Source organism: Protopterus annectens, chromosome 7.part0 (genome assembly GCF_019279795.1).
Source record: "Protopterus annectens isolate FY-2018-M chromosome 7.part0, PAN1.0, whole genome shotgun sequence".
Classification (NCBI taxonomy): domain Eukaryota; kingdom Metazoa; phylum Chordata; order Ceratodontiformes; family Protopteridae; genus Protopterus; species Protopterus annectens.
The window spans coordinates 1,913,888,605-1,914,032,783 of NC_056739.1; positions in this window are offsets into that span (position 1 = coordinate 1,913,888,605).

A 144,179-nucleotide genomic window follows, 5' to 3' on the forward strand; every position below is an offset into this window, starting at 1 on the left:
GTGTGTGTGTGTGTGTGTGTGTGTGTGTGTGTGTGTGTGTGTGTGTGTGTGTGTGTGTGTGTGTGAGTAAGAAAGACAGTCAGAAATGTTGATAAAGCATTAAATGGCCACAAAGACAAAATGAGCTGTAAGTATCACAAATGACCCATGTAACTGTCATGCTTGTGTCTGTGTGGGCACTCAAGGTGAAGTGTATGTATGGGTGTCTGCAAGAACCCAGCCAAGTTCTGTGCTAGCTCTACATCCTGGTATGTTGAACAGGAGTGAGAATGCATGGTAGAGGAAACAGTTCATCTTCATCAGCCTCGACCATGAGAACTGGCTCTGCCAGGAATTGAACTGGTGTGTCCATGCCCATGGTCAGATGTGCTGCTGCTACCTGAATGTGATTGATGTCTTGTTCTCTCTTCACAAGTATGCCCAGTACCATGACCCTATGTCCTACCATGTCTGGGTGTGGGCACTCGGTCACTGATGGAGTAGTGGAAGTAGTGCCACTATCGGAGCATGATTGGGTATGCCATGTCGGCTAACATCAGATGATGCTCCTGACCTATGTCCATATGGAAGCTGTCCCCCTCCCAGCAGACTTTCCATCACAGACACTTGCCATTCCATCGTGTCATTCAGTCAATCCATTGAATCGGCCACATGGCAGAGGCAGAAATGTATGTCATCCTTTGCCACATCTACAACCCTAAGTATGTCCTCAGAGGCCCTAATTGAATGTGCCCTCACCTCCTATGATAATAAGCAATGAACACAGGAATAAAATTAATATTTACACTAAATATTTAAACTAATGTATATGATAAACTAACAGTGGTCACAGTATTGCAGATGGTACAGCAATACACACACTCATTACATCCATCTCACTCATCCCAATAAATGCTTATATCTGACAAATGGTCGTCAATAATCAAAGAAAAATGTTTGCCTTACCATGTATAGATGACTCTACACTTGGTAGGGAGTATGTTCCTGGAGGAAATGAAGCAGGGTAAGGATGCAATCATTACAACTCCAATAACACAGAGGACAGTGAATATACAATTTTTGCCTATATGTCCGTTAACAATACTTTTAACTGAAACTTGTCTGACACATCAACCCAAATTTTGTAATGGACAAAAATATGTCGTTAAGTCTATTAACTTATCAATAGCTTCATAAAAAATAGGTTCATAGGTTCATAGGTTCATAGGTATGTACTAGGCTAATGGCCCTGGAGCCTTTACAAGCTTAGCCCATAGGATTATCCTGGCATACATTTTACCATACCAGCAAATCTTAAAGCTTGACATATGTAAGCTTACCTGGAAGCTCCTCCTGGCATATATTGTCCTCTCAGAAATATCAGCACTAGCATCAATCACATGTTGGTATGCAGTTTCCACTGAGCTCTCTGGATCTCTGACAGTGGAAAGGAGCTCTTCATTTGGTGTCAGTGGAGGATCTGTAGCAGGTCTTCCCCATAGTCAGCTGTTCATGGGCAACTGCAGTTGCTCCCCTCTGAGCTGATGAAATCATATCATTGGCCCTAAGAAGCACCTGATCATAAGTCCTGGTGCACCCCTCTACAGCATTGATGTCATAGTCTATCTGATTCAAAATATGCATTCTGCCAAAGATATCCTCACATCATCTCTCAAGCAGAAAGACATTGTGGTGCCTGAACAGCTGCACTATTACATCATTTTCAGAGTCACTGAAAGGGTGTTTACATGGATTTGTATACTTGGGTGCCATACTCCTATGTGACATAAAGCAGAGAAATACACTACACATAAATATCACATAATTAAATTCCTGCTCATATACACATATATATATATATATATATATATATATATATATATATATATATATATATATATATCTATATATAAAATGTATGTATATATATATATATATAAATAAAAAGAAAGAAAAAAAATGAAAAATAAAAATTATTTTTTAAAAATTAGCGGACTTTTGTGCACTTTACAGTGCACAGACCCGCCAGAGTATGGGACCGTCCGGACTGCAAGAGGAGCAGCAGGGACTCGGGACAGAGCCTTAGGGATCTCGTCGGTCGGGAAGGAGCATTGGGATCTCGCGGGTCTTCAGTGTTGCTTGTGGGATGTATGTCGTTAAGTGGATGTATTCATTCAGGTAAGGTGCCTTTTAATTTACAATGTTTATTTTATTGAGTTTGTGCTTTTAATTTACAATGTTTATGTGTGTGTATGGTGCTTGTGCTTTACTGGAGTTTGTGTATGGTGCTTGTGCTTTACTGGAGTTTGTGTATGGTGCTTGTGCTTTACTGGTTGTGTATGGTGCTTGTGCTTGTGTGTGTGTGTGTGTGTGTGTGTGTGACAATGGCCCAGGTGCTTATGGTGGTGTGGTAGGGAATGCCTCAGGCTTGAACCCTGTACCCTGTATGCAGGTGTTAAAGACTTGAGTTCCCTACCCACCACCATTTAAAAAAATTTCAGATTTTGCCTCATATTCGATCTGATCTGTTCCTCATAATATCTGTGGTTTGTAAATGTTGCAATGCTTGATATTTGATGGTGTAGTAGTAGCATTGTTGCCTCACAGCTGCAGGTTCTTGGGTTTGATTCTTGGCTGGGGTTCCTTCTTTGTGGGGTCTGTATCTTCTCCCTGTGTTTGTGTGGGTTTGCTTTTGTGTCCTCCCATGTTACAAAGACATGTCTGCATTATTTCTTCCTGGGCCTCTGCTGAAAATTGTTTATTTGTTCCAAGTCAGACTGTCCTGATTAAAAATGTTAAATAAAATTGACAGGCATTTGAATTTCAGACTTAAGGGTTTCTGAATGTTTAATTCCTTGCGATTTGATGGTGCAGTGGTAGTATTGTTGCCTCACAGCTATAGGTTTTCTGGTTTGATTCTTGGTTGGGGTGGCTTCTGTGTGGAGTCTGCATCTCCTCCATGTGTTTGTGTGGTTTTGCTCTGGTGCCCTGCCATTTTACAAAGACGTGTCTGCAGTTTTAATCCCTGCTGAAAATTGGTTTTGTTCTGTCCGCAGTAAAATTGACAGGCATTTGAATTTCAGACTTCAGGTTTCTGAATGTTTAATTCCTTGCATAATTGATGGTGCGGTGGTAGTATTGTTGCCTCACAGCTATAGGTTTTCTGGTTTGATTCTTGGTTGGGGTGGCTTCTGTCTGCATCTCCTCCCTGTATTTGTGTGGATTTGCTCTGGTGCCCTGCCATTTTACAAAGGCGTGTCTGCAGTATTAATCCCTCGTCTCTGCTGAAAATTGTTTTGTTCTGTTAAAATTGACAGGCATTTGAATTTCAGACTTCAGGTTTCTGAATGTTTAATTCCTTGCATAATTGATGGTGCGGTGGTAGTATTGTTGCCTCACAGCTATAGGTTTTCTGGTTTGATTCTTGGTTGGGGTGGCTTCTGTCTGCATCTCCTCCTGTATTTGTGTGGATTTGCTCTGGTGCCCTGCCATTTTACAAAGACGTGTCTGCAGTATTAATCCCTCGTCTCTGCTGAAAATTGTTTTGTTCTGTCCGCAGTAAAATTGACAGGCATTTGAATTTCAGACTTCAGGTTTCTGAATGTTTAATTCCTTGCATAATTGATGGTGTGGTGGTAGTATTGTTGCCTCACAGCTATAGGTTTTCTGGTTTGATTCTTGGTTGGGGTGGCTTCTGTGTGGAGTGTGCATCTCCTGCCTGTGTTTGTGTGGATTTGCTCTGGTGCCCTGCCATTTTACAAAGATGTGTCTGCAGTTTTAATCCTCTGCTGAAAATTGTTTTTGTTCTGTCCTTGAATTTCCAACTTCATGTTCTTCAGAATACATAGTAGCACAACCTTTTTTTTTTAGCAATTGAAGTTTATAAGATGAATATTTAAATTTGTCCCTATTTTTGGGACTGTATTCCCCATTATTGGCTTCGTCCAGGTTTTGTGCTAAGGTTGACAGCTATGGCAAGAACTGAATTCACTGAATATGTTTGAGGGCTGTATTCCTCATTACTGGGTTTGTCCAGGTGTTTTGTACTAAGAGGTTGCTATGGTGAGAACTGAATTCACTAAATGATAGCCATTTAAGTTTCAGTCTTCCTTTACAAAGCAGCTGATGAGTGGTATGTTACTCTGACTGTTTTTGCTCAGGGACCTTGGCAGTAAAATATGGTGGCATGGTGGCAACAACATTTATTCTAGCAACTTTTCAAGATTATACAAGCAATGTTTAATGTGTCCCTGTTTTGGGCTTTTGACCCCCAATACATTTTGGCTTTCAGTTTTCTTGAGCTGCGAAGTTGAGATGCAGTTGAGTATTGAGTAGATTTTACAAGGAACTGAGAGCTGCAGGGGAATAGAAGTTTAGTGCTTTGCCAAGTTAATACTATAGCACATCAGGCTGTGTACTTGCTTTTGATGCAGAAGGTTGTGGGTTCTACTCCCACAAGGGGTAGATGCTGCCGTACTGAGAATGTTCTCCTTGGTGAAGATACTAATTATGAGTTCGTTATCAGTTTGCCATCCATTTCCTTTTGCAATATTATTACTAGCTTATCATTTTTTTAATGTAATATAGACAATTTATTCCTGGCAACAGACACTTTATTTTCGATGAAACCATGAATATAAAGGTGATTGCTAGCAGCAACCACTTCATTAGTTACAGATTTCTTTAATGTGGAATTATTTAGATGACTTGACTTCAGAGATTGTGCATATTTACTGATAATGGACTGTAGAATTGTGCATATTTACTGATAAAGGTGGACTGTAGAATTGTGCATATTTACTGATAATGGTGGACTGTGGAATTGTGCATATTTGCTGATAATGGTGGACTGTGGAATTGTGCATATTTACTAATAATGGTGGACTGTGGAATTGTGTATATTTACTAATAATGGTGGACTGTGGAAGTCTGAGTAGACTTTTTATGATAAATGTTCTCAACTTTGCCATTATGGGTGCATATGGTTTGTTTCATTGCTTACTGGAAAAAATGTTCAAAACAAATTTAAAACATCCTGTAACAAGTGTACTGTATTGTACAAGGAATATAATTTTAGTACAATGAGGAAGGTGTATCAAAGAGCACATGTATGTTTCATATGCAAGGAGCCTATGATTAAATTAATCTTTATCTGCCACTGGCAAAATGTATTTTCTTTGAATGTGGGTTTCAATGCTGTTTCAATGAATGTGAGTTTCAAGGGCAGAGAAGTTTTAATGCTAAGTTTTCATTGTGAGACTGCATTGCTTTGTTTAACAGATGACTTAGTGTTTGTGCTGTAAAATACAAAATAAAACTTTCAAATGAAGTCCAACTCATCATAGAAGTAAAGCAGTATGCACATTAGTGTTTATGGTAAATGGAGTGAAATAGCCAAGTATAATGGTTCATTGGAATGGCTGCAGAGGCTCCATTCAACCATTGTTTTGTCAGGGGAAGGACAGCAAACTCAGACAGGCCCAGCTGAACTATACCTACCAACTGTCCAGATTTTCAAAGAATGAATAGATTTTTGCTTCTTATTTTTGGTTTGTTCATAAAATTTGTAGTTTTAATTCCTAAATGATTTGCGAAGTCACTCTAAGTTTCAGACTTCATAACCTTCAGAAAATGCATGTTAAAGTAAGAGCTGTTGTATCAACTGTCTCAATTTATACTTTAGTACTGTTTATATGTGCCCCAATATATTTGGCCTTGTTCTGATTTACTGCATTAACAGGTTGAGAGGTACATGCAAATAAATTGCTTTATAGAATTAGGCATAGCCAACCTCTCAACTGTCCCCAATTTTGGCTCAAAATGTTGCTCTTCCCCTTATAATCCCTCCATAGAAATAGCAATTTTGGAAGAAAACATGGAGGGTTTACAATTAAGAAATAACTGTAATAATCAAAGTTATAGATTACTTGAAATGCATGTAGATTCTTTTTATATTTTGTCAGCTGCTCAAGGTAGCAGTACTAATATTAAAGTGTCCCTTCTTTGACAGGTAGCAGCTGTATTGTGTGTCTATTTTATATTTTGCATCTCATTTTTGTCCATTTTCATAAAATTGTGTTTTTGGCAAATTAGTGACATCACTAAAGACTGAAGTTAGAAAATGACAGACATTTGAGTTTCAGATTTTATACCCTTCAGAAAATTCATACTAATGCAAGACCTATTCTATTATCTTTCTAAGTTTATTAGAGCAATATTTAAAATTGTCCTTATTGTTGGGCCTTTGTCCCACTTCTGTGTATGGCTTTGTCCAGATTTCTTGCTCTTGAGGTTGAGAGGTATGACAAATGTGTCAGGGCCATCACAGTCAGCCAGAGATTTCAAATTGTGACATGCTTTTTGCACCTCCCATGTAGTGACTCTGGATGTGTCCAAGCAAGGCAAGGAGTAGTTGTATCTACCTTGGATGGGGAGGACACACTGCATAAATACTACAGTGGCTTTTCATCTGTCCTTGATTTTGCAGAATGGTCTGGTTTCTGTCATATTTTGTACTGTTGATTTATGCTTATTACTCAAAGTGCCTGTTGCTCTGTGTTTTAAGTAGCAATGCTTTAATGACCATAAGGTAAGCTTGTCTGAGATCGTAAGATGCAAGTAAGCATTGCCAACATTGAAAGCCTTTCTGTTGTTGCCATGCAGAGAATACTTGACTAGATAATGAAGGACAGGATTCCATTATTTTAAAAGCTCATTACACTTGTTGGAGACTTCCAGTCATCTCTACAGACTTTACCCGTAAACTAAACAGAATGCCAATCATGTGTGGTCCATAACCTGTACAGTAATCCTTTAAGCAATGTATCTTGAGCTTGTTTCTTGTTTGCTTTTCATTTTACTTTTATCATGTTTTCCCCATGAAACAAGTTGTCAGGCAGCAGGTCTTTTTGGATAAGAAACATTTTTACAAGTGGGGGCATCACATAGATTTCTACTTTCAGCATGTTACTTGGTACTTTAATAAAGCTGAATATATTATAATTAGGACTGCAGTGCAAGGAGAAGTGGTTTGAGTTGAGTGCTTCTGGTTTTTCTTATACTTGATTTTGACTGGCATTCCAGTAATGTATTTAAACAGTAATTTATTTTTTCATGCCTCAAACTTTTGTTTCCATCTAGATATTAAGTAAGCTGTCATGCAGCCAATGCATTGAAATATTTTTATTCTTCTACACTTATTTTTGTCTTGATTGGACTTTCATAATGATGGTTTGCCACCCAGGGCAGCGTATTTAATTAGTTTTTTGTGGTTTTGTGCATAGCTCCTCCCCTTTCTGGTTGACCACACCCCTTCCCCTTGACCCCACCCATTCAGCTGTCTCCTGCAGCCCCTGTGATTTATATATATATATATATATATATATATATATATATATATATATATATATATAAATGTATACATATATATATATATATATATATATATATATATATATATATATATAGATAGATATATAGTTTCAGCATTAAGCACTGGAGATACCTATTTTGGTTACTAAAATTGAAAATTATGTGGTTGCAACATATCATACTCATGCACACAATGATTACCATTTTAGTAATGCATTGTTTCCTACAGAAATAACAGGAAGCAGGAACGGCCTTAGATCAACTGGTGCCCTAGGCAAAAGGGCTCCATGGCGCCCCCCCCACCACACTACCCGGTGCCCCCATCCTAGTCTACCTACACCAAATAAATACTGGAAAAGCACCCCTGCTAGAGCGGTGGTCTAGCCGGCCGCCTAGATGGCCTATGCCTAAGGCCGGCTATGACAGGACAACTACAAAATTTTAAGAGCAAACCTCTTGAATAACAACTTTTGTTATTGCAACACAAAATGGCATTTGGCTCCCCTACCCCGAAAACAACAGGCAAATGAATGCTTGCACTAACCAAGGAATACCACATAATTCAATTATTATATATACTTTCAACACAATTCTTACAAAATGTGTACACATTCACAACCGAAAAGTCAATTTTATATTATTGTCAGTCACCTCTCACTGTGCCCAGCACTCCCCTGGAAGTGTCTATGGGCCATCTTAGGAGGATACCACTCCTGTGTCATTGACAATATACTACACTTCATTTCCCTAAAATGACATAGAAGATTGTAATATAACCAGTTTTTACAATAACACTTGCGATGAAAGTTAATAAGCTGTCTCTCTGGGAAAATAAATGCCTTGCAAAAAATGACTCTGCCAACAGTGAACTATAAGACGTGCATAAAGATAAATGTTCAATTTTCTATTTCATATATATCATTTTTTTCTTTGTAACATGTTAACAAATCTAGAATGTACTGTAAAAATGCAATCATTCCTTAGCAAGATCAGAAGCCATCTCTGCAGATAAATCAAAAGGAATATCAATTTTTCTGTGTTTTCCAAATATACAAGTCTCCTTACCTTCAAGTTCCCTAGCTACACAAATACTTTTTATAGTGTAAATTAAGTGAGGATGCACATGAGAACTCATTAGAACTGCTGAATCCCAAACTTTTGACTTCATGCCACAGATGTAAACATAGTGTAGGCACCATCTCAATGTTATTTGCTAATGGATTGCAACTTTGAATGATTAGTGGGAGGGAAAAGAAAGACACAACAACAATTCAGACTACCTTATCTGCATTGGGTGAGTCACCCAGGATACACTTACTGTACTTTAATGTACCAGGCTTTTAAATGGAAGTGAACAGCACACATTTTTCATTTGTGTTCACTAATAGCCAAACTCTCCTGCCTTTGCTGAAAACTGTTTTCCACTGTCACTTCATTTTATAATACATTTAAAGGACAATGATAAAAAATGCCTATAGACTGCATGTCTGAGAGTACAGCACAGATAAGAGAAGAATATTTATTTATTTTATTTATTTATTTATTTATTTAACATTTGTTAACCGGCTTGGTCCCACTGAGCTCAAGTCCATTTTCAGTGGAGACCTGAGGAATATTATGAAAAATAAAAAAGCAAAGTAAAAAAATAAACAATACAAAGAGAAGACAGAGCTGCATTAGTGCAAACAGTGCTTATAAATGGTTGTGTGATCACTCATTGAAATAAATATATTTGCAACACGTGCAGACACCTGAGATTGTACAAGTGTGTATGTCTTGTTAATACTGTGGAGGAAATGGGACTTGCTTATATGGACAATGACTTGCATTCATGCTGCAAAGTTGTTCTGTGGCAAAGAGAGATAAGACACCCCTAGTGTTTTTTTTAGGTTCATTAGTATGATAGTTTAAATCCAGAGTTGTATTAAAATGTATTTTGAAATGTTTATGTTTCTTTTTTTTAATCGTAATATTTGTACACCATGCAGCTTAGGTTAAATATGGTGAAAAGGATAAATAAATTAAAATTAATGGAAGTTGATTCTACGATAAGGACAACAAAAATTACAGCTGTGAATCAAGTGTGCATGTAGCACACTTTCTAAATACGGTGAAGTAGATAGCACATAGGATATACAGAAAATTGTTCAAGTCCCAGATTTATCTTTTAATGATGAAACCGTATAAAAAATGTTTACAAGAATATTAAAAGTTGAGCTTTGCCTGTCTTATTTGTGCATTGCTTACCTCAACTCGATGTAATGCCACAGACTACAAGCAGACATTGGCAGCTTCAAAAAGATACATTGTTACATCTTTTGTCTTCCATCTTGCAAAGAAACACACTAAGTGGCATTGCACAGTGGTAAGCATACTTCCATAGCACCTGCAGTTCCACAACTCCTGCAGACAATAGGCAGACATTGTCAATTTCAAAAAGATATACTGTTACATCTGTTGCTTTCCATTGCACAAACATGCTAAGCTGCATTGAGCGGTGGTCAGCATACTCACATAACACCTGCAGACTTGTCAATGTCTAAAAAGATACATTGTAACATGTGTGAACTTCCACCACGCAATCTCGCTAAGCAGGGTTGCGTGTCAGTCAACACACACACACACACACACACACACACACACACACACACACACACACACACACACACACACACACACACACACATGCACACAGTCAGCAGTCAGCACACATGCACAGCAATGAGTGTGAAAAATACAACTGCTGCTTACCTCTCCCAATGGCAAATGGTGTAAGTTAAGGACCAGACTGTAGGTGAAGTAGGGTTCTAATCTAGCAAACTCCAAGTTTTATAGTTTTATTAATGCTGTTCCACTGTAATTTGTATAACAGTTAACAATATAAAAATAATTGTACATAAAAATATCTATGTATAACAAGTGGATTGAGCATACACATGATATCACATATATTATATGTCTAACTGTGGGTATGAGTACAATTATGGTTTTACAATTAAAGATTTATTTTCTGAACTTTTATGTCACTGATATACATGGTTAACCACTCAGCTATTTAATGTGTAGATATAACTAATGAGCATGTGTGACAAACAAGTCCTTAGTTGCAATACGCGTTCTTGGCAGTAATAACTGTAAAAAATATACTTCTTGCCTACCCTTTCCTGTGGCAACTGGTGTAAGCTCATGATCTCAATACAGGTAAGCCAGAGTTCTAATCTAGCATAATTCAAGTTTTATTAATGCTGTTCCAGTCAAATTTTTAAAACTAAGGAACAATGTAATGATAAATATACATAACAATAACTATGCTTAGCAGTAGATATATGAATTATATGTGTGACTGAGGGTATACTGACAATTATGCTTCTGTACTTAAAAGTGCATTTTTTCTGCCCTGACTTGGACTTCATACTTTAATGATAGTCATATACATGAATATATAAACCAGAATATTGTCAAGTCACACATGGTTAACTACTTACCCTTTAATGTGTCCATATAATTAATGAGCATATCTAGTAAACACTGTATCTATGGCAAGGAACTAAAAATACCTATGTGGAAGAATATGCACTGTCTATTTTAAATATGTTTGAATCCCAAATTGTACAAATTACTTTTATCAGTGTGAAATGCCACAAACAAAAATGTGTCAGACCATAAGATTTATACACCCAAATGCATGTCTGAAAAGTTAAGTCATCTAAAAGGTACAGCAGCACCTAACCCATAAACTAATACTAACTATCACAATACCCTTCCTAAATCATAAACTGCCTTTCTCCCTGTCTGGCATTGTTTGCACACTTACTATTAAACACACTATCACAAATTGTAGGAAAAACACTTTAACTGTTGCTGTATGACCTGTGTGGACATGGCAAGATACAAAAAGTAAGGTGCCCAATTTAGGGCTCAAAGATGGCGTCTAGAGGAGTCCAGAATATTCAATGCACTCCTTGTAAAGCGCCACAGCCATAGGCTATTGCAGTGGGACTATACCAGGTCTTAGTATAAATCAGAAGCTTGGAATAATCTTGACAAGGTTGTTTCCAGTGGGACTGACATTCCACACAATGGACAGCAATGCAGGCACCACTACAATGACCTGAGAAGGTGCAAGCAGGCACAACTCAGCCAGCGGCTGGATGAGTTTAGGACTTCTGACATCCCACAGCTGTGTAAGTATACAGATCAAGAAACTTTAAGTTATAGTCAAAGCTGTATATAGGCAAGACTGGTATACATAGTGCTCTTCTCTTTTTTCTCCTCTTTATTTTACAGCTGCCCAGGAGATTTTAGCAAACAGGGAAGCCCATGCTGAATATTTAGAAAGACTAAGAGAGGCAATGGGTATGTATGCAGCACAAAATAATTATTATTGTATTAAAAGTATTGTCCTTCTATACATTAGTAGCAAATTAAACATACTTAACTGTAAAATCAAGCATGCATGCTTCATTCTGTAGTACAAGATAATTGTAGGAGTCAATTGTAATAGCATATTCAGATGTTGTGGGTTCATATCCCAAAGGGAACAAATACACTGGAAAATAATTAAAATAATTAAATATTAATTTCAACAAAATTGACATAAATGCCATGTGGTTAACAATCTGTTTTATATGAAAAAAGCATATAAGAAATATATGTATATTGCAAGGATTACTTGGACCAATTATCAGTCCTAATTTGTAGTTTTTAAAAAAGTATAATTAATGTAAAAATAAAATTATATTGCAGTAATGTATTGCATAAGACATATGATGGTTCTAATTATTTTTTTTTTATTTTTTCTGCTCCTTACCCCACACCTTATCTCTATTTTTTATTTTTATATGTGCAGTCACAGTGTTCTGATGTCATCAATTTCTGACAACTGACAAAATGATTTCTAGCACAGGGAGCCAATCAGTGCAGCTCAGATTGCCACCCCTCCAATGGCTGCCACACAGATGCCCAGCACATCTGGGACCCAACCTGGCAGTATCGCTTTTGCAGCCCCTGCACTACCTGTGCCCTCAAAATCAGATAGTGTTACCCCAGCAGCTGGAGCAGTAGTATCCTCTGGCAGTATTGGTGGAGGCAGTGATTTTGTTACCCACCAGAAGGTGCCAGGCATGGTGTGTGAAATCGTAGAAGGCATCACTGGTGCATACCTCAGCCATATGAAGAAGATGCTTGCTGGAATGCTGTGAAAACAAAAACATCAAGCACTCCAGCAGGAGACTGAAGAAGAGGACAGTGATGACAGTTCTGAGGGTGAGGACTAGATTCTAATTGCCCCCCTGCTGTCCCCCAGCCATTTGTGTTTCTCACTGTCCCTATCTCTGTCTTATTTGTGCTGTTTGTCTGGAACCTCTTCCTCACCTACCTGACTTACCTGACCCTGACATACCTACAGAAACCAGGTAACACATATGTCACAATGTCACTGTGCCAAGCGCAAACAGCCCCTAAGGCTAAATAACACACCTAACACACTAGTAATTGGTGATTCTATCATCAGGCACACAGACGTCCCACTCACTAGACTAAACAAGGAGAAGGTTACCGTAAGCTGCCTGTCGGGTGCCAGAATCCGTCACATAACACATGCACTCAGATCACTCCACAACAAGTACAAATATGACTCTGTCATTGTACATGTTGGCGTAAATGACCTGAGATGTACCTCCCTGGACTACATGAAAAGAGACATGGAGGAGCTCTCTGACCATGTAGCCCAGGCTGGTATGACTCTGACTCTGAGTAGCATCCTGCCCTCACCCAAAATGATGCCAGCATACGAAGAAAAAATGATCAATTTCAACACTTGGTTAAACTACTGGTGTCATTCAAAGGGGATCCAGTACTTGTCAGCCTGGGACGACATGCTTGACAAGCCATGTTGCTTCGCCAGAGACGGCTTGCACCTGTCGCCCCTGGGTTTTCGAATACTGGCCAAGACTCTTGCCACCCCAATACTGCCTTTTTTAGGCAAGGCTCAAAAGACAAACCCGCCTCCATAAACAACAATAATAAACAAAAACTGAGGGTAATGCTGACTCAACACCAGAAGTCTAAACCTCAAAATGCATGCACTCAAGGCTCTCCTTAGTATGGAAGAAATTGACGTATGTGCAGTGACAGAAACCTGGTTCAAGGCTCCAGAGAGCACCCCAGCACTACCAGGCTATAACTCCTACCATACCTTTAGGTCCCAAAACCAGGACCGGAACACAAAAGGAGAGGGAGTGTCCATATTCATCAAGAATACCCACACCTCCAGGTTAGTAGCACAGCACATGGAATCTGAGACCATCCAAGTGCAATTGACAGTGAGTAAATTGACTGTTCAATTTATAGCTTGCTACAGATCTCCCACCATGTCTCAGGACCCTCACACAGCATTCCTGAGAACATTAGAAAGTATGAAAATTCTACCCAACACCATGCTACTGGGTGACTTCAACTATTCAGACATTGACTGGGAAAACTACTCAAGCTCAAACTCCCTAGCCCAATACTTCCTTGAGTTTATAAACTCAAACACCCTTGAACAGCTGGTCACCACTCCCACAAAAGGTGACAACATACTGGACCTGGTCATCACCAACATGGGGAACCTATGTTCCACACCTGAGGTAAACTCATCATTGGTAAGATCAGATCACAAACTAATCACATTGGATATCCACATCCCGACCCCCACCCCCAGTCATGGAAATCAAGTTAAAAACTTCTCTAAAGCCAACTTCACACTTCTCAAGACCGAGGTGGGAAGTTTCAAAGCTACCAATCAAATGGAAAATGATGACCCATCGGCAGAATCCATTACAAGTGCATTCTATGAACACCTTCAAGAATGCATGGACTGAGCCTTCCCAAGTAAAACCAAGACCAACTCATCAAAAAAGAGGAAGCCAGTCTGGTGGACCCTGGCCATAAATAAACTTTACAACAGAAGGAGGAAACTACTGCAAGATAGAACAAAATCCCAAAATAAAAGGCATCTCTGATTAATATCAATAAAAAACTGCGCTCCCTCATTAAATCATCCAAGGCCAACTTCGAAAGAAAAATAGCCAATGACTCTAAGGATAACCACAAGGCCTTCTTTAACTATGTCAAGAGTCTAGGGGCAAACTCTCAGATATGCTCTGAGCTAGTGCATAATGGCCATAAATACACTGAACCAACCGACATTGCCAACATCCTGGCTGACAAGTTCAGTGCAAACTTCACCCACCCCCTCTCCACCAAAGGGCCTAGCACCCATCCCAGAAGAATGTGGCACTCCAGATATCTCAGACACACAAGTAAAGACAGCCCTTGCAAAGGCCAAAAACACAGCATCAATGGGACCAGATGCTATCCCAGGTTGTGTCTTACACAAGCTTCAAAATGAACTAACCCCCCCCCCATCTCAAATCACTATTCAAACTTAGCCTCTCTACAGGCTATGTACCCAAAGAATGGTGTACAGCAACAATCATACCACTCCACAAAGGTGGTGCCACAATTGACCCTGGGAACTATCACCCTATAAGCTTGACTAGCTTGGTCTGCAAAGCCATGGAACGCATTATCATGGAGCTCATTAACAGGGACATTGGGAACCTCCAGACACTGGACCCCACCCAGTTCGGCTTTGTTAAAGGCAGATCTTGCCTCCTGAACTTGGTCAACTTCTTCAAAACAGTCACCAAGGCCATAGATGAAGAGAAGGTGGTCCACACAGCATATCTGGACCTCGCTAAGGTGTTTGACACCATCCCACACTCAGGAATCATAGACAAACTCACCAGCTTAAATATCAACCCCTATGTCACGAGATGGGTTGCCAATTGGCTCTCAGACAGAACCCACACGGTAAGAGTGGCAGGCACCATGTCTGACTCTAAACCAGTCACAAGTGGAGTCCCACAGGGCTCAGTCCTGGGACTCCTCCTGTTCGGTATATATTACTCCGAAGTACAGGCAAAGGCAGAGGGACTGTGGCTAACCAAGTTCGCAAATGACTGTAAATTGGGTGCAATAATTGACTCTCCAGCTGACACAGACATCCTGCAAAAGGGTCTCACAGAGACAAGCACCTGGTGTCAAAGTCACGGCCTCAAGCTAAATGCCAAAAAATGCATAGTAATCCCATTTGGGAAAAACAAAGTACCTACAAACTACCACATAGATGGGAATCCACTAAGTACAGAAGAAGTAATTAGGGACCTGGGTACCCAAGTAGATAGCATGCTCTCCTTTGATAACCACATAGCCAAAATGGTCAGGAAATCCTTCTATGTGGCACACCTGATCACAAAGGGTTTCTCATCCAGATCCAAGGAGGTGATTGTGCCCCTTTACTCCTCACTCATTAGGCCCATAATAGAGTACAATGCCCCATTTGGGAGGTACATCACTAGACACCTGCAACAACTAGAAAGACCACAGACGTACCTCACTAAGAGGATTAAGGGCCTTAAACAATTACTCATGAAGCATGACTAAAAAAGCTCTAGCTCTTCTCAGTCACTTAACATCTGCTCAGAGGTGACCTATGCCTGACCTATAGGGCCATGTCACACCCTGAACTAATGGACATGCTTCACCTCAAAAAAACGAGATCCCTCAGAACCACTCGTTCTAGTGACTTGAACCTATGTACAACAATAAACAGGACATGCTGGAGGGATAGATTCCTGTCCCAGCGACTCCCCTCACTCTGGAATAGAATCCCAATCCATATTTGACAGAGCTCCTCTCTGACCCTCTTCAAGAGAAATCTTGATGAATGGATGGGTAATCATAAATTCTACCCTGGGATCACTTCAGGAGCCCTGATGACAGAGGCCCAGGTTACTAATCTAATGGGGAGGCGAAAACCATCACTCTGTGGCTAGGCTTATAAATGCCAATGGGTAGATAGCCTAGTACTTACCTATGAACCTATGAACCTATGTCACTTACCTAACATTCCAATCTTACTGAAATCAAAAAAATGGACACTTCTCCAACAACAACAAAAAATCACCCATGCATAGCTCTTCACTTCACACATATGTCTTCTCACTTGATTCAGTCCAATTGACTATACAACACGATTGCATTGTTGTCACCTATCTTTATTGAAGTAACAGTCCAAATTCATCCATTATTCTATCCATGTTCATTTTACACTGTTAAAGAAGTGGATAGCTAGAGTTTTTTCCTAATTTTCCCTCTTGCACATTCAAATATTACTTGCCCTTTGCTCTTCCCCCTGCTTGCCACCCATTTCACCACTTTCCTCTCTACCGCATTTTTACACCTTTAATCTTGCAAAAAAATTAGAATTGCACATCACACACGTGGCAGAAATGCCCCCTAATGCAGCCCTTCACTTTCTGTCCTCTGTGCTTGCATGGAGTTTGGCATCCCACACCAATGCTGAGTGATGGTGAATGCATCTTCATGTCATATGGCATAGTGCAGTTTACTTCCACACAGTGCTTCTTAAACTCACTGTGCTAAAGGAACACACTGTTAAGGCACTCAAATTACATATATACTGTACCATTTATTTACACTGATGACTGTATAACACTGGAAATCCATATGTGTACTGTTGACATAAATCAATTGGCAGATGTTCAATTTTATATAATACATTACTGTAGTCATTTCCTTTCACATTTGCAAATATAATCATATTTAATTATGTAATTCCATCCTGACAACATGTGTAAAAAAATTAGATTGAACTGGATTGGAATCCTGTGCCCTTTGTCCTCAAAATATGAACTCTCTGCTCTTACACCTGCTACCAAAGGGAAAGCTAGGCAGGAGGTATTTTTCTTACACTCACTACTGTCCAAAGTGCTGACTCTGCACCTCTCTACTTACCATGTTTACATTGAGGAAGGCAAACTAATAAAATTATAAATTGTTGTCCAGTTAAGCAGAGACCAGAGTTTGCTCGTCTCTTAACTCCACGGGGAAGGTAATAGTAATAGTACTTAATGTTATAAAAGTTATAACACAACATTGGCAATATAAACTACATTATGAATACTATAGTATCTATTAGCTATTTCTACCATACTCTATATATATATATAAGTACTTCTCAAGTTCAAGTCGTAGTTATTAAATGTAAATTTCACGTGCGCAAACACTTTGCCATCGATCACACAAACCAGTTGCTTGGTGATGCACTATGGAAAGAGCTAACTGCCCAGTTAGTCTTCATCCCAGTATTATCCATGTAAAACACAATCAAAGGGAAGGCACTTGTTAGTGACTGAACACATATTTACTCAGATTCATGTATGCTCTGCACCCATGCACTTGAAAATGGATAATTTATTTATTTATTTATTGACATTTGCTGACTGGGAAAGTCTGACTGGGTCAGCAACCCATTTTCAGTGGAAGCCCAGGGAGAAAAGCTCCAAACAAATACAGACATTTATTAGATTTTACAGTTATGTATACAATTTAAAGTTCCAAAAACATATAAGGCATTTAAAAGTTTTATGGATAATGTATAAAGACATTTGTAGACATAACACAATTTATATCATGTAGATGTATGACAATTTAGGGGCGGCCACGGTGGTGCAGAGGTTAGCATTGCCACCTCACAGCAAGAAGTTCTCTGGTTCGATCTTCGGCTGGGGTGCCTTCTGTGTGGAGTCTGCATGTCCTCCCTGTGGTCATGTAGGTTTTCTCCAGGTGCTCCGGTTTTCTCCCAAATCACAAAGACATGCTGTAGGTGGATTGGACACTCTAAATTGGCCCTAGGTGTGAGTGTGTGCATTTGTGTGCCTTCTGCAGAAGGTTGGGCACTGGGCTGACAACTTGACACTGTAAAACTCCACTACCAATCATGAGCGGACAGGTGTTCTGCTGTGGTGACCCCTAACCAAGAAAAGCCGAAAGAAGAAGAAGGACAACAATTTAGAGTAGTTTGTCTATAGTTCAGTCTAGAATTTTCTGTTAAAATTATATATCAGTAGAAGAACATACAAAATAAGCATGAATATAATATTTAGTAGTTTTGATGCATACGTTTTAAGAAAGAAAAATAGAATGTTTAAATATAGATTGTAAGACAGAGGGAGAGAGTATGATAGCTGAAGATAGGATAGAAAGAGATAATGTATGGATTAAAATGGCTAGGATGATGAATACTTGATAAGGTATAGGAGCAAAGTATTATGAGAGATTTACCAAGGAAAAGTCAGTGTAGTAGAAATCATGTGTATTAGAGGCTCAGGAAGAGCTGGAAAGGAAAAAAAGAAACAGATAGGTGATAGGATAGGTAAGAGTGTGAGTGATGGAAGGTAAAGGATAAGCAGCACAGGAGGGTGAAAGAGGTGGACAAGCGAGATAAGAGTTTAAATATGGTAGTAGTTAGTTAAGGAGTAGTAGTTATCAGTAGTAATTCCCAAATGTCAGCTAAACTACAGAAATAAATAGCACAACTGCATTATTAGATCATCTAAAACTTTATACTGACAGACATTCAGATTGTCTTATACGTGTATTAATATGAACATTAATCCATCACATATGTGAACACATGTGCATACTCAGTTGCATCCATACTGATAAAAAACATGTTTGTGTCTGTGTGTGACTGCAAGTGTGTAATGTGCACAACATATTGAGAAACAGGCACATATGTGTTAGTACTGTAACATGATTTCCTGACAGCTTTTTGCATCTAGTTTGAGAAGCTGTCTTTTAAAGTATACCTGCACATTGGAAACACAGCAGAAAATATAAATTCCACACTTTGCACACCACTCTTTTAACTGGATATGTTACCCACATCATACAATAATGATGGCATCATATATCATATAATGGGGTTGGAAGGGTGGCCTAATGGTTAAGGTGTTTGCCTTACAAACACAAGGTGCAGGATTTGAGTCTCACAAGGGATAATTGGCTAGGCTTAAAATGGCTCACAAGGGCAGTTAGCTTAGTACTAATCTATGAACCTATGAACATATGATCCTATGATGATTGCATCATACATAAATACCAGTATGACAAGGCAAAAGCAAATGGCAGGTATGGTGCAATTATGAACTATTATGTTCTGTGGATGGGAAAAAATACCTATATGTGGGTTAACTTACCACAACAGCCACATTATGTGTGTGTCTCTATGTACTGTATGTGTAAGTGTGTGTGTGTGTGTGTGTGTGTGTGTGTGTGTGTGTGTGTGTGTGTGTGTGTGTGTGTGTGTGTATAATCAGAAGGACATGAGTCTGTGTCCTACTCTCATCAATCCAGTCACATGCCGAACAAATATTTTGACAGTTGCACATGCCAACAGAGCCATTTCATACAGGCCGCCCAACATCTTCTTCCAAACATACAATGATGATGTCATCCACTATAAATTTTCCAGGAGCAGCATAAGAGTCAGACATGTGATGTGGTGCTTGCATTAAGTACTGAGTTCTCTTCCTTATAGTAACTTGTTAGGAAGGAGTTTAAATTTGACTGCGATAAATGTGCATCTGTGTGTAGTCTGAAGAGCATGAGTCTATATCCTAGTGTCAGCAATCCAGTTCCATGCAGAACAAATATTTTGACAGTCATACATGCCTACACAGCCATTTCATACAGGTCTCCCAACATTTTATCCCAAACATACAATGATTATGTCATCCACTGTAAATTCCCCAGCAGCAATTTAAAAGTTAGACTTGTGATGTGGTGCTTTCATTAAGTACTAAGCTTAAGTCTGTATCCTACTGCCAGTGATCCAACCCTATGCAGAATAAATATTTTACAGGCCTCCCAACATCTTCTCATAAACATAGACTGTTGATGTCATCTGCAATAAAGTGTTGTCTGACACTATAAAATCCAGACTTGTGATGTTGCACTTGCATTAAAAACTGTGTTCTGTGGGCATTTAGGTAGGAGTTCTACTTGCACTATGGTCAACTGGTGAGTGTGGTTCACATTCTAGAGACCATTTTAGAGCAGCATGTGAGACACTCCTACTACCATCTGTTCTCACCAGACACTGTTGATGTCATCAGCTACAAAGTGTTGTCTGACAGTATGAGAGCCATTTTTGTGCTGTGCTACTTGTATTAAGTGTTGTATTCTATAGATAGGTAGGGGTTCTAGTGAGGTGTGTGTGTGTGTGTGTGTGTGTGTGTGTGTGTGTGTGTGTGTGTGTGTGTGTGTGTGTGTGTGTGTGTGTGTGTGTGTGTGTGTGTGTGTGTACTGATGTTTAGTTAGTTCACATTTTAGAACAGCAAGTGAGACACTCCTAGTATCATCTTCTTCTCACCAGACACTACTGATGTCATCAGTTATAAGGTGTTCTCTGGCACTCTAAATGCCAGACTTGTGCTGTGGCACTTGCATTGAGTACTGTGTTCTATAGATATTTAGGTAGGAATTATAGTCTCACTGCAGTTGACTGATATGTGTGTTTATTCAACACTCAGTATGGTGACAATTTTAGAATGGTATGTGGGTTCACAGCTATGTCAGCCATCTTCTTGTAACATACACTGATGATGTTATCCTGTATAAAGTGCACTCATATTACTCAAGGTAAGCTTGTGCTGTGACAGCAATGTTAAGTACTGTTTTCTACAGCTTTGATAACTAGATATATAGGGGTTCTAATGTGACAGCAAGCAACTTGAGAATGTATACGTTCAAGTAATATTTTTGAAACAATTTTTCACTGAGATGTGACTCCACATCTATGTCAAACCCTCTTCACAACATTTCTTCTCAGCATACAATGATGCTATTGAAATGGTGTGACGTATTCCCAGCTATGCAAGAAAAAGTAGAACAGTGGATGTGTAACATATGCCAGCATAGCCAGCTGGAGTTTTGTAAAGAATTATATGTCATTTCAATATCTAACTGATTTTCTACAGATGCTTGTGTTGGAAATATATTTGTAAAATTGCATGTATTAAAAATGCACCAACAGTGATTCCTGATGGACAGAAACAGAAGTATACTTGCATGTCACACTGTATGGTAACTATTGAAATGAATGCATTGTAACAGAGGATACTGGAAGAGAAGAGGTTAATCTCAGTCCATCTAACTTTGAAAAATACTTTGAAATTAAATTATTTGGTATAAGCCATAAAGATTGTATCTCACAGAGAAAAAAGTTTGTACTAGGAAACCTTCTCTATTGTCCTTGAGGGTAAACTAATTGCTATTCTGGAAGGGTGGAAGTTTGAAATTGTTTTATGACTTCCAGAGGCTGCAACAGATCTTAATAAAGCTCAGTGTGTGTGTGTGTGTGTGTGTGTGTGTGTGTGTGTGTGTGTGTGTGTGTGTGTGTGTGTGTGTGTGTGTGTGTATGTATTATTGACACGTGTGCAAGATTCTGGGTCTGTTGCTAGGAAAAGGGGTCATGTAGGTACCCGAGTCAGATGACCAGATGTATGTGATGTCATTCTGTAATCCAAGACTAAAATTATGTTTTAATACTAGATGAGACAGACGTCTCAGGGGCTAGGGCAGTCTGTTTTTTTTTTTTTTGGAACCTGACATAGAAGGATCTCTTACCCAGTTCATCTTGTCTTGCTTTAGTAAGTAACCAGGGAATAGAACTTCTTTAGACCAGTCAGGAAAATATAGTGAGATTATTTAGATACTGTTTTCCTGTATCTATGTGAATCTATTCAACTGTGCTATTTTTAATATTTCCTACAATTGAAACTCTCGTGTTTATTGTAAATATATACTTAGTATTTTCATGTTCCTTTATTACTTCTCATTAAATATATTTAAACTTTCCATTGCGGCTGGCCCTTTAGAGAATATTTTCACCTTTGAGAGCACTTATATTTGTTTGGTGACACTGCGGCTGCTCCTGAAAGCCTTGATGTTTGGTCAACATTGCCATTTGTATTAATATTAATTTCACTCAGTGTAATTGGGTACCCTTGTAAAAACTTTAAAATAACTGGCCTTGGAGTGCCCTGGTAGCAGTAACTACCTTATGGTCTGGGCAGAGGGGCATAGCTAGTAAATCTGTGCCATCTTTTCCCAGGTGTGTGTGTGAAAATCAAATCTCAAAGATTTTGTGTGTCAGCTACTTGGAGCAGGGACACAGAGCACTAGTTAAACAGAGAGGGTGGTACAGGATTTGGCCTGGGACACTAAGCTAAGGACTCAACAATATAATTGTGCCTTTGGGGAGTCTTACTGGAGGCCTGGAGAGAGAGACATGAAAACTCTGACTCAGGAATGAGTGCATTCCCTGTGTGCTCTTAAGGGAAAATGTGTTTGGTGTAGAGAGCTGCACCAGGAAATACTGTGTGTGTCTATTTTTTTTTCCAAGTGAATGTCCCTCACCAGTGTCAGTGGTGAGGATTCAGGCTCCTTGATTACTGGCCCAGAGGGGGGGATGTCACATATTGATGAGCAGTGATGTGGATATTAATTGAACTTCTGTAGCCTGTAGGCAGTTGTCACTGAAGGTGTGTGTGTGTGTGTGTGTGTGTGTGTGTGTGTGTGTGTGTGTGTGTGTGTGTGTGTGTGTACTCTCAACAGCCACAAGGTAAACATACAGAGTTTCATTTTCACAACAGTTTTATTTATTTGTTTATTTATTTATTTTGTTAGTTAAGTTTAGTCTGGGAAAGCATGCAAGGATGTCAACAGAGGATTATGGCAAGCTTACAAAGAACCAGTTGGCCAAGGTGTGGGAAGCCAATGGATTGGTGCAGGCCAACCTGACTAAAGAGGAAATTATCTAAGACTTAGTCGCAGCTCAGACCAGCAACTAGGATGATAATCAGTATGGTGATGGGGATTTGCAGCCCCCGGAAACAGGAGAGTTCACTTCTTCCTCAGAGGACTTAAAAATGTGCATTTATATTATGCTGTTGAAAACTCAAACTGTTGACACTGTAATAATTGACACAAAAATGTTGAAACCCCTGAACATCAAACACACACAAAAAAAACACCCAAACACAACACAAATTGCTCAATGCAGGGGGGCAAGCCCCCCTGCACCCCCACACCCCTGCTACTTAAATATACCAATTCCGAGATTGCACTACATTGCAGTGAATGGAAATCTCCCATTACAGAGATTTCCGTTTACACGCGTGATGACTTTCACTTTAGAAATTTTGGTGATGACAATATCAGCTTCAATATTGTCGGCCTTCGACAGGGTGAAGTAGACACAACAATTCATCTTGAGTTAAAGAGACTTGAACTGGAGAACAAATATTTGAAATTAGAATCTGTGGAGGGACTGCAGTGTTTGGAGGCTAAAGAAAATGAGAAGCAGCATCAACATGAGAGGGAGAGGCTGACTCTTTGATAAGATCATGGCGGTAATGGGAAAGGAAAAAACTGAACCCTAGTAGCAATGAAGGTCAGTAAATTTCATCCACAGTTTACAGAGGGTGATACTTTTGATAGTTTTATTCATATATTTGAAAGAGTATGCAAACAGTATAATGTTGACCAAGGGCTCTGGCTATGGCTCCTGACCCCCTTACTCCATGGTAAAGCTGTAACTGCTGTTTCCAAATTGTCTGATATTGTTTGTTTAAACTATGATAAAGTAAAATAATGTTTTATAGAATATTTTAACACCTGAAGCTTACAGAAAAAAATGCTTTGTGATCATGACACAAGGCAGACGAAAGTGTATGTTTTTATATTGCTGAGTTAAGCACTTACTTTCAGAGGTGGGTGAGTGGATGTCAAGTCACCACTTTTGAAAGGCTGGAAAACCTTTTGGTGAAGAAACAAGCCCTTAGCACTTTGCCTGAGGACATGAGAATCTGGTTGCAGACCGGGACTGTAACTCTGCAGATGAGCTGGGGAAAATGGGGATCTCTACTTAGTAAGCAGGGCATCACTGCACAAGAAGGGGATACCCAGTGCTGCATATGGATATAAGAGAAGCCATGGTGAGCAGCCTATACCACCCCAACAGAGTCCACCAGTAACAAGGGAAGCCACTAATTCAGGTACACAGACAAGATCAAGGGTTAGATGTTTTAAATGTTACCAGTTGGCCATTTATCATATCCATGAAAGCAAGTTGTGGAACAAAAGGTGGGGAACCAGCAAGTGGGAATAATAGCATGCCAGTGATAAGTTTTCTGGAGACAATAGGGGTACCAAACTATCACCAGAGTTTATATCCAATCTTAGTGGATGGAAAACAGGCCGCTGCTAAGAGAGAGACAGCCTCTGTCATAACTATTGTAACGCCTGCAGTGGTTAAAGAGGAGCAGTAGTTGCCTGGGAAGTCTACTCCAGTCAGATATTTAGGAGAGACTATATTCCAAATGCTTTGGCCAGGGTTTTTACCTTGACTGGAAACAACCAAGTAGGTGTGTTTGAGGATATCCCTGCAGATGTCTTGATAGGGAATGATTTGGTAGTGCAGTATCTTATGTGCATGCAGTTACACACAGTCAGGCTTGGAGACAGACATGTGGAGCTGGTTGCCTGGGGGAGACCAACACAGACCCCACACCTGAAGTTAGGGCTGGTGAGGTGGCTATTTCAGGGAGGACACTACCCTGTAGCAGTCAGCCTGAAGGTGAACCACATTTGCTGGTAGGTACTGATGTTCCCTTGGACAGAGTGACTGCAAGGGCAGAGGTGAGTGGTAGTATCCAAGCTGACAGTGAGGCACCACATATCAGGCTTCCTGTGGAAAGGAAGCTGGGAAGGGTCACAAAACATACAATTGAGACAGGCTCAGCTCTCAGACCCTGCATGACTAGGCTTGAGTAAGGCAGCTAAGGAGGCACCTGATTCTCAAGGAAAAGGAGTGTCTGTATACCAGAACAAAGGGTTACTGTATAGAGAGTGGACCCTTGAGAGAGGGCTAGCGGGTGATGTAATACAGATGTTGGTAGTGCCTTCAGCCTACATTCTGGCATTTCAAGCCATAGCCAATAACATTCCTTTTGCAGGTTAAATGGACATAAAGCATACCAAGAGATGTATTATGCAAAACTTTTATCGGCTTGGGATTCCAAGGGATGTAACAGGGTACTGCAGGACCTGTGAGCAGTGCCAAAAGGTAGGCAATGCAGGAGACAAATTCAAAGCTCCTTTGATGCATTTGCCTGTGATTGAGGAGCAATTTCAGAGGATAGCTATTGATATTGTTGGGCCTCTGTGTGCCCCAAGTTCCACAGGGAAGAAATATATCCTGATGGTAGTAGATTATGCTACTAGATACCCTGAGGTGGTGGATCTCTCCTCCATCAAGGAAGAGAAGGTGGCAAATGCTTTGCTAGAGATTTTCATCAGGGTAGGCTTCCCGAGAGAAATACTGAATAACAGAGGTGCCAATTTCATGTCAGATCTGCTGGCTTGTCTGTGGGATCACCATGGCGTGAAGCACTTAAAGACCACCCCCTACCTCCCCCAGACTAATAGTCTTGTGGAGAGGTCAAACTCTACACTAAAGACCATGCTATGAGCATTTACAGACCAGTTTAAGAGAGTGGGACAAATATTTGCCCTGTCTGCTGTTTGCATACAGAGAGGTACCCCAGGAATCCACATGTCTTTCACCTTTTGAGTTGCTGTATGGGCATAGGATGAGGGGACCTTTAAATTTGATTCATGATGAGTGGGAGGGTGAATGTGAATCCCAGAAGGAGTCTGTTGTGGCATATGTGCTAAACCTCAGGACAAGACTTAGGGAGCTCATGGGCTTGGTCCAGGAGAACCTGTCAAGAGCCCAACAGCAGAAAAAGGTCTAATATGACAGGAATGCTCAAGCCCAAGAGTATGCTGTGAGACAGCAGGTTATGATGCTCATTCCTGTCATACACAATAAGCTGCAGGCAGCTTAGGAGGGACCATTCAAAGTGGTAAGGAGGGACCATTCAAAGTGGTAAGGAAGGTCAGTGATGTTACCTACATGGTAGAACTGCTAGGCAGGAGGCAGGGCATACATTGTACCATATTAAGATGATTAAGCCTTACTATGGTAGGGAGGCTCTTGTGCTAAGTATTTGCAGTAGGAGGGAGGAGGAGTCAGAGGGGGAGCTATGGCTATATTAAGCCAGCCAGCAAAATTCTAAGTTATTGAGATGGAGCCTAGGGTTGCAAGCATATGATATGACAGTGTAGCACTGTAGCGGGGTTAGCAATGTCAATGCAGATGGACTATCAAGACAGGGTATGGGGTAATGTATTCCCAGACAGGCACATTCCTCTCAAGTAACATTTCCCCAAGGTCACTTGGGAAACTAGCTTGAGTCTTCAAAGGGGGAAGAGATGTGATGTTGTGATGTATTGCCAGCTATGCCAGGAGAAGTAGGGTAGTGGATATGTAACATATGCCAGCATAGCTAGCTGGCGTTTTGTAAAGAATTATATGTCATTTGTATATCAAACTGATTGTGTATAGATGTTTATGTTGAAAATGTATTTGAAACTTTGCTTGTGTTAAAAAAATGTATCAACAGTGGGCCCTGCTGGGCAGAAAAAGAAGTATACCTGTATGTCAGAATATATGGTAACTATTGAAATGAATACATTGTAACAGAGGATATGGAAAGAGAAGGGTTACTCTCAGTCCAGATAACTTTGAAAAATAGTTTGAAATTAAATTATTTGGTATTAGCCATAAAAATGGTATCTCACAGGTCTCAATGCAGCCAGAGACAAAAAGTCTGTACTAGGAAACCTTCTGTATTGTCCTTGTGGGTGAACTAATTGCTATTCTGGAAGAGTGGACGTTTAAAATTGTTTTATGATGTCCAGAGGCTGCAACATATCTTAGCAAAGCTCTATGTGTGTGTATTATTGAAACATATGTGAAAGATTCTTGGTCAGTTGCTAGGAAAAGGGGTAGTGTAGGTAGCAGAGTCAGATGACCAGATGAATGTGATATCATTCTATAAGCAAGGACTAAAATAATGTTTTAATACCAGATGAGACAGAAGTCTCAGGGCAGTCTCTTTTTTGGAACCTGACATAGAAAGATCTCTCACCCACTTCATCTTGCCTTGCTTTAGTAAGTAACCATGGAATAGTACTTCTTTAGACCAGTCAGAAAAATATAGTGAGATATGTACTGTTTTTCTGTATATGTGTGAATCTGTTCATCTGTATTATTTTTAATATTTCTTGTGACTGAAACTCTGGTGTTTTTTGTAAATAGTATTTACATATTTTTGTATTATTTATTATTATTAAATATATTTAAACTTTTCATTGTGGCTGGACCTTTAGAGAATATTTTAACCTCTGAGAGTACTTATATTTAATTGGTAACAGTATCTCCACTACTGAAAGCCTTGCTGTTTGGTTAACATTACCATTTGTATTAATATTAATTTCACTCAGTATAATTGGGTACCCTTGTAAGAGCCTTAGAGTAGCTGGCTTTTGAGTCTCCTGATGGCAGTAACTACCTTATAGTCTGGGCAGAGAGGCATAGATAGTAAATCTATGCCAGGTTTCCATGTGTGTGTGTGTGTGTGTGTGTGTGTGTGTGTGTGTGTGTGTGTGTGTGTGTGTGTGAATCAACTCTCAAAGACTGTGTGTGTCAGCTACTTGGAGCAGAGACACAGAGCACTGGTTTCACAGAGAGGGTGGTGGAAGACTTGTCTGGGACACTCATCTGTGGACTCAACTCTATAGCTGTGCCTGTGCGAAGTCTTACTGGGGGCCTGGAGAGAGAGACAGGGAAACCCAGACCTTTTTACTACATGTGCTCCCTCTGTGCTCTTAAGGGAAACTGTGCTTGCTACAGAAGTGCACCTGGAAATAATGTGTGCATTTATTTTTGTTCTAAGTGAACATCCCTCACTGGTGTCAATGGTGAGGATTCAGGCTCCTTGATTACTGGCCCAGAGGGGGGACGTCACAGCTGTCATACTCTATAAAATGCAATGTGAGAGTGTTAAAGTCAGACACATTTGATGGTGCTAGTGTTATACTGTATGGAATTCAGCTTCTATACCTACACAGGTGTAATGTTCAAATCAGACCTAGTCTACTGTTGTGTGTGTGGTTGGTGGTACACTACTGTCATTGTATGATCTTTTGAATCACTTTTCATTTCAATATCACTTAGGAGAACCTTTAACGTAGTCCCATGCATCCAACATCCACTTTTTCCCTCTGACCACATAACATCCTTCCTGCAGAGGAGTGGAGGATGTCCTTATCTCAAAGACGTATAAACATATCATGAAAAAACAGAGTCCTTCCTTGAGCCTTTGCAAGCCATCTCCAGACCATTAGATGTGTGATTGGAAATAATGTTATGAGGAGGTGCAAATATCACATATGGACAGAGGCAGTGTATATAATGCAATCAAACAAATATACACACATGCGCATAGCCTTACTATCTATCATCATACAGATATAGGAAGTTTGGCTTAAATGGTATAATAATGGATAGGATTTTATGTGATGTTGGCCATTAGCTTAGTACTTTCCTATGACCCTATGAACATTTCACATGTCAATGTTGCTGTCATCAACATGTGCTATATTAAGGTGTGGATGTACTGTAGATCTACAAGAAGGTATTACAATCTGTGATTTGAGGTTATGTATTACTGGCCACTGCTGCCATTTGATTGCATGTTCCTTTCATAACAGCTGTTGTAATATGCCTCCCGAGAACTGTTGACATGAGATGATACTATGTATATTGTTGGCTTAGTAAGGCAAGTGTTTTTGTAGTGGAGCAGATGAACATTCTATGCACTTCTCATTTTACCATCACAGTGACACCTGCAGCTGCGGTGGTGCAGCAGTAGCATTGTCGCTTCATAGCAAGAGGTTCACCCATTCGATTCTTGGCTGGAGCGCCTTCTGTGTGGAGTCTGCATGTTCTCCCCGTGGTCGAGTGGCATTCGAAAGACATGCGTAAAATGGGCGTACCTTCGTTGAAGGTTGGGGGGTGGGCTGGTAACTAGGCACCTTAAACATCTACTGCCAATCATTAGCAGAACTGGAGTTTCACTGTGGCGACCCCTAACCATGAAAAGCCAAAAGAAGAAGAAGTGACACCTGCAGCATGGCACATGTGCATGTATATACATACCATCATTAAATGTTTTATGACATATATCAATATAAATTCATAATGATTGCATGGGCACATAAATCTTGTTACATCCATATGTTGTAATACTGTAATATACACAAAAATATCACATGTTTTGATTCAATTTCAACCTTGTGGAATTCATTGTATGCACAGTTGTGTTACTATTCCCAAGGATTACTGACATGGTTACCAGCACCATTGTATGACTATCAGCATTTGTGTTAGTAACTGTTCTGCATGAGCCACAACCAACTCATTTGCAATGTGTCCATGTATGATATCACACCACTCAAACATAGCTTTTCAATGAAAAGCATATAGGCATATGTTGTGCAATTGATGTAATTATGTGACATTGGTAGAGTTGTATGACTGTGTGAACAGTACCACTGTATGGCACATGATGCATAACCAAGGTTGTATTTGAAAGTTTTGTCACAAATCATGTATTTAAATACGTGTGAAATGTTAAGGGGAATACACAACTAAGGACAGAGCTGTTTGTGGATGCCAACAGCCATACTCACTCAGAGAAAATAGACAATCTGCTAGCTGACAGTTTGTCTCACACTTTACCCCCTGTCCCCTCTGGCCATCCAACCAAAGTATATATGTAAACATTACTCAGTTTATTTTATGCAGGGACTTATAGAACCATAATCCTGACTCTCCTCATCTGTGAGGCAGAACCATGACTCATCATGGACCTTATCACAAGGACACCGGTAATGTTATGACTGTGTACCAAACCCATTTTTGATTTAGTAAATCTATATCATGTCTGTTAAATCTGGTTGACATCTTCAATAAGGTCATCAAGGGCATGCATGAGGAAAATACTGTCATCCCGCAAAACTTGATCTAGCCAAGGCATCTGACACAAATCCACACTTAGGTATGACAGAGAAACTGTCTCAGGTGAGCATAAAAACCTACATCACTAATTGAGTAGACAAATGGATCAGAGGCAGGACACATAATGTCAAAGTGTGTGAAGTCACCTCTAGCTAGAGTCCAGTGACCAGGTCCATACCTCAGAGTTCTGTAATAGACCTTTTCCTGTTGCTGTGGAAAAGTGTTATGTCTCATGTTTATTCTTTACTAAATACATATTAATTTGTAGTTTCTTTACAAATGAATCAAATAAAATGTTAAAACATTTATTATATGTTTATGTCAAGGGAAAAATGAAAAACAGAAGCATAATTATGCAAGATATATTTTCATATAAGTAGTTCATAGGTTCATAGGTTCATAGGTTTATACTAGGCTATCTGCCCTAAGGCATTTATAAGCCTAGCCCAAATTATTGTGGCTTACCTTATATGAAAAAATACTGTGCCCATTAGTTTGTTGTGCCTCTGTCCAGCAGTGACCCAGAGATGATTCCCGGGGTAAACCTACGATCTCCTATCCACAGGTCTAGATTTCTCTTGAACAGAGTCAGCGAGGTGCTCTGCCTCACATGGACCGGGATTTTATTCCACAGCATAGGGAGTCTCTGAGTGATAAATCTATCCCTCCAGCACGTCCTATTTATATCCGTGCTAAGGTTTAAGTCGCTTGCTCTAGTGGTTTTGGTGGATTTGGATTTTTGAGGTGGAGCATGTCCATTAATTCCGGGTTGGACATGGCCTTGTATGTCAGGCACATGTCACCTCTGAGCAGACGGTATGCGACTGAATAGAGCTGGAGTTTCTTCAATCTGGCAGCATATGACAGATTTTGGAGTCCCTTTATCCTTTTGGTGAGGAACTTTTGGGGTCTCTCCAATTGCTGCAGATGTCGGGTGAGATACATCCCGAATGGGGCATTGTACTCGATCATTGGTCTGATAAGTGAAGAGTACAGGGGAACAATGACCTCACTAGATCTGGATGTGAATCCCTTCATGATCAGGTGGGCAATGTAGAAGGTCTTTCTAACCACTTTAGCAATGTGAGTGTCAAAAGAAAGGCCACTGTCAACCTGGGTCCCCAGGTCCCTGATAACCTCTTCTGTGCTTAGTGGATTTCCACCTATATGGTAGCTTGGGGTTACCTTGTTTTTCCCGAAGGGTATGACTATACATTTTTGGCGTTTAACTTCAGGCCATGGCTCTGGCACCAGCTATCTGTTTCAGTGAGTCCCTTCTGAAGGATATCCGTGTCCGATGCACTTTCCACTATGGCCCAGTTTGCAGTCATCTGCAAACTTTGTCAGCCAAAGTCCTCCCATGTTGGCCTGTACTTCTGAGAAGTAGATGCCAAACAATAGGGGCCAAGGACCGAGCCCTGTGGGACACCACTTGTGACCGGCTTGGAGTCTGACACAGCGCCAGCAACTCTAACCCTGTGGGTTCTGTCCTTAAGCCAGTTTGCAACCCATCTTGTGACATATGGGTTTACATTTAAGCTGGTAAGTTTTTCTACAATACCAGTGGGGTATTGTGTGAAACCTCTTGCAAGGTCAAGGTAGGCTGTATGGACTGCCTTTCCCTCATCAATGGCCTTGGTGACTATTTCAAGAAGTCGACCAAGTTCAAAAGGCATGATCTTCCCTTGACAAAGCCAAACTGGGTCGGGTCCAATGTCTGCAAGTCCCCTATATCTTTGTTTATGAGCTCCATTATGATCCTCTCCATAGCTTTGCAGACTAGACTTGTTAAGCTTATGGGCGGTAATTACCAGGGTCCGTGAGGCGCCACCTTTGTGGAGTGGGACCACAGTTGCCGTCGCCACTCCTTGGGCACGTATCCTGTGGTAAGGCTGAGATTAAACAGCTGCCTTATGTGCGGGTTTAATTCCTCATTTAGCTCGTGTAGCACACAGCCGGGGACACCATCCGGTCCCATTGATGCTGTGTTTTTAGCTTTAGAGAGAGCAGCTTTCACCTGCGCATTTGAGATGTCCGGGAGGCTACACTCGGCTGGGATAGTTATCTCTCCTTTAGGGGAGAGGGGTGAAGTTTGCACTGAACCTGTCTGCCAGTATGTTGGCAATGTCTGTGGGTTCAGTGATTTTTGTATCATTTTGGACTAATTCTGAGCATATCTGTGAGTTTCCACCCAGGTTCCTAACATAGCTGAAAAAGGCCTTATGATTGTCCTTTGAATCCATGGCAATTTTTCTCTCAAAATTGGCCTTAGTTGATTTTATGAGTGCTCGTATTTTTTACTAATAATGATCAGGGTGACTTCCCTTTTATGGATTTTGTTCTATCATGTAATAGCTTTCTCCTCTTATTGTAAAGTTTGTTAATGGCTGGGGTCCACCAGACTGGACGTTTGCCCTTTGTGGAAAGAGTCTTGGTTTTATTTGGGATTGCCTGATCCATGCAGTCCTGGAGGTGTTCATAGAAGGCATTTGTAAGGGCTTCCGCAGCTTGGGTTGTGGTTTCCTCTGACTCAGGGGCCTTGAAGGATACCACACCAGTCTTGAGTAGTGTGAAGTTTGCTTTAGAGAAGTTCTTCACTATGGTCTTTTTGTTTGGGGTGGGGCGGGATGTGGATTTCCAGTGAGATTAGTTTATGATCAGATCTCACCAATGAGGGATATACTTCGGTGTGGAGCATTTTGTCCCCATGTTTGTGACAATGAGATCTAGTATATTTTGTCCTCTCGTGGGAACAGTAACTAGCTGTTCCATGGCATTTGAATTTATGAACTCCAGGAACCGTTGGGCTAGAATGTTAGGGCTTGAGTAATGTTCCCAGTCTATATTCGGGTAGTTGAAGTCACCCAATATGATGGTGTTTGGAGATACATTTATACCCTCCAGTGTCTTCAGGAAGGCTGTGTGGGGTTCCTGAGTTTGAGAGGGTGGCCTGTAGCATGCTACAATTTGTAGAGCAGTTTTGCCTATGGTTAGTTGCACCTGGATGGTTTCCGAGCTTCATGCGTTGCCACCAACCTGGAGGTGTGAGTATCCTTTATGAATATGGATACACCCCTCCTTTTGTGGAGTGGTCCGGGTTTTGGGGCGGAACGCATGATATGAGGTAAAACCTAATAGTGCCGGGTGCTCTCAGGAGCCTTGAACCAGGTTTCAGTTACAGCACAGACATCGATGTTCTCCATACTGAGAAGGGCCTTGCATTTTGAGATTTAGACTTCTGGCATTGAGCAGCATTACCCTCAATTTCTTCCCATTTTTGTTTTCTAGGGTGGTAGGTTTAGAATTTGAGCCTTGCCTAAAAGGCACTATGGGGTGGCAAGAGCCTTAGCCAATATCCGAATCCCAGGGTGACAGGTGCAAGCCGTCCCTTGGGCAGCGTGGCTTGTCAAGCATGTCATCCCAGGCAGACAGACACTGGATCCCCTTTGAATGACACCAGACATTAAGCCAATTGTTAAAGCTGATCATCTTGTCTCTATATTGTGGCATCATTCTTGGTGAAGGAAGGATACTGCTCAGGGTTAGGGTCATACCTGCCTGGGCTACATAATCAGAGAGCTCCTCTATGTCTCTTTTCATGTAGTCCAGGGAGGTACGTCTCAGGTCGTTCACACCAGCATGGACAATGACTGTGTCATATTTGTACTTGCCGTGGAGTGACCCAGTGCTTGTGTTATGTGGCGGATTCTAGCGCCCGATAGGCAGCTTACTGTGACCCTCTCCTTGTTCAGCCTCGTGAGTGGGACGTCAGTGTGTCTGACTATGGAGTCACCTATGACAAGTATGTTTGGTGTTGTATTTGGCCTTAAGGGCTGTGACTGCTTTGCACACTGCTTTTGTGGTTTATGTGTTGCTTGTGGGGTGTCTTGAGGTAGCAGTTGTTTGGGTGTCTGCTTTGGAGGCCTCTGCTGTTTAGGTAAATTTTTACTCAGAGCCTCCGAGTATGTCTTTGTGTGTTTATGTGTTTGATTCAGTGGAGTGGTAGCATTATGTGAGGCTGGTTTTGTGGTGTGTGTAGTTGCCTTCTCCTCCTGTCTGGTCTTGCCAGTCCTGAGTTGAGAGAGCTCAGCCTCCAGTTTGGCTAAATAGCTGCATCTCTCGCAAGTATTTGTGTTATGTGGGAGGAGGAGAGGGTTGTCTGTGTACATGAGGCAGTTATAACATTGCCTCAAGATTCCCAGATTCACCAGCTGGACCGTTGCCTTATATGTGAAGTGGCTTATAACTGCATTCCCTCTATTAAAAACAGAAAAAAGGTACAGACTCCTTGCTCCAGCACAAATTGCAGTATGATTGCGATTGCAAAACAAGAAATAGCGAAACAAAAGTCTTAACGCAAATTTATTATTCTAGCGTTTTCGCCATGTACGCTGACACAGCTTCTTCAGAGAAAAAGAACACAGCAAATTTGCACTGTCAGACTTTTAAATCTTTAAAAAGGAAGTGATGTCATAATAATCAGTGTTTGAACTAATACAATTTTTAAAAAATATCAAGAGTAATTTAATATCTAAAATCTATACATATAAATTATTAATCATAATAAAATCACTAAATGACAAATTAATGCCCAATCATAAGGGAACAAGTACTGCAAAAAACATTAAAATATGAGAAGTCTCATGTTCTTAAACAACAATATAAAATATATAATATAGTAATTTGAAACAGTGAAGAACAGTCTGATAAAATTATAATCCAACTGGAGACTAGTAAATATAAAAAATATATAAAAAATAAACTTTGTATAAATTTTACAGAAGAATTAAAGAACTCATAATAGAGCTTACTACATTAAATACAATACTTATTTTGTAAACATCGGAGTTTAAAAGTATTATGTGGCTATCTTAAATAACTCCTCAGTTTCAATACTGAAATGATATTACAGTTTTCATTCCCTCTATTAGCAATTGTATTGTACTGACAGATAACTGAAGGCAAATGAAGTGCTCAAGGAGTTAAGGGATGTTATGTTTAACAGTTAGTTTTAGAAAGTTAATGAATTGTGTCAGGTATCCAGGGAAACCAGATCAATCAACAGTATGCTTTGGCCTTCTCAGACTGGGTGATGAGTCTTTGCAAGTCTGTCTGTGAGATAGCATGGACCGGTACTGAATGTTACAAAGTTAATGGGCTGTAAAATGTTAGCACAGGTAGGCTATATTTTAAAATGCATATCTGTGAAATGTTAACGCAAAACTCTAAGCGAGGCTCACTAGGGCCTGAAATATTTTACAATAAAATTATTTGTTAAAGGTAATGTAATGTCAATATTCTGCATGCATGAAATTGATAAGCAAGGACTAAAATAATGTTTTAATACCAGATGAGACAGAAGTCTCAGGACAGGTGTGTGTGTGTGTGTGTGTGTGTGTGTGTGTGTGTGTGTGTGTATATATATATATAAATAAATATGTATAAATATATATAAATATGTATAAATATATAAAATATATACATATAATATATACATACATATATATATATATATATCTATATATATATCTATATATATATGTAGTGTTTTTCCTTTGTTCTTTGAGACTGATCTAAATATTTTGGCAGGCAGTCTCCCAACACTGTTTATAGAGTAAGCAAGTACTTTGCACATCCTAAAGTGTCATTCTTGACTGAGTCAAAAAGGTAACACTCTTTGTTATTTAGTTTTGTACTTTAACATTTGGTGCTGTGACTCAGATTCTGAACTTTGCTATTGCCGCAGGACAGTGCGAAATAAATTACAAGGGCCCAGCCCAGAAAGTTATTCTGTGAATTCCACACTGCTTTGTATGGAATAGTCAGAGACGCAGATAGTATTCAGGTTGTGAAAATATGCTAGACTAGGTGGGGAAAATTGATTTGTGGGAAAAATGATTTTTTCTTCTTAGGAAATTGTAGTTAAAAGAGTGGAATTTGAGAATAACTGTTTTTGTTGAATGACTGAGTGTGCTAGACAGGTGCATGTCAAGTATTAGTGGGAGGACCTTACAGGAAATAAGGAAATGTTTATTAATGTGTGTGTGTGCATACAACAAAATGAGAAACTGACACAAGGAGGTGCCTGCTGTCAAGGGCAGTACCCTCACGAGAGAAGACTAGAAGGCAGGAGATATGAGAGATGTTTTGTGTTGTTTTATGCATGGGTGAGAAAACATTAAATCAAAATTCATGAGCCTACAGAATGCTAGGACGTAAGTGTGTGTGCTGTTAAATTGAATTCATGGGCCTATAGCAAGCTGGGACATAAATATGTGTGTGTGTGTGTGTGTGTGTGTGTGTGTGTGTGTGTGTGTGTGTGTGTGTGTGTGTGTGTGCTGGTAAATCAAGTTCATGAGCCCGTAGAACATTAGGACATAGTTGTGACTGTGTGAAAGTACCCTCAGAGGGTACAGAATATCGATCAGTCCTGGACACATTACCTACCTGCTCTGTTATCCCAATCGCAATGCTGGAGTTGAAAATTTTGAGCTCATGATGGGACGAAAGCAAGGGGCTGCTGTGGAAAAAGGCTGTCTGAAACCTATCCTCTGTCATTGCACAATTTCCTCCCTGAATGGTGTGTTAATTAGCACATTTATTTATTTATTTTTTCTTTCTGAATTGCCAGAATCCGTGATCTACAAGGTAAGTCCTAATAGGGAAATGGGAACAAGGTTAAGTAGGCAAGATCAAATCCCTACAAAAGGAACACCTGCATATTTGATGTATCATAATTATGGAAAGGAAAGTTGTAAGTATTTGAATGAGTAGTTTTAGCTTACTAAAAATTACCCTGGTGAAGTATTTTCATTAAATTGAACTTATGATAAGGATAAATTAGGGAATTTGAGGAGTATTTTGGAAAAAAATAAAAATTAAAATAAGTGGGGAACTATGGGCAGTATTTTATTTTTGGTATACTGAAGCTCTTAAAAGGGAAAAGAAATCAGCATTAAGGGGATTACAGAGCACTAATAAGAAGTTTCTACAACAGGTAAAAGAGGTTAAAGAGGAAGTACAGACCAGTAAATAAGGATCCCTTTATCCTGTCTTGGCAAGTTTGAAAGAAACTGGGGATGGTCCAAAAGTAGAGACTTCAGAAGAGGATGATAATTCTCCAGTAGCTACTGCATCCCAACTCATATGCATGGTGCAGATGGCTCCTGTACAAAATTCTGCTGCTTCTGAGACCCTGCATTTCAGTCAACTGTGCATTGGCTACCAGGTCAGCACAGTACTGTTACATCTCAATTGGGAAGGTTTCTTCTTCTTCTTCTTCTTCTTCCTTTCATTTTCAACAAGTTTCTACCTCTCCAACAGGAGTATTAGTATTTGACACACCTGTGACTCTCCACACACACACTCAAATGATAGGGTAAGACAAGAGGCCATTGCCTCTGGAGAAGATCTTTCAGCACCACATAAATATTGGGGCCAGTAACAGAGAGCTGTTCATTGCCCTTGGACCCCTGTTGATTTGCATACTATGGCAAAGAGTTTTCCCAATATTAGAGAAAATCAGTTAAGGATCAAAGAGGAATTAAAAACTATAATAAAATATTACAACCTTATTTTGGCAGATTTAAACCAGCTGCTTCAGGTAGTCACTTCAGATGAAATAAGAAAACAGTTGCTTGAAAAGGACGGAATAACAGATTTTACTCTCACAGGGAATGCAGTTATAGACAAAAGGAGAGGGTCATTAAATAAAATTACAAAAGTATGTCAGGTTAGGACAGATTGGTCTAAGATACAGGCATGTAGGCAAAATAAAGGGGTGGCCCCTGCAGATTATTTGATCCTCCTTAAAGGGGTGTTTTCTTGACATTCAGGAATACCATATCCAGAAGAACAAGCTAAGCCAGCTATTGCAAGCTGCTTTTGTTCAAGGCCTGCAAGCCCTTGTACAAAATCAGATAAAGCAAGTGCTAATAGACTGGCAGGGAAAGAACTTGGAGTCCTTATTAAGGGCTGCAAATCACTGTACTGAGTATCAGGAAAATTGGAGTAAGCATACTTAGGATAAACTGTTAACTTTGCAAATAAGACAATTAAAAGCCCCAAGGGGATGAAGCACAGGTAGAGGTAGGGGGAGAGGAGTTGCTACGGGTTTTAGTAAGAGTGTTGATCGAGGTGAACAATGTGCAACTGGTTGGCAACAATGTGTCAGCAGTGCCCCTCCTGCCTCATCTGATGGATCTTGCTTCAATTGTGGTGAAGCAGGACATTGGAGAGGAGAATACCCCCACAAGGGAATGTAGAGAGTCCAGAATACTTTGACTGAATGGCAGCCAAATTATAACAATACTGAATTTCCTCCTGAACCTCCTTTCACCAGGAATCACCATACTGAGTACACCAGGATCATAGGAACATAGGATCGTAGAAGATTACTAGGCTATTGGCCCTGGGGCCCTTATAAGCCTAGCCAAGAGTTTAGCCCATGTTTAGACAAGTCATCACCCAATGCCCCTGTCCAGCAGAGACATGGGCGGAATCCCAAGGTATATTTTCTGTTTCCCATCCAGTTATCCAGGTTGTGCTTAAAAGGGGGTAGAGAGGTACTCTGTTTGATGTGGAGATGAAGTCTATTCCATAGATGGGGAAGTCTCTGGGACACAGAATAATGAAACAGAAATAAGTTTTGACTTCCTGCTGCCAGTAGATCAAAAGGGACCCTATGTTAAGTAAGAAAAAATTCAAATGAAATTCCTTTTTAGTGGACAGTGGAGCCACTAGATCTGTATTAAAAAGTTGTTTTAGGTAGTCAGATACAGGTATCAAAACAAAGTAAAAGCAGCTGGGGTAACAAGTATTCCTGTTACAAATCCTGTTTCACAGCCTGTGCCCATTTCTTTAGAACCTATTGAAGAAAGGCATTCTTTTTTCAAGAGGGAAGACTAAAAGGTTCACTGCACCTGGAAATTGCTAGGAAGAGACCTGCTATGCAAACTGGGCTGTACTATTTACTGTGCACCAGATGTGATATATCTGGATGTTCCAAAAGAATCAGAGGGAGGAAGTATTAGCAGTCTTAGCATAACCTGAGGAACAGCCTGTTGAAGGTATACAGATAGCTGAAGAACTGTTGCAACAGGTACCTGCTAACTTATGGGCTAAACATTCTAATAAAGTAGGCATATTTAAATCTGCAGAATCAGTAAAAATAAAATTGGATCCATGTAAACCTTTTCCTAGAGTTCTGCAGTATAAATTAAAACCAGAGGCAGAGCAGTGAATCAAATCTGTAATTCAGTCCATAACTTAAAACAACAAGGAACAATAGTGGCAGCTAACAGATCTTGTAACACTCCTATTCTCCCTGTAAAGAAGCAAGGAAAGGATGCTTATAAGTTTGTGCAAAATTTGAGGGCTGTAAACAATATAATGTAACCAGCCTTTCCTGTGGTTCCAAATCCAGCAACAATACTGAATTGCATACCACCTACAGCAAAATATTTTTTTCTGTGATAGATCTGTGTTCAGCATTTTTTATACCTAGCCACCCTAAAAGTCAGTTTTAGTTGGCCTTTATCTATAAGGGACAGTACTATACATGGGCATGATTACCACAGGAATACACTGAATCTCCTTCTTTATTTTCTCAAATTTTAAAAAAGGATTTGGAAGATGTGACATTTCCAGATGGGGCTGTGTTAATGCAATATGTAGATCATTTACTAATAGCATCTGATTCTTTTCATCAGTGTCAGAAGGGTACACTACACCTTTTAACTATTCTTGCAGAAAAAGGGCATAAAATGCCAAGAGAAAAATTACATCTATGGTCATCTCAGGTACATTATCTTGGTCATCTGATATCTCTGGGTAGCAGGCAGATGCTACCATCTCATATTGAGGCAATAGCTGAAGCCACATGACCAAGTACTCAGCATCAGCTTAGATCTTTCTTAGGCATGGCGTTATATTGTGGACAGTGGATTTCTAACTATGTAAAAATTGCTAAACCTTTGAAAACTCTTTTAAAACAGGGTACACCAGAGCCCCTTCCTTGGAACAATGAGGAGGAAAATTAATTTCAAAATTTAAAGCAAGCTTTAGCTACTAACCCAACTTTAGCGTTGCCATATTATGGAAAGACTTTCATTTTATTCTTTCATGAAAGAAATGGATTTGCTCAGGGAGTGCTTCCACAGAAATATAGTGACGACTATCGTCCATTAGCCTATTATAGTACAGTGCTTGATTCTGTTTCAAAGGAATTTATGCCATGTTTAAGGGCAGTGGCTGCTGCCACCATTCTAGTCAATCTTGCACAATCACTGGTGCTCGGGCATAATCTTTTGATAGCCAGCCCTCATTCTGTATCATCTCTCTTACTTAAAATGAAAACTCAACCCAACTCAGCTGCACATTTCATTCTAATCCTTCCTTTTCTGTTATAAACTGTCCTGTTCTAAATCCTGTATCTTTGTTACCTACAGCCGAAATGGTGAAGAACATGATTGTGAGTATGTGTGATTAATTATCAGCTTTCTCCTAGGGATGACTTAAAGGACAGTTCTATACCCAACACTGAACTAGATCTACTTGTGGATGGTTCCTGTGGAAGAGATTGAAATGGAAATGTGGTCGCAGGAATATCTGTCTGTAATAGTAATGATGTTTTGCTTCAACAAAGACTAGAGGGTGTATATTCTGCCCAAGCAGATGAGTTAGTGTCTTTACAAAGAGCTTGTGAGTTAGCCAAAACAAGACTGTAAACATATTTATGGACAGTCAATACTCTTTTGCAATTGGTGTTGTACATGATTCTCTGCATACTTTAGAAACAGAGGGAACTTCTAACCTCAGCAGGAACTCAGATTAAAAATGATTTCTATGCACATGCTCTTACTCTTTGGCTACTTAAAGAATTAATGGTAGTTAAATGTAGTGCCCATCAAAAGGATGTAGATACTGTTTCAAAGGGAAATAATTTGGCAGATCAAGCTGCTAAGCAAGGTGTAGAAGGACTTTACACAAAATTACATGTGATGTTATTGCAAGAATCTAACAGTGATGATATGTTTGATTTTAAGAAAGTATCAGCTTTCCAAGCCAAAGCAACACAGGGGAAGTTCAATCTGCTGATGGGTTATGGCGACATCTGGACAGTCGACTGGTGCTACCTGCTTCCTTGTTACATTACCTGGTAAGGACATAGCATTTACCTATCCATGCAGGTAAGATACTGTTATTTAAATTACCCATATTTGGTATGCTCCTTGTGTCTCTTCTTTGATACTTCAGTATATTAAAAATTTTGCAGTATGTTTAGAACACAATGTTAGCAAAAATGCAGATATTAAAGCCACCACCCTGGGTACCTTTTGTTAATGTGGAGCTGAACTTTGTCCAGATGCCAGGGTCAATAATTTACAATACATATTGGAGGTGGTATCCATTTTTTCTGCATGGATGAAAGCTTGTCCATGCCACAAAGCAGATTCTATAACAGTTAAGAAGAAACTTATTTTTGAATTTATTCCTAGGTTTGGTGTACCTTGTACTATCAATAGTGATCAAGGAACACATTTCAACAATGCTCTGACAAAACAGTTATGTAAATTTTTTAATACTAAGTTGAGTCTTCAATGTCTCAACCATCCACAGTCATCTGGATTAGTAGAAAGGGTCAAAAGAACCCTTAAGAACAAGGTGGTGAAAATCTAAACTGATACAAATCTTAAAAGGCCAGAGGCACTCCCCTTAGCATTAATGCAGTATGAGAAATACATTAAATGCTAGAAGAAGAAGATTGAATCTCTATAAGATATTAATGGGGAGACCCATGGCCCTTTCAGCTACTCCCCCTGTGTCAAATGAGGAACTGATTCTAACTGATTATGTTATCTTGTCTTACTGCACAAAACTTATTCATTTCTTGCAGCAGTACCACAGAATTGTATGAGTAGTCATTCCACAACCTCCTGAAAATCCTTGTCACCAACTGCAGCCTAGTGATTGGGTTTATGTTAAAACTTTCCAAAGAAAGAACTGTTTGAGTCCAAAGTGGAAAGGTCCCTTCCTAATGCTACTCACAACATTCACTGTAGTTCGCTGTGCAGGTTTACCAACTTAGATTCTTTCATTGCATTATAAAAAGACTTGTCATGTGGAAGCCCCAGACAAATCATCTTTGTTAGCAAAGGAATATCAAAGGACAAACCATCAGCCTCAGTGAAGAATTAAAAAAACAGTCAACTCAGATGGCAGGCCATGATGAATCCAGTGACAGCAGGTACTTCTATTTTGGTTTTGTTGCTGTTTCCTCTTACAAATTGGTCACGAGAAAAATAGTTTCCTGTTGGTTCTTCAACAGTATGCTGTGGACTTAAATGTGACAAACTGTTGACTGTGTTCACATATACCTCATCATTGTAAGGCAGGGATTCCCATGATTCCAATCCCTGCATCACACCTGACATTTAAAAAGGAACTTATTGATACTAACTTAACTTGGCATAATGTGACTGACTTTTTGAAGGTTATGTCTCTCCGGCTTGCAACAACAAATCATGACAACATATGTTATGCCAGAAATGGAACTGTACCAGTGGAAACCAGCAAATGCAATGACACTAGACATAAAAGTGTATTAAACTCTTTATGCTTAAAAAGCTATGACTGGGTCATGGCATGGGCATGATAGAGGGCTGTTACTACATTTGTGATGATTGTGCATACCCACTGGTTGCCTACAAACTGGTCTGGATGTTGTTTTGTAGGCTATACCACCCCTGCATATGTGATGTTTCACTTGTCCTCTTCCCCTTTTTTCATTTCTAACATTCATGTCTGTAGGCCTTTTCAATACACAGACTTCCCCACACTAGTGTATTTATAATGCAGTCTATGTACCCTTGATGGTCATCAGTAAACCTTTATTTCAGTATGCCAAAAACATGTTTGTACTGTACTTTGCACAGAGTACACTTCCCTATAATGTGTCAGTGCTGCATTCATTGGTTAAATTAAACCCTAGTAGTCAATGTGGCTGTCCGTAGGTAAACTTGTCTGCATGTCTGAATGTGTTTGTGCTGCTTTATATGGTTTTCTGGTCAGCTATCCTGTTTCTGTTCATGCAACCTTGCTTGTATCCATATAAGCATGATGCACAGCATGCATATGCAATAAGCACTGCTGCTCATCGTGTAAACACATAAACTCCATGCAGGCTTCATGCCAAGCCTACACAAAGGTTATTGAATCCCCAGGTTTGTCTTTGTATTTGCTTTTCAGCTGAACTGCATAGTGCAAAGAGTTTAAATTTAACCCAGTTTTATTGCCAACTGGCATGAATGTTGTGTCTTTCAGCTTTTCCCGGTTAGGGGTCGCCACAGCGGAACTCCAGTCTGCTAATGATTGGCAGTAGATTTTTACATGCCAAGTTGCCAGCCCTGACGCACAACCTTCAACGAAGGTGTGCCGATTCATGCATGTCTCCACACAGAAGACGCTCTAGCTGAGAATCGAACAGGACATTTTACTGTGAGGTGACAATGCTACAGCAGCAATAATAAGGCCAATTAGTCCTCTACTTGACAAAATTCCTGCACTAATTTATATTGTGAAGCCTCACAGTTGCCTCGGTTTCATTCTTGTCTAGTAACTAGATTATTTGCCCATAGAAAAACATTTTTGTACATCTCACTTCCCCCTCATAATCATAAGGAATTGATGATTCTTATCCCATCATCAAATGTTATTCTTCACCATTCACAATCATCTGACATGAAATAGACAAACATTAGACCCATTTTTCCACTGCCATTTTCCAAGTTATTCTTTTTAGCATCTTGCATAGTGATTTTCAATGTTTTCTACAGAGGGAATTCCAACTGCCTCTATTACTGACCCATCCTCTGCTGTGAAATTTTACAAGATGTGTAATTATAACCAGGAAGAGTAGTACCCTTTTCTACTGCTTTCAGCATCCTAGACCCTGTATAAATTAATGACTAACATTATTCATAATTGTTGGAGTAAAAAAGGGGACCGTTATGCTTTTTAGGTTGCTGAGAATTCTCCTTTGTATGTCACTCTGAATTAGAGATGCAGCTGTTTCCTCCACAATGAAAGAAAGTGAGAAGAAATTGACCTGAAATACCACTTCCTGAATGCCTTCTAGAAGATGTGTGCCTCACAATCTGTCCCTTTCTCCATTCCTCACATCCCACTTCCTTCCTATTCATATTTTCATTGCTTGCTAGTTATACACAAGTGATTTGTCCTACTGATTTGGTTCCAGAACTTATCATATAAAATCATTGACATCACAAGATTAGAAATAATACAACCTTTGAAAAAGAACTAGCAATACTCTGACCAAGTTTCCATTAGAGACTCTAACCTTTACTGAAAAAAATATTGTTTTATTCTGATTAAGAGAATATATTTTGCACAAAGACATTTACCAGAGAAAAATAATATAACTGAACCCAGTCTCTAATAATTAATTCTAATTTAGATACCTCTCCCTTATGATTTTTTTCACTGTTATAGTATTCCACTGGCACCATCTGGTTCTTCTTTTTCTGAACCATATCAACTAATCTTAATAGTTTTGTCCTACCCTGTTTAAATGTTTTTTATTTGTCACATCAGATTTTTTTATTTGTGTTTAGCCATCTTCTAAACAGGATGTGCATATATTTTTGCTATCCAGGGTAATCATTCTTCCTGGAATGGAAATTGAAAACCAACTACTGCGTCTTCAGCTTTAGGCGATGTAAATCAAATAAGTTGCTGTCACTTATTTTTATTTTTTTTTTATATTTACACAACTCTACCTATTTGATATATATGCTATGTTGGGTAACTCATCCACAAGTGCTACCGATAAAATTAATATTAAACAATATTTTTTTGCCATTTCACGAAAACAAGATTGAGTCAACCACTTAAAAATCATAAAACTACCTAATGCTAGGGGGGATTCAACAAAGCCTACATAATCATGTTTAACAGTGTGCACATCTTAGCACAATGCACACATCGCTGTGAAGAGTTTTAGATTCAGTAAACTCATAGTGGCACGCACACAGTCACAAACACTGAAACTTCTGTGACATGCAAATTTCAGTACAAGTTGCTGAATTGTAGGCTAATGAGGCAAATCAACACAGTGAAGCAATTCAACAAGCTGTAAAGTAACTGTGTAGACTATGTGCCCTTGTTGGTAATGTATTCCAAAGTTTTCCGAATACAGCCATGGAAAGGAGTCTACACAGAAACAAGAGCAAGTAAATGTCCTTAGATTTGTACAGAACAGACCGTAATATGTAACCCCACACGCATTATGACATTATAAGATATGTGGGCTGCTACAAAATTATATTAAAAATAGCAACAATTCCTTTTTACGTGCCATGACATAAATGCAGCTTTGCACTCCCACCCCAAATGAACAATGTACTTGTAACTAATGTAGACAGCTAAAAGTGTAAACCCCATGAAACATACTATTCAAAACCTGCATTCATCTGTGCAGATATATACCTCAGTAATACACTCCCTTGAATGTACAGCATGGGGCTTCCCTTCAGTTTCATAGGTTCATAGGTAGGTACTAGGCTATCGGCCCAAGGGCCTACATAAGCCTAGCCAACAAGGTTCCCTGGCTTACGCCACCCAAGAAAGTTATTTTCCTGTGCCACTGTCAAGGAGAGACACAGAAGTGATCCCCAGGGTGTATTTCCTATTTCTCATCCACTCATCAAGATTTTTCTTGAAGAGTGCTGATGAAGAACTTGCTTGACATAGATGGGTAGCCTGTTCCAGAGTATGGGAAGTCTCTGGGACAGGAATCTATCCCTCCAACATGTCCTGTTTATTGTGGTGACAAGGTTTAGGTCCCTAGAGCATGTAGCTCGGAGGGATTGGGATTTCTTTAGGTGTAGCATGTCCAACAGCTCTGGGTTTCCCTGCCTACACAGTTACCAACAGTGTAGATTCAGGGCTATCACCACAGTGAAGATGCAGATGAGGTCAAAACTCATTAGAATTGCTGAATCCCAAAAACTTGTAACCATATAGGGATGTTCACTTCATGTAGGCACTTCCACAGTGTTTTTGTTTAATGCATGGCAACAATGAATGATAACATCAGGGGAATGTGTCAGGTTACACTTACAGAAGTGTAGGTCTGTAAAGTGTAAAGGTGCATGTAAACAGTACACAGTTCACAAGTTCTAATTCATCCTCTTTATTGTTTGCTAAAATTTATTGTCTCTGTCTGCTTTAAGTAAAAATTTTTTTTTTTTGTCCTTTGTGCAATGTGGTGCTTAGTGCAACCACAGGAAATGAAGGCATGAATGTTAGGTTTCTCGATGCATGTCACATAACTATTCCTGTGGCAGCATGTTGATTTGTAGGGCTAGAGTATAGTAGGTCCTGGGGTCTAGTACATGGTCTGCAACTTTTCCTACAATCTTTGAGCTGCATGTTTGTGTCATATCACAAGTACAGAGAAAAGTAATAAAAATATCAGTTGTGGCTATTTTATTTCAGCTTAGGTGCGCATTGTGCACTAATGAGCACCAACAGAGCTTTTTTATTCAGTAAAGCAGCAGATGATTTTCAAAGGTGCTAATTACAGCATACTCAAGTGACTTCCAGTACAATGGAGATATTCAACAAGTTATAAAACATCCATGTAGCCTACATTCTGATTTTTCCTGCATACTTCAATACCATGGGAGTAGAGACAAGGTAATTCTTGGCCTGAAGTAAAATTGTGTCAACTGCTGTATTTGCAAGGTAAGTCCTGAACCTAGAATGTATTCTTTAATAATATTATGGTATATCCTTGTATATCTTAACTTTGTGCAGGAATTAAGTAAATAGTGGTGGATTTGTACAGAAAGTACATTAACATGTGACAGCAGACACTTATTTTACTTATATGTGTCTGTCCATTACTAAGTTTTTTCATTCTTATTCTTCTCATTTTTCATTGCACTTCTTACATGATGCATATAGTATTATTTTTACTGATAGAGTAACTGACGTATTATTACATTTGTGATCAAATGATGACTGTGTGTAAAGTGTGAAGCATAGTCCTGTAAATGTATTCCTGCTATCTTGACCAACGTGGCTCTAACTTTTGCAAAAAACACATACTCAACTGTCTATACATGAAATTGCTTGCTAGTGTTGCATTCTGCTTGGCAGACATTAGCATTGCGGCTCACATTTGCATACCGCAAATCCACTGTTCACTGCACACTGGAACTGTATATATGATGCTTTCTTATTGGTATTTATTGTCCATTTCCTTTGTATGACATAAAACTACACATGGAAACATTGCAAATTCAGGACACATTCTAAGTATATGTCATATATTCACAATACATACATGTGTTGTCCCCCCTTCTCAAGCAGTACAACCCTGGGGCTCAGTATTTTTTCACACACATATACCAACCACACTACAATGTGTAATATATAATGTCATATGCTCCCTTATGGACAGGGCCAGATGGTGGTGCTGACAACCTTGCTCTCCTAAACTCAAACATTCAACTATGCTCAATAAGGATATTTGTATTTTTACAAAGTTAGGCATCTACACACCTTAGTGCTGTTATGCTACTGGCATGATATGAACCTATGAATCTATGTGCCTATGCAGACCTCCCAACCTCTTGTTCCCTACATGGCCTGCTGATGTCATCTAATATAAGTTGACCTGCAGCCATGTAAAAGTCAGACTTGTGCCATGGTGCTTGTGTAAAGTACTGAGTTCTATAGTCTGTGTACTTAGGTAGGGGTTCTGTTCCCACTGCAATCAAGTATGTGTGTGTGTGTGTGTGTGTGTGTGTGTGTGTGTGTGTGTGTGTGTGTGTGTGTGTGTGTGTGTGCACTTCTATGCTCGTGTGTGTGTGTGTGTGTGTGTGTGTGCATGCATGTGTGTGTGTGTGTGTGTGTGTGTGTGTGTGTGTGTGTGTGTGTGTGTGTGTGTGTGTGTGTACATGTGCACAAGTGTGTGGGTGTGTCTATGTGGCCTATGTGTCTTGCCAGAAGAGCAAATGTGTATCCTGCAGTTACCACCCAAATCCCATAAATTGACAGTATTTTAATACTTAGACCTGGCTACAAATCCATTTGAGCATGCCTCCCACCTTCTCCTCTTGAACATGCACTGCTGATGCCATCCACTACATGTTGACCTGCAGCAATTTAAAAGCCAGACTTCTGCCACGGTGCTTGTGTAAAGTACTGTGTTCTAGTGTCTGTGCACTTAGGTAGGCGTTCTGCTCTCACTACAGTCAACTGTGTGTGTGTGTGTGTGTGTGTGTGTGTGTGTGTGTGTGTGTGAGTGTGTGTATGTGTGTGTGTGTGTCTCTACTCAGCAAAGTAGACATGCTATCCTACTGTTAATTCTCCAAAGGCATAGCTTGCTAGTCTTTTGATACTTGCACAAGTCTGCACATCCATTTCATGCAGCCTTCCCAACCTCTTGTCTCCCACATGGCCTGGTGATGTCATCCACTATAAGTTGACCTGCATGTATGTAAAAGTCAGACTTGTGCCATGGTGCTGCGTAAAGTTTTGTGCTCTGTAGTCTGTGTACTTAGACAGTTAGGAGGTCTATTATCACTGTAGTCAACTGGGTATGTGTGTAAGATGTGACTTGACATCACAGAGAGCCAGTTACACTAACAGTGCTAATGTCATTGGCTGTATCAGATTATTGCATATGCAGTCATCTCACCAGGGCAGGATCCGACACTTTCCTGGAGCCCAGGCAGACATCACCTTAGATTCATAGGAGGTTACTAGGCTATTGGCCCTAGGGCTTTTATAAGCCTAGCCATGACATAACCTTGTTCCCTTACTGAGCAAGTTGTATGGTCTATATTTGCAACATGAGTCTATGATTGGTACTGACTGCCCTAATTCAAGAGGGATGTAGGTGACATGTCCAGTGTAAATTTACAGTGTCCCATCCAGTTGTCTAAGTTACACTTAAATAGGGTCATTGAGGTGCTCTGTTTTACGTGAATTGGGAGTTTGTTCCAGAGGAGTGGCAATCTCTGGGAGACATATCTGTCTTTCCAGCATATCCTGTTAATGTTGCAGGGTAGGTTAATATCCCTAGACTGAGTGAATTGTATCCCATTTGACTTGTGGACACACAGCATTTCCATTAGGCCAGGGTCTGAGGCTGCTCTATAGCCCAGGCACATGTCGCCTCTCAGCAGCCTATAAGATACAGAATATAGTGACAGGGTCTTCAGTCTGTCCATTTAGGTCATGTGTTACAGGCCCTGAACTTTCTTGGTGAGAAACCCCTGAGGTCTCAGCAGCTGCTGTAGGTATCTGGTGAGGTACATACAGAAGGAAGCATTGTACTCTATTAGTGGTCTTATGAGGGATGAGTACAGGGGGATGTGGTGCCCTTACCTATGAGATGTGCAACATAGAAGGCCTTCCTTACCACTGTGAACACATGGTGATCAAATTTAAGTTTGATATCGTAGGTTCATAGGTAGGTACTAGGCTATCAGCCCAAGGGCCTACGTAAGCCTAGCCAATAAGGTTCCCTGGCTTACGCCACCCAAGAAAGTTATTATCCTGTGCCACTGTCGAGCAGAGACACAGAAGTGATCCCCAGGGTGTATTTCCTATTTCCCATCCACTCATCAAGATTTTTCTTGAAGAGTGCTAATGAAGAACTTTGCTTGACACAGATGGGTAGCCTGTTCCAGAGTATGGAAAGTCTCTGGGACAGGAATCTATCCATCCAGCATGTCCTATTTATTGTGGTGACAAGATTTAGGTCCCTAGAGCATGTAGCTTGGAGGGATCGGGACTTCTTTAGGTGTAGAATGTCTAACAGTTTTGGGTTTGACATAGCTTTATATGTTAGGCAGAGATCACCTTGGAGTAAGTGATATGCTATGGAGTAAAGCTGGAGTTTTTTGAGGCAGTCAGTGTAGGGCATTTGTTTGAGGCCAGTAATCCTCTTTGTGAGGTACTTTTGTGGCCATTCCAGCTGCTGCAGATGTCTTGTGAGTACATTCCAAAAGGCATTGTACTCTATGATGGGTCTAGTGAGTGTCAAGTAGAGGGGAACAATGACTTTTTTTTTTCCTGGATAAGAACCCGTTTATGATGAGGTGTGCCATGTAGAAGGACTTCCTGACTACTGTGGCGATGTGACTATCAAAGAAGAGAATACTGTCCACCTGGGTCCCAAGGTCTCTTATCGCACATTCAGTGTTAAGTAGATTGCTGCCTATGTGGTAGCTCATGCGTACAGAGTTTTTACCAAAGGGGATGACACTGCACTTTTTGGCATTGAGCTTGAGGCCATGGCTCTGACACCAGGCATCTGTCTCAGCAAGGCCCTTCTGTAGGATGTCCACATCATTTGGGGACTTGACTATGGCTCCTAGTCTGCAGTCATCTGCGAACTTCATTAGCCAGAGGCCTTCTGTGTTAGCCTGTACTTCAGAGAAGTAGATACCAAACAGGAGAGGTCCCAGGACGGAAACCTGTGTTACTCCACTTGTCACTGCTTTGAGGTCAGATTTGGAGTCTGCAACTTTTACAGCGTGGGTTCTGTCAGTGAGCCAGTTGGCAACCCATCTTGTGATGTAGGGATGGATACCTAGTTTAGTGAGTTTAGCTATAATTCCAGAATGGGGGATGGTGTTGAAAGCCTTGGCGAGGTCAAGATAGGCTGTGTGAACCACCTTACCCTCATCTACAGCTTTGGTGACTGCCTCAAAGAAGTCAATCAGGTTCAGGAGGCATGGTCTGCCTTTCACAAACCCGAACTGGGTGAGATCCAGAGTTTGGAGGTTACTAATGTCTTTGTTTATGAGTTCCATGATAATATATTCCATGGCCTTGCAGACCAGGCTCATCAGGCTAATAGGTCGATAGTTCCCGGGATCATTGGGGGCTCCCCCTTTGTGGAGTGGGATAACTGTGGCTGTGCACCATTCAGTGGGCACAAAGCCTGATGCGAGGCTATTATTCAACATGGTGCTTAAGTGGGGAATCAGTAAGTTCTGAAGTTCATGTAAAACGCAGCCTGGGATGTTGTCCGGTCCCATAGATGCTGTTTTTTTGGCTTTAGAGAGTGAAGCTTTTACCTGTGTAGTTGTGATTACAGGGACTCTGCATTCTTCCTGTATAGATATGGGCCCTTTAGGGGGTGGGGGGGTAAAGTTAGCATTGAACCTGTCTGCCAGGATGTTGGCAATATCAGTTGGTTCTGTAATTTTCTTGCCATTGTGCTGTAACTCAGAGCAGATCTGGGTGTTACCATTGAGATTCTTGACATAGCTATAGAATGCTTTGTGGTTGTCCTTAGAAGTAGTGGTGATTTTGTTTTCATAGCTAGCTTTTCAGGATCTAATAAGGGATCTCTGCTTCTTACTGAGGCTGACCAGGGAGCTCCTCCACTCATGGGATTTTACTCTCTTTTGCAACAGTTTCTTCCTTCCGTTGTACAGTTTGTTTATGGTAGGGGACCATCAGATTGGCTTCCTTTTTTTGGAGGATAGTGTCTTGGTTCTGTTTGCGATAGCACGATCCATGCACTCGTATAAGTGCTTATAGAGTGCATTTGTGTAGGATTCAGCAGTTGTAACTGTATTGTCCATCTGCATGGGTGTCATGAAGTTTACCACTTCTGTCTTAAGAAGCATGAAGTTGGCTTTAGAGAAATGTTTTACTATGGTTTCCTTAATGGGGGGGTGGTAGCGGGATGTGGATATCAAGGGTGATTAGCTTATGGTCGTATCGGGCCAACGAGGAGTTGATTTCAGGTGTGGAACACCGGTCACTCATGTTGGTAATGACTAGGTCTAGAATATTGCTGCCCTGGTGGGGGTGTGGATAAGTTGATCCAGGGCATTGGTGTTTATGAATTCCAGAAAGCATTGAGCTATGGAGTTGGTACATGAGTACTTTTCCCAGTTAATGGTGGGGTAGTTGATGTCACCCATTATTAGGTTGTTTGGTTGAACCCTAATATTTTTCAGTACATCAAGAAAAGAGGAGTAGGAATCCTGGGGCATGGTGGGGGATCTGTAGCAAGCTACAGTTTGGATTGCAGTTTTGCCCAGAGTTAGTTGCACTTGGATAACCTCTGATGCATTATGCGAAGCAACTAGCTTGGAGGTGTGGATATCCTTAATGAATATGGACCACACCTCTGCCTTTGGTGTTTCAGCCCAGGTTACATGGCCAAAATGGGACCGGATGGTGTCCCCGGCTGTGTGCTACACGAGCTAAATGAGGAATTAAACCCACCCATAAGGCAGCTGTTTAATCTCAGACTTACCACAGGATACGTGCCCAAGGGTGTGCGACGGACCCTGGTAATTAACAAGTCTAGTCTGCAAAGCTATGGAGGATCATAATGGAGCTCATAAACAAAGATATAGGGACTTGCAGACATTGGACCCGACCCAGTGTCAAGGGAAGATCATGCCTTTTGAACTTGGTCGACTTCTTTGAAACAGTCCAAGGCCATTGATGAAAGGCAGTCCATACAGCCTACCTTGACCTTGCAAAGGCTTTACACAATACCCCACGGGTATTGTAGAAAAACTTACCACTTAAATGTAAACCCATATGTCACAAGATGGGTTGCAAACTGGCTTAGGACAGAACCCACAGGGTTAGAGTTGCTGGCGCTATGTCAGACTCCAAGCCGGTCACAAGTGGTGTCCCACAGGGCTCGGTCCTTGGCCCCTATTGTTTGGCATCTACTTCTCAGAAGTACAGGCCAACATGGGAGGACTTTGCTGACAAAGTTTGCAGGCGACTGCAAACTGGGCGCCAAGTGGAAAAAATGCATCGGACACGGATATCCTTCAGAAGGGACTCACGGAAACAGATAGCTGGTGCCAGAGCCATGGCCTGAAGTTAAGCCAAAAATGTATAGTCATACCCTTGGGAAAAACAAGGTAACCCAAGCTACCATATAGGTGGCAATCCACTAAGCACAGAAGAGATTATCAGGGACCTGGGGACCCAGGTTGACAGTGGCCTTTCTTTTGACACTCACGTTGCTAAAGTGGTTAGAAAGACCTTCTACATTGCCCACCTGATCATGAAGGATTCACATCCAGATCTAGTGAGGTCATTGTTCCCCTGTACTCTTCACTTATCAGACCAATGATGTACAATGCCCCATTCGGGATGTATCTCACCGACATCTGCAGCAATTGGAGAGACCACAAAGTTCCTCACCAAAGGATAAGGACTCCAAAATCTGTCATATGCTGCCAGATTGAAGAAACTCCAGCTCTATTCAGTGCATACCGTCGTGCCTGCTCAGAGGTGACATGTGCCTGACATACAAGAATGTCCAACCCGGAATTAATGGACATGCTCCACCTCAAAAATCCAAATCCACCAAAACCACTAGGGCCAGCAACTTCAACCTTAGCACGGATATAAACAGGACGTGCTCCGGGGATAGATATATCACTCAGAGACTCCCTATGCTGTGGAATAAAATCCCGGTCCATGTGAGGCAGAGCACCTCGCTGACTCTGTTCAAGAGAAATCTAGACCTGTGGATGGGACATCGTAGGTTTACCCCGGGAATCATCTCTGTGTCACTGCTGGACAGAGGGACAACAAACTAATGGGCACAGTATTTTGTCATATAAGGGGTGGCGGAAGGCACAAAAATTTGGGCTAGGCTTATAAATGCCTTAGGGCAGATAGCCTAGTATAAACCTATGAACCTATGAACCTATGAACCTAAAAGGTGTGGTATGAGTTATAGCCTGGTAGAGCACTCTCTGGAGCCTTGAACCAGGTCTCAGTCACTGCACAGATATCGATGTTCTCCATTTTAAGGAGTGCCTTGAGTGAGTGCATTTTGAGATTTAGACTTCTAGCATTGAGTAGCATTACCCTCAGTTTTTGCTTGCCTTTTTCTGTTGCAGTGGTGAATTTGTTATTTGAACCTTGCCTAAAAAAGGCACTATAGGGGCAGCAAGAGCCTTAGCCAGTATCTGGAATCCCAGGGGTGACAGGTGCAGGCCATCTATTGCAAAGCATCGTGGTCTGTCGACCATGTCATCCCAAGCAGACAGATACTGGATCCCCTTAGAATGACACCAGAAGCTTAGCCAATTGTTGAAGTCAATCATTTTGTCCTTGTATTGCGGTATCATTCTGGGCAATGGCAGAATGCTACTCAGGGCTAGGATCATACCTGCATGGGCTACAAGATCTGAGAGTTCTTCCATGTCTCTTTACATGTAGTCCAGGGATGTACGTCTCAGGTCATTCACACCAACATGGACAATGATAGAGTCATATTTGTACTTGTTGTGGAGTGACCTGAGTGCGTGGGTTATGTGGCAGATCCTGGCACCTGACAAGCAGCTGACAGTAACCTTCTCCTTGTTTAGCCTGGTGAGTGGGACATCAGTGTGCCTGACTATAGAGTCACCTATGACTAGTGTGTTGGGTACGTTGTTTTGCCTTATTGGCTGTGGTTGAGTGGCACACTAAGTCTGTGGGCTATATGTCATTTGGGTTGTGTTGGGGGATGGAGGTTGCTTGTGTTTCTGCTTTAGAGGTCTCTGTTGCTTAGACAGATTATTATTGAGAGCCTCCGCAAATGTTTTTGTGTTACTATGTGTGGATTTTGGTGGTGTAGATTTAGTGAGACTATGTGATGAGTGTGGTGTGATGTAAATGTTTACCTTCTCCTCATGACTGTCAGGTTCAGTCTTGGTTGGAGAGAGCTTTGCCTCCAGTTTGGCTAGATAAGTACATCTCTCACAGGTTGTAGTGTTGGGTGATAGGAGGAGAGGGTTGTCTGTGTACATGAGGCAATTACTACATTGTCTCAAGATGCCCAGATTCATCAGATAGACAGGAGAGAACACTGGGAGCTGACCCTTGGACATGCCTGAATAAAAAACTATTTTCCTCTAGAGCAGTGAGTAAAGTGAGTACAAGAGCTGTTTTTCTCTAAGCAAGTGAGAAAAGTAAGTACAAAAACTGATTTCCTCTATGTAATAAGAAAGGTTGAGTGCTATAGTAATTAGTAGCTTATTAAGTGCTTACAAGTTCTGAACAAGTGCTGAGCACAAATAAGCAAATTTAAGTGCTAAAACTAAGACTCTGCATATGCACTAGATGAGTTACAGGACAGAAACAAGTACAAATACAGGCTTTCAAATCAGAAAGTTGAGAGAGATGGAAGAGATTGCCCAAATGGCCAATAACTACAATTTCTGGGCCAGAGCCACTCCTTATGTGGCAGACAGGTTACCTAGTGCTTACCACTCCCACTGATAAGCTAGAAGGCTTCCCTCTAACACAGAAAGGCTTGGGAGGGCTCAGAAGCTTACATACAGTCCTGGATACAGCAAATCTGTATCTGGAACACTAGTTACAGGATAGGTAGGAAACAGGCTTACAGTTTTTTTTATTTTTTTTACAGAAAAGTAGCAAAAATAGTAGTAAAAACAATTCACATGTAGTGTAAGGTAGCACACGAGTATGTAGCAATATTATTCCAAACACAGTTTAAAAAATGCAATTAAATTAACAATGACTAAAAGCAAGCGCAGAAAGAGTTTATTAGGTAGAATGTGGTAAAGAGATGGGACTGGGGAAGTGTCCCAGATCAAATCTACAGTGGGGTGGGCAACTGCAAAAGCCACCAACTTTAAACTACAAGCCAAAAAATAGGGTGGGTGGGACAAAGAACAACTAACAGTACAAACTCTAAAACCAAAAAAATATACTCAGCTCTGTATATTTGCAGATAGATTGGAAAGCAGTCTCTCATAACAGGGAGATAACAGTTTCAACAGAGATCTAAGCAACAATTAACAAACTCTAAAACCAGAAATAATATACTCAGCTCTGTATATTTTCAGTTAGATTGGAAAGCAGTCTCTCAGTATGCAGGTTCCATTAAATGCAGGCTGTTTCTAACAGAGATCTAATTTTATGCAAGTGATCCAATTAACAAACTCACACAAGCAAAACAGTTACTCAGCTCTGTATATTTGCAGATAGATTGGAAAGCAGTCTCTCATAACAATGAGATAACAGTTTCAACAGAGATCTAAGCAACAACTAACAGTGCAAACTCTAAAACCAAATAAAATATACTCAGCTCTGTATATTTGCAGATAGATTGGAAAGCAGTCTCTCAGAACAGTGAGACAACAGTTTCAACAGAGATCTAAGCAACAATTAACAAACTAAAACCAAATAAAATATACTCAGCTCTGTATATTTGCAGATAAATTGGAAAGCAGTCTCTCAGAACACAGGTTCCAGCAATTAAATGCAGGCTGTTACTAACAGGTCTAATTTTATGCAAGTGATCCTTGAGTTAGATATCACACAAGCTGTAAAAACCAGTTACACCAACTGAAGACATGGCAACCTGCATTTCCAAATCTCTCGCCATAGGGTTTGCTAAGAGGGTACTGTTAATATTGTAATCTGCAGGGACTTCTCCTTTGCTGAAAGGGATGATAACACATTGTTTTGCATTTAGTTTAAGTCCATGCCATTGCCACCAATCATTTGTCCACGTAAGCCATTTTTGTAGTATGTCAACATTGCTAGGAGACTCAATGATTATACCCAGTTTGCAGTCATCAGAGAACATTGTAAGCCACAAGCCATCTATTTTCCCCTGGACTTCTGAGAAATAGATTCCAAAGAGTAGGGGGGCCCAGCACAGATCCTTGTGGAACACCAGTGGTAACTGTTCTGCTGGTAGAGGTGGAATCCCCAACTTTGGCTGTATGTATTCTGTTGGTGAGTCCGATGGCGACCCATCTTGTGACATATGGGTTAATTCCCAGCTTTTCTAATTTCTCCAAATCTTTTGGGTTTCTAATACCATGACAGGAATTGACCCCATTCCTAAAGTCAAAGTATGATTAAAGTTCATGAAATTAGTATTGTTGCATCAATATCATCCAGAAGTGCTCTTCACAGCACCCGCAATGAGCCCAGTAATGACTCCTTCTGTAACTCATACAGAGTTACATGTATGAGCAACATATCTAAGAATGATTGTAAGTTCTTTTTTTATGTCTCATTGCTCTTACTACTACTGGAACTGTCTGGGTATATTTCTTCCACATTTCCCTTGTTGCTGCCTGCAAATCCTGGTATGTTATGACATTGTGTCTCTCTGTACGTAAGACACTTTAGTCACCGGGTGTAGCAATTTCAATTATCAAAGCTACTTTTGACTTCTTTTCGTGGACTACTATATCTGGTTTTCTTACCTCCTTCAGAACAGGGAATATGTAGTCTTGGTATGCTTGAGTTTTATAAATCATTTGATGAGCATGAACCATCCTTCTTGTTTTCCTCTCCAAACTATCCAATACCTTTTGGGACCAGTCAAGCTCTGCAAAACTGTAAGTTAGGACAGGAAGAGCAATTTGGTTTATAGCTTGAACTTTGTTTATAGATATCAATGCTGTTTCTAGTATTAATTTAAGTGTTCTAAAATATTCCTTACTGAGTTTTATTTGCATTTGTTCATCGTTCATCAGTTCACAAATATTTATACACTCTCTCTTGATCAAGTTATTTTATATCACATTCCTGTCCCAAACTGTTGTTTTCTTGGTGCTGCAGCTTTTCTGCCTTAATAGTTGCTTTTGCCCATTCATCAAGACCAAATGACATTCTTGTACCATCTAAAAAAGTTTTAACCACTTGCAGTTATGCAGTTGTGCTTTCAGTTCCTCATCTAATGAACTATACAGTTTTGAATAATCTACAGAAAGAAGATGAGACGTTTTTACACTTTGTTTTCTGGGATCCAAATTATAGCCATGAGCTAATCTGTTAAATAGACAGCTTAATGGGATAAGGGCAAGACAAAATAGCAGTGATGACAGAGAGCCACCCAGAAATATCCCCCTTTGAATTTTTATCCCTGGAATAATAATTTGTCCTCTATCATGGCTGTAAAGTGATTTGCCACTGTTTCATGGTTGCTCTAATGTAATCAATCAGTGTAGAGTGTATCTTATACATTTTTAAGCACTCTTTAATCCATGAATGTGAGATACTAGCAAATGCTTTTTTGTAATCTATCCATGTCATACTTAGATCCTTCCCCTTTTTGCAGTTCTTTATTATGACTTTAACATCAAGTGATCCTCTGTTCCATATGACTTTCTTTTATTACCTTTTTGTTCTATTGCCATGATAGAGTTTTCTTCTAAATGACTATTAACTCTGACAGCATCAATTACAGTCTATAGTTTATATGTCACTGTTAGGCAAGTTATTGGTCTACAGTTTTTTCGATTGCTTCAGGTTCGCTCTTAAGTAGGAGTATTGTTTTTCCTGTTGTTAGCCAGGATGGTGATTTTTCAGGGTGTGCATTTAAATAGTTCTTACTCATGGCTAAATCTTCATGTAAAGATGTTAATACTTTTAACCAGAAGTTAGGTACTGCATCTGGGCCTGGGGTTTTCAATTAGGAGCTTTTCTTAACTTCGGTTCAGTCTCTCTGGCCATTACGCCATCCCATTGCATATCCTGTGCATTTGAACTTCTTTTCTTTCTTTTACTTCTTCTATCCATTTAGCATTTTCATTATGTTCAACAGGGTCTTCATAGATATTTCTCCAAAATGTATCTATTTCTTCTTTTTTTGGTGGTGTTTCAATTCTTTTTGTCTTATTTCCCAAATCTCTATAAAACTTTATTGGGTCATCAATAAATTACTTGTTTTGTACTTTTCCTTTATATTTATCTGTGTATCTTCTACGTTTTTCTCCCTTTGCTGATATTTTTAGTTTATTATTTGCGATAGTGCTTGATAACTCATGATCTGTACTGATATTTTGCATTACTTTTATCACATCTATCTTTCTGAATATTTCCTTTCATTTTTTCCCTCTTCTATAGTCTCCTAACAGTGACACATCTTGTCTTAACTGCTTTATTGTTTTCTCTATTTGATACTTTCATGATGGCTTTCGATTTTTCCCCTTCGTTTCCCTTATTGCCCTGTGTTTTTGTGGTGAGACTATGTTATTAATTTAGATGCACAGTCATATACCCTATTTACTTCTGTTATATTGCATGAATCTCTGTGGACAATCATAATTACCATGTTCATTTGTTTTACCAAACTTCTAACTTTGTGGGTCTTATTGACTTTCTGTAGTCTATTTCTTTCATTGATCATAATATGTCTGTCCACCTCTATTAAATCAAGCAACTCTTCTCTTAATTCATTTTCTTCTACACACACTGAGGGCATATTCTTTGTTCCCCATTCCCTGTGAGTATTATATAAATAGTTCCACAGCATCTTCCTGTACCACATTCTCTTTGGTTTCATCCTCTGTCATCCATTGCTCTTTCATTATGGAACTCACCAGCCTTTCATCCCACACCACTGACTACGTCAGAGTTGCCATAGTTTCTATTTCTTTAACTTCTCCATTGCTAATCATCTTTTCTACTTTTCCTCTTTGTTTTCTTACTGTTTGTATTGTAAAAATTCCCATGTCTGGATGCCTTTGCCTATATTTCTCTTTAAATATCTTTGGTGCTGCTCTTTTTCTATTGATTAGTTTTGCTTTCTCCTTTGCATAAATATTACACCATATTAAATCTTGTTTGCCTTCCCGTGTCCATATTTCTTCAGATGCCTCCTGCTCCTCCTGATTCTCCTTAGTTTGGGCACTCATTGTTCCATCATACTGTGATATAAACTATGTTAAGAGTTTCTACACTAAATCTTTGCAAGTATTCCATAACTTCATCTTCTATTTTTTTTTTAATTCTACTTTACTAATCTTCTGTTCTATGTTCCCTCTTTGTGATCTTTGTGACGTTTTCCATATCTGGATGCCTTTGCCTATATTTCTCTTTGAATATCGTTGGGGCTGCCTTTTTTTGTGTTGATTAATTTGGCTTTCTCCCTTGCATAAATATTGCAGCATATCAAATCACTCTCTCTTTCCCATGTCCATATCTCTTTTTTATACCTTTTAAATGTCTCTGGATTTTGTTCTTTATATTTTCATACTTCCTCAGTTGCTTCTTTTTCCAAACGGATCAAGGTGTCTTGATCTATATAATGTTTTTCATTAATCTGTTGTATTAATGAACACACACTTTTATTTGAAGCTTCTGACAGTTTTTCTTGTGGAAGTATTTTTCTTTTCTGTAATTTCTCTCTTAATATTTTTGTATATCTTCTGTCTGGAAATTCTGGGCTTCTTGTATAATATTAACGACACATAATTTCTTTCTTATCCTCCGTAGTCCACTCTGTCATCTTTATGGCTCTTTTTTGGACTATCAGTTTTTGTGTTTTGTGTGGACTGCTATTTCCTTCTAGAACAAGGGGGGGGCATCCTCCCCCTGGTCCTGGCTTAGCCCTATTGTAGGAATGCTTCCATGTCCTGAGGATTCTACTCTGTCATTTTTTCCAGTCCTGGCAGCAGTGCTCCTACCAGGATTGGGCACTTTTTTATCCTGGGTTTTGTGCACCCAGCTATCTTTTTTATTTTCTAACTCACTTCTGTCCATGATATATACTGCATAAAATGCAATCTATATATCAATGTAATCTTGGTGAGATTTTGTAAAAAAAAAAAACAGGGTCCACCTCATGAAGGTACTCACCGAGACTTGAGGATGAATTGAGTTTCAGCAATACTACTCTCTTTTGCTTGCTGATTTTATCAATTTTCCATTCTGACCCCTAATTCCCAGCTGTGTGAGTTTCTCAATGATGCCTGAGTGGAAGATTATGTCAAAAGCTTTGACTATCTCAAGATAGGCTGTATGTCCTGTTTTGCCTTCATTCAGGGCTTTGATGATGTTCTCAAATATGTCTAGCAGGTTTAATAAGCATAATCTACTCTTAACAAAGTCAGACAGGGTTGGATCAAGAGTTTGAAGGTCACCTATGTCTTTGCTGATAAGGTGCATGATGTTTCACTCCATGGCCTTGCTGATAAGGCTGGTTAGGCATATGGGTCTATAGTTTCCAGGGTCAGTTGGCAAACCTCTTTTGTGCAAGGGAATTACTGTTGCTGTTTTCCACTCTGCTGGGACAAAGCCAGTACTTAAACTGTGGTTGAAGAGATTGCCAACTGGTTCAGCTAGGTCCTGTTTTAGTCCATTTAGTAGGCAGCCTGGGATGTTATCCCGTCACATAGAGGCTGTGTTTTTGGCCATGGAGAGTGTGGTTATAAACTGCTTTTTGGAGATACTAGGCAGAAGACTGGTGACAGGTATAATTTAGGGTATGTATGGTGGGGACAGGGGGGTGAAGTTTGCCCCAAATCTGTCTGCTAGCAGTTTAGTGATGTCCTCAGGGTCAGTATGAGTGGTACCATCCACTACTAGTTCAGCACAAAGCTGGGCCTTCCCTTTTAGATTTCTGATGTAGCTAAAGAATGCCTACAGATTATCTTTAGCTAGGGATACTAGTTTAGCTTTGTAATTGGCTTTAGAGGACTTTACAAGATATCCAGTTTGTTTCTTAAGCTATGGAGGGTGTCCTTCCACTGCTGAGTCAATTCCCTCTTGTTCTTAGACATTAGTTTCTTCCACTTGTTGTATAACCTATTTATGCTTGATGCCCACCAGAGTGGCTTGTTTTTTTGCGAGGACCTTGTTTTAATCCGTTCAAGTACAGCCAAGTTTATACATTTGTATAGGTGTTTATACAGAGCATTTGTGTTGTAGATAGTGGTATCAGGGGTTTTCAACTATTTCTGGCATCATTTAGGAGGCTATAGTTTGCTTTGGAGAAATTTTTCATCCTTTTTGCTATTAAGGGGGAGTCAAGTATGATCATTAATTTGAACAAGACTGAATTCTGATCAGACTTTACTAGGGAGGGCAACACACAGGTGGTCGTGCAGAGACCCCTATGCTGGTGAGTACTAAGTCTAGGACATTCGAGCCCTTTCTGGGGGTGCAGATTATCTGTTCCAGAGCATTGTTATTAACAAAGTCCAGGAACCTTAGGGCGAGCATGTTTGCACTCATATATGACTTGCAATTGATGGAAGGATAGTTTAAATCACACATGACCAAGGTGTTTGGCTATATAGTGAGTGAATCAAATACATCCAAGTAGGTAGAATGGTTCTCATGGTTCATGGTGGGGGACCTATAGATAACAATGACATGGAACGGGGTTTTGTCTACAGTTAATTGGACTTGTCTTTAATGAAGATGTATACACCTCCAGCTTTGGTACTTTCACATCCGTTTAAGGTCTGAATTTGTAGAAGGCATTGTAGCCTTGCATGGCTTGGGACTCTCTGTGGCCTTGAACCATGTCTGTGACTGCACAGACATAGACAACTTCTAAGGTAAGGAGTGCTTCCAGTAAGTGCAGTTTCTGATTTAGACTCCTTGCACTAAGCAGCATAACCTTGAGTTTGTCACTAGTGGATTTTTTTTATGTCGGAAATTTAGTTGTTCTGACATTGTCTAAAAAAGACACTATGGGGAGGCAAGTACCTTTGCCAGTAACCAAAAGCCAAGAGGTGACAGGTGAAGACCATCTCTGGCAAAGCCTCGTGGTCTGTCAGTCATATCTTTCCAGACTGACAGATACTGGATCCTCCCGGACTGATCCAGAAGCTAAGCCAATTGTTGAAGTCAATCATGTTTTGTTTATATTAAGGCATCATCCTGGGTGAAAAAAACGAAGACCAAACTAGTAAATCCAGAAATATCCGCACACAAAGCTGGAACCAGTGATAATACGTCAGCAAACAGTTTTTATTTAACACAAGGCTAGCGCTTTCATCTGGTGTCAATCACCAGACTTCATCAGACAATATTCAAAATAATCCTGGGTGAAGGTAGAATGCTTCTTAGGGCTTGGGACGTACTTGCCTGGGGCACATAATCTGAGATCTCAGTCATGTCTCTCTTCATATAGTTCAGTGAGGTACATCTCAAGTCATTCACTCCAACATGGACTATGACAGAGTCATAACGATATTTATTGTTGAGAGACTTGAGTGTGTGCATAATATGACAGATCCTGGCACCTGACAGGCAGCTGACCTTGACATTCTCTTTGTCCAGCCTGGTGAAAGGAACATCTGTGTGTCTCACTATAAGGTTGCCTATGACCAAGACATTGTGTGAGGTGTTTTTCTTTGGGGGCTTATTGGCTGAGACACTGTTGTGTGTATTATGTGTAGTGGATTCTATTGGGTCTACAGTGTGTGCAGTAGGTCTGCTCTTGGGAGGTCTCTGATCTTTAGGTAGGCTTCTACCGAGTACTACCATGTATATGGGTTTATGCGTTGTGAGCTTGTTATGTGCAAGAGGTGAAGTGTGCGTGCTGACAACTTCTTTGATATCTGGAAAAAAAAGTAAATATCCTCTCTCTAAGCACAAAACTGTCAGTGAAAAGTGAAAAGCAACAAAAGTAAAAACACTGACAGTACCACAACTGGGAAATTTATTACTGGTCTGATGAAGGGGTAGATCCCTGAAAGCGCTTACCACTGTTTTGTAAGGATTTATTCTTTGGAACTTTGTTTTGAGTTTTTTCTTTATTTTTGTAATAAATTTCCCAGCTGTGGTACTGTCAGTGCTTTTACTTTTGTTGTTTGATATCTGGTTTGTTGTTATGTGGGAGAACTGATTCCAAATTCATAGTATAGATACAGCTCCCACATGTTGTATTTGTTTGTTTTAGAAGTAACTGTTTGTCAGTATACATGAGACAATTGTTACATTGCTTCAGGATGCCCATGTCTGGCTGGAGAAATGGTGGGAAACTGTCCATCCATTATGGCACGTATCTACTGTAGTAACTAGTGGGGAGTGGGCTAGATGGACTTGGTTTTGCTGTAAGACTAACAAAAAGTGGCTGTTCTATGGATGACTAGGGTAGACAACTGTACCAATGCTTCACAATGCGCAAATGAGTTGCTCGTAAGAGAGCAGTCCAATCTCTGAGCAGCTCAATTACACAGAGTGCAAACCTGCCCAAACAGAGCGCTGAAATAAAAGTGAAGTTAAACGATGTTAAAAAGGTAAACAAAGGGAAAGGCCAAGACTAAGCCTTATTTCAGCAATCCCCAGCTCAGATTGGTCCTTGGCTGCACACTTCTGCCACAGGGGTGCAGGGGGGACTTTTTAATGTAAGATGGCTGGTATTAGTGCTCAAATTATACCAAACAGTCTAGATTCAGCAAGTCTGAATCTAGCCTATGCTATAAAATGCAGAAGTACTAGAAATTCAAAGTGTAGAAAATCATGGTCACAACAGCAAAAAAAAAACACAGTTTAAATAAAGCAGCAGTTCAGTAGAATACTCCCACAAGAGTCTGTAAACCAAGTGCTTAAACCAAAACTAAGACACTTTCAGAATAACAGACACAATAAAACTTCAACCAGAAGTTCACAGCTTAGAAGGATGTAGGCTATCCTATCCTGCCACAAGAGTCTAGACCACAAACCTTTCATAGGTTCATAGGTTCATAGGTTCATACTAGGCTATCTGCCCTGGGGCAGTTATAAGCCTAGCCCGATTCTGTATGGTTTACGCCACCCCTTGATTTGAGTATACTGTGCCCTTTTTAAGGTTTAGTTTACTGTGCCTCTGTCTAATAGTGACACAGGAGTAATCCCTGGGACAAACCTACGATCCCCCATCCACCTATCGAGATTCTTCTTGAAGAGATTCAGTGAGGTGCTCTGCCTCACATGAACTGGAATTCTATTCCAGAGCAAGGAGCCTCTGGGTTATGAACCTGTCCCTCCAGCAAGTTCTATTTATTTCTGTGCTGAGGTTCAAGTCCCTCGAGTGTGTGGCTCTAAGGGATTTAGATTTACTGAGGTGGAGCATGTCCATTAATTCTAGATTTGACATAGCTTTGTATGTCAGGCATAGATCGCCTCAAGTAGGCGGTATGCAACTGAGTAGAGCTGGAGTTTTTAACCGAGCAGCATATGGCATCTGTTTGAGACCCTTGATCCTCTTGGTGAGGTACTTTTGGGGTCTTTCTAATTGCTGCAGGTGTCGGGTAAGGTACATCCCAAAGGGGCATTGTATTCTATGATGGGCCTGATGAGGGATGAATAAAGGAGCACGATTACCTCTCATGATCTAGATGTGAAACCCTTCATGATGAGGTGGGCTATGTAGAAGGTCTTTCTAACCACTTTGGCAATGTGGTTTTCAAAGGAGAGATTGCTATCAACTTGGGTCCCCAGGTCCCTAATAACTTTCTCTGTACTTAATGGGTTTCCGCCTATGTGGTAATTTGTGGGCACATTGTTTTTGCCAAAGGGTATGACTCTACATTTTTTGGCATTTAGCTTTAAACCATGGTGCTGGCACCAGTTATCTGTCTCTGTGAGACCTTTTTGAAGGATGTTTGTGTCAGCTGGAGAGTTGATTATGGTGCCCAGTTTGCAGTCGCTCTGAACGTGGTGAGCCATAGTCCTCCCACGTTTGCCTGTACCTCGGAAAAGTATATACCGAACAAGAGTGGTCACAGGACAGAACCCTGTGGGATGCCACTTGTGACTGGTTTCGAGTCTGACATGGCTCCAGCAACTCTCATTCTGTGGGTTCTGTCTTTGAGCCAGTTTGCAACCCATCTTGTGACATAGGGGTTTATATTTAAGCTGGATAGCTTATCTATGATGCCCGAGTGGGGTATTGTGTCAAATGCCTTTGCAAGGTCCAGATAGGCTGTGTGGACTACCTTCCCTTCATCTATGGCTTTGGTGACTGTTTCAAAGAAGTCAACCAGGTTCAAAAGGCAGGATCTGCCCTTGACAAAGCCGAACTGGGTAGGATCTAGTGTCTGTAGGTCCCCAATGTCTTTGTTTATGAGCTCCATGATGATCCTCTCCATAGCCTTGCAGACTAAGCTAGTCAGGCTTATGGGGCGATAGTTTCCAGGGTCCGTAGAGGCTCCACCTTTGTGGAGTGGGACCACTGTTGCTGTACGCCATTCTGTGGGCACATATCCTGTAGTGAAGCTGAGATTGTATAGCTGTTTTATTTGAGGGATTAGTTCCTCTTGGAGTTCATGTAGGATGCAACCTGGGGACACCATCTGGTCCCATGGAAGCAGTGTTGTTTGCTTTGGAGAGGGCAGCCTTCACCTGAGCATCAGAGATGTTTGGGAGGCAGCCCTCTGCCGGGATAGATACTTGCTCTTTTGGGGGGGGGAGAAGTTTACACTGAACCTGTCTGCCAGGATATTGGCGATGTCTGTGGGTTCAGTGTATTTTGTGTCGTTTAGAATCAACTCAGAACAAGTCTGGGAGTTGCATCCCAGGTTTCTAACATAACTGAAAAAATCCTTATGATTGTCTTTGGTGTCATGTGCAATTTTTCTCTCGAAGCTGGCCTTGGAGGATTTTATTAGGGATCGTAATTTTTTGCTAGTACTGATCAGAGATGCCTTCCCTATTAGGGATTTTGCTCTATCATGTAGTAGCTTCCTCCTTCTGTTGTACAGTTTATTTATGACAGGGGTCCACCAGACTGGATGCCTGCCTTTGGATGATTGGGTCTTGGTTTTGTTTGGGATAGCATGATCCATGCATTCCTGGAGATGTCCATAGAATGCATTTATATGGGATTCTGCAGTTTGGGCCATAGTTTCCACTGGCCCTGGGGCCTTGAAGGATTCCACTTCAGTTTTGAGAAGTGAGAAGTTCACTTTTGAGAAGTTTTTCACTGTGGTTTTCTGGGCTGGGGGTGGGGTCGGGATGTGGACATCCAGTGAAATTAATTTATGGTCTGATCTTACCAATGAGGGATATACATCTGGTGTGGAGCATAGAATCCCTATGTTGGTAATGATCAGGTCTAGTATGTTGTCCCCTCTTGTAGGAGTAGTGACTAGTTGTTCCATAGCATTTGAGTTTATAATTTCCAGGAACCTTTGGGCTAAGGTGCTGGGGCTTGAGTAGTGCTCCCAGTCAATGTTTGGGTAGTTGAAGTCACCCAATATAATGGTGTTCGGAGAGATCTTCATGTTCTCCAATGTTTTCAGGAAAGCCGAGTGGGATTCCTGACTTTGAGAGGGTGGTCTGTAGGATGCTATAAACTGAAAAGCAGTCTTGCCCACTGTTAGTTGCACATGGATGGTCTCCGATACTTTGTGCAATGCCACTAACCTGGAGGTCTGGATATCCTTGATAAATATGGAAACTCCCCCTCCTTTTGTGGTTTGGTCCAGGTTTTGGGGCCGAAAAGCATGATATGAGGTATAGCCTGGTAGTGCTGGGGTGCTCTCTGGAGCCTTGAACCAGGTTTCTGTCACTGCACAGATATCGATGTTCTCCATACTGAGGAGAGCTTCAAGTGCATGCATCTTGAGGTTAAGACTTCTGGCGTTTAGCAGCATTATCCTTAGTTTCTTGTTCCTTGTGCTGTCTATGGGGGTGGGTTTGACTTTTGAGCCTTGCCTAAAAAAATGCAAAATAACTGGTTTGGAGCCCAAGTGCTTAAAGCATAACAAAGACACTTAAAACAACAGACACAATAAGCTTTCAACCAGCAATTCTTAGTTCAGAAGGGCAGAGACTATCATCTCCTCCCACAAGAGTATAGACTACAAACCTTCTTAATGGAAAACAAGTGGCCTATAGACCAAGTGCTTAAACCAAAACTAAGAAGCTTAGAATAAGAGTTACAATTTGATGCGATACCAGACAGATGAAAGTGACATGTCTTTTAATTTACCTACATACATCATGTCATTGGTAGTAGGGTCTGTGTTATTTTATTTTATTTTACATTTGATTACCAGGAAAGTCTGACTGGACACAGGTCCTTTTTCAGCCCGGGGAGAAAAGCTCCACATAATACATGCATGTTAGCAAACTTTAGAGTACATTAAGTTATCACAGTGAGTTACATATATGTGACCATAGCATAGTGAAACAGATTCCATACAAACATTAAATTACTTCTATATAGAATCAGTTAGGAAACCCATATACCTTTTTTTAAAGACATTGTACTTCCTTATCATCAGAGTACCTATGTGCATATACAGCATAAGTCAGTACAGAAGAAGTAATAGCAAGAAATAGCATAGTTAACAGTAGAAGGTAATGGCAATAGTTAAAGGAGCTAGTTTCGTTTGGAGCAATGCATGGACATAGCCACTTGTTGGGTAAATGAGTTTTAGCATGTTTTTAAATTGAGTCAGGGTTGTGGTGGATGCTATGTTTTTTGGTAGTTCCTTCCAAATTTTGGATATGTGATTTAAGAAGAGGCCTTCTCCAGCAAGAATGCTGGCTGGGGATATCTTTATAAAAGGTTTGTTGCTAGACCGTAGAGATCTGTAACTGGAGTATGGTTGTAGTAAGTTGTGCAGGGCAGGTGTTTTCTCTGGTTGATAGAAGACTTTGTGGCCCATGGTTAGTTGGTTAAAGAGTAGAAGTTGGGGGAGTTCTAATCAGTTGTGTTGTCTGAGTGCTGAACAGTGGTGTGACCTAAAGGGTGCACTTACCTGGCAATTTTGTTATAAACGGAGTCTAGTTTTGCTAACTCGGTTTTTCTTATGCTTGTTAATATGGGCGATGCATATAGCAGTACTGAAATCATATGGGATTGAGCAGTAGCAGTTTTTGTGTTTTTTGTAAGGCACTGCTTGTTCCTTTAAAGTGTACCAAGTTTTGTGTGTACTTTTTTATGGTTTGGGATATGTGGATGTCAGATCTCATGTTGGTATCTTTTTCAACTCCCAAATGTTTGGTGTGAGGTGAGGGTGAGATGATGATGTTGTTTGCTGATTCAGTCTTGAAAGTGGAGAGGGGTACAGTAGCTTTAGTGGGGTGGAATACCATGAGTTTGTTTTCTGGGAGGTTCAGAATTAGGTGGGAGTTTGCTAGCCAAGTTTCTACTGCCAGGAAGGATTCTAGTGTTAGTATTTGTAGTTTCTGTAGTGTAGTAGCAGCACATATCACTGTAGGTTCATCTGCATACTGAATGCCTGAGGCATTTGGGGTTGAGGTATGCAGGTTGTTTGTAAATATAGAGTAGGGGGCCTATTATAGAGCCTTGGGAGACCCCTAGGGTCACAGAAAGAAGGGATGATATATTTTGTTGCCAACATACAGCTTGCTTGCATGCAGTTAGGTAGCCCTGGAACTAGGCAAGAGCAGACTGACAGATTCAATTCAGAGAGGGCATTTATAAGTTTGTTGTGTGAGACCATATCGAAGACTTTCAATAAGTCTAAAAAGATAGAGGATATGGATTTAATATTATTACTATAAAGGTCAACAATGTTAGTAAATTGCATTAGTGCAGTGGTAGTACTGTGGTGTGGGCGAAAACTGTGCTGAGTATTGGTTAGTAGCTTGTTGGTATACAGGTAGTCCATGATTTGCTTATGGACAATTTTCTCTAGTATTTCCAAAAGATTCAGCAAAACCGTAAAATAAAAAACAATAATGAAATAAAACTGTAAAAGGCAAAAAACATCTTTATTAACCAAACATGGTAAGCACTTTCGTTCATAAAATGAACTTCATCATACCAGAGTCAATGCAATGACTGCACATGTTTTTATATTGGGAAAACTAATCACCCTTTTAGGGAATGTGTGCTGCAGCAACTTGGTTATATAAGGAACAAAGATGTTACTAGTGGTTTATATAAACATATAGCAGCTTTTAATGATCACAGTTTTAGTTTCTTATTTTTGCAACTTTTACTAGTGATTTTAGAGGGGGGTATTGAAAATAATGCTGAAGTGGCAGAGACTAGATGGATCATCACATTTCAAGCACATAGAGCTCCTGGCTAGAAAAGTAGTGTACCTATAAAGCCAATATTGAGGGCTCCAGCGCTGTTGCAGTTATTATTTGATTTGATTTGTTAATGATTTTATGGTTTTATTGATGCATGGTATTTAAGAATGTGTGTTTTTTTGCTTCAGTATGGTCTGAAGAAGTGCACAATGAGTGCACAAAAGTGTTTACCTTTCCGACAAACAATAATTTATATATTTTTATATATTTTTTTTATTTCTTCAGCAGTGTTTGATTGGTGGCACTTTTATTTTTCGGTTGCTCTAAGGATTCTAGGGAATGGTGTTTTTTAAAGAGCAAATCTCTTATTCTTTTGCCTGTTCTGTCTAGACATATTATATTATAACCTGGAGGGAGAATCTCATTATTGATGATATTGGGTTTAAGCCATCTTTTGGTGATTAGTACGATATCAGGTGAGTATAGAGAGAGGTTGGCATGTAGTTCATGGATTTTGTTAGTAATGCTTCCAATATTCATGTTTAATAGTAAGATATCAGCTTTGTTTCTATGGGGATTCTTATTGGTTGAGAGTTGTTGGTATTTTGTGGATTTGGGTTTAGATAAGTGTTTGTGCCAGGGTTGGGGTGAATGTCTCTGCTGAGTGTTAGTCTGGATGCTATATTAACTAAAGTGTTTAATATTTTGACTATGTAGTTATGATATTTAAGTAAAATTCTAGGGGTGTTGTAGTGAGGGAGCAGAGAGGTGTGTGTATGATGAAAGGCTGTATTAAGGACAGAGGCAGATATAATAATATTAGTAGGTTTAAGTTTTGTCAGTAAAAGGAACAGGTAGAATGGGGTGGGATAGGTTCTTCTAGTTGATGTGGTAGGAGGAGATATGTGCAGCTATTGTTAGGATTATTAGAGTAGCTGATAAGTGTAAGTGGCTGTTGTATTTCAGCTTGGGGTGAGTGGAAACAATACTAATGAGTCTAGTTGGTGTCTTGCAGTTAGGCATTGTAGTGGGATTGATGTAGTTTAGTGTGAGTTGTTGGTATTACTATGGGATGAGGTAGGTGGAGATTATGATTTAATGAGAAAGCCCTGTGGTCTGTCCAGCTGCTGCATGTGTCTGGTGAGGTTCATGCAAAAGAGAGCATTATACTGCATTACTGTTCTGATGAGTTTGACAACAGTGCTGTCATACAATCCTGAGATCTGAATGTGATGGAGTGTCTTATGATGTGCACCATACATGTGTACTGTTAAACTTTAAAGAGAAAAGCTAGAAAGTAATGAGACACATTGAGGTTCCTGACTTTATAACCCTTACAAGAGAATGCACTAGAAAGTACTGACGTGAGAATGCTATCCACCATATAATTTGGCAAGGCAAATATAAGTAACAGGTACAATTATCAGTTCAACAACAGAAATGCAGATATATTAGGCATTAATGTAGCTATGCACCCTGTGCATCAGACACAAAGTGTTTGTATCCCTGTATCCAAAAGAAACAAAACAGGGATATGGCACAGTTATCATCACTTGCACAGGGTGTTATGTGGGGGGAGGGCGGAGGAGGCCTAGGTTGCCAAAAAATGTTGGTGAGTATGTATGAGTAATAAAGGGAAACAGGCAGGCTGAACCATTTAACTGTTGTGTGTGTGTCTATAGGTGTCTTCCATGTGAAAGTGGTGTGTGAGAATCTGCATGAGCACAGCCAAGGTCAGTGCTAGCTCTACATCTTGGTATGTTGGACAGGTATGAATCATGCATGGTAGAGGTAGCAGTTTGTCATTCTCATCCCCAACCATGACAACTGGCTCTGCCAGGAGTTGCACTGACACCTCCACACCAAAGGTAAGATGCAGTGCTGATACCTGAACCTGAATGATGTCTGCTGGATGTGCTCCCTTCACAGGAATGCCCAGGACCATAACCCCATAGCCTGCCACATCTGAGTGTGAATAACACACTCACCAATGGATCAGTGGAAGTACTGCCATTATGGGAGCGTGATTGGGCATGGCCACATTGGCTAACGGCAGATGTTGTGGCTTCTCCATGCTCATGAGGACACCATTCTCCTCCTAGCAGATGTTCCATCACAGACACTGCTTGTTCTATGACAGACGTCCCTTGGTCCATCACAAGCACCTCTCATTCCAATATGTCATTCATCTGATCTAGTGAATCGACAACACAGTGGAGGCAGTCATGCATGTCAGCCTGTGCCACATCCACAACCCTGAACATTTGCCTGGAGCACCTTTCTGAATGTGCCTGTCCTTCCATGATGGCCTTAGACACATGCTGAGTGACAATGGGAAAAGACTCCTGCAGCAGGCTCCCTCCGACCACTCCTATCAACCCTCCTGCCTGGCACTTCATCAAGACTTTGGCTATGGCCAGACTCAACAGGCACTGAAGCCACAACAGGCACACTTCCCTGCTCAATGTCCTCACCCTCCACCTGTCCAATATCTGTGGGCTCAGTGGACTGGGTATGCATGGGCCTACTGGCTGTGTCCGGGGAAAATGATGGGTGTGGCTGGATGTCAACCTCTGTGTCAGATTCAACCTCTGCACCTCCCAACTGTGCCTCAGTTCTGCCACCATCATGATCAGTGTCTGATGAGACACTGACATCAGGTTGCACAGGGCCCACACTCCCATGATCACCTGTGATACAAAGGGAGAAATACAGGCATACATTAATAAATGCACTACTATGGTGTAATATGTGCTAAACAACTAATAGTGCTGGTACTATTACAGACAGTACAGCAATACACACAACAGGCCTAAAATGGCACATTATAATATTTTTATAAATTGATCTGTAGTACTGAAATAAATGTATTTGGTTTACTATCTGCAGGAGGCATATGTCACTGGATTCCTGATGGTCCTAAAACAAGTTAAGTAAGAGGTAAGGGCAACATCATCACTTTTAATAGTAAGACAGGGTGTACTACGTGTACTCCTCTATATATGCATTAAGTGCGCAGTCAACACTTGGGGATAAAGTCTTGGCTAGGCTTGTAAGGGCCCCAGGGCCATTAGCCTAGTAACCTCCTATGATCCTATGAACAAGAACATGGTTGATAACTCCACACTGAGCTTATCACTGTACCAATTTTCAGTTCCCCCCACCCAAAAAAAGATATGTGACACAGAAGTAACTTTTATTTCAATTGTTTCACTATACAACTGTATTCCACTGGTCATATAACAAAGCCTACCTGGAAGCTCCTCCTTGAACTCAGACGGAGTAACGCCCACATCAATGACATGCTGTGGTCCACTCTGCTGTGAGTTGTCCTGTTGGAGGATATTTGCCAGGAAATTTTCATTGGGGTAAGAGGTGATTCTGTAGCAGGCCCACCCCATGTTACCCTCTGGTCTCGGGTAAGAGCAGCTGCACACCTCTATGCAGATGTAATCAAGTCAGTGGTCCTGAGGCACACCTGTTCATATGTCCGGCTGTGGCTGCCTACAGAATTGATATTGGCAACAATCTGCTGCCATACTCGTAGCCTTTCTTGCATATTGGGATGGCCTCTTCCCAGCAGAAATGCCCCAAGTTGACAGAGCGTGTCAACAATAATATTATTCTTGATTTCACTGAAGGGGGGTTTCTTCCTCAATGACATTTTATGTCCTAGAGACAACAGAATGATAATACACATAAGGGTCACATAACTACAAAGTAACTGTTACCAGATAAAACAGTAAATGTAGGCAGTCAGTAGTATCCACTGAAAAAAACATTAAACAGTCTACAGATATGAAATACTAACAGGCAGGATGCAAAACAAGGACTGTAGCAACAGCAACATATCCTTGTATGTGCCATAGCAGTACCTCAACTGTGCTCCATCCCAAAATAACAATCCATTCCTAGTTTGTGACGTAGCAGTAACTTTTTTTGCTCCTCCCACCCACAAAAGAACTGGCACATTAACCATTTTGCTGATAAAACATCTTTGAAATGCTAAACATGCTTTCAAAGGACCTGTCCCTGGAACATTTGTACACATGTATCACACAGCTTACTATTTTCATGCATTGTCAATCATTTGTACCTCTGACGTGACATGACAAGCATGGCCATGCCATCAGTACAATTCTAACTAATGCATACAGATAACAGTGTAAAAGCCTTTGCTTCACACTTTTCATTAATATATTCCAGCATATGCATTATGTAGGTAACAATATGGGAGCAAACCTCCTGGACGTCACTACTCCTCTGTAAAGATATCTTTGGAAACATTTTGCTTTTGTGAAGTCCAGCAAATATGTAGCAAGTGTCCTCACCATCAGTTTAGCTAGATATACATTTACTTTTTTATGATGGAGTAGATTATTAATGGACTGCATCTGTCTTAGGCTGTGTTTCAGAGATGCTAATTACAGCATAAGTAGCTGCATTGCATGTTAATCAACCAATCTTGTGGAGCTAGTCAACAAGTTACAAAGCAACCTTGCAGACTCCATGTTGTTTTTTCCTGTGGATTTCAAAAGTAATGGAGTACAGACACAAAAAGTCTACACAGACAGAATGTTAGGACCTACTGCTGCTTAACTCCATTTTGTATGTGCTACAGTCAGAAGGCAATGCTGCTTCTGCTGCCAATAGGCCTAGACAAAAAAAAGAGAAGAGTTTTCAGAACACATTTAACTTATCACAACATAGTCAACATGGACATTGTATAGTGGTACAGGGTGAACAGGGACACAATACAGGAACTCTGCGACCTCGGACAGCCTCAACTTGGAGACTTTACCTCCCCATGTATTGGCTGTGTACTGCTTGCATTACAGTCAGCCCTTAGCTAATACTGTGGTAATTGCTGCATTTACGATGCAAGTCCTGAATATGTACTGCATTGTTTAATATTATGCCATGCCCTTGTATTTCATCACTTGGTATTGTAAGCAAGTAAAAGGTGGAAGATTTGTACACAAATTAGCATAACACATGAAAACAAGAGAGTTATTTGACTTGTATGTGTCCATTATTAAGTAGTAGGCCTCTGTCCTCAAGGATTGAGACATCATTATCTCCCCAAAGTAATGATGATCAATGCATGCTCTCAGTTTAACACCATATGTTTGTAATGAGAAATCATAACAGAGAGAAGGTAGAAAGTAATGAGATACATTGCAGTTTCTGGCTTCACAATCCTCACAAGATGAAATAGGCAGGATACAAAACAAGGAGAGTAACAAGAGCAACATGTCCTTGTTTGTACCATAACAGTAGCTTAGCCTGAGTCCACCCCTTCGAAAAACAATGTACCCTAGCATGTGGCATAACAGGAATGCACCTTTGCTCCCCCCACCAAACAACAGTCTGTGCTTGTTTGTGCCATCCAACCTGCCCTTCATTTGATGGCTACTTGCATATCATAGTATTTTCAGTTAATATCCTCACACATTTTAAGGTAAATTATATTGACTGGCTTACACACTGCATCTCTCTGAGTACTGGTGAGATAACTGATGAATGACCAAGAAACACAGAAAGGTAAGACAGAGCTGTGTATTTGCAAGGAATAAGCATAACAGGTTGCATGATAACTAAGTGCACTACATCCAAAATATTAAGTATAATCACTGTACAAATAACAGTTCATGCCTTGATATCAGTGTACATTCAGTTACACTTGGTTGTATGAAGAATTAGTTCATTTCTTTGCTGCAAAGCTGTTTGTGTGGCAAAGATGGATAAGTCACTCATCCAGTTTCCTGATGGTGCATTAGAGTGAGAGTTGGGATCCAGACCTATGTAGTAATATCTCATGTGTACTGACATTTTCTCTTGTGTATGTCATAGATTGATTTTCCTCAGTTCAACTATTTCACAAATTTTTTAATTTTTTTTTTTGGGGGGCAGTGTTTGCGAGATGTGCTGCTTAGCACAAAGAGCTTTGGCTATGCTCCTCTCATTTTCCTATAGAGCAGCAATGCACAAACTGGATGAATGAATGACCCAGGTAGCAGACAGGACCCAGACAGCCACAAACATGCACCAGATGTATTCAGTTAATACCACTGAGCATTGTGCAACCACATTTCCAAGCGTGCAGTGCACACATCGTACCGTGTTTGCCCGATGGTAAGAGATGTGCAACACTTTCAAATGTTGCAAAATCAAAAAGTGTGCACTCCCAGTAAGCATGGTACCTACAGTTAGTGGGGAAACATCATTCTATATCGGTCTTCATCTGTGGTAGGCATGGCAGGCATTTGTGGAAAGGTTTTGAGATTACGTACTCAAAGATGGGGTGTCCATATGAAAAAACAAAAAAAAACAAATTGGACTCCTAGTGAATAAACATGCACCCAGGCTTCTGCAGAGGGACTATTGTGGTGTGGATTACAAAGCAGAGGCATGGGATAGTCTGGCCCAGGCTCTGACCAGTGCTACTGGTATCCTCCACACTGGTGAACAATGTAGGAATCACTACAGAGACCTCAGGATGAGGAAGAGGGATACCCTTGACCACTGGATCGAGGAATGTAGGACTGAGGGCACCCCCCCAGATGTGTAAGTGTCACTTACAGAGACTACCTGTAAGAGTTAAAAGCTAGATATAGTTAGGCTTGGTATTCATAATGTATTCTGTTCTGTTTTCTCCGCAGCCTTCACAGACCGAGAACTAAATGCATGAATCCAAGCTGCTAGACTGACATGGATGTGAGAAGCATGTAGTGTGCATGCATCTGAACAGTACTGTTATTTTAGCATTAAAAGTAAAGACACCTTTATTGGTTTATTATACAGATGTATCAAATTGAGCATTCATCTCTCAAATGCAACAGGAAAGTATGCATGCATTAGTCTGGAGGGAAAAACAACAGTTCACTATTAGAGAGTAGTCAGAGGTTGTGGGTTCAAAGACCACACTTCCTAAATATACAATACTATTAAGTTTTCATTGTAATTGCAATGTAATAGAGCTCTAAAGCCGTGGCACCAATGGCCTACTGTAAACTGTAATCAGTATAATTAGAACACACATATGAGCAATATATGCACACATCAAGGATTTCTTGCTGCAATCTGTGGTATATCGTGCATCTATTAAGAGATGGGTAGTTTTAACAGTAAAGAAGGTATGTGTTAGGAGCTGGTAGTCATAAAAGCAAAGGTAACAGAATAGAGTCAAATAATTGTGTCAATGCTTTGTATGTCACATAGAAGTTATTAATGTCCTCTCTTTTTTTCTCTCACCCCAACCCCTTTCTCTCTTTTTTTATTTTTTTATTTTTTTTGTGTTTTGTTTTTTTCCACAGCACAGTGGGATAGAACTGTCCCATGGGATCCTCCTGCCCCCACTCCACATGCTACAGCACTGTTGCCAACACATCTGGTGCGCAACCTGGTAGCAACACCTCTTCTACCCCGTACTACCTGGCCTCTCAGGTAGTTTTGCCATGAAAAATATGCCAGTGGTTCTCTCCAGGAGCAGTGGCAGAGGTGGTAAGTTTATCACCGGCAATGACCTGCCAGGGTTGGTGCATAGGATTGTACATCATACTGTTGGTGGACTCTTACACTGGATAGAGTCACTGCTGTCCATCACTGTGTTGAATAAGACAAGGAGACACAGACATCAGACACTGCAGCCATTAGTGCAATGAGGTGACAGTGATGAAAGTCCAGTGGATAATGACTCAATTCCCACTGTCACCCAGCTTGACATCCATGCATTTGCAATGTCCCCACCCTCATCCCAAACATGGTGTTTACTCACCTCTTGTGTCCTTCACTGTCCCTGTCTCTTGTCTTGTTTGTCTTTTCTGCCTGCAATTGCTCTGTCATCTGTCCAACTTGAAGTGATTTTTAAAATGAAAATGTATGGTGGAGCATCAATGTGCTCTGTTTCTGTGGAATAAAGTGAACTGAAGTGTGCTGAGCCATCCGTGGGTTTTTTCACAATTTTCTCAGCTTGCCCTGCTCAGGGCTTTATTGTATTGCCTGAAAAGCTGCTTCATTTTGTGGATTACAAGTTTTATTTGGAAGCTGCTGTGAATTTTGGTTTGTTTTTTCTTGGTATCTGTCCAACTTACCCCACCCAGACATTCCTACATCGCTTCCTTAACATTCCTCTCTCCCTATCTCTCTCCCCAAAAAAATACCTGTTCCACAAAAAAAAAAAAAAAAAAAAAAACAAAATCATCCCACACATAGCTCTACATTTTGCACACATGTCTTCATGACACACTTGATTTGATCCAATTGGCTATATGACATGATTGTGTTGTGGTCACCCCTCTCTCTTGAGATGACAGTCCAAATTCAGCTAATATTTTGCATATATGATAATTTTCTATTCTATTTTCTAAATCACCTAGCCTAACACTCTCATCTACAGTCTCAATCACCATAAACTTAAACTCATGAGGAATACCACTTTCTAGTACAATCGGACATTAATGGAGTGGGTTAGGGAGCATTTGCATTGCATAAGAACACAAAACATTACTAGTGTACTTGCGAGATATGTACTAGAAAGTGGTATTCCTCGTGAGTTTAAGTTTATGGTGGTTAGAAAATAGGGCAGAGAATAGTAAACTACTCTGGATTTTGAAGCTTAGAGCTGATAAGGGGTTTGGGATGAATGGGATGGTGTCAGTTAAGCCTGCATTAAAGGCAAGAAGACTTCTAAAGTAATGACTGTGTGTTTCTAAAGACTTTGTATAAAAGCTTGTTATAAATGTTATATGTTAATTTGTACAGAAGAGATTGTATGTTTTTCATTTTTTCATTATTTGGAGTATCTGTAAATAGTTTCTATATGTTTAGGGAAAGGAGTATGTTTCCTTAAAGGTTTTCAGCCTATCTCTACTGATGTAACAATGTCCCATGCATTGGTAGTATGGGCTGGATGCATTACTGAATGGATGTTTGATTTTAGTTGTGAGTAAAAGTTTCTATTGAATGGATTTAATTGAATTTGTTTATATATACTGCTTTTCTCTTTATTTTATGGTCTGATGAAGCCACCAGTTGGTGGAGAAAGCACTTACCTGTTTTTAAAGATTAAAGTTTTTTTTATATTTTTATGACAGCCTTGTTTCATTTTACTGCTTGGGTTTTCTTTTTATTTATACTTGCGGTTTATGCTAGCAGTTTAACATTTACCCGTTTGGTGATTTGTTTTACTTGTTTTTATACAAAAAAGAATCAAAACAATAAATTTCCTCCCAAGATTCTGAGCCTTGATGATTGAGTTTTCAGGAAAATTATTTTGGCATAATGGATGTCGGAAACAGGCAAGCTGGCACTTCAAAGGAGAGAAAGAAAATTTTGATTTAGGAATATGATATGATATAATATAATATAATATAATATAATATAATATAATATAATATAATATAATATAATATAATATAATATAATATTTTATATATTGCTTCTGAATCAACATTGTAATCTTCCCTCTTTGATTTTTTATTTTTTTTTTTACTCCCTACAGCACACTCTCCTTCCTTTTACTCCCTGCTGGCAGCCGTACAACTGTGGACTCCTCAGTAAAGACTGTCAGTTAAACCGAACTGCAAACACCAATGTAGGTGTATCCAAGTGCCTAAATTTCATCAAAAACAATTTGCCTCCAATACGGTGTACTTTCACCATCTTGCCTGTGTAGATAGCCATTTAGGAATTAAGTTGTACTCTGTGAGCACCCTGCCAGGGACGACTGCTGCCTGCAGCTACTGCTAAGCTATTTTCCCATACCTGCAATGTACTACCTTTAATTTCCACTTGTAAGGTCTAACTTTTTTCCATCAGCTCTTGCTTTAGGTTTGAATTGGCCTGTATTACATTTATACCCTACATCCTTACTGTTTTGGGATTTTACTGGACTCATATTTAATGACTGATTTTTTTATAAAATTTGTCATACCAGTGATATCCATTCATCATACCAGTGAAATCCTGGGTCAGCCCGCTCCATTCGCCCTCACTATGCTTGGGCTCACTACACTCATCATCTACCCCAATTCCCAACCACCTCCCCCATCCTCAAGCTCATACAGTATCTACCCACACCCTTTCAACAATTATCCAATCAAAACCTCATCCACACTACACATTCAACTGCAACCTCACCCATAACCCCTCCTTCCATCTCATTCACTCTCTTTAGCATCATTATTCACCTCTGTTTTCCCTCTCATTTCAACTATGTGTAATCTACTATGGCTACCACATACTCTTTATTCCCTTTGTCTTCCCTAATATACATTCTAATATTTGTATATTCAACAAACTCTTTCTTCCTTCACCATAACTCATCACCACTCACCAACACTCCCCCTCTCTAACAATTAATTTCTGCCCCATCTCAATGTTTCTATTTCTCCTAACCTTTTCATAGTAAATTGCTCACTACTCACAACCTTCAAGTATGGCCCCACCCACTCACCTGCTCCCCCTCCCTCAAAAACTACCAGGTACTTATTAAACTATCACATCTTCTGCTTCACTCCCTAACTAATATCAAATTATAGGTTCATAAGTTCATAGGTTGGTACTAGGCTATACAAGGCTAGCCATAGTAGTTCCCTGTTTTTTATATCAGAATATTACTTCCCTGGACCCCTGTCTAGCAAAGCTATTGATGTGATCCCGGGGTAAATTTCCTATCACCCATCCAATCGAAAAAAGGTTCCTTTTGAAGAGGTTCAAGGAGGAGCTCTGCTTGACATGTATGGGCGGTCTATTCCAGAATATTGGCAGTCTCTGGGTCAGGAACCTATCTCTTCAGTATGTCTTGTTCATTGTGATGACAAGGCTTAGGACCCTGGAGCATGTGGCTCTGACGGAATGGGATTTCTTTAAGTGTAGCATGTCCCACAGTTCTGGGTTTGACATGACCTTGTATATTAAGCAGAGATCGTCTCTGAGTAGATGATATGCGACAGAGTATAGCTGAACTTTTTTTAGTCGGTCAGCATAGGGCATCTGCTTTAGACCTGTGATTCTTTTAGTGAGATACTTCAGCAGCCTTTCCAGTTGCTGCAGATGTCTAGTGAGGTACATACCAAATGGGGTGTTGTACTAAATGATGGGTCTAATGAGGGATGAGTACAGTGGGACAATGACCTCTTTTTTTCTGGATGAAAAGCCCTTGGTGATGAGGTGTGCCACATAGAAGGATTTCCTAATTGTTGTGGCAACATGGTTATCAAATGTGAGACCACTGTCCACCTGTGTTCCCAGGTCTCTTATCGTACTTTTGGTGTTTAGTGTGCTGCCACCTATGTGGTAATTCACGGGTACATGTTTTTTCCCAAAGGGGATAACTATGCACTTCTTGGCATTGAGCTTGAGCCCATGGCTCTGGCACCAAGCATCTGTTTCTGCAAGGCCCTTTTGTAGAATATCCACGTCTTTTGGGGATTCAATAATGACTCCCAGTTTGCAGTCATCTGTGAACTTTGTTAGCCACAGACCCTTAGTGTTGGCTTGTGCCTCAGAGAAAAAGATGCCAAACAAGAGTGGTCCCAGAACCAAACCCTGAGGCACTCCTCTTGTCACTTGTCTGGAGCTGTATTTGGAGTCAGCTACTTTTACAGTGTGGGTTCTGAAAGTAAGCCAGTTTGTGACCCTTCAAGTGACGTAGGGATTAATGCCCAGCTTACTAAGTTTATCTATGATTCCAGAGTGAGGGATAGTGTTGAAGGCCTTTGTGAGGTCCAGATAGGCTGCATGGACTGCCTTACCCTCGTCCATGGCTCTGGAGACTGATTATGAGAAGATATCCATCCCAACCCTGGCCCTCTCACTCCACATCCTTCACACCATCCCCAGCCCTTCAACAGCAACCCTATCAGTCCACCATATACAAAATCAAACAATTCTGATCTACTCTTAATCATCCTTAACATAAAAAGCATTCTCAATAAACTTCATGACTTCCACACTACCATGGATTTATACTCCCCTGTTATTGCCATCATAACTGAAACCTGGCTCTAGCCATATATTAATGACTATGAGATCTTGCCCACTGGCTACAGCATCATTCACCACAACTGAACAGTGAAATGTGGTGGAGGGGTTACCATCTTTTTCAAAGACACTCTTAAACTAGAGCAAATTAGCTGCTCCCTCCCAGAAACCCCCAACAATGAACTAATAGTAGCATGCCTTATAGTTAACTCCTATAAAACCCTAACCATCATTGCAACTTACCTTCCCCCCTGGCAACAATTTAAAAATAATAGAAAACATTATTTTCTGGATATCTACTAACATCACCAAAGAAACCATTGTCCTAGGTGATTTCAATCTTGATTGGCATACATGCTCATCTGATAACCCCTCTAACTTTATCAACCTTTATAATGTTTCCCAAATGATTCAGTCTCCAACCCATATTGATAAACATTCTAACAAGCAATCCTTCCTTGACTGGATTCTCATCAGTAAAACTATCTCTTCTCATACAGCTGGTTGCCTGCCAGACACACTTTGCAACCATACACCTACATTCTTCCTCAGAAAAAAAATCACTACCCCAAAAATATTGCTTTCAAACTCATCCGCAACAAGGGAAACTTTACTTTTTCATTATTTAACACCCATCTTCAACAATATGACTGGAGCCCCCTAAAAACACTCCAACTTGACTTAGCAGTCCAATATTTTAACAATGTTTTCTTGAATATACTTAATAATTTGAACCCTTTAGAAAAATTCACACCAAATCTAAAAATGCACCCTGGCTAACTTCAGGCACCAACACCCTACTAAAACAAGGTGACAGAGTCTGGTCTACCTATCACCTAACTAAAAACACTTTGGACTTCCTAGTATAGAAACAACTTCAGAACCAAGCCAAAAACCAGATTATTCTTGACAAAAAAGTCTTACTTCTTCAAAGCCCAACAAGAAAATATACAAAACTCCAAAAAATTCTGGCAAAGTATTAATCACCTCCTGAAACCTGGCAAACCTTCCACCCCACCTCCTACCACCTGTAATAATACAGATCACCTAACCTCACAATTTAACTCATATTTCATCAGCTTTGTAGAATCCATCTTACAAAATAAGCCAAACAAACCTCTGACCTCACCTAATCCCAGTAATTCCCCAAACCCTTTCACAATTCTACCTGTCTAGACTAGCTTCATCAAAATACTTCTCACTAAGCTTAAACCCTCATCTCCTGCTGCTGACCATCTCCCAAATTAATTTTTAAAACTATCTGCTTCATTTATCTGCTATCCTGCTTCCATACTAATAAATTGCTCCATCTCTGACAGCTACGTACCCTATATCTGGAAAATCTCTCACATCATACCACTCCACAAAGGTGACCAATCTACCAACCTCTACAACTATAGTGCATTGCTATCATCTCTCCCCTAGCCAAAATCTTAGAAAAATGTATCCTCTGTCAATTCATTGAGGACTTACTGAAAAACAACATGTTTCAAATATGCAGCATGGATTCAGGCTCAAACATAGTACCAGTACCTCCTTGATTAGTATCACTGACACTGTGAACCTCCTTAAAAAGAAGGGCCTCTTTGTTCTTCAGTCTTTCTTGACATGGTAAAAGCCTTTGACACGATCACCCACCAAAAACTCCTCAATAAGCTTGCTGCATACAACCTGAGTTCCACATCCCTTCATTGGTTTCATAGTTACCTCTCCAATAGACAACAGTCCATCAAATGGCCCAATAACCTCTCCTCCCCATCCAAGTAGGTGTACTACAAGGTTCTATTTAAGGCCCCCTTCTTTTCACCATATTTACTAATAACCTACACACTACCACTAAGTCTGCTACCATAATCCAATATGCAGATGACACCTCCCTTATCTTATCCGCTCCCACCACCCTGAAACTCCAAGTAAAAATACAAAAATCGCTGTTTGACATGGAAACCTACTTAGCAGAGGATGAACTCATTCTCAATCCTAATAAACAAAGCTCATGGTATTAACTAAACAAAGATCAGCCTCTAAGTAACCTTCATTTACCATCTATTCCTCCGCCCAAACTGCTATTGAACCATTTTTATACACAAAACACCTTGGTGTCACACTAGACAATCAACTAAAATATGAAAAACACATAGCAATAACTATAAAAAAGTTCACATAAAATTAGGTCAGCTCTAGAGAGGCAAATCCTATCTCACAAATGACTCTAGAGTAGCCTCAGCTAGATCATTTCTTCTCTCTTCTCTCCTGTACTCATCACAAATCTTTACTAATCTACAAAAGGCTGAACTCACCCAACTAGAGTCATGCTATAATAAAATAGCGAAATTTGCAGCCAACGTACTCTATAAGGAGTACAACTGCACTCCCCTAAAAAAGCTCAACTGGATTGATCTACCCAATTTGCTACAACTAAACCAACTCAACATTGTCTACAACATTTTAAATAAACCTGATTCCAGCCCAGCTCTAAAAGACTTAGTTCAAACTAATACTAACCTCAGAGACCTTCAATCCTCTAATAAACTGTTAAAAGTAACCAAATCTGCTAACGGTTTTGGCGATTCACTCTACTCTAACAAACTTTCCAGGTCTTGGAACAAATTGCCCCAGCACATTCTTAAACTTAATATAACCTCCATATTCAAGCAAAGCCTGAGAGAATACTTCACCAACCACGGGCTCTGTCCATGCTCTAACCCTGACTAGGGATCTTACTTCACCACTACTTCTGACAGCTGACTAGGGATCCTACTTTACCACTACTTCAGGCTCCTGATAATCATATTATATTGCTCTCAATTGTCTCTGCCTACCAATCTTTAAATACGCTACAGGTACAGGGTTTCATATCCCAGAATTTGCTCTAGCCAGTTATACAGTTCTATATCCATCTGCCCTGTTGATGTATTTCAGTGTACAGTTATGACCTGCTATTTGACTTACTCCATTATTTCTTGCTCCTGGCATTTATTTTTTTCTTCATGTTGTATTTACCTTGTATAACTACCTGATGCTTCTTATTTACTTTGTGTAATTTTTATTATGCATCTGATTTATAAGTTGTCAAACACTTTAATACTTTGTTTACCTATTATTTTTTGTATATGTATGGAGCTTTTCTCCCCAGGTCTCCACTGAAATGGGCTTTTAGCCCAGTTGGATATTTACCCGGTAACAAATGTAAATAAATAAATATAACATCGTAATCACAACACATTATTTTATACTTTATTACACACATTGCAGAGCCTACGTATGGAATTAAGAGTAAGGGTGACTGTCTTGACAATGGGAATTTCACTTGTAAATCCTCCAAAATATTATAGGTACTTACTAGGCATGCAGCTCAAATTTCCAGTTTTCCCAAAACACTATATACTTAAGTGACTTGCTCAAGGTCACAGAGTAGGCGAAAGAAGTCTGAGGAATCAAACCCTATACCATAGGAAGTAACTCAACATCTCACACTCTTAATCCTCTGCAGAAACTGCAAGATCTAAAGATATCATACCACAACAGGATGTACCCACATATCTAGGCTTGAACTTAGAACTTTTAGATTATAATATCAGCACCTTGCCACCTTTGCTATAGATATTGTGGCCTCTTTATGGTGTCAGTAGATGAGTTAATTTATTCATATATTCAAAGCCCCTTGCTCCGAGGTTCATGCTTTGCTGCTTTATTAAAAAAAAAATATCTGTCTGGAGCCAGGCCAACATACAGACAGCTATTTACAGAAGAGTTTACCTGATGTGAGTCTTTTTTTTTTTCTGATCATGAAAGAAAACAGAACTAAGGGAAAATACATCTATAGTTTTGCAAACAGCTAGGGATGGCAATCGTTAACTACGAAAATCACCACTGCATTTATTTCTTCACTGTGATCATTGTTTCTCAGAGTGGACCCCGGCTGGGTGTTCAGAGACACCTGACTTACACTGATGCAAGCAAATCATTCTTTATGCTTTTACAATAACAGTTATAAGCCTTTGATGAAGTAGTAGCATGGCTGATAACTTCTGGCAACCAAAAAGCAAATCACTGAAGATTAGATTAATAAACTGTGATATAATTAATCAGTCTGTAAAACTGCCATGACTTCCAGCTACTGCTAGCATATTTTCAAAGGGACTGGTGTTTTCTGAAATGAAACATCCACACTTTCATATGAGCAGCCCGTCTTAGGAATTCAGAAAAATACATTGCCACATATAAGGCCTCTACAGTGTTTCACTAGGAGTTAATGGCAACAAAATGGCCCTTTGTGGGATAAATTTCTAGAGGTGTTGTCTCCAAGTCAGCAAGTAGTCAAAGTCTGGCATTGCTGGATAGGAACCTGATAAGAAGGACAAGAAACTGAGAAATGTGATTAGCAAGAAAAAAAACTGCAGCTTTGATCAACTATTTTAGAGCTGTGACAATAGCTCTGTGCTGTCATAGTAAATGTATGTCAGAAAACTCCATTCTCTTATTCCTATTTCCCTGTGATGTTATGTTACATCAGTAGCCTAGACTGGCAGATGTTTCACAGTAAATGCATGTATCTTTGTTTTAGGGTATTCAACAAAAGTATAGACTAATCCATACTGACGATGCTGGAATTCTGCCCAAAAAAACAGATGGATGGATTTCAGTTCCTCTCAATGCCTCCAGCTAAAATTAATTGTCTAAGGATATAGGAGTACTAAGATAAAACCATTACTTTGTGGACCTCAAATTTTACTCTGTGTTGGAGAGAAATAAAGGCTTGGTGTCATCTGGGAAATAAAATAGTTTGACTCATGCCTTCAAGCTCAGATACATTTTATGACCCAAGCAAATATTGAAAACATTGACGTTATACAGTAGTGGAAAAATAAGAATGCACGTACAGTCCTTAGCTATTAAAGGCACATATTGCCTAAAAACTAAGGCTATGTACCAGATGTGTAACAAATATTGTTCTAGAAAACTGACTTGTACTTTTGATCCACTCGCACTATGGAACCCTGCAGCAGGCCTATGTAATGCAGCAGGCCTATGTAACACACCAGTTCAGATCCAGCTGGCAAAGAACTGCAACATCTCCTTGTAGTTTTTCTAGTCATAGGGCTCTAAAATAGTCACATAACAGGAAATTGTACAATATATAGTATTTGAGTAACCTCAGTGTATAAATGATATAAATGGCAAAGAGAAATTACACTATAGCTATGCAAAGTTTTTTGAGCTTACTTTTATCAAGCTAGCATTTCTCTATAAAAACATATTAATATTTTATTTTGTATTTGAACTATTATAGCAATATCAGAATTAATGCATAAATGTATGAGTAACTGCTAAAATATTGTTGGATGTTATACCATGGATTACGTTAGTAATTCAAAAAACAGCTGAGTCTCACCATGAGATAATGTCTTGTAAACTTTCTGGAATGAGGTCTGCCACCAAGTGTAATTTGTAGTGACACTGCAAACAGTAGGTGAACAATATATGTAGTCAGGCCAAATACAAAAATCAGATAAAATGACGAAACATAAATACAAAAGTCAGATAAGATGACAAAATATAAACAAAGGAAAAACCTAACAGACCTCCACCCCTGAGATTTGCATAATTATTGCAAAACATCACAGTTTATACCCTGTAGATAATACCTCTCACCAGATCAGCAAAGTAATATGTGTTCTGAGACATGGCTAGCTTATCTAGTGTCTGCTGCAGTTTCCCAATCTGATGCATGCATCAAATCAAAGTCAAGGAGCAAAAAAGGTCCTCTTCAAGTTGAGGACTGAATAAAAGACATCCATGAATGGAGAAAAAAAATTTTACAACTAACTGACTAACTGTAGCAAACAGATAGCAACAAATGTAACAAGTGGCTTGCTATAGCTAAATGCCACACACAAAGTGCTGAAGCGCTTCCACAATGACCAGAAATACATTATGGCCATTCATTGCTAAATGCTGGTACTGCACAACTAGCCAAATGGCATCTGCTGATCACGGCCCCTAACACATTGAGCCTGAGGTGGTTGCCCCCTTCTCCCACCTTAGCTATGCCTCTGTATGTGTTGAGACAGAAAAAATCATGATAAATGTTTCCCTACATCTCTAACACAGAAGCCCTTTGATAGTAAAATGATAAAATAATTCAGCAAAAAGGAAATTTATTATATGGAAAACAGGATTATTTCAAAGTTCACTGTGTGGCAAAAAAGGACTATTACTAATAGTCTTTTTTAGCCTTGTTTGTTCCTTCTTCAAACCCTTCCTGCTTTCCCATGGTCTTACAATAAGAAAGAGAAACCTCAATTTAATATACACACAAATTTGCACAGTTAAAAGTAATAATGTTGTACTCCAAAGAAGGATAGTGATGGTAGTATAAAGCTGACCATTCATATATCAGATGTTATTCTAAACACATACACAACGTATCACATAAAAGTGATAGAAAAGAAAAATAATAAATATGAAGGGGGGTGTAGTGTTATTCTTAAAATAACAATAAAAAGTAAGAATAAAACTCTAGCAACACCCCAAACATTGCACACACAAACAAGCACCAAGACACACACAGACACAGAAACACACACACCCAAATACAAATGAGACCCAGCAACTAAATCAACTTTAAAGGATTATGTTTTCAATACTATATGCATGTACTAACTATATAGAAAGCAAAGCAAAAAATACAGAAAACAGAAAAAATGCAGCCAAAGTTATAATATCAATATCCAATTGTGGGGGAGTGGATTATAGAATATTTATCAACATGTTTTTTTTTTTCTGGGTCACTCAGGCTTCACATTCATGCATGCATGGGTAAATACAGTATAACAGACATCCCACCATTAATCATTACTTAATTATACAAAGGCATGATTACACTCACACCAAGAAATCAAGAAAAGCATTTCACAAAGAAAGTTGCACATGAGGTCATATCTGTATAACCCACTTCAACTTCATACATAGCCTTGCACCACAAGCACTACTGTTTGTTGGCAAAGAAACCTCCACATCCTTTCCCTCTGAAATGATAAATAACTTTCACATATTTGAAAGCTTAAAGACATCTGTGGAGCACAGATGGATAGAGTCCAGAGTACAACCCAAACAACACAGGATCATTTAGCAACTCTGGTGCTGGGAGAGCCAACTGAGTGTAAGAGAAGAATCTGACCTCACTCAATTCTTTCTGGATGGGAGGGATGGGCCACATATCTTTAAATGAGTGTTCAACTGAGCTCTTTGGTAGAGACTGGAGAGCCAACAGTGACATTTATGTCACACAGCCAGGGCATCTGCAGGCTTAGATCATGTACAAAAGTGAGTAACAGTCTCATGTAATGCCCATTACATGTCTGGGCATGATTGAATAAATGTGGGGATAAAAACGACATAGGTGGTAGTAACATTCCCAGCACATTTACCTTTCTACCCAGGAGGACTGAATAGGTCATAGGACTGCTACCTAATGGAAATGAACAAGTCAGTAAAGCTGCTAGTAGGGAGGGAGGCTAAATGAGCAGAGGGGGACCAGAGCAAAAACTAAAAAAAAAAATATATACTTAAAATTACCCCAAACTGAAATGCAACAACAGACACAAATAAGCTCTAACATAAAGCCTTCACATCATAACATTGCAGCTCCTCTATATTGTCAGGTGTAACAAATTGTCCTACAAGCCTATAAATCCTTATAGCTGTATATGACTCGTGCAGGTAGAAAAATCTGTATTCAATGATTTTTCAGAAGAAGAGACTAAAGCACGTTTGTCCATAACTCCTGCCCAACTCAAAAAGCAGCACCAGTTATGCCGCTGAGACTAGTTTATTGAATTTTCACACATATTTGTAAACTGTACAACCATAACCATTCTAAAATATTATTATTATTAATATTATTATTAATAATAATAATAATAATAATACTAATAATAATAATAATAATAATAATATTTAATTAAATAAAAAAGTACCTTGGCAGCCAGAGAAATACTTAACAAATTCACCAGTACAAACAGCATTAAACATATTGCTCACTGTGACTTAAACATCCAAACATTGGAGAAGCGTATCACCACCCACTCCAAACATGAAAAACTTTCTGCTAGTCAAAAGGTGGGGAACAGAAGTGGGGCTCTTGAAAAATGAAACCCTCTCACACTGCTCCACCTTAAACTAGTCTATCACTACTAAGTCAAAAAGAAGAGAGAGAGAGTTAGCACAAAACACACCAAAGAGGCCAACCCCTCCCCATCCTCAACTATATATAACCTCTCTCAAAATTCAAACCCCTCTGCCTCACTACCTCAGTCTATACTACCCACCAAATCCTACATCATCCTTTACTCTATATCTCCTCCTCCCTCCTCCCAGCTTCAAATAAACTGTATACCAAACTAAACTAGACATCCCCCACCCCACACAGACATGTATGTACAGATATGTCTGCTTAGCAAACTGCATTTATCCATAACCCCTGTCCAACTTTAAAATGACACCGGTTATGCCATTGTGACTAGTTAATTAAGTTTTCATATATATTTGTAAATTATAAACCATAACCATTCTAACTTTACATTATTATTATTAATAATAATAATAATAATAATAATAATAATAATAATAATAATAATAATGCTACAAACATTTAGTTAAATAAGGCAGGTCATTGACAGCATGGGGAATGCTCACCAAACAATCCAGTAGCATTAAAAATATCACTCACTGTGAGTCAGACATCCAAACTTTGTCGCAGTATATAACTGCCCACTCCAAACATATATAACCTTCTGTCAAAAGGTGGAGCAGAAGAGGAGTTCACAAACCCCTCTTAGTCCACCCACCAGGCTGCCAATAACAGGCTGTTTCCCCCTTTCTCCTATAAACGTGAAATCAAATCCCTCAAAAGCAAAGCAAAATGCACATTAAACAAATCTAAACCCACTTCACTCAAACACCTCTGTTTCTATACCAACACACATATCCATAGTCAAAATCCCTATGATCCACAACCTGCAAGTTCAACCTAGCCACTGCTATTGCTACCGTATGGTTCACAAAATGACTCATCCTCTCTATTGGTATAGATTGGTCTGCTTGCCACTATGCCAGTCTGGGTACAATTTCTGACCATGCTACAATTGATTCATGGAATTTGTGGTTCAACATCAACAGATCACTTACAACCTGAGCCAACATCCTGTGCTTCTGAATCCATCCCAGATCATTCCCACCTAAGTAGATTACAATGATGCAAGGAGTAGCTAAACACTACCTATACCTCATTTATTTTAGACAAGAACTGATGACACCGAATTCTTCTGAAACCAATCCAAATTTCTTTCCATATGCCAGCCCTAAGAACCCAACATTCCTCTGGAAAAAAAAGAACAAAACAAAAGAAAGATTCAAAACTTGCCTCTGACTAGAAAACAAAAAATATCATATTACCCTAGAGAAAGTATAAGGCAATGCCTTATCTTACATATGACAAAATGCTCTGAATGGCCATCTCCCAGCCCACTTGGTCAACTCAGCCAATCTGCCTTCCTCAGCTATCTCAGAAGCTCACTGTATTCAAAAGTAGTGAGTGAAACTCTATTCCCAAACTATCTTGGCTCCTTAGAACACATACAAACTGTGAAGCCAATAGGGGCTTACCATCCAAGAACAGAAAAAAAAATCATCAAACACACAAGCTCTTAAACTCCTCAACTGCTTACCCTTGCAACTGGATATAACAGCTGATGTTCTGTTGTCCCCATCTCGCCTTCATTCTTGCTGGTTAAATCAGCCGTTTTACTATAGCTCGAGAGCTTATACTGGCTTGAGGATAACCCCTATCCAAACATGCCTAGCGGTAGCTACCTAGATCTTGTTTGCCACTTGCAGCATCAAGATTGTGACTACTGGCTCAGGCTAAGTATTTAGCTTTTTTAGATGCCTAAGCAGCAAGATAACCAACCAGTCCCTGTAACAAACTGGCAGACCTTCCATAAATGAAGAAAATAAAGTAATTGCTGAACTATATGATTTCAAGGTAGAATGAAACCAAGGTTGTTGAACTAACCAGGCTGCTACAGCCTTTCAGTGTTCCACATCTCCTCTGGTATCCTCAATGGCTGCTCTTCTGCCTCTGATACTAGAGACCAAAACAATGAAACTGAAAGCAGGAAATACTTTTAGATATTGCATTCAACCACCTAGGAATGTGCCTAGCTGAAAAACTAAAATTAATCGACAATCTCTGTAAAATCAACTTCTTCAAAACCAACAATACTAAGATAGACCTAATTTCCTAGACAAGACATGAACAGCCATATTGTTTGAATTAAAATCCACATTCTTTTTCTGTAATTTCTCTCTCCAAACCATTGGGATGCAACCCAAATGGGCAGCAATTCCAAAAATGCTACAGCTTTCATTCATCCCTCATACCACTCAGAAGGCCATTTCACCGCAAAGACTTCTTATAGGCTGATACATCTCATCAGCCTGCTGCATCCGTGAGCAGATGCAAATTATCATTCAAAATACACTCATCCTGCCAGAATGACATGTGATTAAACCTGGGCAAGAATATTGTTCATAAACCCAAATCACCTTTAACCATTCAAGTAACTCTTCTCGAGATTTGATCCTGATCCTCAATTTCTACAGTTTTTCATCTGGCAAACAAAACAAACTCCATTAAGCATTCACTTCCAAATCTAAAAAGCTTCAAACTTTACTTTAGCCCTTCAGCTAGTACTGAGCTAAAGGCACTCCCAATTCCTCACACAGTCCTGTGAAGCTTTGTATCCCATCTTCGGTCTCCTCTCTCCCTTCCTGATCAAGAATATAAAAAAAAAAAATCACCAAAATTATGTACTGCTTTCTGGTTAGTGACTCTCTTCTGCTATATTCATTGTAGTGCTGTGTTAAACTTTTTAAAAGTAGCACATGCCACTGTACACCACATAGGCATAGTCCTGTCTAAGTATTATTTTCCTTCCAAGAACATACCCAACAAGGGCTGATCCTCCCCTCTAATGGGCAACATGTGAAAAGCCACTTCAGTATCTAACTTTACTATCCAGAGGGCCCTAAAATCCCTAATAAGCTTAACCTTATCATCCATGAATGCATACAGCGCATGAACATTTGTCTTGCAGTCATTTACTGAGCCTCCTTTAGGGTGTGATAGATAATAATTAATCTAAACCCACCAGGCTTTTACTTCCAAACTCAGCCCAATGTCAAAATATTAAAAATTTGGAAAGGTGGCACTTCAAACAGGCCTATAACTCCCCTGTCTTAACTTTCTTATAACAAATCCTGCACAATCCCTTTTCTACTCTTTACTGATTTTAAATTATGACACACCCAGTGACTTCATCCCACCTTGAATTTATAGAAAAACCCTCAGTGAAACCCTGAATCATATCTTCTATCTCACCTGGAGCAGAATAGTCCACCAATAAGGCAGCTAAAATGTTTACCTTAATGGGCAAATGAGAAAGCCTGCCTCCCTGCTTTGAAAAGACAGGGTACCTCTTGGCCCACAAAAATCACCTCAACCCATAATATTGGTCTGCCTAGCCAATGTGTTTCTGCCACCATCCTACTGCATCAAGACCAGCTGGTGATCTCCCCCTTCCTTATGCCAGTACTTAGAAGCTGTATGGCTTCCACTACAGTTGCAACAAGCATATTTTAATCTGCAAGCCATCAAGCAGTATCTCCCCAAATTGAACACCAAACATGCACCTGGCGTATCCTCCATGTCACCTGTGTATGGCTTCCTCTGCTTCCAGGTCTGTCTAATGTGGTTGTAAGCCAGATGTTAGCATGTATCACCTCCCATTGCAACAACCTATACACTTCCTTTATCTTGCAAAAATGCAGGTCATACCATAAACAAACTGTGTAACCTCAGTGCTTCACAAATAATAAGCAAATATGCTAACATGGGCAGGGCTTGGGCTACATCCTTATAATAGACAATGCCTTGGTATGAATTGTCTTAGGTCAGAACCCTAAACCTGTCAATCCTCCTCTTGTCCATTGTTAACAGGGCTCCCACAAAGTCCTTAGCTCCAGGGGCTTCCTCGTCCACTAATATATTCTCCATCACATCAATCAGCTCAAAAACATCCACATGTTTTCCCCTCCATATCTTAGCCTTCACAAATGCTGAGACATGAGGGGTAATAAATATCCCAGACCACACGACAAAAATGTCTGTGTTTTCAGCTGGTCACCTGACTCCATTACTAACACTCTTGCCCAGTGTCAAGACACTGACTGTGTCCCTAGTTAGTTGCCCCTTTCCAGCACAGACTCCCTTGGACCATGTTACTTAGACCTGCATCAGGTTCAGCTATATATTACTGGAGCCCAATCACAACTACACCAGCCCCGGCATTATGCACCCTGGATCTCCTTCTCATCTTAATGGAGGTGCTGACACTGTTCTGCTCAGATGCAGCTTTACATTTCCTCTGACCTCTTATCTGTGACTCTGTTGAAGGTCTGGCAACTGGTTGTGGTACCACTTCCACATCTTTAAACAGCTCCTCTGCTTATCTGAGCCAGCTGCTTTTTCAAACCTGAACTTCAACAATCTGCAAAGAAAAGCAAAAATGGTTAATATTGTCATACCCTTTTTGCAAATGTCTCACAGCCCCACCCCACTTCACCTGCTCTAATCCCCCACACACCAAAGGCTTCCCCATTCCAAAGGCTGTCTCTTCTGTTTTCCCCTTTTTTCTCACCCCTATACATTTTGGCTATAATTCAACTCATATATAAATGTATATGTGTATGTATATATTATTTATTCTACTTCAGGTATTTCATTAGCCTATACTTATATCCCTTAAAATTATGTTTCAAGGGAAACCATGCAGCAAACTACCTTAGTATTTGTAGCATCATCCCCTCTCTCCGTTTTGTTTTGTTTTTGTTTTTTTGTCTCTTCCAGCACTGGACCTGGAGAAAGAGGAATTATTAACTTGCTGATCCCACAAAGTTACACTGTGCATACCATTTCATTTGCATACATTTTTTTAAAATCTACAATCACCCACTATTGTTGCCTCAGAATTGCATTCACCCTGCTTCTAAACAGACTAATTTGTGTTGCAAGAAATGACTAGCCATCTATAAAACCTCACAATAATGCTTCTTCTTCTTCTTCTTCTTTCGGCTTTATCCCGGTTAGGGGTCGCCACAGCGGATCACCTGTCCGCACATTGAATGGCAGTGGAGTTTTACGGTGTCGAGTTGCCAGCCCGGCGCCCAACCTTCCACAGAAGGCACACTCACACGCACACCTAGGGCCAATTTAGAGTGTCCAATCCACCTGCAGCATGTCTTTGGGATGTGGGAGGAAACCGGAGCACCCGGAGGAAACCCACGCGACCACAGGGAGGACATGCAGACTCCACACAGAAGGCACCCCAGCCGAGGATCGAACCGGAGAACCTCTTGCTGTGAGGCGGCAATGCTAACCACTGCACCACCGTGGCCACCCTAAAACCTCACAATAATGCTAAAGAACAAAAATATAAACTGTATGCAATTACAGACATGCCAAGGACATACCTAGCCCAAATGTTCTGGTGTCCTTTTTTCTTTGAAAGTTTTCTTAGCACGAATGGCTAGCCTAATGATGAGCCAAAAGAAATCACAACATATTTATTGAAATAGTGTTTAGCTATGTTAGAAACCTGGGTGGAAACTCCCAGATATGCTCAGAGTTAGTCCAAAATGACACAAAATACACTGAACCCACTGACATTGCCAACATTCTGGCAGACAGGTTCAGTGCAAATTTCTCCTCCCCCTCCCCCCCAAAAGGAGAAATAACTATCCCAGCAGAGTGTAGCCTCCCTAACATCTCAGATGCCCAGGTGAGAGCCGCCCTCTCTAAAGCTAAAACACAGCATCAATGGGACCGGATGGTGTCCCGGGCTGTGTGCTACATGAACTCCAAGAGGAACTAAACCCACACATAAGGCTGCTGTTTAATCTTAGCCTTACTACAAGATACGTACCCAAAGAGTGGCGTACGGCAACAGTGGTCCCACTTCACAAAGGCGGTGCTTCTACGGACCCTGGAAATTACCGCCCCATAAGCTTGACGAGCCTGGTCTGCAAAGCCATGGAGAGGATCATTATGGAACTCATAAATAAAGACACTGGGGACATACAGACATTGGATCCTACCCAATTTGGCTTTGTCAAGGGCAGATCCTGCCTTTTGAACTTGGTCGACTTTTTTGAAACAGTTCACACAGCCTACCTTGACCTTGCAAAAGCCTTTGACACAATACCCCACTCGGGCATCATAGACAAACTCACCAGCTTAAATGTAAACCCATATGTCACAAGATGGGCTGCAAACTGGCTCAAGGACAGAACCTACAGGGTCAGAGTTGCTGGAGCTATGTCAGACTCTAAGCCAGTCACAAGTGGTGTCCCACAGGGCTCAGTCCTGGAACCCCTCTTGTTCGGCATTTATTTTTCTGAGGTACAGGCAAACATAGGAGGATTGTGGCTGACAAAGTTCGCAGATGACTGCAAACTGGGCACCATAATTGATACTCCAGTGGACACAAACATCCTTCAGAGAGGCCTCATAGAAATGGATAATTGGTGCCAGAGCCATGGCCTTAAGCTGAACGCCAAAAAATGTATAGTCATACCCTTTGGGAAAAACAAGGTACCCACAAATTACCACATAGGTGGTAATTCATTAAGTACGGAAGAGGTAATCAGGGACCTAGGGACCCAGGTTGACAGTAACCTCTCATTTGACACTCACATTGCCAAAGTGGTTAGGAAGACCTTCTATATTGCCCACCTTATCATGAAGGGTTTCACATCTAGATCAAGAGAGGTCATTGTGCCCCTGTACTCTTCTCTTATCAGGCCAATGATTGAGTACAATGCCCCATTTGGGATGTATCTCACCCGACACCTGCAGCAGTTGGAAAGACCCCAAAAGTTCCTCACCAAGAGGATAAAGGGTCTTAAACATATGTCATATGCTGCCCGACTGAAAAAACTCCAGCTCTATTCAGTCGCATACCGCCTACTCAGAGGTGACCTGTGCCTGACGTACAAGGCCATGTCCAATTCGGAATTAGGTCCCATGGATGCTGTGTTTTTTGCCTTAGTGAGGGCAGTTCTCACCTGGGCGTTGGAGATGTTTGGAGGGCTACAATCCTCTGGAATAGATATCTCTCCTTTTGGGGGGGGGAAGAAGTTTGCACTGAACCTGTCAGCCAGTATGTTAGCAATGTGTGTAGGTTCAGTAATTTTCACATCATTTTGAACTAATTCTGAGCATATCTGGGAGTTTCCTCCTAGGTTTCTAATATAGCTAAAGAAGGCCTTATGATTGTCTTTAGAGTCCTTGGCGATTTTTCTCTCAAAATTTGCCTTGGATGATTTTATGAGAGCTCTTAGTTTTTACTTATAATGATCAAAGGTGTCTTACCTTTCAAGGATTTTGCTCTATCTTGTAGTAGCTTCCTCCTTTTGTTGTAGAGCTTGTTTATGGCTGGGGTCCACCAGACTGGATGCTTGCCTTTGGTACAGAGAGTCTTAGTTTTGTTTGGGATTGCCTGATCCATGCAGTCCTGTAGGTGCTGGTAGAAGGCATTTGTAAGTGATTCAGCGGTTTGAGTAATGTTTACCACTGGCTCAGGGGCCTTAAAGGAGACCACACTAGTTTTTAGAAGTGTGAAATCGGCTTTTGAGAAGTTTTTCACTGTGGTCTTTTGTTTCAGGTGGGGCGGGATGAGGACCTCCAGCGAGATTAGTTTATGATCTGATCTCACCAGTGAGGGGTATACTTCGGTGTTGAACATTTTGATCCCATGTTCGTGATGATGAGATCAAGTATGTTTTCTCCTCTTGTGGGGATGGTGACTAGTTGTTCCATGGCATTTGAGTTTATGAACTCCAGGAATCCTTGGGTTAGAGTGTTCGGGCTTGAGTAGTGTTCCCAGTCTATATTAGGGTAGTTGAAGTCACCTAGTATGATGGTGTTTGGAGATACATTTATCCCTCCAATGTTTTCAGGAAGGCCATGTGAGGTTCCTGAGTTTGAGAGGGTGGCCTGTAACATGCTACAAATTGCAGAGCAGTCTTGCCTATGGTTAATTGCACCTGGATGGTCTCCGATGCATCGTCGTTGCCACCAACCTTGAGGTGTGGGTGTCCTTTATGAATATGGACACCCCCCCTCCTTTCTTGGTGTTGTCTGGATTTTGGGGCCGGAACGCATGATATGAGTTGAAACCTGTTAGTGCTGGGGTGCTCTCAGGAGCCTTGAACCAGGTTTCTGTCACAGCACAGACATCGATGTTCTCCATATTGAGAAGGGCCTCGAGTGCGTGCATCTTGAGATTGAGACTTCTGGCATTGAGCAGCATTACCCTTAGCTTTTTTCCTTTTTGGTGTTCTAGGGTGGTAGGTTTAGAATTTGAGCCTTGCCTAAAAAGGCACTATGGGGTGGCAAGAGCCTTTGCCAATATCCGGAAGCCCAGGGTGACAGGTGCAAGCCGTCCCTTGCAAGCAGCGTGGCTTGTCCAGCATGTCATCCCAGGCAGACAGACATTGATCCCCTTTGAATGACACCAGAATTTAAGCCAATTATTAAAGCTGATCATCTTATCACTGTATTGTGGCATCATTCTAGGTGAAGGTAGGATACTGCTCAAGGTCAGGGTCATACCTGCCTGGGCTACATAATCAGAGAGCTCCTCGATGTCCCTTTTCATGTAGTCCAAGGAGGTACGTCTCAGGTCGTTGACACCAGCGTGGACAATGACTGAGTCGTACTTGTACCTGCTGTTGAGAGACCTGAGTGCTTGCGTTATGTGGCGGATTCTAGCGCCCGACAGGCAGCTTACTGTGACCTTCTCCTTACTCATTCTGGTGAGCGGGACGTCAGTGTGTCTGACTATGGAATCACCAATGACAAGTGTGTCTGGCATTTTGTTTGGCCTTAAGGGCTGTGACTGTTTGACACTCTGACTGTGTGGTCTATGTGTTGCATGTGTTGGGTCGTGAGGTGGTAGTTGTTTGGGTGTCTGCTTTGGTGGCCTCTGCTGTTTTGGTAAATTTTTGATCAGAGCCTCCAGTATGTCTTTGTGTGAGTATGTGTATGATTTGAAGTTGTGATGGTACCATGTGTGACTGGGTATGTATTGTGTGTGGTTACCTTCTCCTCCTGTCTGGTCTTGCCAGTCCTATGTTGAGAGAGCTCAGCCTCCAGTTTGGCCGTATAGTTGCATCTCTCGCATGTATTTGTGTTTTGTGGGAGAAGGAGAGGATTGTCTGTGTACATGAGGCAATTGTAACATTGCCTCAGTATTCCCAGGTTCACCAGTTGAGCTGGAGAGGACACTAGCAACTGATCCCTCGACATACTAGAAGTAGTAGATAAAGAGACTTTCAAAGGACTCCGGGGGAAATGGGTTTTAGGCTGGTGGGGTACTATCTATAATAAGAGTGCTTTATCAAGGTGCAAGTACTGTAGGAGTAAGTGCTAGGCTTTCCAGATAGAGAATAGTCTACTTGGGAATCAAGTAGAGATGAACTTTCCAATTATAGGATATGCTGGTTAGATCAGCAGTACAGCTCGAGGAAGGTAGTTCTAAGGGAAAATTTGAAGAGTGGAATTTAGATGTCCCAAATAGTTTAACCTTGTTTAACCGCCGCTGCTCTTGTGTGCAACAGTGGCAACTCCGCGCTAACGCGCGTTTAGCGTGTTTTATAGCAGGGGGCTGAAGGTAGCTAGGAATTGGCCCAAAACGACCAATGGACTACTAGTTTCTGGCTGAAACTTCACCAAATCGGACAAAAAGGCTGCTCAGTGCTTCCCACTCCCACTGGTAAGCAAAGAAACTTCCCTCCTCCCTAATAAGGCAATGGATCAGTAACAGGAACTAAAAACAAAGCCCAGGGATCAGCAACTCTGAAACTGGACTACTCTAGTTCAGTAAGGCGGGAAAACAAGAGATTTTTTGTTTTATTACAGAGATAAGGAAAAAAACAGACAGTAAATGCTATAAATGCTGTAAATCGGCTAGCGCACTTTAGTGTGTAGCCTACAGAAACAATTTGCAACAATTAGTAACTTAAAGTGCAATAAACAGTGTAAAATGCAGAAATCACTTAAAGTAGCAGTAAAACAGTCGAAATGCAGTCGCTAGCTTAATAACTGTGGGAAAGCCACAAAAAATACTTATATCTGGTAGGAAGTCACTCTTTTAGCTCTCTGCTGCTTGGATCACTCTGCAGGCCACCACGAGGATCTGTGCTGAGTTGGTACAAGCTGGAAAATGCGTGTTTAGCGTGTTTTATAGCAGGGGGCTGAAAGGAGCTAGGAATTGGCCCAAAACGACCAATGGACTACTAGTTTCTGGCTGAAACTTCACCAATTCGGACAAAACGGCTGCTCAGTGCTTCCCACTCCCACTGGTAAGCAAAGAAACTTCCCTCCTTCCTAATAAGGCAATGGATCAGTAACAGGAACTAAAAACAAAGCCCAGGGATCAGCAACTCTGAAACTGGACTACTCTAGTTCAGTAAGGTGGGAAAACAAGAGTTTTTTTTTTTTTTTTTTTACAGAGACAAGGAAAAAAACAGACAGTAAATGCTATAAATGCTTTTAAGCGGCTAGCACACTTGAGTGTGTTAGCCTACAGGTAAAATTAAGCAACAAATAACTTTTAAGAGTGCAAAACAGTTAAACACAAAAACAGTTTAAATAGAATGCAGAGCTGTATAAACAGGCTAAGATGCAGTCGCTAAGCAGTAAATATTCAAAAAGCCAGAAAAAAATACTTAAATCAGTTATAGCAAATACAGTTATAACAAATGCTCTGAAATATACTGTATATTTCCAATATGTTTGAGAAGGACAGTCAGAACACAAGAAGGTTCAGGCGAAAAAGAAAAAAAGTTTTGTTTTACTTTTTGAAAAGGGAAAAAGGAGGAACAGAAGGCCTTATCAAATGTTCTCTCTGTATTAAGAAGAATGAGCTAATGACACTAGACTGGGAGGTGTGTCACAGTAGGGGCGGCAACTGCAAAGCCACCAAGTATAAGAGCAAGACACCAACAAGGAGGGAGGGTGGGACAAAATAGCCTAAGAAAGCACTACAGAGTCAAATGACAGTTTTTAAACAGATAAGGATTTGTGAAGATTCTGAATAGACAAAGTGCTTTATATATATTAAATTATAAAAACAGTAATCTGTAAAAATAATCAAAAGATACTTATATTTTGTAGCTCAGTTGCGGTCAAACAACTTCTCCAGCCTGCACTGTGTGCAAAGACACCAAAGTTAGGGCAAGACCAGATAAACAACTTTTTTTTTACAATCCGACTAGGTTCCACAGATCCTGTTTTCAGCGGAGGCCCGGGGAGAAATGCTCCAGAAGCATGTCATGTTATACTTCTGGAACTGTTCCCTGAATCCCTACTTGGGTAATAATGGTACTCCCAGTACCTCCTCTTTGTTAATGAATGTTTTTTTTTTAAATATCTAAATAACTGCACTGTTTACATGCTTGCCCGCCTTCATAGCCCATCACTATTGCTTTGCCTGCACCAGAAGGCCCACCTCCTCCTCCTTTCCCCAACATATAACGGTCATGCCAGACCACCAGGCATAGCTGTAGGCTAGCTCCAAGCCTAGCAGACACATGGTAAATCATGCTGATAAAACATATTACCCTCATTCGTCTAGCCCCTCTTTGAATTAAAAAGCTGGCCCATGGTCTTCCTCTCCTTTCTATTTTCTTATTTGATGTAACTTACCATTTTTTGTTGTGCTGCCACCACAGAACATGGATGTGTATTAACCTAACTAAATTACACATTCTCCCACCTCAGCCCCACAGGTGGGCAATTATGTCTGCTTACCATACTGCATATAATCTAAGTAAATAAGTAACACATAAAACTTATATCATTAACTGACTGAAGTAGTGGTCTGCTTCAAAAAGAAAACACAACTGGGTCTGATGACCAATAAAGGAGCAATAGGCACATGCGTATTGTTTGCTTCCCCCAATAAACAAACTACTCACTTGTGCCTCCCCAGAAAGCCTACTGGGGAGGAAAAAAGGTTAAACCACAATACTCCATAATAATGAAGGAGGAAAAACCCTGCATCTCCTCCCTTTTCTAACTTATAGCCTCAGGGCTGCTGACCTACTCTCCATATAAGATTCTACATTACTCTTGTACTGAAAAACAAAACAAACAAAAAAAAATTACCTCACTGCCAAAGCAATCCCCAAATAGACATTGCTTCTCTTGACCCTCCCGCCCCTCTACCTCACTTCCTGAAACTACACCACTCATCAAATCCTACATCATCCCTTACTACTTAACTCCTCCTCCACCCAGCTTCACATAAAACATACACCTAACTGAACTACACATTACACCCCACCCCATATGCATATATGGACAAATGCATCTGCTATAAAACATCATATAAACAGTTAACACATAAAACTGATATCATTAACCAACTGAAGTTGTTGTTTGCTTAAAAAACACACAACTGTTTTGTTTATGCACAACATATGAAATAGAAACTTATTTGCATATGCAATCAATACTTGTGAGATAGGAATCCTTCCTCGAAAAATCCTCCTTACTGCTATCTTCTTTACTGTCTGGTGTTTAGTAGCCCTCACACTATAAATGCTATACTGTATATCTCCATATTTCTGCAACTACTGGAATTGTTAATTGTAACTGCTATGAATTTCACACCAATACCTCATCTATGTCATCTCTTTCTTTCTTGATGAGAAAGTTATATATTAAAATTATTTCATTTCAATAATTAAATAGATACATGGATAACTATCCCAGGCTTTGAATTATCCAGAGGAAACTATTTTCACCTATTTGTTGTCTAACTAGGCTTACTGTATATAGTACATGTAAACCTTCTTCCATTAAACAGATTGTCCGATTACAAGTCCACACGATTAAAGTTTTAGTTGTATGAAATAGATGGCATTGTAAGGATTCCATCTTTAAGGAAATGTCACATAATCTGCCATATGGGAGGGGAACATTAATAGAAACAGTAGTGCCTTTTGGGACCACTACAGGGATAGAGGAAATATATGTTGCTGCATTCTCTTAAACAGTAGCTGGTACTGTAAAAAATCTAAATCTTTTATGAGACAGCAGTTGATCTATTCTATATGCCTTATCCTGAATCAGCACTTCACTAATATCCACAGTATTGTACCAAATCACAAAGAAAGGCAGGGTCACAACAGAATCAAACATTTTAGACCCAATAACCTGACCAATATTTTTTTTTATAAAATCATGGGGAGAGACACAATGGAAAGTCAACTCAAGGCAGGGATGTTGCCAGTGAATTCAAGTTTGTACTCATAGATGTTTATTGCTACCCCTCAGTCTAGCTGGCATTTAAAAACTGGTCATAGTGCTTGAGCTGTTGCCCCTGTAGCATTTTCAGCTGCTCAGTCAAAAATTATTAAAGGTATTGTTTTTAAATTTGCAATCCTCTCTGTAAGCAAGTAGGGTTGCCACCTTTCTACATGGCGAAAACTGGACCAAAGCCAAGCCCCTTGCATTTCCTACAAACCTGCCTCTCTCTACCCATTTCCCTGCCCACCCTACCCACTCCCCTGTCCATTTTATGATGTAAACACTTAAGTCATCTTGAGGTGGAATGCCTTACTTTACCTCTTCTCCCTTGTTTAAATAAGTTCTAGTTTTAAATACATCCTGTTAGTGATGTGTTTCAATTAAAAAGTATTCCGTGGCTGTTTTTTTTTTTTTTTACAAACTCCACCAGTCTGTTTCTGCAGATACACAGAATACTTGAGTTTATACAGTGCTTTATGGACTACCAGACCAACATTTTGATTTCTGGGTAGTCTGGAAAAATACCAGAAAGGTGGCAATGCTATAAGCAAGCTGTATGCATGTTTTTAGAAGCATTGATCTAGATGATTATAGATATCATACGGCTTGATAAAGCCCCAGTGTTTCTAATAGGTTCAGAAAAAAACTATACTCTTTAGAGTACAAAATGTATGCCTGGCTACACCCATGACTCAAAGGACTTACTTCTGTTAAGTGTGGAACAGTATGGGTTTATTTTTTAGGTATCGAACAATTTGGTTTTATTAAGGGGATAACTTGCTCTCTGAATCTTGAGGTATTTTATGAAATGGTAGCAGAACTGGTGGTACATACTGTTGGCCTTGACTAGTCCATACCACTATCCACCAGAAATATTAACACTTACTCTAAATTCAAAACTAAACTGAAACACATTTGAATAAAAAGTCTCAGCATGAAAAGTGTCACATTAACCAGCAAATCACTTAATACATTGCACTGCCTCCCCCACTTAATTCACTGTCTTATCCAGCACCTTGTTATACTAATAATGGTGTTAAATCTAGCCCACTTTACAGGAGCATAACACCCTCTTCTCTTCTATAACAACATTTTTTTATATTTTTTTGCAACTTCTACCCAGTCTTTGCATTCTAAATCTTAAGATCCATCTTAGCCTCCATTATTCTTTGTATGAACTCTTTTACCACCACCTCCCATGAGACTTACCTATGTCAATTTTAGCAAAAAAAGATTTTTCCCAATAACAGTCTTCATAATCTTAACATAGTAATTCATCTAAATAATTTTTATCTCAGAATAACTAACTAATTTCTCATTTACTTGTATTTACATTTTATGCCTCCTCTGCTGCACTAGGTCCTGATATGTCAGTGTTCTATCACAGTCAAAACATTTAAATAAAACATAATAATTGATGCTAATCTCTGTAATGAAAGAACTGAAAAAAAATGAAAGCACTGGATATCAACTCATACTTAATTTTGTGAGTAAAAGCAAAAGGACACAAGTCAGGATAGGTGACTAGGGTTATCTGTCCATACCAATGAAGCTTAATAGTGCTGTCTCACAAGGTTCTGCGTTAGGACCACTTGAGTTCAAAAATTAACTTTAGATATAAAAGTAGGAAATGGGTTCAGGAAAACCATATACGCTGATGACTTCAAATAGGGTAGCATAATTTCTTCACTAAAACATGCTGCTTCTCTGAGATGGTCTAAAAAAAAATGCCTACCTTTTGTAGTTGCAATGATTCATCTTTAATGTCATTAAGTATTGTACACAGCGCTTGGCAAAAAGATAAATTAAAATAAATGGTCAGCTTATAAAAAGGTCACCATCATTAAAGATCTAGGGACAATGAATGACAACAATTTAAACTTTGACCAGTTATTACCAAAAATTATGCATTACAAGGCATACAAGTTGGTACCCAACTATCACAACCAGCCTTAATGTACTGATGTAAAGGAAACATATATGGTTTACTTCCAGAATGTGGCACTAAGAACATCTTTTTGAACTCTTGATATGTGTTTAGACATGAAGCTATGACACAGGCATGAACTAACTTACCTTTGGAAGTTATTAAAATGCAGTAAGGAACAAAACAGAATCTTGTTAGAGGATAACACTGCCATAAAATACAGAGAATTTAGTCATTATTAGGATAAGGTATTCATGAACCAAATACTATGCTCTGAATGAAGTGGACTATTACTTTTTAAACCATACATATGATAAACCCTTTAAAGTAGTTGACCTTAAAAGACATAACTCAACAGCGTCAGTCTCCTCACATCTGCTGTGTTGGAAAGTTATGAAGTATCACTGATCAGATGAGACCTGAAGTTTTTTTTATTTATTTATTCAGTTTGTTAAATGGATAAGTGTACTGGTCCAGGAACTCTTTTTTCAACATGAAACACAAGGCAAACACATTTACATACAATTTAAGAACATCTAAAGATTAATTGACAGTGAACTAAAATAAGATATAGATGATGCCAACATTACAAAATTGTATTAGAATGTGAACAGCAAAACAAAATGTATAAAATATTATGTAATAAAAATTAGAATTCAAACAGCAAATCAGAATTCACAATTGTCATGTATAATAATATGAGTGGCAATAAACAACAAATATTAAATCACCTATAGAAACACTCAGACATAGTTTCCTAATACTACACATTTTATAACTGAATAACATTGACAATACAGAGCAGAATTTATAATTGGCAAAAAGGGATGTGAGCATTTAAGAAGAGCTACAGCTGTATGTGTATCAATATTAATGCTTGTCTAGAGGCATTAGTTTTAACAACAGTAAGAAGAAAACGCTGCTCCTAAGTCATAAATAGTATTTTAATCAAGCCAATGTAAGCGCTTTCATTCCAAAATGAGTGGGGAACATCATCAGACATAACAAATGCACTATGTCACTTCCTTTATATTTAAAAATGACACCAAAAAGATTCCATTCATTTAAATGGTCATACATCCACAAAGGAAACCACATGTATAAATGCCAAACTTTACATAAACAAGTCAATTCAAAATAAAACAGTGCATGATAAAAACATAATAATAATAATAAAAAAATAAAGTAAATACAAATATATTTACTTGTATTATATTGTAAAACAAACACCTGTGAAGAATCATAAACACCAGAGACATCAGTATTGTTCACTGGATTCATTGAATCCAATGTATTGTCAGACAAATTCTTCCTGCACAAAAGGGGACTATACATTCTTCTTCTTCTTTCGGCTTTTCCCGGTTAGGGGTCACCACAGTGGATCACCTGTCCACTCATGATTGGCAGTGGAGTTTTACAGTGTTGAGTTGCCAGCCTGATGCACGCACATGCACACACTCACACCTAGGGCCAATTTAGAGTGTCCAATCCACCTACAGCATGTCTTTGGGATGTGGGAGGAAACTGGAGCACCCAGAGGAAACCCAGGGTGACCACAAGAAGGACATACAGACTCCGCACAGAAGGCACCCCAGCCGAGGATCAAACCAGAGAACCTCTTGCTGTGAGGCAGCAACACTAACCACTGCACCACCGTGGCCACCCCCAAAAGGGGTGCCATACCTAAGGGTCCTTATTCTCATTGACATATCTTGTAATATTGTCCAACAAACTTGGAGGATAACTCCTTTCTAGAAACAGATCTATCAAAGTTTTACCCTCAACTTCAAATACCTTTTCATCAGACACCAATCTACTCAAGCGAGCTAATCAAATGACCCTTTACTAAATTCCTTTTTTGCCATGTTGGATGTTGACTAGAGAAATGCAAATACACATTTGAAAAAGTAGGTTTTCTGTATATATTGGATCATATCTAAAATCATGTAAATTTTTGTAAAGGGTCACGTCAAGAAAATCAATAGAAGTGTCAGGGGAATGGTAGATGAACTCAAGGAAATCTGTGGATTGGTTAAGAAAGTTAGTAAAGGTCTTTAGTTCCTCAGGGCTTCCTTTCCACAGAACAAAAATATCATCCAGGTATCTAAAATAAAGCCCTAGCATGGATGAAAAAGGGGTATGTAAAACAAAAGTAGTTTCCCAAAATACTGCTTAGGAGCAGTGTTTTCTTCTTATTCGGTGCTTTTTATGCTGTTCGGGCTAGTTTATCTTGTTGCTGTTCTTTGTTCTTCTGCCTCCCGATATGTCACAAATGGATGTCTTTAGCGGTGTAGGAACCGGAACTTCCAACTGCACTACTTCTATGGATCTGACCACATTGATTAAGTATATGGATGATTTGAAACAACGTGTGGATTTACTGATTGTCAGCTTTAACAGGAATATTGTACCTTGGAATAGAACAGCCTCCAAATTACCTGATGTTTCCAAATAATGCATTTTGGATCAAAACAATGATTGTTGGGAGGGAATGTCCGCGAACCTCATGACCTCTACAAATACATCACTTGGAGTTCATAATACAGGTACTGGCCACTCTTACAGTGTTAATACTCATGATATGAGTGATTTTTTTTAATCAAATTACAGTTTTGATGACACGGGTGATGTGTTCAGTAATGTAGCTGAGACAACCCACAATGATAGTGAACTGACATTTAAAGCCAATCTGCAAATCACTGCAAATGGACAATTCCTTCCTCATATATTGTGTTGCTAACAAGCAAGTCTCAAAGGGACTGCACATTTGGAAATACCCAAATGGGGTAGTGTTCAGGTCAGTTTCCCCTCTGAGTTATTAGACTTTTTTGATAAAATGGATTTAGAACTTTTAAACATCATTCTTAAGGAGAATTTGGGGGAAATGCCCACTTTTAGACTGTTTGCTTCACTTGTCTTTATCACATGATTATTTGGATGTCTTTTTAATGGGGGGGTGTGTGTTTTACAAACTTTTCTGATGAAGTTCTTGGTGAAACATTAAAGAGAATGAAAGCGCTAAGGAAAAAGTGTTTGTGGGTTCTTTTTAGCCATAGTTTTGCATTTTTTTTTTAGTTTTATACTTGTTTAATAATTTTGTTGGTATTTTAGTTTGTTTGTTCCAGTGGTCATTCTATGATGGAAGATCTCTGTATAGAGGACACGCTGTTTGAGCTCAACACTCACTCTGTTCCCAACAATTTTGTGACTTTTACTCAGAATTTGACATCCATTATTACTGCAGCCATTTGAGAAGGGTTTAAGCATGGTGATAGCCATGATTTAGGCGTGTGTACTTCACAGAGACTCACAACAACTGCAGCAATGAAACCAAAGGAACCTGTGAATGGACTTGTGAATAGTTCTTCCATACAAAACAATGACATTTTGGCTTATATTTGCAAAGACATAGTTAATCCCTTCTCTACCTGTTGTGAAGCTGAAACACAGAGCAAAGTACAGACCCAACACATCCCTTACAAGTGAATATGACAATTGCTAAACCAATATATATAAACTTGAACATTTGTCAACAAAAATATGTGTCTTTGCAATTAGAGGTTTTATACCTTGAGGAATGCATTATTCAAAGTTGTGTTCCACAGGGATTAAGGGCATACAGATTTCCAACTGGGGAGCAGTAAGGTGATTCATTGTTTTTTAGAACTGGTAAAAATATTTAATGACACCAGGATAGCTGTGATGAAAATGTTATGTAACAGTTATAGAAATACTCTAAAGGAACTTAAACATCAAATGATTACCTTGGATCAGACCTTTAAGGCCAGTAGTGTTTTTTCTTCTTTTATTACATTGTATGCTGGAATTGGTACCAAGGTGGACACACTTAAAGCCAGTAACATTTCTAGAAAGCAAGGTAAATTGAGAAGGGATATTGCATCATATTCTGCAGGACTGGCTTATCCCATACATAAATTGAATATATCTGATAATAATACACCAACTGAGAAAGGTGACAAAGGTAACAATTTAGATGCAACAGCTGATGTTAATATTATTAACACTGCCAAACAGACTACAGTTAGCACCAATCCAAGTCTTGTAGATGTAGACAAATTGCCACCTTTGCTTGTAACACCTACTGGGCCTTTGTAGTAAATCCAACAGGAGTGATATGAACACCAAAGTGGCAGGCAAGTATGAATAACAAAGGGAAAGGCAAGAACAGGAAAAAACATTAGAGTATGGGTTTGATATTTTAAACCTAACTGATGAATATTTGTCACCTGAACTAATGTTGGTTCTTAAAAAAGGTTTTAATTTTATCCCTAGTAATTCATTTAATATTCCAAGACTTATTGTAGACTTCAAGTTGTATGTTAGGAAACTCAACTTGAGTTGTGTGATGGCACAGTACCCTGTATTGTGAGAGAGGGAGAATTGTTGCGAAAGAGAAACACTTTTAACACTTCTTTAAACAGCAGTCTTCAAGTTTTCACCAGTCTTTCTGAAAGTGGCTTTAGGAACCAGCTCCAAAGGTGACAAGTGAGAGACAATTTGACTATGCCAGAAAGAGAGGCTTTACAAGATTTTATTGGAAGGAAAGATTTGAGATTAATGAGGGCAGATAAAGGAGGTATGCTTGTAATTATGACTAACGCAGATTATCAGCAAGCCATCATGCAATTGTTGAGTGATGAGAGAAATTATGTTGACGTGTCCAACATTGTGATTAAAGAGAGCTATCATAACATAGATTTGACACTCTTAGAATTATTCATTCAAGGAAATTTAGATCAGAACACTTACAATGTTTTACAAGTTGATAATCCAAAAATGACTTCCGTTTTTTGGATTCCTAAGTTTCACAAAGATTGGGTTAACACTCTTTTCAGACCAATAGTCTCTGCACCTTTTTCCAGAACTAAAGCCATTTCCATCTGGTTAGATCAACAGCTGAATCCCATTGTCCAAAAATCTAGATTCTATTTGTGTGTTTCTTGGCACTTGCTGAAATTGCTTAGGATGCAGGTGCAAGTCAAAGGGGAATTCTAATTTGCCTCTCTAGATGTCAAATCTTTTTATACAGTCATCAACCAGGTAACTGGCATTGATTTGTGAGGGAATATTTAGTCAATAACTCCAATTTTGATGGTGACAAAGTCAATACTATATGTGAGTTAATGGACCTGGTGTTAAACAACAATTTTTTCTGCTTTGGCAAGAAATATTTCAAGCAAAAGACAGGTGTGACAATGGTGGCCAGGGTTGCCCCAGCTTTTGCCAACATTGTCATGTCCTCTTGGGAACAAAAATTCTTGGAAAAACACGAATTATCTGGTAAGATTTTGTTTTATAGAAGATTCATTGACAATTTGATTTTTTTATGGAAAGGAAGCAGAAAAGAATTGTAGAGTTTTGTAAACTATTTGAATAACACAACTTCTTTTCTAAGATTTACTGTAGGAAAGTTTGGAGAGTGTCTGAATTACTTAGACATTCAGTTGTCATTTGATGTCCAGAATGGTCATTTTGTCAGTAAAATTTGCAGAAAAGAAAGTTTTACAAATCAATATTTGCATTGTGACAGTCTCCATCCACACCGCATATTTGCATTGTGACAGTCTCCATCCACACCACATGAAGAGGAATGTAGTCAAAGGTCAATTCATTTAGTTGAGTAGATTGACTTCAGATAATGGAGTATTTGCTGAAAATGACTTTACTCAAAAAGTTATTCATAGAAAGAGGTTACAGTGAAGATTGGTTAGCGCAAATAGAACTTGAGGTACAGAAACTAAGATTTGGTGTCGCATGTCCAATATTGTGTTATGGTGATTTTCACACACCAACTGGACAATCACACTTTCTGGATGCAAGTGGAACAAATTGCAAACATTTTTTTGTCTTTCCCATTGCCTATATGTCAAGAAATGTGGGCAGCTAAACAGTGCATACAAGAAAATTAGAAAGTTATATTGGGCAACAATGATTTAGAGAAAGAAATAGGTGATAGACATATGCTTTCTTTCCAGAAAACTGTCAACATTAAAACATTATGTGATAGGAGTGAGAAGTTGGAAGTAAAGAAAAGATTATCATTACCCCCAGGCACTTTCCAATGTGGACACTGTAAGCAATGCCATCACATTTGTAACTATTCTTTCATCCATTTCAAACATTTGGACATGACTATATGGGCTAGAGAGAGATGACTTTTCATCCAACCATGTGGTGTATGCAGCTATTTGTGAATCATGTTGTTGTTTTTACATAGACAAAACTATTAGGCATTTAAAAAGAAGAATCTACGGACACTTGTTAGCCATCAAGAAGAAGGATTTTAGTAATGCTTTGGCTAAGTACACTGTTACATGTAAAGATTTCAAGAAATTTTCTTTTTTTGTTTTAGATTCTGTTTCTGTTGAGGATTTCAGTGGTGACATCAAGACACTACTAGAGTGTAAAGAGACACTCTGGCAGATCAGGTTGAATGCTGATAAACTGCCTGGTTTAAATGAATCAATCAATATCAAGTGTTTTTTACTAAGACAAAGGATTTGAAGATGAGATTTTTTTATGGTATTTTAGTCATAAATCGGTTGCTAACAAGTAATACTGCTCTACCAAACGTAACTGCATGCACTTTAGAGCATGAATGACTAGTAACCAATAGTATTATCATTTTGGGGCAATGCCCACTTTTAGACTGTTTGCATTGGTTGTTTTTATCATATGATTATTTGAATGTGTTTTTATGGGGTGTGTGTGTTTTACAAATTTTTCTGATGAAGTTCTTGTTGAAACATTAAAGAGAATGAAAGTGCTAAGAAAAAGTGTTTGTGGGTTCCTTTTAGCCATAGTTTCACCTTGTTTTTTAGTTTTCCAGTTGTTTAGTCATTTTGTTGGTATTTTAGGGTTGTTCTAATATGTTTACTGTAAAAGGTAAATTTGATTTTGGCACTAAGGGAGTAATGTACATATGTTTTTGTGCCTCTTGCCCTGCTTATTATATTGGCGAAACTAATGGGCTCCTACAGACAAGAATTTATCAACATCTCTATGCTATTAGGAGTATGAATACAAGTAATGCTTTTTTTTTAAATACGCTATTACTTGCTCTGATTTTAGAAAATTCTAAAGGCTGATACATTATGATGGGAATGAGTTATGCTGTTATAGCTTCACAGTTTTTTTTTCCATTTTATGTGGGCATATTCGTATGATAATATTTATGTAAATATATTTGTATTTAGTTTTTTTATTATTATGTTTTGTCATGCACTGTTTTATTTGTTTATGTAAAGTTGGGCATTTATACAAGTGGTTCCCTTTGTGGATGTATGGCCCTTTAAATGAATGGAATTTTTTGTGCCATTTTTTTTTAATATAGAGGAAGTGATGTAGTGCATTTTTTATGTCTGATGATGCTCTGCACTGATTTTGGAATGTAAGCACATGCATTGGCTTGATTAAAATGCTGTTTGTGGCTTAGGAGCAGTGTTTTCTTCTTATTTGGTGTTTTCTATGCTGTTTGGGCTAGTTTATCTTTTTAACAATAATAACAAGCATCAAATAGAGCAGATGCATTGAGGACAACAGAGTAAGTGAGGTTAACTGGTGATGTCATTCTTTGTCAATAAAACAGGATATTCTGATTGACTCAGGAGATAAATTTGGAGTTGTTCCTGAAAGATGGAACTTCATCATTTTCTATAATGCTCTGTGGCTCATGTTTCCAATGCTTCTCAGCTATTTCAGTATTATAATGTTTACACAATCCCCAGTGCAACAGTCTTGTCACATTATTATGCCTTTCAGTATACAGTCCTTCTGCCATTAGTGTATCACACCCAGCAACAATATGTGCGACTGTTTCCCATTCTGTTTTACAAAACCTGCATTTTTCTGTTTCTCCCACATGTTTAATGGACTTTGTAAACAAAAGTGTATGTAGTCCACTATACTGGACTGCCAATATTAACCTTTTGTCTTTTGGTTTAAATTTCCCTCTCCTTAAGCATTCCTGCATTCAGTCCTGATCTAGGTTGTTCCAAGACTTTTCTGTACCTGAAAGTATATTTATACATTTTCCAAATTTCTTGCCTTCTCATCTGATCCTTCACCATATATTCTTGCTTTTGTTTTTTTTTTCTGTTTTTTTTTGTTTTTAGTTTGTTTTTTTGTTTTTGGTACATTCTCTTGCTGCCTGATTTTTATTTCTGGTTTATAGTTTTAAAGATAGCTTGCAGGTTCACTCTTAAGCAGGAGTATTGTTTTTTTCTGATGTTAACCAGTTTAATGGTCATTCGGGGTGTGTATATAAATAATTCTTACTTATGGTTAAATCTTCATGTAAAGATGTTTATTCTTTTAGCCACAGGTTAGCTACAGCATCTGGGCTTGGGGTTTTCCAGTTAGGAGATTTTCTTAATCTTGTTACAGTCTCTCTGCCTGTTACTTCATCTCATTTCATATCCTACATATTTGAACTTCTTGTTCTCTCTTTTACTTGGGCGGCCACGGTGGTGCAGCGGTTAGTGTTCCCACCTCACAGCAAGAGGTTCTCCGGTTCAATTCTCGACTGGGGTGCCTTCTGTGCGGAGTCTGCATGCCCTCCCTGTGGTCACGTGGGTTTCCTCTGGGTGCTCCGGTTTCCTCCCAAAGACATGCAGTAGGTGGATTGGACACTCAAAAGTGGCCCTAGGAGTGAGTGTGTATGCCTTCTGTGGAAGGTTGGGCACCGGGCTGGCAACTCGACACCATTAAACTCCACGGCCAATCATGAGCGGACAGATAATCCGCTGTGGCGACCCCTAGCCGGGAAAAGCCGAAAGAAGAAGTTGTTCTCTCTTTTACTTCTTCTATCCATTTAGCATCTTTGTTATGTCCCACAGGATTTTCATAGATATTTCTCCAAAATGTGCCTTTTTCTTCTTTTTTTGGGGTGGTGTTTCAATTCCTTTTGCCTTCTTTACCAGTTCTCTATACAACTTTTTTGAGTCATCAAAAATTGATTATTTTTTTATATTTATCTGCATATCTTCTAAGGTTTTCTGCCTGTGCTGATATCTTTATTTATTATTTACAATAGTATATGATAGATCCTGATTTGTTCTGATACTGCACATTGCTTTTATCATGTCTATCTTTCTGAGTATTTTTGTTGATCTGTTCCCTCTTCTGTACTCTTCTAACAATGACATTTCTTGTCTTAATTGCTTTATATTTTTTTCTGTTTGATAGTTCCATGGTGGCATTCAATTTCTCCCCTTCCTTTCCCTTACTACCCTGGGTTTTTGTGGGAATACTTTAGCTGTTTTTAATTTAGCTGCACAGTAATATAGCCTAATTACTTCTGTTATATTGCATGAATTTCTCTGAACAGTCCTGATTACTGTGTTCATTTATTTTATCAAACTTTAACATTTTGGGTCTTATTGACTTTCTGTAGTCTATTTCTTTCATTGTTCTTGATATGTATACCCATCTCTATTTCATTTTGCAATTCTTCCCTTAGATCATTTCCTTATAAACTGAGGGTACATTCTTTTTTCTCCATTTCCTGTGGGCATTCTACAGAACATTCCAGAGCATCTTCCTGTGCCATATTCTCTTCAGTTTCATTCTGTGGCATCTATTGCTTTTTCATCTGGTAACTCACTGGCCTATCACGCCACAACATTGACTGTGTCAGAGTTGCCACAGTTTCCTGTTCCTTTCCTTGGTGTGCAACTCCAAATGAGCTTTTATACTGGTTTCCTGCTGAAGGTTCCAATGTATCTTCATATGGCAACTGATCAGATGTTTCTCGCTCCACCGGTTTCTCCTTAATTTGGGGATTTATTATTCTATCCTGCTGTGTGGTGCTATCAGAGTTAGATTTTCTACACTTTTTGGAATATCCAGTTTTTGGAAGAGTGATCTATAGAATTAATTTAAAGTTTACTACAGAGTGGGAGGCAATAAGATTCATGATGAAGCTTAAGGTTTAAACAATTTGCAAGAAGGGCAACTCTAGCAATAATGGCGAGATAATTACCTTTTTTAATTGAAATGTAATGATGTTCTTTATTATGGATTATATGTATAAACCTGGTAATTTTATTTTCAGTCTTTTGCTAGCTAGAAGTGTTAGAAGAAGAGTTTCATAAAAGTTTGTCAGACAATATTCCAGTCTTGGTAATTCAATCGCTCTTCATGTAAAGAAGATAAGGAGGATGGAGAGTTTACCTGTAACTTTAAGTTGTTTAATACTGCATGTGCTTGTTGTTCAGTGTCCTGTTTAATGGAAAGAATTTGGTCAAAAAGAATTTCCAAATACCTTTGTTGAGAGACTGCCATGCATGCGTGGGAGTCAGTGCAATCAAAGATATGAGGCTGAGGGAATTTTTCCTTTATTTTTCTCTTCTTCTGTGCTTCCTGTCATATTAGGCTAACTAGCTATATCATTGTCATCATGAGCTATGATGACAGCTGTGTCATTGTTATCATCTATAACTAAAGTTCTTGTCACAGAGTGCTTTGACGCTGCTTATTCCAGAGAAAGCTATGCCTTTAAGGCTGAAACAGAGCAGACAAGCTAATCTCCTGTCAGATAGAGTCAAGGATGCAACACTTATCTGGAAGCCTGAAATATGTACATGCCATTAAGTCTTCGATAAGCTGTGAGAGGGCCTAGGCATTTTGTTGAATACCCCTGGAGCTTTAGAAAAACCAAATGGTAAACCAAAGAACTGATAATGTGACCCAGAATCCGAGAACCTTAAAAATTTCCTGAACCTTTTAGCTATGGGAATATGGTAGCAGAATCTTTTAGGTCTACAGTTATCAAGTATCTCATGTGAGGAATGAGAAGAAGCAAATTCTGTAGGGTCAACAATTTGAACTTTGGAACTTTCACGTAAATAATTTTGAAATGAAAGATCTAGTACTGGTCTCAATCAGGAGTGTTGCTTAGGTACCAGAAACATTCTGGAATAAAAAACGTTGCCCTTTTGACCTAAAGCCACTAGTTCTATGACTTCTTGGGTGTATAAAGACCTAATAACCTGAGTTAAAAAATCTTTGGTTTGGAGAGTAAGAAGGTATTCCCCTGAAAGAAGGCTTCAGCACCCAGTGTCATCTGTAGCCATCCTGCTCCACTTTTAACACCTAGGACTCTGAGACAATTTTTTTTTCCAAAGGGGAATACTAATGGCAGTTTTGGGGTAGATATTTTGAGATACTGGCTGAAGAAGATGAAAGACGGTAAACAATGCTGGCATAGTGATTCCGTAGTATCTCTCTCTCTCTCTCTCTCTCTCTCTCTCTCTCTCTCTCTCTCTCTCTTTGACTGGTTTTGTTTATTTGGCTTTCTTGTGTAGGAGAGTGGCTTATCAGATTTGTATTGGGGTACACAAAATACCTTAGAAATTCCCTGAATTAATTTTCCTCTTTCATCATATTGCTTGAGAACATGGGTAATAGAAGAACTAAACAATATCACCTCAATACCACCTTATCTAAAGCTGAATCCAAGTTTTAGACCTTACGTCTTCATCTAACTTCTGAATACATACCCGAGCATATCTTCCCAGCACTGTAGCTGTAGCAGTGGCTCTAGACACAGTATATGCACAGTCATACACACTCTTAAAAGTGTGTTTAGATACTTGAGAAAGGGTAGGAACAGTTTGTTTCAGAAAAGAGTTTTCTTCTGCAGGAAGAGTGGAAGCTACTATCCTCAAACTGTCCATATGACATAGCATACATTTCTGAATATATACCTGATAATTCAGAATTAGGAAGGCTAAAGTGGAAGAAGAAAACATTTTCATACCTATATGGTCTTACATTTTACCCTCCTTATCACCAGGTGAAGGAATGTTGTTGAGCATTAGTCTGTGTAAATGGTAGCAGGGTCTGACCTAAAGTGAAGGAAAAGACATTTATTAGCTTGAGGTACCTTTTACACATGAATTTACTCTTCTTGAGACTGATGGCTGGATTACAGGCAGCATTCAACACATCCTCCAAGGCTACCAGTATAGGAGGGATAGGAGAGGAATTAGGTATATTCATTTGTAACATATCATAATACCTCCTCAGCTTGGAGGATCATCTATTTCTTCCAATAAAAATACCTCATTCATCCTGGAAATTGTCTTTTTAAAAAAAATTCCTCCACAGGAGGATAAGAATTTTAAAACGTCCTTACAATCTAAGATATGGGCTTGGGAATCTACTGGAAAAAATACCTATCTCTGTCAAAATCAGAACAATCAGACCCCGTTTCCTTATAAATATTATAGGTTCATAGGTTCATACTAGGCTACCTGCCCTAGGGCATTTATAAGCCTAGCCAGAGTGTGTTTGGCTTTCGCCACCCATTTTAAATTAATTTTGCTATGCCCTTTTTCGAGGTTAGTATACTGTGCCTCTGTCTAACAGTGACACAGAAGTGATACCCGGGGTAAACCTACAATCTCCCATCCACTCATCAAGATCTAGCCCATATGCACTTTGCATTTAGCACTTTAAATAACAATAGTTAATTGATACATATAGTTATTTATTTATATCTATATCTATATATATTTACTTGTATGCTGTTTTTTCATGTATTTAATCATATATATATTTATTGGTTCATATATGAGTTGATATGCATATGTCAGTCAGGGATTAATACATGCTTATAAGATCTGCACTATGCACTTTGTTTATATATGTAGGTACATATGTATATGCATATTTATGCGTATACATACATATGTATGTATATTTTGTCTATTTATATATTTATTGATATATCATTACTTTTTTATACTGTTCACAAATGGAAATTAGTATGTGTATATATTTTGGCTATACATAATATGAAAGAAGCAGACAGAATGGAGTGGTAGTTAATGAGGTTTCTGGCTTGGATAAGTGCTAGATATATGGGGAAATATTTTGAGACTTACTAATACATATGTTATAGCTAGACTATTCTATCTTCTCTTTTTTTCTTTGTCTTATTCTATTTTAATGTTTAGTTATATATATTTTTTGTATTTTATTTAACTGAATATGATCTATGTCCTATATGTATATTTAGGTATTCTATGTACATACAAATTCTACATATAATGCTGTAGAATAGAGACTAATAGGTACACTAGATTAAGCACAGTCTCACTGTGACTTTAAGAAACAGTTACGTTGCTTAATAGAGACAGGTGGTTTTAATAAGTAAATTAATTGTATCAATTAAAGGAATGCATATACTATATAAACTGAGCTGCTTCATTGTATATTGAAATCTGATGAAGCGTATTACAAATACGTGAAATCGCTCATTTCGTTGTTCTCTACTTTATGGAATAAAGAAGAAGTTTGCTTTATCCTGGACTGAATTTTGTTTCTGTGGAAATAGTGATTGAAGTAGCCGTTTTGTCTTGGTTCACTTGTGTTCTACATTTGCGTTTCCTTATAAATATTATAGGTTCATAGGTTCATACTAGGCTACCTGCCCTAGGGCATTTATAAGCCTAGCCAGAGTGTGTTTGGCTTTTGCCACCCATTTTAAATTAATTTTGCTATGCCCTTTTTCGAGGTTAGTATACTGTGCCTCTGTCTAACAGTGACACAGAAGTGATACCCGGGGTAAACCTACAATCTCCCATCCACTCATCAAGATTCCTCTTGAAGAGAGTCAATGAGGGACTCTGCCTAACCTGGACTGGGATTTTATTCCAGAGTGAAGGGAGCCTCTGGGTTATGAATCTGTCCCTCCAGCATGTCCTATTTATTTCAGTGCTGAGGTTCAATTCTCTTGAGCATGTAGCTCAATGGGATTTGGATTTTCTGAGGTGCAGCATGTCCATTAATTCCGGGTTGGACATGCTTTAAACGTCAGGCACAGATCGCCTCTGAGCAGGCGGTATGCCACTGAGTAGAGCTGGAGTTTCTTTAACCGGGCAGCATATGGCATCTGTTTGAGCCCTTTGATCCTCTTGGTGAGGTACTTTTGGGGTCTTTCCAGTTGCTGCAGGTGTCTGGTAAGGTACATCCCAAAAGGGGCATTGTACTCAATTATGGGCCTGATGAGGGATGAGTAAAGAGGCACGATGACCTCCCCTGATCTAGATGTGAATCCCTTCATAATTAGGTGGGCTATATAAAATGTTTTTCTAACCACTTTGGCCACGTGGTTGTCAAATGAGAGACTGCTGTCAACTTGGGTCCCCAGGTCCCTAATTACTTCTTCTGTACTTAATGGATTACCACCTATGTGGTAATTTGTGGGCACTTTGTTTTTGCCAAAGGGGATGACTATACACTTTTTGGTGTTTAGCTTGAGGCCATGGCTCTGGCACCAGTTGTCTGTTTCTATGAGGCCCTTTTGGAGGATGCTTGTGTCGGCTGGAGAGTCGATTATGGCACCCAGTTTGCAGTCATCTGCGAACTTGGTCAGCCACAGTCCTTCTGTGTTAGCCTGTACCTCTGAGAAATATATACCGAACAAGAGAGGTCTCAGGACTGAGCCTTGTGGGATGCCACTTGTAACTGGTTTGGAGTCTGACATTGCTCCAGCAATTCTAACCATGTGTGTTCTGTCCTTGAGCCAGTTTGCAACCCATCTAGTGACATAGGGCTTTATATTTAAGCTGGTGAACTTATCTATAATGCCCGAGTGGGGTATTGTATCGAAGGCTTTTGTGAGGTCCAGGTAGGCTATGTGGACCACCTTCCCCTTGTCAATGGCCTTGGTGACTGTTTCAAAGAAATCTACCAGGTTTAAGAGGCAGGATCTGCCCTTAACAAAGCCGAACTGGGTAGGATCCAGTGTCTGTAGGTCCCCAATATCTTTATTTATGAGGTCCATGATGATCCTTTCCATAGCTTTGCAGACCAAGCTAGTCAGGCTTATGGGGCGATAGTTTCCAGAATCCGTTGAGGCACCACCTTTGTGGAGAGGGACCACTGTTGTTGTATGCCACTCTTTCGGTACATATCCTGTAGTAAGGCTGTGATTGAACAGTAGTTTTATGTCTGGGTTTAGCTCTTCTTGGAGTTCATGTAGGACGCAGCCTGGGACACCGTCTGGTCCCATTGATGCTGTGTTTTTTGCTTTGGAGAGGGCGGCTCTTACCTGAGCATCTGAGATGTCAGGGGGGCAGCACTCTGTTGGGATAGATATTTGCCCTTTTGGTGGGGGGGGGGGTTGCACTGAACCTGTCAGCTAGGATGTTGGCAATGTCTGTGGGTTCGATGTATTTTTTGTCATTTTGGAGTAATTCTGAGCATATCTGGGAATTCCCACCCAGGTTCTTAACATAACTAAAGAAAGCCTTGTGATTATCTTTAGTGTCCTGTGCAATTTTTCTCTCAAAGCTGGCCTTAGACGATTTTATGAGTGCCCGTAGTTTTTTGCTAATACTGATCAGAGATGCCTTCCCTTTTTGGGATTTTGCTCTATCATGTAGTAGCTTCCTCCTTCTATTGTATAGCTTGTTTAAGGCTGGGGTCCACCAGACAGGATGTCTGACTTTGGAGGATTGGGTCTTGGTTTTATTTGGGATTGCATGATCCATGCATTCCTGAAGGTGTTCATAGAATGCGTTTATAAAGGATTCTGCGGTCTGGGCCATATTTTCCACAGGCTCAGGGGCTTTGAAGGATTCCACCTCAGATTTGAGGAGTGTGAAATTTGCTTTAGAGAAGTTTTTCACTGTGGTTTTCTGGGCAGGGGGTGGGGTCGGGATGTGAATATCCAGTGAGATTAGTTTATGGTCTGATCTTACCAATGAGGGATACACTTCTGGTCTGGAGCATAGAGTCCCCATGTTTGTGATGATCAGGTCCAGTATGTTTTTCCCTCTTGTGGGAGTGGTAACAAGTTGTTCCATAGCATTTGAGTTTATAAATTCTAGGAACCTTTGGGCTAGGGTGTTGGAGCTAGAGTAATGCTCCCAGTTTATGTTTGGGTAGTTGAAGTCGCCCAATATAATGGTGTTTGGAGAGACCTTCATATTTTCCAGTGTTCTCAGGAAGGCTGAGTGGGTTTCCTGGGTTTGGGAGGGTGGTCTGTAGCAGGCTATAAACCGGAAGGCAGTTTTACCCACTGTTAGTTGCACATGGATAGTCTCTGATGCTTCATGCTGTGCCACCAACCTGGAGGTGTGGGTATCTTTGACGAATATTGATACTCCCCCTCCTTTTGTGGTTTAGTCCAAGTTTTGGGGCTGAAAAGCATGGTATGAGGTATAACCTGGTAATGCTGGGGTTCTATCAGGAGCCTTGAACCAGGTTTCTGTTACTGCACAGATATCGATGTTCTCCATGCTAAGGAGAGTTTTGAGTGCGTGCATCTTGAGATTTAGACTTCTGGTGTTGAGTAGCATTACTCTTAGTTTCTTATCCCTTATGATACCTATGGAGGTGGGTTTGTTTTTTGAGCCTTGCCTAAAAAAGGCACTATGTGGGAAGCAAGAGCCTTTGCCAATATCCAAAAGCCCAGGGGTGACAGGTGCAAGCCATCCCTAGCAAAGCATTGTGGATTGTCGAGCATGTCATCCCAGGCTGACAGGCATTGGATCCCCTTTGAATGACACCAATACTTAAGCCAGTTGTTGAAATTGATCATCTTGTCTTCATATTGTGGCATCATTCTTGGTGAGGGTAAGATGCTACTCAAGGTCAGGATCATACCGGCCTGAGCTACATGCTCAGAGAGCTCCTCTATGTCTCTTTTCATGTAGTCCAGGGAGGTATGTCTCAGGTCATTCACACCAGCATGGACAATGACCAAGTCATATTTGTACTTGCCTTGGAGTGACCTGAGTGCTTGTGTTATGTGGCGGATCCTAGTGCCCGACAGGCATTTCACCATGACCTTCTCCTTGTTCAACCTGGTGAGCGGGACGTCAGTGTGCCTGACGATAGAGTCACCTATTACAAGTGTATCAGGTGTGTTGTTTAGCCTTAAGGGCTGTGAATGTTCAGCACACTGGCTTTGTGAGCTATGTGTTGCACGTGTTTTGTTTTGGGGTAGCGGTTGCTTGGGTGTCTGCTTTGGAGGTCTCTGCTGCTTAGGCAGATTTTTATTTAGAGCCTTTGAGTATGGTTTTGTGTGTTTATGTGTTTGGTTTGCTGTCGTGGTAGGTCTATGTGAGACTGGAATTGTAGTGAGTGTGGTTTCCTTCTCCTCCTGACTGGATACGCCAGTACTGAGTTGAGAAAGCTTAGCCTCCAGTTTGGCTATATGGTTGCATCTCTCACATGCGTTGGAATTTGTTGGGAGGAGGAGACGGTTGTCTGTGTACATGAGGCAGTTGTAACATTGCCTCAAGATTCCCAGATTCACCAGCTGGACCAGAGAGGAGATTGACAACTGACCTTTGGACATGCTAGAATAGTACTGGGAATTCCTTTATAATTGAAAAAAAGGGCCAATGGGGAACAAGGTACTCAAGGGGAGTTTGTGAGGGTGTAGTGCTTTTAATTTTTTAGTGCTGACTTTTATAATTGCTTTAGTGAGCAAGTGCCAGGTAACATAAATGCAATGTATTACAGGTAACTTAAAACAACAAACAGTAACTTTCTTTCAAGTGAAACAAGGAAATAAGTACAGTAAGCAATGCAGATATCACTAGGGATCCACAGAAGCGCTGAAAAGCCACGTTTTAGGTGGAATTAGCGTTTCAGGGAAATAGCAAGCAAACAAACAACAAGCATACAAACAAAGCTAGATTCAGCAGGTCTGGATCTAGTCTATGCTACAGCAAACAAGGTGTACCAATTTCAGTAAGAAACAGTTCAAATATGCAGGCACTATAAGCCTTTAACCAGAAATTCCCAGCTCAGAAGGGCACAGTCCAGTCTCTCCTCCCACAAGAGTGCAGACCACGAACCTTCTTAATGTAAAATAACTGGCCTGAAGCCTAAGTGCTTAAACCAGAACTAATACACTTTTAGAATAACAGACACTGAGCCCTCAATCAGCAGTTCCCAACTTAGAAGGACTATGACAGGGAATGCCCATCTCTAAAGGCTTCTGTATACTAGAATTTATTGTCTAAAAATGCCTGTGTAGCCAAGGTAATGGACTCATTTTTTATTGCAACAGCTTCAACAGAAGAACAATGTTTGACTTTTTTTCTTTGTTTTTTTTCTCAATAGGAGTTCCAGCAGAAGTGGACCAATGAGGAGGAGGGGCATCTGCCTAGTCTAATGGTCTCGTACCCTGATACACTGAGGAAAAGTCTCCCACAGTGTCTCCTAAACCCAGAGAAGATGGTTCTCCTATGGCCATATCAGACACTGGAATAGCCAATAAGGACATAGCTGAGCCCATGTTAATACTGGCTGAAAGGACAGGAAGCCAGAGAAGGAAGTGAGTGGTCTGAAGCAACCAATGCCCACTGCAGTTTTACCCACTCTCAGCTGAGGCATACACTGAGTCCACAACAATGGCAAGGGCTACTTGGTAAGTGATTTTTTTTCCTTCGAGATACTACAGGAGAACAGCAAGCCAGACCAGAATGAGTAACCATACAGTAACCAGGAAAGGAGCACCAAAAGTGATCCGCATGGTGGAATGAGTCAGTCAAAAGATGAGTTGTCACTGAGTGTTCACATCAGCACACTTACACTCGCACTACTTTCCCCACTCCCTCGGGTTATAAAAAATAAAAGTAGAACAGAATTTCCCTGTCAGTACAGATCAAACACCTGTACACACACACACACACACACACACACACACACACACACACACACACACACACACACACACACACTCTCTCTGACAGAATCAAAATGGCAGGTAGGCTATCACAAAGTGTGCATAAGCATTACGCTGACACAAAGTTTCCCACCTATTCCTCCATAAACTTTTCTGTTCAACACTCATCTCTCATCTGTCCATATTTTAACAGAATGCCCAGATTTTTGGTCTGTTCCTCATAAAATTTGAGGTTTTCTGGCAAATCACCAAGGACCAAAGTTACTAAATAATGACATACATGTTCTTCAGACGTCATATTCTTCAGAAAATGAATGCTAACACAATTCCTATTATTTTAGCAACTTTCTACATTTATAAGAACAATATTTCAAATCTGTCCTTATTGTTGATCCATTGTAACCCCATTACTTTAGGATTTGTCCAGATTTGTTGTGCTAAGAGGTTGAGAGGTATGATCCCAAAGAATGGAAAGGTACTCAAACAGTACACTATTTTTTTTTACAAAATTAGCCCCAAATATTATCATAAACAATCAAGTCAAAATTAGCAGTCCCTGATAGGAAAGTTCAGATACTGTGAAAATTACCGGTTTTATTACAGGGGAAATATTACTTTTAGTCAAAAAGCAGTTAGATTGCTATTTTTTCTAAAAAAGGAAAATAATTTCTGAGAGGAGAAGTTTTCTAACAGGACATATCTGCCAGAAATGAAGGTCTTAGCTGATAACTACTCCTGAGAAACCTGAGAGATGCTCCTTCTCAAGACGGAAAGAAAGTACTAAAGAAAGCTTCACTCTGACTGCTGATTTGACTCCTGGGGATTAGTAAATAAACAGTCAGAGTGAACCAGTGGGAAGAAGAGGCAGAGCTTTTTCTAAATGAGAAACTATCCATATAAACTAAAAGTTACTGCAGTAGTGGGAATCAATCCAGGATAGAAGCTGTCTAATTTGTCTGAAGTTGTAAGATATCCCTGAGGCTGAATAAGCAGGAGAGCTTATCCATTCCTTTGCACATGCAAACTTATTAAGAGACAATACGTACTGATTAGTTCTAAAAGATCCTATAAGAACTGTATGTGCTAGAGCTCTTGTAAAAAACAAAACTTTATCACTTATTTTGTGGCAATGAAGCAAGTTTTTTCTGCTCTCCATTGTAGAGAAACGCATTGTAACTTCTGAGCAAGCTATCACAATGATTGATTTATTGCCTTCCATATTAGTAATGCTTCACTGGTGGGTTGCATCAGGCAGAAATGCAGTTTTTCACAACCTGTAATTTTGTGGAAAAAAAAAACTGGAAAGTGCTCAGCTTGAGTTTTTCCCCACCAAGAAATGCAAGTTTTGCTTAAGGACTGTAATTAATAACAGACTGCCTAACATCATCATCATCATCAATCCCCTTTTTCCCATTTTTTTCTACATGGGGTCGGGGTATCATGTTAACTGTTGCCAACTCTCTCAATTCAGTGCCACCCTCCTGCCTTCTTCAACACTCATGCCTGACTGTCACAGATCTTCTTTCACACAATCTATCCACCTCTTTGCTGGATGACCTCGCTTCCTCTTACCTTTTTCCTGTCTGTCCCAAATCTTCCAAACCAGATTGTCTTCTGCTTTTCTACACATGTGCCCAAACCACCGTAATCTGTTCTCTTTTATCTTTTCTGCAATTAGAGCTACTTTGGCTTCTGTTCTTATGTCCTCGTTTCTTCATCTATCCCACAGTGTGCATCCTATTGCTTTCTCAGACACTTCATTTCCATCACCTCTAGCTTCTTCAACTGTTCTGCCTTTACTTCCCAGATTTCTGTACCATACAGTAGTACGGGCTGCACCACTGTCTTGTACACCTTGCTGTTCAGTTTATTTGGCATTCCTCTGTCATAGACTACACCTGATACTCTATGCCAGTTGGCTGCAGCAGGTCTATATTATAAGAATGAAAGTGGATATGTGCGACTACATAAAAGTCGACACAAAATGCACGAAAACTGAAGATAGCGAACGGCCACATAAGCAAATTTTTCCCTAGGGAAAAACTTACACGGCCATTCCTTAAAAAAAATTATTTAACATCATAAATAGGTGGGGGGCTTCACCCCCACACCCCCCAATGTGGGGGTCTCTGACCCCCACACCTCCCTAACTAAATATACCAACTCAGAGATTGCACTATAGAGAAGGAAATGGCAACTCCATGAAGTTGGTCAACCATCTCCTTGCCCTATGACATATTCATCGAATCGCTTAAATTTGAATCGATGAATATGTGTTGCCCATTCTGTATTCACTTAGAAGCAGTTTCATACTTCTAATATAGACCCAGCTAGAGCCCCCCTGATTCCAGCTTTGACCTCTTTATTCAGACTACCCTTCTCCTCAACCACCCCTCCCAGATACTTGAAGATGTTTACCTGTTCCATCTGTTCCACTGTCTTCCCTTCAATCTCTAGTCTCAGATTCTTCTGATTTCCCCAATTTTGCTGCCATTACCGCTGTCTTCTCTGTGCTTAGTTTCAACCCATGTGCCTTCATATTTGCATTCCATTCTCCTATCCTTTGCTGAAGTTCTAGCTCAGAGTCTACCTGTACTGCCACATAATCTGCATACAGCAGCTTTATTGACATATCCCCTCCAACCTGTTTGCTAAAGTAGTCCATCAATAGTATGAACAGCAGTGGGCTCAGAGCTGAACCCTGGTGTACACCCACTCCCACTAGGAACCCCTCTGTGAGGCCTAACACTGTTTGTCCATGAGTCACTGGGTCCTTGTACATAGCCTGCATTAATTCTAACAATGTTTCTTGGATTTCAAACCACCGCAGTACTGCCCAGATCAGCTTTCCTGGGACCTTTTCCTATGCTTTATTCAAGACTAGGAATGCCCAGTTGGACTCTTTCCTCATCTCTAACATCTTCTCAAGTATCTGTCTCAATGCAAACATCAGATCATTTGTGCTACATTCTGATCTGAATCCGAACTGCTCATGTCCCATCTTACATTCTACTACTCTGCATATCCATTTATCAATCACCTTCTCCAGAACTTTCATGCAATGTGGTAGGAGTTTGATGCCTATGTACTGCCCACAGTTATGGATGTCCCATTTCTTCTTGTACACTGGCACAAGTATGTTTATTCTCCAGTCATCTGGGATACATCTTTCTCTATACACTGCTATTAGTACCCGCAGGAGCCATTTCTCCTCTATCTCATCCAACATCTTTATCATATCTGCTGTGACCTCATCTGAGCCTGCTGCTTTCTCTGACTTCAACTTCCTTAATGCTGTTCTTACTTCTTCTAAGGTGGGCACCTCTTCTTCTCTCATCATAGGCTGTTTTTGGGGCAGTACAGCTTCTGTGGGGTTTTCTTCATTCAGAAGCTGCTGGAAATACTCTTCTGTCTGCCTTTGATACCCTGTGGACTGATGAGCAGGTTGTTGCTGGCATCCCTTATGAAGGATGTCTGTCTTTTTTATCTTTCTGCCTCTGCCTTGCAACCTGACATAGTTTTTTGTGCCCCTTACTGAGTTACTTTCCAGAAGTTGGTAGAGTGCCTCCAATCCCCTATTATTTGCTATTGCAACTTCTTTCTTAGATTCTTTGTTAGCCAACCAGTAGTCCTTCCTAGCCTGGTCAGTCTTTTCTATCTCACACTTCTTCCTGAACCTCTTCTTTCTTGTAATGACTTCCTGGGCTTCTGCACTCCACCACCATCTTTCTTTATGTACCTTATTTCCATACCTGGCTCAGCCACATATATCTTCTGTAGTCCTAACATATGCTGTTTTAGGTGCTACCACTCTTCTTCAACTCCACCTATTTCCTCCTCTTCTTGGGGTGCTAGAGACTGCCCCTGTATGCTGTCTTGTCTGTCTTCTGACCCACCCTACCTCCCCAAATATACCTACTATCTTTCCCCAACATCCCAGTCTCACCTTAAAAAAAAAGGGCAATCTGTTCCCAAAAAGAATCTCACACCATACATAACTGTCCAGTTTGCACCCGCTTATAACTGCTTAAAAGTGCCTTAACCACTCTATATCTAACAGCCTTTGTTCTGTCCAGCAAAAAAATTATCAGCCCTTGCAAGTGTCAAACCCAAGACCCTGCACCCCATAGCCACAGCAATTTACCACTAAGCCATCTGAGCTGCAGATATGTGTGATGTTTTCTCAAACATATCATGTGGCACAGTCATTCAACAGTAGGGTAAATGTATATATATATATATATATATATATATATATATATATATATATATATATATATATATATATATATATATATATATATATATATATGTGTGTGTGTGTGTGTGTGTGTGTGTGTGTGTGTGTGTGTGTGTGCGTGTGTGTGTGTGAGTGTGTGTGTGTGTGTGTGTGTGTGTGTGTGTGTGTGTGTGTGTGTGTGTGTGTGTGTGTGTGTATATGTAGACATACATGTCTATATATATATGAAGTGCATTCAGACATCAGATCCACACCCTGAACCTCCTTCATCCACAGCTGAACTGTTCTGCCTTGCTACAAAACAGAGCATCACATGTGGACAAAGCCTAACATTAGGGGGTTATATAGGGACAGATCACAGATATACCTATTACAAACCTATGAAGCTTGTGCATGATACATTTCACATTACCATGACTGTTCTGAAGGTGGTGGGGTCTGAAACTCATGTGTCTATCATGAATTCATTACTTCCACCTTCAGCTATTTGCCAGACTAATGTAGATGTTTGGAGGAACAGAACAAACACTATGCTGGCTTAAATATTGACATTCTGTGCAGATCTGCACAGTTGACAGGTATGGCCCACTGCCCTCAGGGCCAGATGCTATGTCCATGGCAGTTGTTCAGCAGGACATCATTACAGCAAATCTTGATGGCACATATAAATCTTTCAACATCATCTATCCCATTATTACAGACTGAGTACTATATTCAATTACATGCTGACATGTTTCACATACCTGTTTTATTATTGTGCTCTCTTCTGTGTACCAGCTGGATGTCTTCCTTGTTTGGTTTGGTTTTTTTTTAGTATTATTTTTGTTGAGTAGATGGAAAGAGTACTTTGAGGAGCTGATGAATGAAGAGAATGAGAGGGAGAGAAGGTTGGATGATGTGCGGATAGTGAATCATGAAGTGGAGTGGATTAGCAAGGAGGAAGCAATGATAACTATGAAGAAGATGAAGAATGGAAAGGATGTTGGTCCAGATGACATACCTGTGGAAGCATGGATGTGTTTAGGTGAAATGGCAGTGGAGTTTTTAACTAGATTGTTTAATGAAATCTTTCAAAAGTGAGAGGTTGCCCGAGGAATGGAGAAAAAGTGTTTTGGTACCGATTTTTAAGAATAAGGGTGATGTGCAGAGCTGTAGTAACGACAGAGGGATTAAATTGATCAGTCACAGTATGAAGTTATGGGAAAGAGTAGTGGAAGCTAGGTTAAGAAGGGAAGTGATGATTAGTGATCAGTAATATGGTTTCATGCCAGGAAAGAGCACTACAGATGCAATGTTTGCTCTGAGAGTGTTGATGGAGAAGTACAGAGAAGGTCAGAAGGAGTTGCATTGTGTCTTTGTGGACTTAGAGAAAGCATATGACAGGGTGCCTAGAGTGGAGTTGTGGTATTGTATGAGGAAGTCGGGAGTGTCAGAGAAGTATGTAAGAGTGGTACAGGATATGTACGAGGATAGTGTGACAGCGGTGGGAGTGATGGATGCATTTAAGGTGGAGGTGGGATTACATCAAGGATCAGCTCTGAGCCCTTTCATATTTGTAATGGTGATGGACAGGTCGAAAGACAAGGTCAGACAGGAGTCCCCATGGACTATGATGTTTGCAGATGACATTGTGGTCTGTAGTGAGAGTAGGGAACAGGTGGGAGAAACCCTAGAGAAGTGGAGATATGCTCTAGAGAGAAGAGTAATGAAGGTCAGCAGGACTAAGACAGAATATATGTGTGAATGAGAGGGAGGATAGACAAATGGTGAGGATGCAGGGAGTAGAGGTGGCAAAAGTGGATGAGTTTAAATACTTGGGCTCAGAAGTTCAGAGTAATGGTGAGTGTAGAAGAGAGTACAGGCAGGATGGAGTGGGTAGAGAAGAGTATCAGGAGTGATTTGTGACAGACGACTACCAGTAAGAGTGAAAGGGAAGGTCTACAAGAGGGTAGTGAGACCAGCTATGTTATATGGGTTGGGGACAGTGGCATTGACAAAAAGGCAGGAGTCAGAGCTAGACGTGGCAGAGTTAAAGTTATTAAGATTTGCACTGGGTGTGATGAGGGTGGACAGGATTAGGAATAAGTATATTAGATGGTCAGCCCGGGTTGGAAGGTTTGGAGACAAAGCCAGAGAGGCAAGATTACGTTGGTTTGGACATGTGCTGAGGAGGGATGCAGAGTATATTGGGAAAAAGATGCTAAGGATGAAGCTGCCAGGTAACAGGAAAAGAGGGAAGCCTAAGATAAGGTTTATTGATGTGGTGAGAGAGGACATGCAGGTGGTTGGTGTGACAGAGCAAGATGCAGAGGACAAGAAGAAATGGAAACAGATGATCTGCTGTGGTGACCCCTAACGGGAGCAGCCGAAAGAAGTAAGATTATTTTTGTTTTTTAGTATCATTTTTGTTTTTGCTTTTTTTTAATTTTTTTTTATTTCTCTGTCTATCTCTCTCCGTCTCTCCACTACAGGGATCAAGCTTGTTTGAATAGGTTGCAGCATGGCTCTTGTAGGCGATGCTCATGATCAGGTGATGGTCTCTGCACCAAATGGTGTTCACCACTTGCTAATTGCATGCAGCCAGCTATGTAGTTCTTCCAACAGCCAATGTCATAGCAACCCACTACTATAAATGACTGTATCTAAGGTTCCAGACCTAGGCCTGTGTGTGTGTATTGCTGTTATAAACATTGAATATTTCTAGTTTTCCAGGGTTTGTGTGTACATGCTAGTTTTGCATGCAATGAGGTCTGTCTGCATAGCTTTCAACTGTGGGCCTATCCGCATGATGGCCAGAGGGTTGGCTGTTATGTTTTTTCTGTTCCCCACAGAGGTCTTGTCCCTGACATATCAGTGGCATTCTCTCCGTTGATTGCTATCAGTACATGGCAACATCCATTTGTGTTTCTGACTTCACATTCCCGAGTAAGAGTATGTTGCAACCAATCCTGTAACACCAGCAACTTTCACAGTATATAACAGCAATATTTCAAATATGCCCCTGTGTTTCAGCCTCTGTCCTCCACCTATATACCAGGTTTTGTCCAGATGTCATGCAGTAAGAGGTTGATAGGTAATGGCCTATCATTATTTAGTGCTGACATTCCTGCTATCTTTCCAGTGATATTGTGGACTCACACAAATTGTGGGGTAGGGTCCATACATATGAGGGCTACAGCTGGACAAAACATGTGTGACCCTGTATAGTCCAGAGGTCAGTGTATGGAGAACACTGTTATATGCCCTTGTAAGACATTTTATGAGAGAGGGGTATTAGATGTTTTAAAAACCTAGGCTGTTACCAAATGTGAGGGATATCAGTAATAAGAAACATTAAGGTATATGGCTGCATTTTTTCATACATTTCACCATGGGAACAGTGGTGGGCTAGAGCTTACTGTCTTACATACAGTTCTGTTTGTCAGTGTGATAGGGACATTTTAAGTCAAGCATCATTATGTAACAGATACATTTACATTGTGACAAATAATACTTTCCCTCCTAGGGGTTGAGTACAGAGTGTAATTAGAGACTGTTGAATTACATTTGTAATTAAGTGTTGACTGGTTCCTATCTTCACGGCAAGTGTGTTTTTTAATGTTGTACTACTTGAAGGCTTTAGCCTAGACAGCAAAGTATGTTATGTTTTGCAGATTACTGTATTACATGTTTTGTCTGAGAGTTGCATTAATCAGTTATGTATTTCAGACACCTAACTGCTATAAGAAATGGCATAAACAACTGAAATAGTACACAAATAAACATTTCTATATATGCAAACTTATGTGTGGTGTCCTGTCCTTTGCATTGTGTGTGGGTATATGTTTCATGCAATAATTTTCATTTGTAGGAAAGAATCAGACATTGGCCATTTGAAAAGGTAACAACTTTAGGAATAATGGTTGTTTGATATGCTGTGCACCCTCTATATATACTCTTCATAGGTTCATAGGTTCATAGGTAGGTACTAGGCTATTGGCCCTAGGGCCTATATAAGCCTAGCCAAGGGTACCCTGGCTTCTGTCACCCAAGAAAATTATTTTCTTGTGCCACTGTTGAGCAGAGCCACAGAAGTGATCCCCGGGGTGAATTTCCTATCTCCCATACAATCATCAAGTTTTTTCTTAAAGAGTGCTAATGAGGAACTTTGATTGATATAGATAGGTATTTTGTTCCAGAGTATGGGAAGTCTCTGGGACAAGAATCTATCCCTCCAGCATGTTCTGTTTATTGTGGTGACATGATTTAGGTCCCTAGAGCATGTAGCTCATAGGAATTGGAATTTCTTTAAGCGGAGCATGTCTAAAAGCTCTGGGTTTGACATAGCTTTGTGTGTTAGGCAGAGATCGCCTCTGAGTAGGCGATATGTGACGAAGTAAAGCTGCAGTTTTTTGAGACGGTCTGTGTAGGGCATCTGTTTGAGGCCAGTAATCCTCTTTGTGAGGTATTTCTGTGGCCTTTCCAGTTGTTCTAGATGTCTTGTGAGGTACATACCAAAAGGGGCATTGTACTCTATAATGGGTCTAATGAGTGACGAGTAGAGGGAAAAAATTACCTCTTTTTTCCTGGAAGAGAAACCTTTTGAGATGAGGTGTGCCACGTAGAAGGATTTCCTGACTACTGTGGTGATGTGATTATCAAAGGAGAGACTACTGTCCACCTGTGTCCCAAGGTCTCTTATCACATTTTCGGTGTTAAGTAAACTACCACCTATGTGGTAGTTCATGGGTACAGAGTTTTTACCAAAAGGGATGACAATGCACTTTTTGGCATTGAGCTTGAGGCCATGGCTTTGACACCAGGCAGCTGTCTCAGTGAGGCCCTTTTGTAGGATGTCCACATCTTTTGGAGTTTTGATTATGGCTCCTAGTTTGCAGTCATCTGCGAACTTCATTAGCCAAAGACCTTCTGTGTTAGCCTGTACTTCAGAGAAGTAGATACCAGACAGGAGAGGACCCAGGACTTAACCCTGTGATACTCCACTTGTCACTGGTCTGAAGATGGATTTGGAGTCTGCTACTTTCACAGTGTGGGTTCTGTCAGTCAGCCAGTTTGCAACCCATCTTGTGACATAGGGATTTATAGCCAGACAAGCCTGGTTTTCAAGGCCATGCAACGTATCATCATGGAACTTCTAAACAAAGATATTGAAGATCTCCAAACTCTGGAACCACACAGTTCAGGTTTGTAAAAGGCAGTTCATGTCTCCTAAACCTGATAGACTTCTTTGAAGTAGTCACCAAAGCAATAGATGAGGGTAAGGTGGTTCACACAGCCTATCTAGATCTCGCCAAGGCGTTCAACACCATCCCCCACTCTGGAATTCTAGATAAACTCACTAAACTAGGTATAAATCCCTATGTCACAAGATGGGTTGCCAACTGGCTTACTGATAGAACCCACACTGTGAAAGTAGCAGACTCCAAATCAGACTTCAGTCCAGTGACAAGTGGAGTACCACAAGGTTCAGTCGTGGGTCCTCTCCTGTTTGGTATCTACTTTTCTGAAGTACAGGCTAACACAGAAAGTTTTTGGCTAACTAAATTCACAGTTGACTGCAAACTTGGAGCCATAATCGAAACTCCTAATGATGTGGACATACTACAAAAGGGCCTCACTGAGACAGATGCCTGGTGTCAAAGACATGGTCTCAAGCTCAATGCCATAAAGTGCATTGTCATCCCCTTTGGTAAAAATTCTGCACCCATGAACTACCACATAGGCGGTAGTCTACTTAACACCAAAAGTGTGATAAGAGACCTTGGGACACAAGTCGACAGTAGTCTCTCCTTTGATAATTACATCACCACAGTGGTCAGGAAATCCTTCTACATGGCACACATCAGCACAAAAGGTTTCTCATCCAGAAAAAAAGAGGTCATTGTTCCCCTTTACTTGTTACTCATTAGACCCATTATAGAGTACAGTGCCCCTTTTGGTATGTACCTCAAAAGACATCTACAACAACTGGAAAGGCCACAAAAATACCTCACAAATAGGATTACTGGCCTCAAACAGATGCCTTATGATGACCAACTCAAAAAACTCCAGCTTTACTCCGTTGCATATCGCCTACTCAGAGGCGATCTCTGTCGAACATACAAAGCTATGTCAAACCCAGAGCTGTTGGACATGCTCCACATAAAGAAATCCCAATCCCTCTGAGCTACACGCTCTAGGGACCTAAACCTTGTCACCACAATAAACAGAACATGCTGGAGGGATAGATTCTTGCCCCAGCGACTTCCCATACTCTGGAACAGACTACCTATCTATGTCAAACAGAGCTCCTCATTAGCCCTCTTCAAGAAAAATCTTGATGATTGGATGGGTAATAGGAAATTCACCCTGGGGATCACTTCTGTGGTTCTGCTTGACAGGGGCACAGGAAAATAATTTTCTTGGGTGGCGAAAGCCAGGGTACCTTTTTGGCTAGGCTTGTATAGGCCATAGGGCCAATAGCCTAGTACCTACCTATGAACCTAAAACCTAATATATATATATATATATATATATATATATATATATATATATATATATATATATATACATATATATATATATATATAAATACATTTTCTCTAATGTTGAATGACTGTGCTGCATGATATGTTTGAGAAAACATCACATTTATGTACAGCTGAAATGGCTTAGTGGTAAATTGCTGCGGTCCTGGGTTTGAGACTTGCAAGGGCTGATTATTTTATTTCTGGCCAGAACAAGGGCTGTTGGATATAGAGTGATTAAGGCACTTTTAAGCAGTTGTAAGCAGGTTTGTGTGGGTTTGTGTGGCGGTAAGCAATGCTAACTTCCGGTTAAATATGCTTACAGACAGTTAGCCTGAAAGTGCTTAATCTGTCTAGGTACTTCTTAGCACCATGCAAACAGGCTTAAACCCACTTACTACTGCTTAAAAGTGCTCACTCCTGCTTACCCCAGCACTAATTTCTTTAAAAGAAAAGAAAAAAGGGGTTATAGGAAAGTGGTGAAAAAGGGGGCACAAAGAGGGAAAAACAATAGGGAAAGTAGCTAAGGATGTGCAGGATGGGTGTAGGGAAGGTCCATAGTTGTCCATTTCTTCTACAGCAACCGCTATGCATATATACTGAATTTGGAGGTAGATTTGGACACTCAAATCCCTTTGAGAGGGATGAGGACAACAATAATCTGTTGTGAAGCCAATTAGACCAGATTACATGTGTCCAGTGGACATGTGTGCAAAATGGACAGCTATGTACGGGGTGAATTTTTTTTTTTTTTTGGGAACAGATTGCCCTTTTTTTAAGGTGAGAGTGGGATATTGGGTAAGAATAGTAGGTATATTTGGGGAGGTTGGTTGGTTAGGAAGAGAGACAAGACAGACAAGACAGCATACAGGGGTGGTATATGACACATGTGGGGGTAAACACCTTGAACAGGGAGGGGTGTTTGGAAATTGGAAGCCCATGAGCCCCCAAATGGAAACAGTGGGACTGAGGTCCCCATCAATGGGCAGTCACCACTGCACCTTCATGACCCCGAAGGTGGCTGTGCTGGGGGCTGAGCAGAAAGGGCAGGCTGACCCACTAAATGTGCCATGTGGTTTATCAGATCTCCAAACTCCCCTTGGAGCTTGCTACACACCAATCCCCGGACCTGACTTTGGGTTGACAGGATCCACGTCCACTCCTAGGGGGACGAGCTCCATCCCCTGAGGTGGTTCCAACCGAAGGTGGTGCAGGACCAGCAGATGAGGAGGTCCCAGGGTAGGTCCCAGAGGTGCTGTGTCCTGGTGCCACAGCCAGTTGAAGTGGAAGAGGTGGGTCCGCTGGGACCGGCCCTCCCAAACGTACTATGGTGTTGCAGTTTTAAAACATATTTGGGTTAGTAATAGTCAACACAATCCAGGATTAGTCATAACAGCATGCATATATATTCCCATTAACCCAAAACACCAGATTTGGAACAGTTGTATAGTAAACAGAATGCATGCATTTATGGAGCCACAGTGGCCATTACAATGGCATGCAGGTTACATTGATAGCAACAGACCACCAATGGTAGTATTTCAACATGGAATATTAATAGAAACACATTTCAATATTTATTGAACAATAGGACATATGCCCCAGCAGTAGGTTTGGTGTAAACATACCCATTGATTTGTGTGTTTAGATTATTGCTGCAGATATGGTGGGGGGAGAGATGTCAATTAACAACTTATATGTCCTTGTAGTACTCACAACTTTAATGATCATTGCTCTGATCATTACAGTACATGTGTTATTACAATACCCTATGGCCTTGGTTTGGGCAGTGGTATGTTTGTACACAGTGCATACTTCAACTATCTTATAGCTAACCTCTACATCTCTTACCTGGTAGACCTGTGGAGGTAATGTTTGTTAACACTACCTGACTAGTTCTACATATATTCCCAGATTACGAGTTAATATTATGCCCATACCTCTCAATCTCTTAATGCGCACACTCTGGACAAAGCTTGACAACATTGTGGTACAAATAGGGACATATTTTGAATATTGCTGTCATAAACTTGGAGAGTTGCTAGAGTGACAAGATTTGTTTTAATATACATTTTCTGAAGGTTTTGTGGTCTGAAAATCAGATGTATGTCATTATTTAGTGGCTACAATTCTGAAATCATCCCACTGATTTGCCAGGACTACAGAGGAGCAGGCAGAAAATATGAGCCAGTTATTTGGACATTCGGAAAAAATCTGTACAATTGACAGATATGATTATGCATACAGCTTACTACCACTCCCAGGATTCGAACCATGGCTGTGTCTGCTAAAAATACAATTTAGGTTTCATCAGAGTGTGCTATTTTGATATTGCTGTCTATCTCTTCAGTGTTTTCTATCTAAGTCTCTCTTGGTTGTACAGTCTGATCTTGTACTTACAACAGTCTTATACAGACATTCTTAGACATTATTTTTATGTAGCACAGTGTGGGTAACAGTAGTTAACACAACATTGCTAGTCAGAGAATGCAACAATAAATGCCATACAATACCAAAGTAAACACAACCAGTCCAGGATTTAGAGCTTTATTCTCAGGCAGTTACAGTTTTATTTAAATAGGACTTATATGGGACTATTACTGTCATATTGTCTGGTTTATTCAGTACAACCCATACACAGTTTTTATACTGCCAGGTGACTTTCTACTACTTTATATTCATTTGCTATGACTACTACAAGCAGGGTTGTTACTCACCAGCCTTGCGATACAGCCTTTGCAACCTACTAGCATGGGCTTCCTGATTCATAGCCCGCTCAACTGCAGCTGTAAGGGAAATAGATAAATATTTAAGCATACCTATCCATCATATACACAGGCTGGACATTAGTAAACGGTTATTGGTATGAGTACTTACACACTGCTGAGACATCACACCTCTACATTGTTTCTTGGACCCACTTGTCCAAGAGCTCCCTCTTTCTCTGCTTCAAGTCGGCAAGTGCCGGACTTGCTCACCAGTTCGAGGGATACCAGTGGCACTGGTGAGATCATGGGTGAGATGGTCCCAAGCTTCTGCTTTATATTGGGAGCCTTGGTAATGGCCCTGTAGCAGTCTCTTATCATGGTTTTGTACCAGGAGTCCTACCATGACCTTGGACTCCTGTATGCCCCAGCACTGCACATGAAAGCTCATGCCCTCACCAACTCCTGCCATACTGCCTACAGTGGGAAGCTGCAACCATTTATGAGCTGTATTCCCACCTGTGGGGTTTCAGTACATCAGATTTAATGCCCTTTGCCATGATTGGATGGTTTTGAATATGATGAGCTAAGCTAAGCTATGGGCAAACCTGCTTAGCTAAGGTTGGCAGTGCTTAAAGGGGCAGGTTCAGCATTGCTTATCAATGGGCAAATCCACTTAACTAGGCTACTCATTGCTTAGCAGTCATATTTGCACAATGCTTACACCTGTTAAGCAGAGCTATGCATTGCTTATTTTCTATTTTATAGACTATGTGCTGTATGGCATTGATTCATCACTCATTACATATTATAACTTTGTTTACTGTCCCTGACATCCCCCAATGTGCTTTCATTACATTTATTCATGTGTGACTATACTGTATGGGGCACTTGTGTTTATAAGGGGGTTTCACAACTTTATTAAACTGACACCTCACATCTTGACCTAATACAGTACTCTGGTTAACAAATATATATTATTTAGTAGCTAATTATAAAAATAAATGTTTATGTACTGCTTTCACATGTAAAATGCAAATTTGTTATAGTGGGGATTGAACTAGGAATGGCTGCTTGCAAAGTGTACACTCTAACCAGTACACTATTGAAACACTGCTTGTGCTGGATGTCTCTTGCTATTTGACTTCTTGTACTGTTTAAGCTGGACTAAGCGTAACTAAGCAATGGGCACACCCATGCAGCTATGCTTAAACTTTGTCGCATTTATAAAAAATATATATCTGTTGTTTTATTTTATTTGTACCCTTCAGAATATCCCTGCTAATGCTGAACCTGTTATTCTATCAGCTTTCTGCTTTGTGGGACAATTGTCCCTTTTGGCTTTGTTCACTTTGGTAGAAAAACAAAAAAGGTAATGGACAGAGGACACTAAAACAAAAATACAACTCACTGACATCATTGATGCCATCTGGACCATACCTTTGATTTCAGGGTTATTGAACAAGTTAATGGGTACATTAGGGGTGGTTCCATCCCACAATGGTTGGAAAGGTGTGAGCTTTTGTGGCAAGTCAGGTGTGATGCCTTTAGACATCCGGGCATCAATGATGTATTCTCCATAGCTTGAATTTTGAAACTAAGGAGTTTAATTAGATGAGATTTTTGATATATGTACATGCATTCTTTATGTAGTTTATTGTTTGTATGTTTATGGTTTTTAGGATTTGTTTGTATTCATACATATACATATATATTTATTTATACAAATGTATGTAGCAGTATATTCAATTGTAGCCTATATAGGATGGAATTTTAACATTTCTTTGGAATATATACACCTATTTATTTTTTAGGTATGTGTAATGAGAATTCTTGCTGTCAGGACTTTACTTCTATCAGTCTTATAAGACTATTTGTTTACATGTTAAAATATTTAAATGTATTTGTTTTTTATTATATATGAATGTATTAATTAATCATGTGATTTTTGGTAGGTTACCTGTTGGGGGAAGGTATTTAAGTGATTCTGTTTATGGTGACTTCTGTCTGAAGAAGTACAGGGATTGATCTGTACGAAAACGCTAACTTTATTTTATTAAACTACTGAGATGGATTGTTGTTGAGTATCCTCTGTCCATTGCCTTTTTTGTTTTCCTACCTGCTTTGTCCACTTTCCTTAATCTGATGGGTTGGGAGGTGTGCACTATGTGCTTATGCTACATATGTTATTCTGACAACATTTTTCTTGGTAGGGATGATTGTCCCTTATGGCTTTGACCAGATTTATTACCCTGATGGGTTAGCGGTGTTACAAGCATTTTCACTCATTTTAAATTGCCAAAAGGCAATTCTGGAGAGAAGGGGCATGTATATTGTGAGAGTTCTGTTCTCACACACACACACACACACACACACACACACACACAAACACACACACACCATGTCGTAGAGCATGGCAGCACACCTTCATACATATGCATGGCGAGCTGCCGTGCTGAATAGAAATGGTCCCTGTCATGCAGGAATAACTTATTCCTGCACGGCTGCTTGCTTGATCCCAGGGTCAGTCTTATAAGCACTCTAAGATTTGATAAAATTTGTCAGTCTTTCTATACCTTTTAAAAGTGTTTGAGCTTTAACTAGAGTTATAAAGAATTGAGCTAATAAACTTCAAGTTGAGGGCACTAGCTAATGCTAGGCTGTTTCCATGGTAGTAGCTTAACAAGCACAGGACATTATGAATATGGTAATTCCTGTCTTGGAATAACACTTGATTGGCTCAGTGCAAGTTCCAAGAAAGAATGTAGAATGAGATCTTAAAATGGAGTACTTTATCTGTAAAAACATTACTTGTTATTTTGAGTTATGGGATAGTATTCATAGTCCTAAGATTCGCAATTGTGAAGCTTGAACTTGTATGTAATCCAGGCTCCTAAAATATTTAAAACTGATGAAACAGAGTATTATAATGTACTGTAAGCATAGTGTGTTATGTATCACATATATAGGCAAAGTAATACCCTGTCTTGTGTTTACAACATTGTGCTCCCGTGCAGTTACCCTGCTTACATGGCTACTAACCATGTAGATTCCAGGCTGTCAGCATGGTCATTATGCAAATGAGGCAAAAATTCAGTAGATCTGTTGAATCACAAAAAACAGTAACCCTGTAGGGATGTTCACTCTATGTTTTTGTTTCCAATTGATGTCAACAGTGAGCAATGACATCAGGAGGGTGTGTCAGCTTCTTTTTTTTCTTCTTTGGTACATTTAGTACAGCTATGGGAAATGGAGCAATAAAAAGCTCGTTATGTAACTATTCCAGTGGCAGCACCTGTATCTGTAGGGCTACAGTCTCGATGGTCCTGGGTTCGCGTATAAAATGTAAAAGCTTATCTGTACATTTTATGTGCCATGTTTGTGCTATATCAGGAAACCAGAGATAAATATATTAATTTTGCTTATGCTTATCTTATTTATACAATGGTGTGTGCAGCTGCATGATGTGCATAGTGCACTACTGAGCAGACAGCAGGTGTGTTAAATTCATGCTAATTACAGCCTAAGCAAGTAAATTGCATCTTAATTTGCCAATCCAACACAGTGTACCTATTCAACAAATACAAAAAGTATCCATGTAGCCTACAGTCTTATTTTCCCTCAATACGTCAATACCATTGGAGCAGAGACTTAGAAATTTTAACTACGATAATGCTAGGGGCTGCTGCAGCTATTCTACATCTGTATGTGCTAGAGGCTAATGCCAATTCTGCTGGTGCTGCTGTCAATAGGCCTAGGCCTAGAAGGAGAAGAATGTTCAGGCCCAGGGTAACATTCCAGGTGCTACCATGAGCTGTAGATTGTAGAGCGCTACAGGGTGTGCAGGGACACATTACAAGAACTCTGTGAACTCTGCTACCCTCACCTCAGAGCCAACCAAGGAGAACTCATCCCAGCTGAAACTAAGGTATGTATAGTCCTTAGAATGTTAGCTACAGGTACTTTTCAAAGACCAACTGGGGACACAGTGGGTGTGTCACAGCCATCAGCTTCCAAGATCCTCCACTAGTTCATGGATGCTATGCTCAGACATGCCAGTGAACACATATATTTATCTCCTTCTGCTGAGGAGAGGTCCAGTAATATGCAACAGTTCTACCATGTAACGCATTACCCTGAAGTACTGGGTGCCATAGATTGCACTCATGTACACATCAAGGCACCACCTGTTGAGCAGGGTAGAATCTATGTTAACCACTAAAGATACCACTCCATCAACTGCCAAGTCATGTGCAATGTCCAGGGGATTATCCTGAATGTGTGTGCTGGCAACCCTGACAATTATCATGACTCCCATAACTGGCACACATCACACCTGTACCAGATATTTGCTAGGGGGACATCTCACAGGGCCATTTACTGGAAGATGCTGGCTATGCCCTGGAACCATGGATGATGACACCCATCAGAAGTGCGCACACACCCATGGAAGAACACTATAATGAGGCACATGCTCAAACTAGAAACATCATAGAGTATGCATTTGGGCTGATGAAGTCACTGTTCCTATACCTAGATATATCTCCTGGAGCCCTGCAGTATAATCCATGCACATGTACACATATATTCACAGTATGCTCCACAATCTGATACTGTGGAAACAGCTGCAGCAGGATCAGCAAAGGGAAGGGCCACACATCCCCCTACCAATGCCTAGGTCATCACAGCCACAGTCAGAGGAGGACTCTGAGGAACCACCAGCTGCTGTCCCTGTAGGCAGATGTAAATGTGACCAGTATGCTCTTGCTTTAGCTAAGGGACTATGCACAACACATTCACTGGTCACCTAGAGACCTAATACCTTTCTCCTACTCACAAACATATATTAAAATTGATGCAGGCCAACTCACATAACCTTCACCTATCCATGTATTCCATCAGACAGAGCCCGCCCTGAATTAAAAGTATGTTATCTGCTGCATTTGCAAGGTATTCTTGTAGACTATTATGACATATCCTTGTATCTGTTAACTTGGTACAGTAAGCAAGTAAACAGTTGTGGATTTCTAGAGAAATTACATTAACATGGGACTACAGACACTTATTTTACTAATATGTGTCCGTTTTAAATTAGTAGGCCTCAGGCATGAAACATTCACACAGTCATACCTCTGAAGAATACTTGTAAATCATCCAAGACATAAGATAGAAAATGAAGCTACACATTGAGGTTTCTGACTTCAGACTTGTTTGTGTCATAACAGTAAGTGCATTTTGTCCCCCCCGCAAAAAGAGTGTACCCTGTACCTGCCATAACTGTAACTCAGCCATACTACCTCTAAATACATAGTATATGTGTGTCCATGCCACAGTTAATATCCTCTCACATTTTAAGGACAATTATATAGAATTACTTACACATTGCATGTGGTAGGTAACTGATGAATCACCAACAAATGCACACATGTAAGCCAGAGAGATGTATATTTGTAATCATAATTATGACAGGTTGTGTGACTACTAACTGCTCTATGTCAAAATATAATACAGAGAATTACTTGTACAATATACAGTCCATAGTTTGATAGTAGTGTACATTCTTATGCAGTTGTTTTTGTGATGAATGACCACACTTTTGTGCTGGCAAGCTGCTTCTGTGGCAAAAGGATTAAGGCAGCCATATGGTTTCCTGAAGTTGTATCGGTGTGAGAGTTCTTATCCCGACATAAGTAGAAATTTTGGATGTGTACTATCAATTGGTAGTGTGCTTTTACAGACTTTGCTTATGTGTCCCATACTTTTAATATTTATCCGCTTGTTCTTATTTTAATTCCACATTTCTGTGGTGCACAATATTTAGGAAACATTTTTAAGAAGGTTTATCTAGTTTGCATGAAGCACCGCACTGAGAAACAGGGAAAAACAGATAAGATTTATGTCAGACTGCAAGCAACAGAAAGTGGATACATTCAGTTATTGCTCTCAGTCATTGATGATAGCAGGTATATGTTACATAATTGTAAGTCTCAGACGTTAGCAATGCCTCATGCAATTCCACACTGCTTATTTATGTGCAAACATGTAAAGAGTCAAACATGCATGCGTGTACACTTAGGTATCCATAGGGTAAATCCAAAGCTTCTTGCTCTATTATAGTATATATATATATATATATATATATATATAGAGAGAGAGAGAGAGAGAGAGTGACATAGATACATTGGTGTGATATGTTCTTATTGCTCTATATTCCTTATTTCTCATTTCCTTTGTCTGACTTAAAACTACATGTGGAAACATTGCAGACCGAGGGCACAATATAACCCATTGGGGTTGGGAGGGTGGCCTAATGGTTAAGGTGTTTGCCTTACAAACACAAAGTGCAGGGTTTGAGTCTCACAAGGAATAACTGGCTAGGCTTAAAATGTCTCACAAGGGGAGTTAGCTTAGTACTAATCTATGAACCTATATGTACATACTTTTACATTCCATCCATTTGTTTACCCACCATCAACCACACCAACAATCAGTAAAACCTTGGAGGTCTCCTTAATTTTTGAAAACATATATCAACAACAATACAAAGTGTAATATATAATGTTGGGCACTGCCTCATTGACAGGGCCATTTGGTGGTGCTTACACTTTTGCTCTGCCAAACTCAAACAGCCAAATATGCTTAATAATGGTACTTGTGTTTTTACACAGTTAGGCAGTATACTTCTGTTAGGCTACTAG